At 57.5% G+C, this 107,481-nt stretch overlaps 7 protein-coding genes across 12 annotated transcripts; 1 reads left to right on the top strand and 6 right to left on the bottom strand.

Moving 5' to 3' along the window:
• Nucleotides 1–2,285: 2,285 nt before the first annotated feature.
• Nucleotides 2,286–7,579, bottom strand: SYT5 (synaptotagmin 5). Its single transcript, XM_068992178.1, has 8 exons — nt 7,454–7,579; nt 6,726–6,898; nt 4,792–4,911; nt 4,509–4,676; nt 4,031–4,198; nt 3,718–3,835; nt 3,309–3,442; nt 2,286–2,746 (listed from the first exon to the last, which is right to left on the bottom strand). Exons 1-8 carry the CDS (start codon nt 7,530–7,532, stop codon nt 2,546–2,548), a joined length of 1,161 nt encoding a protein of 386 aa, XP_068848279.1. The 5' UTR covers nt 7,533–7,579; the 3' UTR covers nt 2,286–2,545.
• Nucleotides 7,580–9,953: 2,374 nt separating this feature from the next.
• PTPRH (protein tyrosine phosphatase receptor type H) lies at nt 9,954–23,105 on the bottom strand. Its single transcript, XM_068993176.1, has 18 exons — nt 23,055–23,105; nt 22,213–22,246; nt 21,353–21,613; nt 20,206–20,505; nt 19,599–19,871; nt 18,069–18,147; nt 17,906–17,953; nt 17,427–17,521; nt 15,935–16,132; nt 15,727–15,781; nt 12,920–13,010; nt 12,464–12,554; nt 12,162–12,238; nt 11,941–12,075; nt 11,473–11,595; nt 11,139–11,299; nt 10,175–10,310; nt 9,954–10,079 (listed from the first exon to the last, which is right to left on the bottom strand). Exons 1-18 carry the CDS (start codon nt 23,103–23,105, stop codon nt 9,954–9,956), a joined length of 2,334 nt encoding a protein of 777 aa, XP_068849277.1.
• A 3,669-nt stretch (nt 23,106–26,774) lies between these two features.
• TMEM86B (transmembrane protein 86B) lies at nt 26,775–29,490 on the bottom strand. 2 transcript variants are annotated; one of them, XM_068991642.1, is made up of 3 exons: nt 28,516–29,490; nt 27,995–28,247; nt 26,775–27,419 (listed from the first exon to the last, which is right to left on the bottom strand). In XM_068991642.1, exons 1-3 carry the CDS (start codon nt 28,564–28,566, stop codon nt 27,037–27,039), a joined length of 687 nt encoding a protein of 228 aa, XP_068847743.1. In that variant the 5' UTR covers nt 28,567–29,490; the 3' UTR covers nt 26,775–27,036. The 2 variants fall into 2 exon arrangements, with proteins under 2 accessions (XP_068847743.1, XP_068847744.1); XM_068991643.1 differs by having other exon boundaries at nt 27,995–28,238.
• PPP6R1 (protein phosphatase 6 regulatory subunit 1) lies at nt 29,486–50,724 on the bottom strand. 3 transcript variants are annotated; one of them, XM_068992454.1, is made up of 24 exons: nt 50,674–50,724; nt 41,160–41,392; nt 39,947–40,133; nt 39,727–39,864; nt 39,572–39,637; nt 38,199–38,311; nt 38,008–38,121; nt 37,741–37,903; nt 37,496–37,648; nt 37,271–37,405; nt 36,837–36,901; nt 36,630–36,745; nt 36,467–36,552; nt 36,260–36,349; nt 36,096–36,193; nt 34,188–34,245; nt 33,933–34,105; nt 31,612–31,730; nt 31,387–31,537; nt 31,235–31,305; nt 31,001–31,082; nt 30,662–30,772; nt 30,515–30,586; nt 29,486–30,380 (listed from the first exon to the last, which is right to left on the bottom strand). In XM_068992454.1, exons 2-24 carry the CDS (start codon nt 41,384–41,386, stop codon nt 30,377–30,379), a joined length of 2,592 nt encoding a protein of 863 aa, XP_068848555.1. In that variant the 5' UTR covers nt 41,387–41,392; nt 50,674–50,724; the 3' UTR covers nt 29,486–30,376. The 3 variants fall into 3 exon arrangements, with proteins under 3 accessions (XP_068848555.1, XP_068848554.1, XP_068848553.1); XM_068992453.1 differs by having other exon boundaries at nt 36,096–36,349; XM_068992452.1 differs by lacking the exon at nt 29,486–30,380 and having other exon boundaries at nt 30,511–30,586.
• Nucleotides 50,725–54,120: 3,396 nt separating this feature from the next.
• On the bottom strand, nt 54,121–65,499 carry HSPBP1 (HSPA (Hsp70) binding protein 1). Of its 2 annotated transcripts, none has more exons than XM_068992567.1 (8): nt 65,427–65,499; nt 64,797–65,093; nt 62,241–62,445; nt 60,156–60,380; nt 56,845–57,000; nt 56,658–56,754; nt 55,981–56,092; nt 54,121–54,521 (listed from the first exon to the last, which is right to left on the bottom strand). In XM_068992567.1, exons 2-8 carry the CDS (start codon nt 64,998–65,000, stop codon nt 54,447–54,449), a joined length of 1,074 nt encoding a protein of 357 aa, XP_068848668.1. In that variant the 5' UTR covers nt 65,001–65,093; nt 65,427–65,499; the 3' UTR covers nt 54,121–54,446. The 2 variants fall into 2 exon arrangements, 1 of the variants encoding a protein (XP_068848668.1); XR_011146432.1 differs by having other exon boundaries at nt 54,502–54,521; nt 56,867–57,000.
• A 5,516-nt stretch (nt 65,500–71,015) lies between these two features.
• Nucleotides 71,016–91,175, top strand: BRSK1 (BR serine/threonine kinase 1). The gene is made up of 19 exons (XM_068992438.1): nt 71,016–71,151; nt 72,605–72,699; nt 72,791–72,876; nt 74,880–75,020; nt 78,281–78,397; nt 78,476–78,509; nt 78,601–78,669; nt 80,167–80,313; nt 81,850–81,881; nt 82,162–82,332; nt 83,301–83,398; nt 83,614–83,773; nt 83,976–84,036; nt 84,508–84,874; nt 85,348–85,396; nt 85,489–85,612; nt 86,328–86,523; nt 89,570–89,659; nt 91,018–91,175. Exons 1-19 carry the CDS (start codon nt 71,016–71,018, stop codon nt 91,173–91,175), a joined length of 2,331 nt encoding a protein of 776 aa, XP_068848539.1.
• A 271-nt stretch (nt 91,176–91,446) lies between these two features.
• On the bottom strand, nt 91,447–98,356 carry TMEM150B (transmembrane protein 150B). 2 transcript variants are annotated; one of them, XM_068992742.1, is made up of 7 exons: nt 98,279–98,356; nt 97,866–97,941; nt 97,096–97,155; nt 96,958–97,025; nt 96,658–96,785; nt 94,612–94,795; nt 91,447–92,010 (listed from the first exon to the last, which is right to left on the bottom strand). In XM_068992742.1, exons 2-7 carry the CDS (start codon nt 97,931–97,933, stop codon nt 91,811–91,813), a joined length of 708 nt encoding a protein of 235 aa, XP_068848843.1. In that variant the 5' UTR covers nt 97,934–97,941; nt 98,279–98,356; the 3' UTR covers nt 91,447–91,810. The 2 variants fall into 2 exon arrangements, with proteins under 2 accessions (XP_068848843.1, XP_068848842.1); XM_068992741.1 differs by lacking the exons at nt 97,866–97,941; nt 98,279–98,356 and adding an exon at nt 97,567–97,817.
• Between the last annotated feature and the right edge of the window lie 9,125 nt (nt 98,357–107,481).

Below are 107,481 nucleotides of genomic sequence, written 5' to 3'. Positions count from 1 at the left end.
TCCCCGCCCTTTTCAATCATTCGGCCAATGGGAGTGTGCAGGTTGGCACCGCCGCGATCAACTGGCCAATCAGAGTGAGCGAGACCTGCCGGCTGCGAACTTTTGGCCAGTGGAAGCGCTGACCGACGACCACCGGGCTTGCGGGCTTGCGGGCGTGATGGCTTGAGGACGCGGTCGTCATGACAACAGAGCTGGCGAATGGGCGGGGCCAGGAGAGGCTGGGACGGCGCCTGGAGCGGTCCAAATTTCTGGAAGCCGGAGGCCTGGACCAATCCAACATTTAGACAGAGGAACCGAATCTTGATAAACACAAGTTAAAAACTGAGGTGAACTAGACCTCAAACTGTACACTTCTGTGTCCCCATTTTCCCTCTCACCCTGGCCCTACCACCCAGGATTTCTCTTACCAGGTGGGAAACACAGCCAAGTGCTGGGACCAGCCACCACTGGCCCCTGGTTGCTAAATCTTAGGGAACTTTGTGACCTGGTTGTTATACACAATCATTACTAAAAATTAGTTTTACTAAATTAATTACTAAAAATTAAATTCAGTAAAATACATTAAATAAAAGCGACCATACTCAAAATGCACCACTTCCTGTTTTATTTTACTATTATCAGTGGTCTCAAGGTTAGTTACAACTATTGTACCTGTAGGAAGAAAATGCTATTTTAATGCAGTCGTTTAAGAAATGAAATTGGCAAACCATGAGCACAGGCTGTCTACTTTTGTAAATAAAGTTTTATTAGAACAGGGCCAGGATTAGACTAGAGCAGAGAGGCCCAAGTGAAGGATCAGATCCTGCCATTAATTTTTTAATATTTTTCCATCTTGGATTTCTTTTTTGTATGAGTTTGGATTTCTATTTAAAAATTGCAGTAAGGGCTTCCCTGGTGGCCCAGTGGTTAAGAATCCCCCTTGCAATTCGATGCAATGAGTTGACCTGTCTGGGAGTCCCACAAGGTCAGGGACTTTAGTGAGACACGTCTCTAGATCATCCCCACCAGTCACTCAGGGATCAGCACCCACGGAGTGCTGGCTCTCTGCCTCCTCTCCTCCCCCAGCTGCATGAATTTAGACAAGTCAGTTACCCTAATTTCCCGCTCTGTAAAGTGGGAAGGGTAACATGAAGTCAGCAGGCGAGTGGTGGACTGAATGGGGGTCTGTCTGCCTGGTGAGGACAGTCCTGGGCGCTGGGAAGGAAGTGATGGCTGAGTCCCTCCGGGGTTCTAGTCTCTCAGCCCACTGGAGCCCCAGATGCTGACTTTCTCCAGGGAGACTTACTGCCTTTCATCCTCATCACTACCACTCCCCAAAACACTTCCTCCACAGAGGCGCCAGAGGAATCTTAAAAGTAGACCAAACCATGCCACTTCCCTCTAAAACCTCCTGAGGGTCCTCACTGCAGGTACACACAATCCCAGCACCTTAGGTTTATCTCCTAGCACCTATATGATCTGGCTCTTGGCTGTGTCTCTTTTTTTTGGGGGGGGGCGGGCATTTTGGCCACCTGATGTGAAGAACTGACTCATTGGAAAAGACCCTGATGCTGGGAAAGATTGAAGGTGGAAGAAGAAGGGGAAGACAGGGGATGAGATGGTTGGATGGCATCACTGACTCGATGGAGATGAGTTTGAGTAGGCTTCGGGAGTTGGTGATGGACAGGGACGCCTGGCAGGCTGCGGTCCATGGGGTCCCAAAGAGTCAGACACGACTGAGCCACTGAACTGACTGACTGATGCCACATGCCTTCTGAGATCTTAGTTCCCTGACCAGAGGTTGAAACTGCACCCCAGATGATGAAAGGAAGGGGAAAAAGAGAAGGGGGGAAATATGGGTATGAAAATCTACATAAATCATGGGCAAGGGAGCAGAAAAATTCATGAATAATTAAGTGAATTCTCACTGACTCCTCAGAGCAAACATGCAGTAGGTATTACCATTATCACGATTTTTTCAGATGAGGAAACTGAAGCTTTGAGGGCTGAGTGAATGAACCGATGAAGAAGTGAATGGGAGAGTGGGTTGGTGACAGGGTGGATGGATGAAGGGGTGGGTGAGTGGGTGGGTGAGTTTCCGTGTGTGTTTCCAGGATGGGCAGCCCTGTCCTCGTCCTTGTGTGATCCCACCCCTGGAGGGCCCCTCGGGTTCCCAGCCCCCACCCCTGCACACCCCCATCAAAGAGCATCGGTGCAGGCCAGTGAAGTTGCTGAGTGTTTATTTGGCCCCAGGAGTGGTGTAGGAATCAGACTGGGGACAGAAGTGGGTGATCCTGTGCAGGAAAGGGCATTGGGAGCCAAGGGATCACTGATTGTCAAAGCAGAGGGCGGGACCCTGGGGTGGGGGGAGGCCAGACTGCCTCCCTTTCCCCAGGGGCCCCTGGGGCTTCTGGGTATGTGCTGTATCGGGGTAGTTGGTAAGTTATCATGATTGGCATAATGGGGGAGAAGGCAGGAACGGGTAGAGTGGGGGGTGTTGGCCTTAAAGGTGGGCATGGGCATGGCTTTGGGCAGGGGCCTGGGGGCAGGGGCTTGAGGGTGGGCATCAGGGTGCTGGCGGAGGTCTCACTCGGTCAGGGGGTCGCAGTGAGTGCCACTGGGCAATGGGCCGCCGGGGGTTGGCCAGCATGTCTGCCCAGTGCCTCAGGCCAGCCCCCCCGGCCGCTGCCCCTACGGCTACCCTCCCGATGGCCTCGTTCTTGCCCAACTTGTCGTAGTCCAGCACAGTCAGCTCCACCTGCACCTTCTGGGGTGGGCAGGGGAGGAAGAGGAGACAGAAAGTGGGGTAAGGACGCACATGGAGGGACTCAGTTATTGCTAAGGAGACCCCCTTCCTGAGTGCCATAGGTGCCTGGGCTAAGGCTTCATCTGGAGCTTGGAGAGGGAGGGGGTGAGGACCCTGCTGGATGGTTACAGGAGTGTACTGGAGTCTTCCTGCGACCAGGTTTTAAAGCAGATAAACCCTCAGGACCTCTGTTGCTCAAAGGTTCCTTAGGGTGCAGGGTCCTAATGGGGGCACATCTTCAAGACTGTTAAATGGGTGGGTGGGCCTGGCCTTAGGGTTGCGGGTCTCTTTTTCTCAGGAACCAGAGCTCCTACGGGTGCTGGGCATCCAGTCTTGCTTGGGTGGGCGGGGCTTCCTGGTCCTCATGGGGGAAACTGAGACTGAGAACATAATTAGACCCCCAAGACCTGGCTCCTAGGGGCTGCTAAGGAGGCTCTCCTCCCTTAGCAACGGGCATTTCTAAGGGCCTGGGGCTCAGGGGAAAGGCTGCTCTGGCAGGGGCGGTGGATAGTTGTGCCCTCACCTGGACCTGGTCACAGGGCACCTCAAAGCTGAAGGCCTCGTTGTAATAGGGGTTCAGAGTGTTCTTCTTGATGGTGGTTTTCTTCTTCCGCACCTTTTTGCCGCCCTGCAGCAGGTGGACCTTGACATACGGATCTGGGGGGAGGGAGGAGGAATCTTATAGCTCCCCTCACTCTGCTGAATCCAGGGAGAATGCCCGAGGCTCTTCGGAGCAACATAGAGACAGCCCACAGACCCCTCAGGCCCCACTCAGGCCCCCCTCTCTCTGTGCCCAAATCGAATCTAAATCGTCCACGGCAGCCTGGACCTTCCTCTCCCCGGTGAGACCCTCGGGGACCCAGAAACTGCGGGAGCCTGAGTCTGAGACCCGGCTCCGCCCAGCACCGCAGTCGTTTGCGGCTTCCGCGCACCTGACAGCCCTCCCACGTCCATCTTCTTCAGGTTTTTGGCCTCCAGGACGATGACGGTGAGCTTCCCGGCCGTGGGGACATAGCGGAGAGAGAAGCAGATGTCTCCTAGTTTCTCCTGCTGAGAGAGGAAGAAGGACCGGTCCCCGGACCCCGGGCTCCTCCCGCAGCCCCTCTGCGACCTTCCTTCCCGCCCCCTCTGCTCGGAATGGTACGGTCCGGGGCGAGGCCCGCCCCCCACCCGGACGCCTGTGCTGATTGGCCCGGGTCTGGGGTGGGAGGGCCCAGCCGTGGGGGCGTGGCCACGAGCGCTCACCTCCTCGCGAGGTGCCGCCTGCAGCTCGCGCCAGGCCAGCACTGGCCGGCCCAAGTCCACGGAGCTCATGGGAACTCGCACCTCCCCGATGGCGTCGTTGCGGGAGAAGCGGTCGAAGTCGTACACCGCCATGACCAGGACCCGGCCCCCCAGCTCCACGTAGGGGACCTGGGTGAGGGGCGGGCGCAGAGAAAGCTCAAAGTGAGCCGCAGCACACCCACGTGGAAAGCGGTGAGCGGGGGCAGTGGGGGCCAAAGGGAGAGTCGGGGGTGTCCACGGAGCCCAAATGGGACAGCCCAAGGGCCAGCGGAGCAGTCCAGGGGTCAGCACTGCTCTCGAAGGGACAGCGCAGGGCCCGGTGGAATAGTCCACAGGGCTGGTGGTAGCTGCCACCAATAAAAGCTGAAGGGACTGTGGCGCCAGTGTTCCAGACTGGGGACGGGCTGCTGGGCGCGGAGCCCTGAGGCCACGAGCTCACCTTGAAGGCAAAAGTCTCCCCAAAGTGAGGGTTCAGCGTCTGCCGATGCACCCTGGTCTCATGCCGCCTCCGTTTGTCTGGCAGCAGGTAGACCCGCACGTAGGGGTCAGAGGAGCCGCCTATGTCCAAGGCTGCCAGTCCCTCAGCTTGCACGATGCCCACCAGCAGCTAGACAGTGATGAGAGGACCCTAGTCTCAGCTTCCCTTCTGAAGCCTCCTCCAAAAAGGCACTAGAACTCCTGGTGCCCTCCCGTTCAAAGCTTCCCTCCACCTCCACACCCACCTGGCCAGTCTGGAAGTCATAGTCCAGTGAGTACTGCAGTCGTCCTAGTTCATTCTTCTCAGCCACCTGCTGCCCTGGTCCCGAAGGCGTCGGCTCCAGCTCCTCCACTTCTGGCTGCACCTTAGGGAGCCAGGGGCAAGGGCAGGTGAACTCCTCCCCTGACTGTGGTGTCCTCCAGGCCCAGAAGCCAAGGGAGACTCACAGAACCCTCTGGCTAAACCTGAACATTTGCAAGCTAAGCAGAGTCGGTGTTTGACTAGTGATGTCTGCCACAGGCGGAGACGCGCCGTGGCAACACACACGGTGGTATGCTGGTCAGTGTTTGATTAGAGATATCTGCTACCGGTAGCACACAGATGCGGTGACGCACATGCAGTGTGTTTGTCATGCCTAGACTAAAAGAACAAGCGCTGACAGTGTCTCTCTGCCTACGGGATGGACGCAGATTATAGTTCACACGTTAATGGATGTATTGGGGTGATGGTCCAAATTGCCACGTTGATTAGTGATCCTGGATGGAAAAACTTGGAGGGAAAATGGCATATATAGTGCATACTTGCCATTCTAAACTAGCACAGCGAAGTCAGAAGACTTCTAGTCACTGATTTTCTAGATGTAATGTGCATAGTAGTAGTCGTGGTGTGGTAGAATGCCTTCTCTTCCGAGATTCTGACTCAGTAAGTGGCGCAAGATCCAGGGCTTGCATTTCAACAAGGACCCAAAGTGATTCTGATGCTGACGGGGTTTGGAGCTCCCGGCTTTAGGAGAGAGGGCTGGAGACTGGACACCAGGACCCTAAAGGGCATCCCTTACGGGTGATCATTATAACAGCTATCTGTTGAAAAGGGAGGAGAGGAAACACTAGTCACGGACTACGACCTCGAGGCTCAGAGACAGACAGACAGTCAGTTTCTCAAGGTCACAGAGCCGGTTACTCTGGGTTGGAAACCTAGGACTCTCTGGCTCCCAGGAGAGCCTCATTCTGCTCTGCATTCTGTATAATGCTCAGATACCTGAACCTGTGGCTTTCCGCGCCAATGGCCTCTTCCTACTCATGTTTGCGTCAACCTCTCCGGACTGCCCTCCAACCTCCTCCTGTGTCTCCTTGTCCTCCAGATCTGTCCTCCACGTGGGCTCCAGGGGATTCATCTTAAAGCCCATGTGACCTTGTCCCTTTCTCGCTCAAAACTTCTGTGGCTCCCAGTTCCCTTCATTACGTGGATACCACTGAGCTCTCTAGAAGCCTCACCCTCAAGCACAGTAGCTAAGTCGATTCAGTTGTATCTGACTCTTTGTGATCCCATGGACTGTAGCCCATCAGGCTCCTCCATCCACGGGATTCTCCAGGCAAGAATACTGGAGTGGGTTGCTGTGCCCTCCTCCAGGGGATCTTCTCAACCCAGGGATCAAACCCATGTCTCTTATGTCTCCTGCATTGACAGACAGGTTCTTTACCACTGGCGCCAGCTGGGAAGCCTAGAGCACAGTATACGTTTATGCTATATCCCAGCTATTGTGAAAACTGAGTTTGTTCTCCAAACATCCCTCATAATCTGGATTCCAGGCCTCAGCACGTGCTCTACCTTTGAGGTAGAATGTCATTCTCTCTGCTCTCAGTTAACTGAGTCCTTCTGGGTCTCAACACAGAAGTCACCTCCGGGAAGCCTTCTCAGACCCTCCGGGCTGTCAGCTGGTTGGTTTCTCTGTGCTCCCATATGTCCCATACTGCCTCTAATGTGGCACGTACTGCCCTGTGTCGTGAATGTCTGTGTGAATGTCTGACTTCCCCATCTGATTGGAGGTTCTTGTGAATGTCTGGTTCACCTCCAGGTCCCCAGATCCACTTTAGGGCTCGACACAGGGGAGCTGCTGGGCCATTGAGAGGAGCATGGGTGCAGAAATGGCCAGGGCTGAGGGACTGGGTCAGGCCACACCTTGTCTATGTAGCTCCGCCCCAGCTCCTTCACTTCCTGAAGGTGAACCTGGGCTTGGGCCTGGCTCTTCTTGCCCATCCGCCTCCGACAACGCTTCCGGTAGAGACAGAAACAGCAGCTGAAGATGAGGAGGCCTGAGACCAGCACGATGGTGGCCAGAGCCCAGGGGGCCACTGCAGAGGGCATGGAAACAGCAAACACTGAGGCCCCGAGAAGCAACCCGGTCATTCAGACCTGCATGGACCATGTGCTAGCTGAAATCCTGGCCTTGTTTTCCCTCCAGCCATGTCCATTCCATTTTATTCCCATGTTTTCCTTCCAGCTCATCTCGTATATAAAACTGAAGCCTTACGGCAGGCTGACACCGTCTGGATTTTCTTGCTTATTAGTTCTACCTCGTCTTCTACCCTCATTCTAATTTTTCCGCTCAACCCCTGGGCTTTAAGGAGGTTTAACCTCTCCCCGAGTCTCCCTATGTTTAAAAGAAGAGAGAGGTGGACCTTCCAGTTCACCAATCCAAGGTTCCATTCCATTCCACACCCTTGATGTGGGTTTTCATTTTCTTGCAAACCCGTTCCTTATTCATTTCATTTAGATTCCAATCCAGGATTCCTACTATGACCTCACCCGCATTTTCCAGCCCACCAGCCTGAAAACACCCGATCCGGATCCTGCCCCCGAGAATCCCGACGAGACTTTCCCTCCACTCCTCCCCAAGTCTCGCTCACCGGGGCCGTGGCTGATGCGACTCGAGTCAGGAGGCGTGTCGGGCGCTGGAGGCCCGGGTGTTGGAGGCTCCGGGAACATGACGACGAGGTCTTATGGTTTTTCCTGCGGAGGCACCCAAACGCCCTAGCCCCCCAACACCCACCCTGTGAGTCCATTGAGCCCGCCGAACAAGAAAGAACTACAACTCCCATCGGCCCTCTGGGCGGGGGCCGTGTAGGAACCGATCGACTACCGCGAGGCATGCTGGGAGTTGTAGTTTCAGCCTTCCTGCTACGGAGGGCGGAGGCTAGGCGTGGGTTCCGGGAGCACGTTCCCGTCCAAAGGGACGCCCCCTCCCTTTAGGCCCCCTAGGAATCCAGTCCCGATGACTTCTGCTCCTTTCTTGCCCTTCCCCGGGGCCTGAATCAGTCGTGGGCGAAGACAGGCGTGGGAACCGGCGCACCAGGTTGCCCAGAGCAACGGCTGGCTCGGCTCGGGCGGGGTGAAGGGAGTGCTGGTTGCCTCGGCAACGGCCTGTTGCTAAGACAACGGGCGGGGCTTCCGCACACAAGCGGAGTCCCGGCGGGGCTAGCGGCTTCAGAGCCCTGTTCCGCCTGGGACCCCAGACCCTGACACCCGAGGCAAGCGGAGCTGGGGAGGACGCGGCCTTGCCGGTCCGTGCTCGCGCCCGCAGCTGGCTCCTCCCTCCACACCTGCCCCGGAACGGGACGTGAAGACTCAGGCTGCCCTCCGTCTCCCACTCCTGCGGGGAATGTGGGCGGCGAGCGTCTGCCCTGCTGCCTTGGCTGGGCCCCCACATCATTTTCAGCCTGTTTGTCTCGCCCGCGCGCCCCGAGCTCTGTCTTCACACCTGTCCTCGTGACCGCCTGGGCCTCCATTCTCCAAACCGACGCCTTCCCTATTTCTGTCCATCTCCCCACCGGCTTCTCGCCGCTCCCCCGTCTGGGTTAGCTGGCTTCTGCCTGTTGTCTGGTCCGTCTACCAAGGTCTTGCACCCTCTCCCCGGCCTGCGCCTCCCTTCCTTGTGGCTCTTTGTCTCCACGCCTGCGTCTCCCTTCCTTGTGGCTCTTTGTCTCCACACCTGTCTCTAAGTCCCATTCTCTCCGAATCAGGCTCCAGCCCTCCCCCTCCATCTGTTGGTCTCCCCAGGTAGCCCCTCCACCACACACACACACACACACACACACACACGCTGCATCTCTCTACGGATGGGAATGAAGATGGAGCTTGGGGAGGGGTCCCAGCGGCTCCTACCTGTGCGGCAGCTAGACGGGACCCTCCGGAGAGACACAGAGGCGCCGGCCCCGCCCGGACCCCGCCCCCGCACGCGGGTGACTGGCGCTGTCCCCGGTGCTGATCGCAGAGCGCTGCGGGGCGGGGGCGCGGCCGAATGGAGCCACCCCGGTGTGTGCGCGTGTGCGCCTCCGTGTATGAGTGTGAGAGAGCCTCTGTGTGTGTGTGTGTGTGTGTGTACGCGCGCGCGCGTGCGTGTTCCGTAAGTGGAGAGGCCGCCCCACCCCTCGTCTAGCCCCGGAGCCTGGAACCACCAGAACGCCCACGGATATTTATCCTGGTCCCGAGGATTTTCTGCCTTCTAGTCTAGCCATCCTGGCATCCAGTCCGCTTCTCTCCACCTCAGACTCCGCAGCTGCCCAGAGAACCGGGCGCCAGATACCGGGTTCTAGGACCCAGAAGACCCTCTCTGGAGGCCAGGGTATTCAGATATCCAGACAGGAGACTAAGCCTGAAATTCACCAGCAAATCGGCTTCACTCCACCCTCTAAGTTCCCCTAGGGCCAGGCCCAGAAGGCAAGCCTCCATGCTCCTAGCTCAGGGCACGGAGCCCACACTGCCCACACCCTGGGCCTTCTCGGAGAGACTCAACTGCCCAAACCTACATTTTCAGGTGCCAACGGTGAATCCCTGTAGCTACCTTCCTGGGAGGTTTGCCTCAGTACCTATACATCAGGAACCCACCCCAATATTATTTCCAGACCCAGAAATCCACCGTGGGGACGGGTGTCTCTGGGGAAAATAGTGATTTAATAAGTTATGGGATAAAAGAAAAAAATATGTACAGGCGGCAGGGTAAGGGGAAACCTCAGATTCTTGAAGACTGATTTGGTTTCTGGAGTAAAAGGTGGGCAGGTCTCTGCTCACCCTTGTTGCTCAGGTGACCAGAATTCTGGAGCCTCGTTACTTCCTTTCTTCCTCAGAATTCAGCTTGTTTCCTTGAGACCCTGCCTTCTCCTGCCTCAAACAAAAACCAAGAGACTCCTGGACCCCCCATCCCTCTCCTTCTTCAAGGAACTGGAAATCCAGGATCTGGGCTCGCCCCCTCCAGGAAGTAGGAATCTAGGCTGCCGGTCCCCTCTGTTCCCTCAGGGCCCGGGGGTCTGGGAGCCCAGCCGTCAGCTGTCCCGGGGCCCAGGCATCTGGGCTGAAGCAGGGGAGCAGAGTCTGTGTCTAGAAGGGCAGGGGTCTCAGCCCCCCCACAGCTTAGGCCTCTGTAGCAGCTACATTCTCCATCAGCAGGTTCTCGTAGGTGGCCCCCTCCGGAGCCCGCACTGTGGCTGACTGTTGCAGAAACCGAAGGATGCACTGGTGCAGGAAGACGTACTGGGCCTGGGGACACAGCAGGGCGGGGGGCGCCCTCCTGAGCCTCGGCCAGCTCTGCCTGCCCGCCCGCCCGCCCGGCCCGGCCCGGGGACCCCCCTCACCTCAGTCTGCACCATCAGCGGGCGGCTCTCCCGCATCTTCTTCACGTAGCCAAAGGGCCCCACGAGACCCTCGCACTCCAGCTGCCGCAGCAGCACATCCAGGGCAATGAGGGTGCCCGTGCGGCCCACGCCAGCGCTAGGCAGGGACAAGGAGGCGTCAGGCCACGGGGGCGCCGGGAGCCCCCCGCTGACTGGAGAGCTCCGTCTTTGGAGTACCCAGAGGTCAGGTATTTAGCGGGGCTACTCTGGAGGCTACGGTATAAGTGGGGGTTGCTTAAGCAGGAAGTAATAACTAATGACTGCGCACAGCTCTATCTGTGAGGTCCCGTTCTGGGTGCCTCACGTCCTCTGTGCACTTCTCCCACCCCTCAGAAGCAGGAACTGTCAGCTGAGCGTGTCCATGTCACAGAGAGGGCAATGTGGCTGAGTGAGGTGAAGTCCACTGTCCTAGGACACTCGGCTAGTAAGTGACCAGCTGGGGTTCATACAGAGCAGCTGAGCTCCCAAGTAAGTCATTTTTCTTTAAATATAAAATGAACCATTTTTATTTTATTATTATTATTATTGTTGCCAAGCGGTGAGACTTGTGGGGCCTTAGCTCCCCCACCAGGGAATGAACCCGGCTCTTGGCAGGGAAAACACTGTGTCCTAACAACTGGACCACCCGGAGTTTCCCCAAGGAGGTGTTTTAAACGTTTCTTAAGACCTCTGGTCGTTTCCTCCTCTTGTCCTTCACCTGTTCCTCCCTACCCATGCCGCCTCCTTCCTTCCTTTCTTTCTTTCTTCTCCCTCCTTTCCCATCCCTTCATCTTCATCCTCATTCGCAACCTGCACCACCACGCCTTCACCTCCTGCCTCCATCTCCTACATGCCTTCCTGGTCTCCTCCGCCTCCTCCGCAAGTCCCCTAAGGACCCGAGGGGCCGGATTCCGAGGCGCAGGGCGGGGGTCCGGCCCCTCCTCACCTGCAGTGCACGATCGGAGGCCCGCCCCCCACCGTCTCGTCCAGCCACTGCCGGAGAATCCTCCAGAAGGCCAGCAAGGGGTCTGGGGAGTGGGGCACGCCGTGGTCTGGCCAGGTCACGTAGTGGAACTGACGCACGGGCAAAGTCTTCTGCTGTTGTACCTAGGGGCAGGGGTCGAGGGGACCCAGTCCGGGGCCTGTCTCTGATGGGTGGGGGCACCGCTGGGGCACACGGAGGTCCCGGGTGGGAGCGATGGAAACCGCGACTTCCGGGGGAGCTCTGGGGAGGGGCCGCCGCGGGGGAGGAACTGCCAGTCGAGGGGGGCGGGGCTTACATGGCGGAGGTTCAGGTTCCGGACCGCCCAGTTCTCCGCCACCTCCTCCCCGACCAGCGTCACCTGCAGGTGCCCGTGGGTGCAGGGCTGGGCGTCCAGAGGCCAGTAATGCTCACACTTCACCTGGGGGGAGATGGGTGGGTCAGACTACAGGAGGCTGCGGAGAACCTCCCCCAGAGCACCCCCGCGGGTGGCTCTGGGTTTCAGCATCGGGGACGCGGCCCCGGCCCGGGAACCAAGGGGAGAGCCACCCCAGCCAGGAAGACTGCCCCTTCCTCAGGTCTTCCAGAACAGCTTCACCCCATAGGAGGCCCAGTGGGTTGGGCTGGGGCAGGCGGAAGGGGTGGGGTCGTGCTGGGAACCCCCGAGGTTGGGTCAGGGTCCACCCCGGGACCGGTGTCTGGGGCAGGATCACAGGCTGCAGTCTGGAGGGCGCCCCCCCCGGGGGGGGCCCGGGGCTCCCCTCACCCGGCCGGACTCCACGCAGTTGGTCAGCATGACCAGGGTGTGGCTCTGCTGCTCCCAGACCAGGCGCCAGAAGTCGCCCACGGTCTGCGGCAGGGGGCCCTGGGCCGCAATGAACTCCCGGGAACTCCAGAGACCCTGGAGGGAGGCAGGCGGGTCAGGGCCCCCCTGTCCCCGGCCCTTACCTTCCGAGGCTCCCGAGCCCAGGCTGACCCCAGCCTTACGGGGATGAAGCTGGCGTTGATGTACTCAGAGCCCGGCTGTCCGAGGAGGGCCCGCAGGGGCACTCGGGACCAGTCGTCTAAGGGGGGACGCCGGCATTAGCGAAGCGGAGGGAGCGGGGAAAGAGGGGAAGGCGGGGACGGGCGGACACAGGGAGTTGGGATGGGGCGAGGGACCCCGTCGGGAGGAGCCGGCCGAGGGGCTCCCCGCTCACGGGGGCAGGAGCTTTGTCTCTCGAGGGGAGCAAGGGACGAGGGTGTTAGGACGACGTCGCAGGCGAGAACGCCGGAGACTCGGGACTCACAGGGCAGCACGTTCCTGTAGCGGTTCTTGGCGCTGTTCTCTGGGGCTGAGGCCACCATCTGGGACTGGCCGTGGTCCTCCAGGGCCAGTTGCTGGGGGCGGAGGAATGGGCGGGTGCACGGGCGCTGGGTTTCCTCGGCCCAGCCCCACCCGGGGCCAGCCGCGTGGCGCCACCCCACTCACCCCGTGCCCCCGGGAGTTCTGCAGCACCCACAGAGATAGGATGCCTGTGCCTACCGTCCCCTGGGGGCGTCTGAGACGGCTACTGGGAGGAAAAGGCCCGGGCTGGGGGCAGGCGGAAGAGAAGGGACCCGGCTACCCGACACCAGTGTGAGTCAAAAAGGTGGCCGATGGTGGCTGGGGATTTCTGTGAGCCACCCAGCTGGGCATGCCTGCTTCTGCTCAGCCCTGCAGGGGCGGGAGGGGCTGGTGGCCGCGCGGGGCCGGCTCACCCCACCTGGTACTCCTCGGCAAAGCCATAGTTGCTGTCCCTCTCGTTTCTCCAGACGTGCTCCGCAAAGTCTTCCGCCAGGATGTCCCCTGGGAACCTGCGGGGCGGAGAGGGGTGAGTCTTTGAACCGCCTTTAACCGCACGTTCTTGGGATAAAAGGAGGGGGTTTTGCTTTTCTTTTTTGCACCTCCCCCAGGACTTACTTATCTTATAATTGGAAGTTTGGACCTTTTATCCTCCTTCACCCAAGTCACTCTCTGCCTCTGGCACCCACCAATGTATTATCTGTATCTATGAGTCTGCGGTTCTATTTAAAAAAAAAAAAAAATTTTTTTTTTTGACTGTGCCACAAAGCTTGCAGGATCTTAGTTCCCTGACCATGGGCTGAACCCAAGTCTCTGGCAATAAAAACACTGAGTTCTAATCCCTGGACCGGCAGGGAATTCCCTCAACCGTTTTTATGATTCCACATGTAAGTGATATCACACAGTATTTGTCCTCCTCTGACTAATCTCACTTAGCATAATGCCCTAAAGGTCCATCCACGGTGTCACAAATGGCATCATTTCATTCCTTTTTTATGGCTCAGTAATATTCCATTGTCTGTATGTTATCTTCTTTGTTCATTCATCTGCTGATGGACATCTAGGTTGTTACCATATCCTAGCTATGGTGGATACTGCTGCTATGAACATGGGAGGTGCAGACGTCTTTTCAAATTACCGATTTTGTTTCTCATGCATCAAATCTGTCTGCGGGTATGCACCCAAAAGAATTGAAAGCAATGTCTCAGGTATTTGTACACCCATGTTCATAGCTGCATTATTCACAGTAGCTAAAAAGTGACAGCAAACCGCGTGCCTGGTGACAGGTGAATGGACCAAGAAGATGTGCTCTATGTATACAGCGGAATATTATTCATCCTTAAGAAGGAGGGAAATTCTGACCCATAAGGCACCATGGAGGAGCATGAGGGCCTGATGCTGGGTGAAATGAGCCAGTCACAAGAGCACAAATATGATTCCCACCTATATGAGGCAGCTAGTCATCAAATTCATACAACCAGAAAGTAGAAGGGGGTTTCCAGGGGCTGGGGAGACAGGGGAAATTGGGAGTTAGTGCTTACTGGGTACAGAGTTTCCTTTCTGCCGGGTGAAGAGAGCTCTACAGGGAATTCCCCCGGCAGTGCAACGGTTAGGACTCCAGGCTTTCACTGACAAGGGTGCCAGTTTGATCCCCGACTGGGGAACTAAGATCCTGCAAGGCCTGCAGCGTGGCCTAAATAAACAAAGCCGTGTTTTGTTCTGTTTTAAGAATTTTACGGGTAGATGGCAGTGCCAGTTGCACGACAATGGGCGTGGATTTCGTGCCACTGAACCGGGCACTTAAAAACAGTCTGCAGTGGTGAGTTATAGCTCATCTATCTTTTTACCACGATCAGAATTTGTGTTTTGGCTGTGTTGGGTCTTACCTGTGACAGGTGGTATCAAGTTCCCTGAGGAGGGATCGAAGCCAGGCCCCCTGCATCAGGAGCACGGTCTTAACCGCTGGCCCCCCAGGGAAGTCCCTTGGGAGTCGTTTTGACTCAGAAAGAGGGAGAAGTGCTCCTTCTGCCCTTTAGGGCCACTGCCCGTCTCTAGGCCCCAATTCCCTGTTCTTCCCTCTTCCCGTTTGAGTGTGAGCACGCTACTCTCACTTTCGTACTGAAAAAGGTAATCCTCTGCGGCTTCCCTAGTGGCTCAGTAGTAAAGAATCCGCCTGCAAGGGCAGAGGACACAGGTTCGATCCCTGGTGCCCGGCAACAAGAGAAGTCAGCGCGTGAGAAGCCTGCGCTCTGCAACTGGAGAGAAGCCTGCAGGGCAACTAAGACCGGGCATAGACAAAAACAAACAAACACACAAGCGTCCTTCGAGCTGGTGTTTCTGCCCCTCGCCTTGCAATGCTGTAAGTACAGTCAGCCCAGACTCAGTTGTGAGTCCCTGGCTGGAGGCTCACCAGTTCAGTTCTCGTTTTGATTTTCTTGTTTTTTTTTTTTTAATGTAATTGGTTTTTGGTTGATTTTTGCACTTTTTCATTTTTATTTATTCATTTGGCCGAGCTGCGTGGCCTGCGGGAGATCCCCGAGCCTGGACTGAACTGGCCCTGGCGGTGAACCGGACGCCAGGGAGTTCCCCAGTTCTCCTTCCTGGCGAGCTGACGGAATTGCACACCCTCACCACCGCCCCTTTCAGGATCACACACTCTGGGCTGTCTGCTCAGATCGCCACCAGCGACAGGGAACAGCCCTCGGGGTCCACTGAGGTGATTCCAGTTCAACCTGTTTGGCGTGCATTGCCCACTTGTCCCCATGAAAACCAGGATACACCCTCTTCCTCAGGGGTCCCCCCACCTCCCAGCCGACCCTGGGTGTGTGTCTGCATGGCCCTGCCTGGTGCAACGTGTAACCGCTCGCTGGGATCTGTGAGTGCAGTAAACTGCCTCTGAACGGCGTCTGTCTTCGGATCCAGTGGCCTCATCATACCTACATGCACAATGAGATGGTTGAAAACACGCCTTTGCCTTCAATCTTCTCAGGCAGGCCAGTTCTCTGCTTCCTTCCCACCGTCACCGGCCTGGTGTTTGCACCGTGACTCCAGGGGAACAAGGACTGTTTCAAAGTCTGATTTGCCTCCTTATCTGCACTTCCAAAGGCTGCCCCTCAGGCCATCCTCTGAGTCAGTGCTCCGCAGCCTCCGGCGCCGCTGACAGCACTTTGGTTTTTTCTGGATCCACCCTCTTCTGAGCACCCTCTCCTGGTTGGCACCACCACCGGCCTCTCTGGCTTCTGCTGCCGCTCCTCGTCGGTGGGCCCCTCACCCTCCATCCATCCTAAAAGGGGGGCGTTCCCGGGAGTCCATCCTCGACTCCCCCTTTCTCACTGGACACACGCTTCTCATAGGGTTTGACCACTTCTGTAGCTTCACCTTCGTCTACAGTTTCTAAATCTCCAGTCCCCACTTCTCCCCGTCCTGAGCTTCAGACCTGTTTCCCACCAGCCTCCAGGAATCTCCACCTGCGAGGCACCGAGGTTGAGGATGGCAAAATGCTCGACGTGTAGGCGGGACCAGACTTGGAATCCAGTGGGTGCAGAGATTTGTCGCAGGGGCAGTGTAAGGGACACAGGGTAGGGAGGGGAGAGGTCAGAGGGTGACTGGGGCGGGATGCTGGCCAGGACAGATTCTAAGGCGAAGGAGAAACTGGGCATCATCGCCCCGATACCTGTACTTACTCCCCCTCAGGCACCCACCTCTGGTGGCCATCCCCTCTTTCTTTTTGTGCCCACGAGCCCCATGAACAGCAAGGGGATCAAACCAGTCCATCCTAAAGGAAATCAACCCTGAATATTCACTAGAAGGACTGATGCTGAAGCTGAAGCTCCAATACTTTGGCCACCTGATGTGAAGAGCTGACTCGTTGGAAAAGACCTTGATGCTGGGAAAGACTGAAGGCAGGAGGAGAAGGGGACGACAGAGGATGAGATGGTTGGATGGCCATCACCGACTCGATGGACATGAGTTTGAGCAAGCTCTTGGATATAGTGAAGGACAGGGGAGCCTGGCGTGCTGCAGTCCGCTGGGTGACAGAGTCCACTGAGCAACTGAACAGCCTCACAGCTGGCCTCCCAGCTTTCCTTAACTCCTTGCCCTGACGCTCCTCTGTTAATCCCTGGGGACTGTTCTAACATAGAGATTTAATGACGACTGGCCCAGAGTGAAGATATTTGCACAAATGTTCTCCTGAACTGCAGAACTTTATCCAATGGCTTGTTCATCTTCGTCTTCACCCGCACATCCAACAAGCATTTCAAACTCAATGTGTCCACCACTGAGCTCCTGACACTTTTCCCTCAAACCTGCGCCCACCACAGACATTCTGCCTCAAGTCAGGGCGATTCCAGCCTTCCTGGGGCTCAGGCTAAATGCCTTGGGGTCACTCTTGAGCCCTCTCTGAGTTCCACACCAACACATCCCATCTTTAACCAGATCTGCTGTTTAAACACTCAGATGACATCTTCAATCGGATTCCCTCCAACCATTTCCTGCTCTGAGACTTAACGATGTCTGTATTATTAAACACATTTTGCTGCTTCCCTGCTTTTTGCCTTTGCTTCTTAACTGTATCAGGGGTCTACTCAAAAGCTTCCAAACACTCTGATCTCCGGATAAAATGCAGTCTTCATTCTTATCTGACCCCACCTGGTACCTCTCCAACCTCACTTCCTACCCGCCTCCCTTTACCCACACTCTGCTCAGCCTCAGAGACACGCCTCGTTCTCCCAACACCCCAAGATGGTGACTGCTTCGGGGCCTCCGCCTGGAATGTCTTTTCCCAGGTGGGCACAGGGCTCTTCCCCTCATTTGCTTCAAGTCTGTCCTCAAATGGCTTTCTCTGAGTCATCTGGTTAGTGAGGCTTCTCCTGGACACCCTATTTAAAATTTTCCCCTACTCTTGTTAGCCCTATCTCTCGCTTTACTTGTCTCCACGTAACCATCACGGCCTTCATCAACTTGTTCTGCTTCCTGTGTGCTCGTGTGTTTGCTTTTGGTTGTGCCTCGAGGCTTGAAGGATCTTGGATCCCCAACGAGGGGTCTAACCCGTGTGCCCTGCAGTGGAAGCCTGGAGTTCCAACCCCCGGACCAGCAGGGAAGTCCCTGTGTTGGAACGTAAGCGCCACAAGGGCAGGAATCTGTGTGTCCGTCGCTGTTTCCTACAACAGTGCCTGATGCTTTATGGGGGTTCGGTGGTCGCACTGTTGGATGAATGAGCGGGGGCCGCAGAGCGGAGGCTGAAAGCAGTTTCGTAGCCACCGGCCCAGAGCGCTTAGGGAGCGGGCAGCGGTGGAGGCGTGATGGCCCCTGCGGGTGGGTCCCCTGATCCTGCCCTCTGACCTGTCCGGTGGCCAGATGGATTTGACCCGACAGCGAGTCTCTGGCGCTCCCCAGACCCGCTCACCTGATCTCCAGGTCCTTGGGTGCGGGTTTCTTCTCCCTCTGTCTATGCCTGGGAAAGGACAAGGCGAGGAAAAGGATCGGGAATGAGGCTGGAGCAGGGGTCCCCGTCTGTCCCCCGGGCCGCCCTCCAGGTGCCCCGTGAGCCCTGTGTGTTGGAGTCTCACCTCCTCTTCAGGAAGAAGAGCAGCAGGCCCACCAGGACGAGTAACAGGAGGACGCTGAGCACGGCGCCGGCGATGACCCCTGGGGAAGGCGGGGTGGGGGCTGTTAGAGCCTGGCGCTGCGTTCCTGCTGTCCTGAGCCCCCCAGACTCAGATCAGAGGAGGGAGAGGAGAACGCCCCCCCACTGCCCACTGACCTACCCTTGCCCCACAGCCTCTGAGTTCCCGAGTTGCTGATCAAAAGTCATCACTTGCTCGGGGCCTTCCCTGGGGGGCTCCGTGGTAAGACTCTGGGGGATACAGGTTCGATCCCTGGTCCGGGAAGATTCCATAGGCCTCGAAGCAACTAAGCCCATGCGCCACCACTACTGAGCCTGTGCTCCAGAGCCCGGGAGCTGCAACTCCTGAGCCCGTGCACCACAGCTCCTGAAGCCCGCACGCCCCGGAGCCTGTGCTCAGCAACAAGAGATGCCACCGCTGCAAGAAACTGGCGCACCCCAGCTAGAGAGGAGCCCCACCCCTCCACAACTGGAGAAAAACCCTTGCAGCGACCAAGACCCAGCACAGCCAAAAGCAAATAATTAATTTTTCAAAAAGCAACGAAGCACTGATACACATTAGAACACTGGATGAGCCTCAAAATCATTACACTAAGTGAGAGAAACCAGTCACAAAGGACCACATACTGTGTGACTGTATTTCTAGGAAAGATCCATAAGAGGCAAATCTAGAGAGACAGGTGTCGATTAGAGATCGTCAACGGCTGGTTGGTGGGGGGCTGGGGAAGTCGGGGGTGACGGCGGGGGGCTGGGGAAGTCGGGGGTGACGGTGGGGGGCTGGGGAAGTCGGGGGTGACGGCGGGGGGCTGGGGAAGTCGGGGGGTAACAGCCTTAAAGGAGACTCTTGAGAGTCCTGTGAACAGCAAGGAGAGCAAACCAGTCCATCCTAAAGGAAATCAACCCTGAGTGTTCATTGGAAGGACTGATGTTGAAGCTGAAGCTGCAATAGTTTGGCCACCTGATGCGAAGAGCCAACTCACTGGAAAAGCCCCTGATGCTGGGAAAGATTGAGGGCAAGAGGAGAGGGGGACGACAGAGGATGAGATGGTTGGATGGCATCACCGAGTCGATGGACATGAATCTGGATAAACTCTGGGAGTTGGTGACGGACAGGGAGGCCTGGCGTGCTGAGGTTCATGGGGTCACAAAGAGTCGGACATGACTGAGCGACCGAACAACAACAAGGCTTAAGGGGACAACTTTTCTTTTTTTTTATGGGATGATGAAAACGTTCTAAAACCCATGGCGACGATCGCTGCAAATACTGTGGATATGCAGCAGCCAGCGGGCTGTACCCTTTCAGTGGATGAACTGTCGTATGTTATAGGAATCACGTCTCAACAGAGCTGTTTTAAAGAAAGCAGCAAAGAAAACACAAGCAGAGAGGACCCCCTGGGCGGGTGGGCCTGCCTCAGAGCAGGGCCTGAAGGGGTGGGGAAGGCCACGAGTTCCCCTTCCCTGGGACCCCACTCACCCGCACGCCCGCTCTCCGCGTGGCAAACCACCGAGGCAGACGGGGCCCTCATTTCATCCCAGACGGTCGTGACGGTGGCTGAGTAGGACTGAGCCGGCCTGAGTAACGACACCTTCACGGCTTCCCCGCAGGAGGAGTTGTTCTGGGGGCCCAGCTGCCCCCCAACCTCCAGTTCAAAGGCCTCGTAGCCTCCCTGAGGGCAGGACCAGGCCAGGATGACCCCGTGGCCCCCGGAGGTGATGACACAGGAGGTGATGTTGGCAGGATCTGGGGCTGTGCGCAGGATGAGAGGTGTCAGGAGGCTCCATCCGGGGGGACTTCCCACTGCCCCGCTCCCCACCAGTCAGGCCAATTCTCTGAGAACCAGCGCCTCCTTTCCGTCCCCCGAACCAGAATACCTCTTCACCCCTCATTCTCTGTTGTCCACACAGGGACAGGCCACAGGTCTCCATAGACTACAACTCCCATGAGCCCTTTGACCGTCTGTGTCACTGCAACACATGACATCATGACCCCATGGGCTGATGGGATTTGGAGTCCACTCACCTCTCACTGTCCCCAGGCCCGACCTAAGTCCCACACCAGGTTAAAGGGAGCCCCATCTCACCCGTGGACGCATTGAGGCTCTGTTTGTAACCGTGTACACGGTTGCTCTCAGCCCACACGTTGAAGCTGTACCAAGTCCCGGGCACCAGCGCCTCCACTGTATAGCGAGTCCCATTGGTCCTGCCCGTCTGGTTGTCCTGGTGTTCTTGGGGACCTTGCTTCCTCTGGAGATGTCCTCTGCGGGCCCAGTGGACCCAGTATACATAGAACTGGGGCTGTGGGTCTGCAGGAGCCTCCCACTTCAGGGTGATGAGGCTGTTGGTCTGATTTTGCTTCTGTAGGGCTATAACCTCGCTGGGAGCTGAGAAGTGAGGATAGAGACTGAAGCGGCTGGATCCCCAAGGACCCCTCCCCTCCACCGCACACCCATGGTGCCCCAGTCTCTTCCTCCTCAAAGCAAAGTGGAAGTACCTAGGCATGGGAAGGGGTCTACTTGCTAAGGAGTGTGGACCACAGAAACGTGGCCAGAGGTGGGGGTCCGGGGTCGCTCAGGCCCTCTCTCCGGGGTCTACAGCCCTGAGCCCCACCCATCACTATACCCTACACTGTCTGTCACAAGCCGCCCCAGGGACAGAACCTTCTCACTTCCAGACATATCAACTTTCCAGATGGAGCTGTTGACTCTGGTCTTTCTGGTCTGTGCGTGTGTGTCTCACGTGTGTGCTCAAGTCGCGTCTGACTCTGTGACCCCGTGGACTGTAGCCCACCAGGCTCCTCTGTCCATGGAATTTCCCAGGCAAGAATACTGGAGTGGGTTGCCATTTCCTTCTCCAGGGGATCTTCCCGACCCAGGGGTGGAACCCGCGTCTCTCGTGTATCCAGCACTGGCAGGTGGGTTCTTTGCCACTGGCACCGCTGTAATTAATAAACTAGCTAATCGTGGTGGTGGCCCTGGGTCTCCGTGGCTGCGAGCAGGCTTTCCCTGTTTGCAGCGAGTGGGGTCTACTCTCCGTTGCAGTGTGCAGGCTCCTCTCTGTGCTGGCTTCTCTTCTTGTAGGGCACGTATTCTTTCTTCACTGCCTGCTCGTTGTGGCCCAAAGGGACCCTGGGCGAGGGAGGGTGCCACGTTCTCCTGTCAGCTCTCCACCACCATCTGTCACCTCCCATTAAAACAAACAAAAACAATACGGACAGCGGCTGCCTCTCACCTGTGCTGGCATTGAGAGCCACCCAGGAGCTATTGAGTCCATTTTTTACTGCGTTCACAGAGAACTCGTACAACGTCCCGGCTTCAAGTGCTTCCGCTGTGAAGCTGGTATTTGCTGTGCTTTGAGACCCAGTTGTATTACCGTCATCAGTCCACTGGACCCAGTAGTACTCAGGCTCAGGGCCTTCAGGTGCCTTCCAGCTCAGGGTGATGGAGCTGCTGTTCTGAGCCTGCACAGTCAGGTTCCTGACGGGGTTGGGGGCTGAGACGTCAGGAAGAAGGATTTGGAGTGAGCAGGGGAGCAGGGGAGGAGAGAGTCACTGGGTGTGTCTGACCCTCAGGGTGAGCTCCCAGGCCTGCCTCAGTGACAGGCCGGAAGACAGATGTGGGCGCTTGGTCCCGATCAGTGCCTCCTGAGCCTCAGCGTGCACATGCATCCCTGGGTCTCTCCTTCCAGTCGGGTTCTGACTCAGGGGCCCGGGGTGGGACGGAGGCTCTGCACGCACAGTCAGCTCTCGGGGGCCGCTGCCCATGCACAGACCACACCTGAGTGACGAGGGTCTAGAGCTTCGCTTTCCGGTAGGATTTCTGCAGCAATGCTGGCCCAGGCCTACACAGCCAGCTTCCTGGCAGAGGCTGGGGGCTGAGGACTGGGAAGGAGGGTCTGGTGCGAGCCGGGGAGTCCTGTCCCTTCTACCACCCCCACTCCTGCCCCATGTCCAGAAAGGACCGTTCCCATGGGCACCTGCCGTGGCCACTTTGTCCTCCATGGAGACAAACCCCCCCCCCCCCCACAAAGCTCATGGGCGTCGAGGTGCGGTGGCTTTGCGTGGGCTGTGAACTCAGGCAGGGGTCACTCACCTGCCGCCCTGGCCCCTGTCCAGCTGCACAGGCCCTGGAGACAGCCCAGAGGGGAGAATCAGACTCTGAGGCTCACCTCGCTTCACCTCAGGTGAGACGGCCGGCCAGTGACCCTCCCCGAGTGCCCCTGGCCCCTGTGAGTCAGTGCTCCCAGAGGGCAGGAACAGGGCACCGCACCTCCTCCCCAAGGCTGGGCCCCGACAAAGGTCAGCCCCACCACCTTCCCTTGTCTGCTCTGGGTGTGTGTGTTGGGGGTGGGGTTGGGGGGGTGGTGAGGCAGGGACAGGACTCCAGGGACCCAGGGGCTGGGGCTGGCTTCAAGCATAAGGTGCTGAGAAAAACTGAATAGTTTCACTTCCTGAAAAATATGGCCTTGGAAGATTAAGAGCAGGGATCAAGAGACTGAGAATGAAGGAAGAGATTGAGGCTGGGAACCAGGAAACTGTCACCCAGTCTGAGGGAGGAGGCTGGGGCCTGGACCCCGCAATCTGAGGGACGAGGGGCTGGGAGTCTGCACCCCTAGGTTTCAGAGAGAAAGGGCTGAGCATCTGGAAGTCTTGGGTCTGAGGGAGGAGGGGATGGGGGCCTGGACTCCCGGGTCTGAGGGGGAGGAACTGGGCCTGACTCCCTTCTCTTTATAAAATACCTGAGTCTTGCCAATAACCAGCGTTTACTTCCGCAGCAGACACAGCAGGATCTTGAGAGACCAGGTGTATGTAAGCCTCCCTAGGAACCTCTCCCAATCCGGAAGCCCAGAGAAGGGTAAGCCCCGCCTCCCGCAGGGCCAGCGTTCTGGGACCCCAGCATCCCTTCCCCTCGGACCCGGGGTCTGGGGGACTCACCAGCAGCAGCAGGCTCCCCCAGGCCCGGAGGCCCCCACCAGCCCCGGTCATGTCTGTGGACGCTGCCGAGGGACCCAGGTGTCCCTCCACCTGCTGGACTTTACACGCAAGAATTCCCCTCTCCCAGTCCGCCGTGAGGCCACAGGTCAGGGCAGAAAGGGAGGAGGAGGAAGTGTAGGCTTGTAGCCTGAGGCCCGCCCCGCCCCGCAGCCTCGGTCCTCACCTCTGGACGCTGGGCTCCGCCTGTCTTCGAGGTATCCCCTTTGTGCCCCCAGGTTAAGGCGCCGCTTCTCGCTGCCCGGTGAAGGCGCGACACAGGTCCTGTGTGTGCCAGGCGGGATGGCGACAAGGGGCCGCTCCAGGGCGGGGAGGGAAAGATGCCCACCCCTCAAGTGGATGGTTGAGCACCAGACTGGTGTCTCATCACCTGTCCTGCCTCTGGGCTCTGTCTCCCCTGCCCCTGCGAGCTCCAGCTGCCCTCAGGACGACCCTATTTGTAGACCCACGCGCCACCGTTCTACCTGGGCCCGAGAGCACGTGGCTTCAATTCGAAGTGACTCAGATTCCAAATCGATGGAACTGGGCACAATCCTTTGCAAATACGCGGTAGGAATGAGGGAGTTCGCATCAAGTCTTGGAACAAGTCCGGCCCTTTGAAGCCAGTAGATAAAACTGCAGCCACACGTGCTGTGGGTTCATCCCTAGACTGCCGGCGTCCTGAAGGGCTTTTCAGAAGGGCTTTGCTTGCCTGATGGTCTGCACACACAAGCTGCCCTGATCTCACTTACGGTCTGAAAGTGAAGAGCGGGTGAGGAAGGCTCTCTGGGCAGGGCCCGGAAGCGCTGGGCTCCTTCCCCACTTCCTGCCCTGTGCTCCTCTCCCTTCTGTTCCTGAGTGACATCCTAGAAGGAACCAGCAGCAGGCACGTTTCTCTGCATCCTGCGACCTGATCTAGCAAGTTAATCCAACCCGAGGATGGGGTCTTGGGAACATCTGACTTATAGGCGGTTGGTCAGAAGCACAGGTAACAACCGGGGGCTTGTGACTGGCGTCTGAAGTGCGGGTGGCAGGCGGGAGGGGGTCAGTTTTGTGGGGCTGAGTCCTCAACCTGTGGGAGAGCGTCAGCACTGAGCTGGACGCCCAGCTGGCGTTGGGAGGTTTTGCTTGGTGGGTGTGGGGAGCAAGCCCTACGCTGTGATTGCGTGCAGAGGCGGAACTGTTTATCATCATGAAACACTGAAGGATGAGCAAGGTCCTACCTGGAGAATCCCATGGGCGGAGGAGCCTGACAGGCTACAGTTCATGGGGTCACAATGAGTCAGACACAACTGAGGGGCTAAACAACAAGCTGGTGATTGCCTTGGGCTGGAGGCGATGGGTTTAAGGCATGGGGTCTCTTTTTGGGGTGAAGAAAATGCTCTAAGATTGCTAGTTGAAAACTCTTGTGAATATACTAAAAACCACGACTACAGTTTTGAGTGAGCCTTTGGGTGGTAGATGAAGAAAGTGAAAGTGTTGGTCACTCAGTCATGTCTGACTCTTTGTGACCCCATGGACTGTAGCCCACCCTCCAGGCTCCTCTGTCCATGGGATTCTCCAGGCAAGAGTACTGGAGTGGATTGCCATTTCCTTCTCCAGGGGATCTTCCTGACCCAGGGATCAAACGTGGGTCTCCAGCACTGGAGGCAGATTCTTTATAGTCTGAGCCACCCAGGGAAGCCTGAGAGTATCCCAGTAAAGCTGCCATCATATATTTTTTTTTTTTCAGGAATTGGATACAAATGCCTTCAAACAGATCATGGTCACAGCAGAGTGACCTCGGACAACAATGCTGTATTATAAATTACAAGGCTGCTAAGAGACTAGATCTTAATTGGTCCCACCACAATAAAGCAACAGTCGTTATGTGATGACTCAAGAGGTGTTAGCTAACATTCCCCGGGTACTCATGCTGTGACGTATCCATGTATCAGATCAACACTAGCATGCCTTAAAGATACACAGTTATGTCACCCCCTATCTCAGTTTCAAAAAACAGAACATGGGGTTCAGACAGATGGAGGCTGGAAATACTGCTGCTTAGCACTTCTACCTGGGTGGGAGGTTGTTCTGGGAGCCCTCTAGGAGGGGAAGAGGGTGCTCACTTTATTTGCGCTCATTACTCTGTCGTGAGCTTCCCACTCTCAATGGCTGACAGAGTGGTGAGGACCTGGGCAGCGTAGGAGGTGGCCCACGATCACCAAGCGGGTGTGCGGCTGAAGGCAGGCACCCCGGCCAACGTTGCCTGAGACTGTGAAGAGCAGGCACCTGCCGCTGTCAGAGCACCTGCCTCATCTGGCCTGAGGTGGTTCTCTGTGGTGAGTGAGGGGTCCCGGCCTGCAGGTGGGGCAGGGACTAAAAACCAAGCCTGGGTTCTGGGGTAGGGGGATCCTTTAAAGCACATCTTGGATGTAGCAGCGACCTGCCATGAGAGTCCCTAAAAAAAAGCACAACACGGGTGTAGAAGTCCCCGTCCCCTCTCTGCTATGAGTCCCTAAAAGCATATCATAGCTGTGGAAGTCTCCTCTCTGCTACAAGAGTCCCTAAAAGCACATCATGTTTGTAGAAGTCCCCTCTCTGCCATCAGAGTCCCTAAAGGCACACCATGGCTGCAGAAACAGCAGGGTTTGGAGAGCAGTTCTGTTTTCTGTCCTCACATGCAGGACCTGAGGCTCAAAGGGCAGAGGGCTGCCAAGGTCACAGCCAAGACGAGGGCCGCACCTGGGTTCTTTCTTCTTCAGTACTCCATTCCCACCGTGTGTTTACCTACCCCCTCCTCCAAGCCCCCTCTGAGTCTCATCTCCTCAGCCCTCTCCTCTCCTGATACTGGGTATGATTGCAGTCAGGTGAACTGTGGTCCCCAGAGATGTGCGCAAGTCCTGAGCCCAGGCCTTTATGGATGTCATGTTGTTTAGGAACAGGGTCTTTGGAGATGTCATCAAGTTAAGGATCTCGGGATGACATCACCCTGGACTTAGGGTGGGCCCTCAATCCAACTCCTGGTGTCCCCAGGGGAAGGCAGCCTCAAGGAGGGAGGCCACCACGGGAAGCCTGGCTGGGCTGTCCTGAGCTGGAGGGGCAGGAAGGACCTTCCCCCGAGCATGTCCTGAATGGAGGGCACCCCCACTGACAGCAGGGATTTGGGCTTGTGGCCCCCAGAACTGTGAAGTTTAACTTCTGTTAAGTCACCCAGCTTATGGTAATTTCTGACAGCAGCCACAGGAAACTAACATCAGCCAGCCTCCTCCTGACCTCAGCTCAGTAACGTCCTCATCTGGACAACAGACACGATGAATGTGATGAATCCCCGCCGCCATCAACGGGCCCCGGGGAGGAGGGTTACTCCACGCCCCCTCCCCCAAGTCCTGGGCACCAGGGCTCGGCCACCAGCAGCCCACCGTGGGCAGAGGTAACATCACTGCGTTGTACACACAAACACGTGTTCCCAAAGGAGGGCCCGCAGCAGCTGTTCAAAGCACAACCCCACGAATGGACTGTCACCGAATCACGGGCTTAAAAGTGGTTAAAATGGTAAATTCTGTGCGGGGGTGGGGAAGGAGGAAAATGACTTATTTGCTGTTATTGTGATCACCCCTCCCCAAATGAACGGTGATGTCGCTGGTTCAACGCCCACTTTACTTTAAGCAACAGAAAAATAAATCAGGGCCACGACAGGCGGAGACCATTTGGAGTCACAGAAGTAAGCCAGGGGCTGGGGGTACCCAGCGTGGGTCTGGCTGAGGGCCTGGAAATCAGAAGGCGGTGGACTCGGAACTCCAGGAACGGTTTAGTCTCCAGATGAACCGGCACACTGGAGTCTGGGGGCCTCGCTCTCGCCCCCAAGGCTGTTTCTCTGGCTTCACTGGTCTGGGGCGGGGGGTGGCGCAGGGCCAGGTCCTTGCAGGAGGAGAGAGGGCGGACGCCTGCCCACCTCAGCCCCAAGTCAGTGGGACTTGAGCCTGGGGTTCTGGAAGGCCGACAGGGTGATGAGCATCTGGGCGGAGTAGTAGGTGGTCATGACCAGCAGGTGGCCGTGGGGCACACGGTGGGTGAAGGTGTTCCAGGCCAGCACAGAGTCCGAAAGCACGAACAGCAGGGCGCCCCAGTGGGCACTGCCGCCCCGGGCCAGGCCCCGCCACAGCATGGCGACCAGGACTATGGAGTAAGCCAGCAGGGGCCAGACCACGTGGGGCGGGACGTGAGGATGCAGGAACCCAAAGTAGAGGCTGGAAACCAGGAGGAGGGGCAGCAGGAGGCCAGGCTTCAGGGGCGTGAGGCCGAAGGCCCGGAGGTAGAGCAGGTGGGCCAGGCCGAAGGCAGCCATGCCTGCAGGAGATACGGGGGGCGCCTGGTAAAGCGTGCTGCTCTCTGGCTTCACCCTGTCGCCCTCGCCCCGAGGGAGAGGGCGGACCCCCAGCGCCAGCTCCCACCCTGGCCGTACCGCCCCGTCTCCCAGGGTGGCCTACTTGGCCATCCCTTCTGACCATTGGCCCCCAAACCGCCTCAGGCGCGCACCGCGTTCCATGCAGCTCTGCTCCGAACCCCAGCTTGCAGTGGCCCCGGTGGCTGCACGCACCCCGGCTCCTGCAGCTGCCAGCCCTCTGCCTGCAGGGGCACCTGGCTGGTACTCACGTCCCATTTCAGGCATTACCTTCCCGGTGAGGCTGGCCTCTGGCAGCATGCTCGAAACCCTGTGCGCTCACGCGGCCTTGGGGAACCCCGCCCGCACCCATGTGCGAGGCGCTCAGTGGGGGCTGGGGTCTGGGTGCGTCTCCTCACGGCTGTGGGCTCCCCAGGGAGTTCTGTTGGGGAGTCACCCCCCCACCACGGCATCCCACCCTCCACCCGCTGGGGGGGCATCCAAGAGGGACAAGGCAACACATCCCGTCACCCGCTCTCACCGTACAGGAAGGCTTCAGGCCAGACGAGGCAGGCGTCCCCCACGGCCGAGCAAAGCAGGGCCCCTTGCAGGAGCGAGCGGTAGCCCCCGCAGGGGAACGCAGTCCCCAGGAACCCCACCAGGTAGAGGATGGGCAGGATCTTGAGCAGGGCGCTGACCCAGGACGGCTGGTCCGTGGAGCTCTGGACGAGGAGGTAGACGGCACAGGCGAGGAAGAACGGGAGCAGCCCCAGGCCCACGCGCGGCTGTGGGTGCTTTGGAGGTAAGGAGGCCTCTGAGCGGCTGCAACACAGCCCAACCCCCAGCTCCCGGGACCAGTCCCCCTCTAGAGCCCTCCTGGCCCCTGGGCGCTAGGCCCAGCCCTGCCCAGGGACCCCAGCCCTGCTGCCCAGGGCAGTGGGCAGACGCACAGGCACCAGGACGTCCAAGCTCACAGAACCTGGCCCACCTCCGCCCCCGATTCTTGCAGGTCACTTGCGTTCCCAGGAGCCCAGGCCCGGTCCCCAACTCAGCGGCGCTCACTTGAGCTGAGAAGCGAGGTTTCCGGGGCAGCCCCTCCTTCCGGGCGTCCATGTCGGCCTGCAGCCCCCACAGTGGCCTGCATGTGGGCACTGCTGGCTTTGAGGGTGGTGGGGATGGCGTGTGGTTACACGTTAACTCAGGAGCGTCCTGTGGACTCTGGGGCTGATAAGAGGCTCAGGGAGATGCTGCCCCGCCCTGGGACAGTCCTGCTTGGCGCTGATAGAGCGCGCGCGACCCCAGGGTATCTCACCCTCCACGGCCCCTGCCTCCAGCTTCCTCCTTGCCTAGGGAGCCTGGCCGCCACACCCCTCCCACCCGCTGCGCCTGGCGGCTCAGAGGGAAGGGGGCGCAGAACTCCAAGGGCCGCTCAGCGAGGGGGGAAGGGCGGGGGACGCGAGTCCAGGGACAGGCCGGCAGCGCTCCCACCCCTCGCGCCCCCGGCCTGGCCGTCCCTCAGGAGCCCGCCCCGCCCCGCCGCCCCTCCGGGAAGGCCTGCCCAGCAGACAGCGGCACTGGGCAGTGGGCTAGCCCACAGGCGGCTCCAGGGACGGCTCGCCGCGTCCATCCAGCCACAGCGCACAGCACAGCTGGTCTCCGCCAGAAGCCACGGCCCCGCGTGCCTGGTCTGGCTCGGTTGGCTGCCCCCAATCCTCCAACCCCCAATGCTTCACCAAAGGGAAAGGGCTCTGGGCATGCGGGTGACGGGGCTGAGAAGGGGCCGGCAGGAAGCCCACCACAACACCCGGAGCCCGTGTCTTTGTGGACGGGGGTGGGGTGGGGGGTGGGGCCAGGGACCAATGAGCGCTCAGCGCCTCCTCCAGGAAACCCTTCCCAGCTGAGCAGAAGTTCCCACCACCAGGCGAGCAAGGAGGCCAAGGACTCTAATTCCACGCTCTGAGGGTCCCACCCAGGAGGCCCCGGTGTGGTATCAGCTCAGGCTCCCCGACCCCATGTCCCTGAACTCGATGTCTGAGCAGCACGAGTCTTAAACTGTCCTCCTTTATTTGTTTACGTTTGCGATATGAAACAGAAGCTCAGCACGAACACACGCGCACACTCACGCCCGCCTGGGGAGAGGGGCTGGGACAAGGGCACTTGGCAGCTGGGCTGCACCCAGACCCTCGGGAGGAGGAGTGGGACCCCAGCCAGGTCTCCGCCCAGGCTCGGTGGGAGATGGAGGTCTCGGTGAGTGCGGCAGGGTCCTGGGGCGATGATATCCAGGGAAGGCCCCTGGGACCAGGAACCCAGCTCCCTCCCACAGAGCTGGCTGAGCCGGGTGGAGAGTCATCGAGCTCCCAGCCTGGGTCAAAGTGCAGGGTCCGGGGCAAGGGGGCTAGGCAAAGGCACGACCCCCACTCGGGCCCCCTCCCCAGGGTGGACCTGAGCTGAAAGGCCGAGTGTGGGTGTGGGCATTTGCACCGCAGGATGGGGGCACAGCTGGATGGGAGAGTGGTGGTCACCTCGGGACCCCCCACAGCAGCCCCAGTGGGCCTGGGTGAAGGCCTCACCGCTGCCGCCCAGCCCTGCGTTCTTCCTGGCTCTCCGCGTGCCCACTCTGCTCCCTTCAGATACATATATATATATATATATAATATATAATATAGGTCTCTCGCGCGCGCGCTCTCTCCTCTCTCTAGCCCACTCTATCTTTACTCTAGGAGACAGAACTCTGTAATCTCTTTCCTCAGTGCAATGGGGGGTGGGGGCTGTCTCCCGGGCGCCGGCCTCCTGGACTCCAGCCAGGACGTGGGTGGGGCAGGGTGGGTTATGGGCGACAGGGCCTCTGCGGCACCTGCCCAGCCCTCACCCGGACAGGGTCCACGCGGAGCACGGAGCGTGTGGCCACCACCAGACCAAGCAGTCACCTTGGGAAGTGAGAGGGAGACAGTGTGAAGCGCTGAAACCAGTGCTGGCCCCGCCCACCTGCATCCAGCCCTCTCCCCCCATCCAGTGCCTGCCTCCGGCCCCGCCCGCTTCTGTCCCCAGCGCCCACACTCACTGGGAGCCCGGGGCCGCTGGGCCTCCTGGGGCAGAGCCGTTGGGCATCGGGAGTGGCTGGAGGGCCAGGGCACTGTGGGGAGAGGATGAACGAGCGGTCAGCGCCCCCACGGAACACTGCCTGCTCCTGCCGCCGCACCATGCTTACCTCTGGCTTTGGGGAAGCCCCGAGGACTCTGGGCTCTTCTCCCCCTCTGGGGTCTTGGGGGGCTGGTAGGCCCCAGGGGCTGGGACAGAGGTAGCAGGGTCTCTGGTTGCACTGCAGGGGGACCACGGGGTTACCATCACAGACACCCTCACATCCCAGGTCCCCTGAGAACCGCCCAGGGGCCAGAAGGGCTGCAGGTCAGCGCACACCCTCTGCCCTCTCTGATCCGACCGAGCCCTCCCACCCCAGGGCTGAGCAGGAGCTCTGCGCTCCAGGGCCCTGGTGGGGACCGCCGGTGATCAGCCCCCCGACTCCCCCAGAGGCTCGCTTTCTAGGCACCTGTCCAAGGAGCTGGGGGCGGAGCGTGTCCCTCTGAGGCCAGCCTGGAGGTCCCCGACGCTGAGCAAGGCCTGGCAGGGGGCTGTGCGGAGACCGGCCCTCAGTGAGACTCAGGAAGCCGAGCACCAGCGCCCTCCTCAGGGCGGGTGGACAGGCCGGGCACCGGGGCTGAGGGCGGGGTGGGCAGGGAAGGGTGAGCAGGCCAGGCACCGGGGCTGAGGCGGGGCGGCTCACCCGCGGGCTCCGCTGCTTTGCTGCCGTCTGTGGCTTCCTGAGGTGCAGAGGTGGGGGCGGGATCCTGAAACCTAGGAGGCAAGAGAGGAGCCCAAGGGGTGGCTGGGCTGAGCGCTGGGGGCCCAGGCCCCTGGCCCTGCCCTGGGCCTCACCTGAGCTGCAGGGTGCTGGGGGCTGCAGGGCCAGCCGGGCTCGCGGCCGGGAGGTCCGGACGCTCCCCGCGGGGCTCCTTGTCCCTGCAGTCCTGGGGGCTGGCCGGGCCGTCCGCAGGCACTGGGTCAAAGGCAGCTGTCCAGCTGGGGCCTGGGGGCAGGAAGGTGTGAGCACAGAGGCAGACAGCAGGGCCCCGCCCGCGCCCAGGCGGCATGCTAACGCACCCGGAGGCTGGCGGCCAGCACTGGGGTAGCAGGGGGGCCCGGGCCTGCCGCGGGCCCGGCTGTCCTCGTCCTCGTCGTCGTCGTCGTCCTCCTCCTCGCTGTCCGTGCTGCCCCGGCTCCTGTTCCACGGAGCACCTGCCATCAGCGCTGCGCGGGGGGGGGCCGGGCCCGCCCCAGCACCGCCTCAAGCGCAGCCCCCAGCACAGCGGGGCATCCAAGGGGCGGGGCAGGGGGAGGGGCGCTGGGTAGTGGGAGGACGCCCAGGGAGAGGGCGCCCCCTGCGGGGCCCTGGCGCGAACAGGCCCCTCACCACCTACCCCCAGGGAAGGCTGACCCCAAAACGCTTTCTCCATCTGCAGCCTCGCTGGACTTCCGTCACTGCAGCCCCCTGGGCCCCAAACCTAACGGCCGAGTGCCGACAGACACGAGACTCGACACCGTGTCCACCGGGGAACCGCGAAAGAAACCCAGAGGCTCGTTAAGACGCTGCCCCACGGTCGGCACAGTGCTCAGGAGCCAGACGCTCGCAGAAAGGGTGCAGGGAGCTTCCTGACCCTGGATACCTGGGATGGTCTCCAGAGCCCATAAGCCACACTCAACAGCGAGCCCCGAGGCCCCCAAGATCAGGGCGTGATGCAGGGGCTCTCTCTTCCCACTTGGAGAGGAGGGAGCAAAACTGTCTCTGACTGCAGCAAGCACAGCTTGTGTGCAGGAAGCCAACGAGCCCTCTCACACCGTCAGAACAAGCAAGTTCTGCGAGGGTCAGTGTGCCAGTGTGTTCGTATTTTTATACGCTTATAACCACTTCAAAATATCTCTGAGGAAAACATTTCTTTCAGAATTACATCAAAAATGTTTAAGAATAAATTTAAATGTATTGCTTAAGAATAAATTTAACAAAAGCACCATAAAAGTTAATACTCTGAAAACTACAAAACACTGTCAGAAGTAACTAAGACCTAAACAAACGTAAAGACAGCCCAACTTCATGGACTGAAAGACAAAATACTGTTAAAATGGCAACACTCTCTAACTGACCTATAGATTCAAGACGATCCCTCTCAAAAACTCAGGTGGCTTTCTCTACTGAAATTAACACCCGGAATTTCTAGGAACTGAACCCGGAATGATCAACACAATTTTAAACAGAACAAATTGGATGCTCACATTTTCAATTTCAGTACTGAATTTCAGAATTCAGTACAGTGCAATCAAGGGCCTGGGGTGGGGGGGGGGGGGCACTGGCATAGACATGTACAGACCAATGGGCCAGGAAAGACAGGCCAAAACTAAATGCTTGCACAAACAGCCAAAAAACTTCTGACAAAGGCGCACAGACCATGCCCATGCTGCAGGAGTCTCTTCAGCCGGTGAGCTGGGACACGGGCATCTCCACGCCTAAGAATGAAGCTGGACCCCCCAGCTTACACACCTAAAAAACTAGCTCACAACAGGTCAAAACCCTAAACGTTAAGAACTGACATTACCAAGAAAACCACAGGGATGAATCACGACCTTGGATTCAGCAATGACACGTGTTAAGTGCAAAGCAACTTGGCAGTCACACAGGGCACAACCACACCTACCCAAGGGACGGGCCTCACTCATCGGATAAGAGGCAAAAACTCAAAGGGCAAGGGTCAGAAGAGCGTCACCCTCGGAGGGCAGCGGGCAGCCAGCAGGGGCTGGGGAGTGCTGCACTCTCCCCTCTGGGTGCCACAGAGGGAGGCCCATGCGGCCGACACTCATGACCTGTCTCGTCGTCCCAGTGCCGGTCACAGGTCACAGGGCTCAGCCCTGAGCTGGTGTTCACGCCAACAAGTCCGTGCTGCCCAAGAGCAGTCAGTCAGTGCTCCTGTGCCAGCCACTGCCCGCACAAAGGGCTGGACACGGCTCACAGGCCCGCAGCTGGACTGTGAGCACGGACAATCGCCACGTCCTGCTTCACTGGCGTGACACCCCACTGCCCTTTTGGCAAGAACACGTGCGAGAGAGCTGCCGCAGGGGAGAGTGGAGTAGAGGGCGGGGTGGGCAGACCACAACCCCACTGGACCAAGCCGTGCCCGAAGGACCGCCTCTGATGCCCCCACTGGGCCAAGCTGTGCCTGAAGGACCTGCCTCCTGATGGCCCCACTGACACCTGGACCAAGCGGTAACTCCTTTTGAACCTGAACTCTTCTGAACTGGGTTTCTATCACTCAACACTGAAAACTGCCCATACCACACACGCACTCCATGCTCCTTGTTTTGCCCACAGGTCCTGCAGCCGGGCTGCGCTGGGGAACCTGCAGGAGGGGAGGGGGAGGGAGCGGGGGACTCACCGCACGCCCGGGGCCTGGCCCAGGCGGCCCGCCCTGGCCAGCTGGCCGCCCTGCCAGGCACCGTCCTCCCCGTCAGACTCCCCAGAGCCCTGGCCCTCCTCCTCGTCCTCCTCGTCGTCGTCAAACTGCTGGATGCGGTCCTTGTAGCAGATCTCCAGCAGGTTGGCATTGGGCTATGGGGGCAGGGCAGGAGGGTGAGGTGGGCCACCTGCCCGCAGCGAACCCCCACCCCCAGCAGCGGTCGGGGCAGCTCACGTTGTCGTCGTCTGCACTCAGGGAGAAGGTGATGCTGGCTGTCTTGTCGAAAGGCGCGCTGTTGGGGAGGCACAGAGGCAGTGAGGGACCCTCTCTCCTGGGCCCGGTTCCAGCAGACACAGCTCCTTCTAGGGCTGTCTGTGGACTGCAGCCATTCCTGCGGCATCCCGTCAGCAGGGTGTCTGCAGGGCGAGGCCCCACGCAGAGACCTAAGGCTCCTGCACCTTGCTTCCTCTTCATGAAACAAAGGACACAGAACCTCGCTGGGCAGGCTAGGCTTTCAGGCTTTGACATCATAACCTGAGTGAGACATCCATTTCGAGGCACACAGGCCCCCGAGGCAGGGCCCAGGTGGGGGCCAGGAGCCCAGGGATCACGGGCAGTTCTGTGCCCACCACCACCTCGCACCCCCAGCCTTTCTGCGTCCACACGTGCCCACCAGTCTCCGCTCGGCTCTCTCTCCTCCAGAAAGCCGCACAGAAGCGCCACTCCTGGATGAAGGAATCAAATCCACACACTTTAAGTCCTGACCCACACCGTGGGAAGAGCTCTGCCCACGTACAGTCCGACCCGCACACTCCAATTTTCCAACAGCCGCTGCTGGCCCTGCTTGCCTCTCTCCCGGGGCGGGAGAGCACCATGTCTGCACTGAGGTCTGGCCCCTCCTGTGCCAGGGCTGCTTCCAGCCTGTTGCCTGCTGTCTCCGACCCAGGAAGCACGTTCACAACCCCCGCAGGCTGACTTGGCTCACAACCCCTACTGAGGCAGGTACCCCAGCGCCCTCAGGGGAGGGAGCAGCTGCGGGCACAGCTGGAGGCCCGGTGAGCAGCGCCTTCAGCCCTGAGTTTGCAAACATATTTTCTGTTCCAGGAGACTTCATGGCTTTAGCCTTTTTTTTTTTTTTTTTTTTTTTTAACATTTAAAGCTTTCACCTCATTGGCGTTTATCTTGCTGAAAAAGGTGACAGTTTTGTCCTAAAAGCGCAGCCGGCTGTGCCCAGGCCACTCACTGAGGCCCCTGGCCAGGGTCTTCTCTGGGGCCTCCCAGCACACATGGGCCAGGTAGAGCGGCAGCTGGCACAGGTCACACTTCTGCTCCCAGGGGGTCTCTGTCTGCCTCGAGGCACAACAGACAACAGCTGGTGCCCTGTCTCCCTGGCTGCAGACGGGCTCCTGAGCCGAGAGTGGTCTTGACAGGTAACTGGGCAACACCCGACAGGGGCCCAACACGCTGCCCACAGCAACACACGTGGGGCCACAACTGGGAAACCCTGCCTGGCACACCCTGCGGAGTCGGCCGCGTTCCCCCCGGGGATCCCAGGCATATCTGCTCTGGGACACTGGCCTCGCTGGTCACTGCACACGGCCCCAGGGCCCAGCGCGAGGCTGCAGGCAGCCGCCCCGCTCCCCACCAGTCTCCCCTCTGGATCCCAGGTGCCTGCCCTTCCCTTCACTGTCCACCCACGGCCGTCACAAGGGTGCTCGTAAAACCAACAGACCACCACAACTTTTAACTGTCTCTCGGTTAAAAGAACCAACGTCCACGGCAGAAAATTCGGACAATCAAGAAAAAGATTCCAGGGCAATATCAGAGCAATCGATATTGACGTGCGGTACAACATATGCAGAGAATCAGAACCGGTCACTAAAAAGCACCCTCCCCGGTCGGCCGAGGCCTCTGAAGGGGAGGGGAGGCAGACGAGTTCTGAGTCTGCAAGGGTGCGCAGCCAGCCTCGTGTCCCAGGACGCCCACACCGCTCCTGCCCGGGGGTGGAGCGTGAGAGGCCGGCAGCCGGCAGGCTGAGCCCGACCTGGGCCAGGTGGGCACGGGGACGCCAGGCACGCACCATGTGAGTGCGTGCTGACTCGCCGCCTCGCGACCCTCCGCGCCTCCGCCTGGCACACTCACTTCACACTCTCCTCCTGCTCCCCGAACTCCTCGTCGTTGAAGCCGAAGTGGTCGATGAAGGCCGAGGTCATGCGCTGCATCTGGAAGTCCATGAAAGCCTGCGGGGGGCGGCAGTCAGGGCAGGCCTGCACACAGCCTCCCTCCCCTGCCCTCCCTGCCCGCACCTGCTGCAGCACCGCCTCCTCAGGAAAGTTGAACTCCTTGAGCCTGTCGTCCTCGTCGTCGCTGGAGGAGTGCAGGTGGTGCGTGTTCACCTAGGCAGGGGCGGGAAGGGGTCAGGGCCTGCGGGGCCGGGGGAGGCCTGGGGCAGGTGGGGGCTGCGGGGCGGGGGCGGGGCCGGGCCTGGAGGAGAACCGGCGCAGAAAACTCACCAGGTCTACCGTGTTCTTCTTGTTGGTCTCCGCCAGGGGGCCCGACACGAAAGCCTCCCAGCACTCCCGCTGCTCCTGCGGCAGCTCTGCCGGAAGGGGCGGTGTGACGTAAGGACGGAAGCCCCGCCCGCGCCGCCCGCCCCCCTGCGTGCCCCGCCCTCACCCTTCAGGAGCTGTTGCAGCTGCTCCGCATTGGGCCCCTTCTCCGAGTTCTGCACCAGGGCATTGGCCACGCTCGTCAAGTGGCCCATGTAGCCTTTCCGAGGGCCCCCTGCAGACCTGGAGAGAGGGAAGCCAGGGCTGGACTCGGGCCACCCCGCCCCCTGGAGCAGGCCCCGCCCCCGCCCGCGCCCAGTAGCCCCCTGCTCACTGCACTCGGTCGTTCTCCTCCCAGGAGGTCAGGATGCGCTCCACCAGGCGGCACCGCTGCAGCAGCTGCGGGGGTGGGGCGGCGTGCACTGGGTGTGAGCATAGCACTGCTGCCCTGCTCACCTGTTCTGGGCCCACTCAGCCTGCACAGCAAGCCCCAGGGCCACCCTGCCTGCCTGCGCTCCAGCTTCGCCCTGAGGCCAGGGCCACACCCAGGAAGGCACCTCCAGGAGCACAGGGGCCATCACCCCGGGAGAACCCTTCCTGGTCCCCCCGGGATACCCCACTGCCGAGGTCACCACTCCACCAATCCCCACCCTCGCACAAAACTGTCTGTTTCCCACGACTCTGGACCTCCGGAAGAGACCAAGACTCTCCCCCTGAGCAGAGCTCCCCAGAGACCAAAGGGGATCGGGATCCCGGAGCCCAGCTCACATGTTTCACAACAGGGTTCTCGGGGGGCGTGTCTGAGCTGCTGTCGGCAGGGGGCCCGGAGCTCAGCATCGTGCTCACACACACCTCCACTTGGGCATGCAAGAAGTTGTTGAACACGTAGTGGAAGAAGAGGTCCTGGGGGTGAGGGCACAGGCTGGCTCTGAGCAGCTCCCCCAGCGTCGCCCCACCCCCACCCCCTACACCCTAGCCCTTTGCCCCCAGTACCAGCATGGTGTTGGGCACATCCAGGGCCAGGAGCTCCTGGGTCAGGGCAGCATCGTTGGCGCTCAGGGCGCTGGCCAGCAGCTTGACCACGTGCAACCGCGTGTTGCCCAGGGGTGGGGCCAGGCTGCCCCACGTTGTGCGCAGCGGCTCCAGCTGCAGGTGGAGGGCTGGGCTTGGTTCCTGCCCCAGCTCTGCCCTGACCCCAAGGCTGCACCACCCCCCCTTCCCCCGAGCACCCTGCCCACCTCAGGCGGCTCCAGCAGGAGCTGGTGGAAGCAGCTAAGACGTGGGCGCAGGGCGTGCAGGGCCCCCGCACTGGACACGGCACTGTCCAGGGTTGCCTGGGCCAGGAGCTCCAGCTGTCCATCCACGCTGCTGAAGAAGTTGTTCACAGTCATGGACTCGGATCTGCAGCAGGCATGGCAGGGGGCAGTGTGAGCCACGCAGGCGGCCTGTGCACACGTGTACGCGTGCACATGCACACACACAGGGGGGGGAGCCCAGGCGCTCACCTGGGCCTCCTGGGCTCCAGCAGTGTCAGCAGCACCTGGATCCCACTCACGAGGACAGACGGGCTCCGCTCCCCCTCCAGCATGTTGCTCAGGAGCTGATCGATGGTCTCCTGCCTGGGGCAGGCGCGGGGGCGTCAAGAAGGAGGGCCCGGGACAGCTCCCCACCCTCCCGAGGCGGCCCCGCAACCCACTTCTCCAGGGTGGCCAGCAGCTGGTCAGGCTCCGGGCTGTCCTGCACTTGGATCATCTGCTCCCGGCTCAGGCGGATGATGTCACACAGGGACTGGGACGCGTTGGAATGTTGCTGGGGAGGGAGAGAGAGCTGAGGACCCCGGTCCGCCCTGGCGTCAGGAAGCTCCACGCACTGGAGGGGGGCACCTGCCCTCGAGGACAGAGGGCCGCACAGACCCGGGGAAACACGTGGGAGGGAGAGAACATAGGCACTGGGAAGGAGAGACTGCCGAGAGAAAGGGAAACCAAAGACGACTTCCTGGAAAAGGAGACTCTGACACAAACCCCACACACGCCATCTACAGCTAGTGGCCAAGGGGTGCAGCGACCCAAGCATGCATGAACTCATGACCGGACAGGCCACCGAGGTCCGTCCATACAGTGAAACACTGCTCAGCCTTAGAAAAGGATGAAGCACTGAACATGCTACAGCTGGGATGAACACAGCAACCTGCTGCTAAGGCCAGGGGCCAGTCACAGGCAAACCCGCGTCACGCATTGCGCCTACAGGAAACCACCAGGAGCAGCAAAGCAGGACGGCAAGCAGACACGTGTCTGCGGGGGCCCAGCCCCCATGTGGGGAACAGGGAGCAGCAGCTGATGGGCCTGGGTCTCCTCTGCGGAGCGAGGAAGAGTGCTCTAAAATCAGCACCACGAAGGCGGCACCACCCTGTGTGTGCAATGAACACACTTCTGTGTGTTCACTGGGCGAGCCTCACAGTGTGAGATAAGGTGCTGCGAGATGAACTGAGAAAAGCACCAGCAGAGCCCTGAGTCCAACCCAGCAGGCGGCTGCCAGAGCCCAGCACGCAGACCCCCAGAGGCCCCCCGGCCACTGCTGCACCTCAGAGCCCCGCACCGAGCCCTGCCACCTAGCTGCCAGCAGACACCCCTTGTCCCTCTGCCACGAAGGCAGGGTGGTCCTCACTGCCCCAGGCCTGGCCCTGGCTGAGTGCCTGGGGTGATGACCCATGCGTGTGGACTTCGGCTCTGCCAGCCAGTGAGCCAGGAGGACAGACGTGGGGCCCCTGGCATTATCTCTGAAGGACCACCAGGGCTGACCCAGGCACAGGAGATGGGAAGAGCCGCCAGGCCTCAGAGGGGACGAGGAGGGCCCTGGGAACGGCAGCAGTGAGGACCGGGTCAGAGGGCCGTCTTTGGAGCCCTGAGCACCCCTGGGAGGAGAAGCTGGTTCCTGGGGAGCCCTCCAGCGGCATAACCCTCGCTTGTTCTCAGCAGGAGCCCCCCAACCCCCCACAGCTCCGAAGCCTCCCTTCTCTCATTGCTCATTTATGGGAGCACGGGGCCGAAGCTCGAGGGCAGCGCCACTCACATTGTCGTCCTTCGACGGGTGGATCTGCTCGATGAGCCTCTGAATGATCTTCTCCTCATTGAGCCACTGCGGAGGGACGAGAGGATAGGGCTCCACGCCTGGCCCTGCCCTGCCTGGCCCCGCCCCCACCCTGCCTGGCCACGCCACGCACGCACGTTGACCACGTCCTGCCTCAGCTGCGGCCGCTCCACGCACGTGAGGAGGCGCAGCAGCAGGTCCATGATGGCCGAGGTGCCGATGTGCTGCAGCAGCAGGTCCACGAAGTCGTCCTTCTTCCGCAGGAAGGACACGAGCTGAGGACGCGGGCCGCGGGTGAGCGCAGGACCCCTGGGCCCACCAGCCCACGCTCGCCTGCCCTGCCCGCGGCCCCGGCACCTGGTCAGTCTTGCGGTTGATGAGGACGCCCATGACCTTGCTGAAGAAACTGGCCAGCAGCGGGTTGAGGCTGTCGCTGCTCTGCAAAAAGCCGTAGAGGCGATGCAGCAGGGACTCGTCCGCGCCCAGCGCGTCGTTGATCTGGGGCACGTCCGACGTCAGGATCTCGCAGGCCACGCTGGGGTACCTGTCAACCCAGCAGAGTTGCGGAGGGGGCGACGGGGACCCGGCTGCCCCATCCCCCAGTCCCGTTCCATGCAAGCTCCCCTGCTGCCAAGACAGCGTCGGGCCCCCTAAGCCTGGACCCAACCCCTACTAACACTGTCCCCCGACCCCAACCCTCCAGGCTGACCCCCCAGCCCCGAGGACCTTTCACCAGATGGGAGGCCTGCCTGCCTAGGTGCCACCCAGGCCCCGAGGACCCCAGTCTGCTCAGCTCTGCCTCGTGAGCTGTCAGGCCCTGGCAAGTGAGTTCCTCGGGGCGGGATGGGAAGTGCAAGGCCAGGCGGACACAGGAGTCAGAACTGAGGCGTGCGACACGCTCAAGCTGGTGGACAGGGGGTGGAGCCAGGTGAGCAAAGCAGAGGAGGGAGCAGACACATGAGGGGGCAGTGACGGATGGGTGGACACTGGGGCCCCCTGAGGCTGGCACCTCTGCACTGAGCCCCGCTTCACACGGGGCGAACTGAGCAGGAGTCACCCACTGCCCGTCTGGCTCGAGGCCTCCAGGGACAGAGGCAGGACCTGTGAGGCCCGGCGTGAGCTTCAGTGTGAGGGGCTGGGCAGCGGGTGGCCCGGGGAACCAGCTTCAATGTGTGGGGTGGGCGGGGCAGGGCTGGAGAGGGGCAGCAGAGACCAGGGCAGACAGGTACTCTGCACAGCGCCTGCCCACCTCCCCCACCCTCCCTGGCACCCCCTCTGGTGGGAGGGACACAGCCACACCCTCTGGGCCGGGCACCATCCTGGCACTGGGGACAGGACATGGGGCTGAGGGACAGTCCTCACTCACGCTCCTGCGCTCCAAGACAGGAACAGAAATCCAAACGAATAACCACCAGGAAATAAAGCAGGGGTGGGGCGGGGCACTGGGACGCCTGTACCCGCTCCCCAGCCCGTGCCCCTCACTGCTGGGGGAGGGTGCTCAGGGAAGGTCTGGCAAGTCCCGCAGAAACGGGGCCAAGCCAACAAGGCCCACGGCAAGTCGGGGGCTCACTTGTAGCGCAGCCGCTCCTCGCCGCTGGCCGGCGGCTCCTGGGTGACCCAGGCCACCATGGCCTGCAGGTGCAGCGGCCGCAGCAGGAAGTCCAGCAGCTTGCGGTTGACGACCTTGCACTCCTGCAGCACGTCCTCCTCGTCCAGCAGCTCGGGCAGGCTCAGATCCTCCCGCTCCAGCAGCGTGTCAAGGTGCGAGCTCGTGTGCAGGTCAAACTTCCAAAACATGGCGCCCTGCAGGCAGCTCCGTCACACGGGGGCCCCCGCTCGCCCCTCCACCTCCCAGCCTGCCAGGCCACTCCACGGGCGGCTTCCTGCCCACTGCCCAGCGCCGGGGAAGGCCGCACACGGGGCCCGGGGCGAGGCCCCAGCGCACTGCACAGAGCTGCCCCGGGCCTGTCCACAGTCCCCTCATCTGGGCTGCACCCGGCTGATCCTGGAACCTCTGGCCCCAGGCTCGCTTCAACCTGTATCTGCTCAAGAAATTAAGTGTCCCATGATGCCTGAAATCTCCAGGCTGTGTGCAGGGCCAGGGAGAGGGAGGTCTGCAGTGTCTCTAGGCTGTGTGCGCATGCACACACACACGCCCCAACCCCTGTACCCAGTGCCAGGACAGGACAAGGAAAAGTTGGAGGGGAGGGCGCAGTGGCCCCCAGAAGACCCCCTGACGGGTCCCAACGGCACCAGACAGATAAGCACCTCCGCAGGACGACGCTGGCTGTGGCCCGCCCACCCGGCACTGGCCTCAGGAGCATCTCAGGCGGAGCACACGCTAAGTGCCTGGAGGATCCAAGCCCCCCGATGAGCAGACTTGGCTGCCCCTCTGGGGATTCCTACCGCCCCTAGCCTCGACCCCTGGGCGCACACCTGCCCTGAGCTGGCCGCCAGCTCGCAGGCCACTCTGTCCAACCGTCCCCCCAGGCACCAGGGCTGTGCCTGTGGCCCTGATGAGGGCTCTGGTCACCCCATCGAACGGCAGACAACCACACCCAGGTCAGCTGGGCCCCCGAGCACCACGCTGGCACTGCCCAGCGCTCACGTGTCACCTGCCTCCTGAAGACCACCTGAGGCCAAGGCTGCTGCAGACAGACCCGGAGGCCAGCAAGGCCCTGCCGGTATCATCACAGCGGTGGAGAGCTCACCACGGGACGGGCAGCAGCGGGGAGAAGGATGCTAGACTCGCCCACCAGACGGGCAGCAGCCCAGGGCAGAGCTGAGCGGCCGAGGGCAGGCGCCTGCCTTCTGACCATCAGCTCCGCCAGGAGGCTGCCAACACCGGGCTCTCCTGTCCAGCCTCCTCAGGAGCCTCACGCATCTCTCCCCGGCCCCCAGGACGTACTCTCAGCGACAGGGAAAATGTGACCCCAGATGTGCAATGATCCTGTGGGACTCGGCTGGTTCCTAGGCCCTGGCCGCCTGCAGGTAGAGTGGAGGGGCGATGACCTCACGAGACAGCGCAGACACGGGCCCCAGAGAGGGGAGGGGGAGGAGGTGGGGGCACCTGAGAGCCCCCAGGCCTGCACCCCACCCCTCAGGACACTTTCTGATACACAGACTTACGCACCTAGCACGTGGTGCCCCGGAAGGCCCCAGGATGGACCCCCGCCGCACCCCAACCAGTCCTGCCTAAGTCTGCACCCCAGGATCTCACACCCGCCTCCCCCTGACCAGCAACTTGCACGGGCCGAGCCCAGGCCACGGCCCCTGGACCGCCCTGACCCCCAGTAAGGTCTGGCCTGGCTCCTCACACATCGCCCCAAGACTGCCACGTCGGGGGGTGCCTCCATCCCAGCCAGAAGCCCCCGAGCAGTGCCTTGTGGGCCGTCACCGCCCCAGCCCTAGGCCTCGGGTGCGAGGATGGCGGCGCCACGTGCACAACACGCGGACACACGCGGCCCGCAAACCACGTGAGCTGCACAGCTGTCACCTCAACTGAGTCCCATAACCTGCGCCACTGTACAGGGAGGCACCCGAGGTGCACCAGGGTCTGAGGGCTGCAGAACCGTGGAGCGGTGCCCAAGCCCCAGGAGGTCCCTTCTCAGAGTGCAGGGGAGCCCAGCCACCCCAACAAAAGCTAACAGAGTCAGTGAGTGCCCTCCCCTGGCCCACAGGGCTCCAGTTAGGCACCAGTTCAGCTCAGGCACCGGTTCAGCGGTGGTGTCTCTGAGGCCGGGGAGGGGCTGGGTGCAGAGCTGCAGCCTTGCAGACCTGTAGAGCAGGCACCCCGCACGCCCCCTGCGGGCTGTGTACAAACCACAGGCCCGTCCTGCCTGGCAGCTGTGACCACCTCGGACAACACCGCGTGGGCGACACCGGCTCGGAAACCAGGACTGAAGGGTGGGACCCTGCTCCCGAGGCAAGAGGCTAAGGGACCTGTCAGGGCAGCAGTAGAGGGGACTGCTCCCGCCTGGATGCCCCCAGCCACACCCACGGGCCTCCATAAACCAGCCCAGGTAGCGTGGGGTGGGGGACCGCCAGGGCTGGCAGGCTGGGAAGCAGAGCAGGAGAGTGGGCTGCTCCACGTGCTGAACGCGGGGCCCTGTATCGGAGTGGGGACACTGCTCCCAAAGGCAGGCGGGCCACGCCCTGAACCTGCAAGTGGACAAGGGCCATCCCCACTTCTGCATGGGCCCCAGGCCCGCCATCCTCACTTGGAGAGACAGCGGGCCTGGACGGTCTCCTGAGCTGGGTGCTCGTGGGGCCAGAACCACTGCCCGGGGCAGCCGCTCTTCGGGCCCAAGGGACAAGGCACACCCACCGGTGAGAACACCACCTCCTTCTAATTGCAGATTTTTGTGAGGACAAAAGACCAGAGAGGTCAAAAGGTCATCCCGGTGGCACAAACAAAGCCAGCCACCAAAGACCACATGTGGAACGTGTGTGCGTGCGCGCCACGTGTGCGCGCCGCGTGTGCGCGCGCGCTCAGTCACTCAGTCATGTCTGACTCTACTGCGACCCCGTGGACTGTGGCCCGCCAGGCTCCTCTGTCCATGGGATTCTCCAGGCAGGAACACTGGAGTGGGCTGCCATTCCCTTCTCCAGGGGATCCTCCCAATCCAGGGACTGAACCCATGTCTCCTGCACTGGCAGGCAGATTCTTCACTGTCTGAGACATCAGGGCAGGGCTCACACATCGCATACTTCCATTTAAACGAAACATCCAGAAAAGGCAAATCTGTAGACACAGAATTGGGACTAGTGTTTTTCAGGAGCTGAGGGACAAGACAAGGATGGAGGGAGACAACTGCTAGCAAGTATGGGGTTTCCTTTTGGGAAAAGGGGTGTTCTTTTTTTAAAAAAGTTCTAAAATCAATTGCACACAATTTTATTTGATACTATAACTCACTTTAAAAAATCTACGGTGGTGACTGTTGGTTGCACAACTCTGAATAGACTAGATATTGAATTGTGTAGTTTAAATGGATGTCATATATGGCATTACATAAATTACACCTCCCCCCCACACACACAAAAAACCTATCGTCAAAAACAAACAAAACCAGGACTTCCCTGGTGGTACAGTGGATAGGAATCCACCTGCCAATGCAGGGGAACGGGTTCGATCCTCGGTCAGGGAACTAGGTCCCACACTGCAGAGCTGCTGCGCCTGCCCTCCGGCGCCATGAGTCCTCAACTACCGGCGCCTGCTCACCTGAGCCTGTGCTCCTCAACAAGGGGCCGCTGCCAGCAGCCAGCCCGACACCACTGAGAGGAGCCCGGCTTGCTGCAGCTGAAGGCCCACGCAGCAACAAAGACAGCGCAACCAATGAATACACAACTTGTTACAAAACAAGCAGAACCGAAGCTGCCTGAGGCTGCCGAGAGAGGGCCAGGCCTTGGCCTGCTCTGCGCCCAAGAAGCCCGGAGCTGACACACCGCCAGGGCCGGGCCGGGCCGGGCCGGGTGGGGGCGAGAAGGCGCAGCCGCGGGCCCACGCCCAGGCGCCCCCAGCCTCACTACCCGCGGGGTCCCCGAGCTAAGCAGGCCCCCTCAGCCAGGGGACGGGCCTGCAGAGAACCTGTGCAGCCGCACAGCACCGTGTCCCTCGTCAAGACGACCAGGGATAGCACCGCTCTTGCTCCCGTCTGACAGCCGAGGCGCAGAGGGCCTGCAGGCGTCAGCCACAGCAGAAGTAGGCCTCGGCGCCCTCTCCAGGCTGCAGGACAGCCTCGGGGCTGAGGCCCGCCGACTATGCCCAAAGCACCTGCACAGATGCCACAGGCTACGTCCTCCCCGCCAACCCTGCCACCTGCCCTGGACCACAGGTAGGACTTCCCTCCCAAAGCTGACTCGGGCTGGGGGGCGAGTGGGGTATGGACTCCAGGGACTTCAGAAACCAGGCGGTCCCTTAAACTCTCAGAACCTCAGGTCCTCCTCCGAAAGGCAGAGGAGGCTGCAAGGATCAGATGCAGCTGAGGGGTGGGCAGTACCCTTCCCTCCCAAAGTCAGTTCTCAAGCTCTACGTGGGACAAGATGCAGATGTAGGAGGCGCGGAATAAAGAAAACACCCCAAAGAGAAACACACTCTCCCCCGCTGCACTCTCTCAGTGCACCTAGCCTCAGGTCCTGACGGTCAACTTCCTGGAAGCCCTGGACATGGGCAGCAGAGGGGTTTCCTCCTCACTCCCTAATGGTGACACGGCGTGCCACGCTTGTCTCCTCGTGTATGAAACAGGGCCCAGCCGTCAGGAAGGGGCACGTTCTGAGAACAGCGGGGTCAGGCCTGTGGTCCTAACAGGGCAGGTCTCCTTCAGCAGGTGTCCCCAGGGCCAGGCTAAAGGCTGGACACTTCTGAGCAGGAGGGAAGGAGCAGCCACTACCCAGGGAGACACCGCTAAAAACAGGAGCCCTGAGGAAGATGGCCCGTTCGCCTGGGTGGCTGAGCTCACTCAAATACTCTGGTGGGTGCCCCATACCCCGCCACCCCCGTGCTTTGCAACTTTTAGCAAACTTCAAGAAAACGGAAGTGAATACCACTGGCTTTTAGCGACCGTTTGAAAACCGTGACTCTGGCTGCAAACGGAAGAGGGGGAAACTGTAAATGAGAAAGGAAGCCATTAAGAACGAAAACTACCTCTCTCTGCGCCAGCTCCGCACCATCGCCCCAGGTTTCCGGCTTCGCTGTGTGCTTCTCAGGCCTCGGACACCAGCGGCCCCTCTCAGGAGCCGGCAGCCCCCACCCGGCGTGGGCTCAGTGAGGGCCCAGCTGCAGCCCCCACCGAGCGCCCCAACGGCCACCGCGGTCCATCCACACAAGGCCCTGCCTGCCTGAGAACCCAGGGCTGGTCCTTTACCTGCCGCCCCTTTCTCATCCACCCTAGCCCCACGCACCCGGAAGTGGAGATCCAGCCTGAAGAGGCTGCTGGGAGGGCCCTGGGGTGGCCCCCTGAGATGCCCTGTGGCTCAGGAGGAATTCCAGCCCTGGGAGAGGCTATCCTGGGCCCGCCGCTGCCCTCAGCCACCACAGGCCACAGGCCCCTAACAAGGTCCTAGCCAGGCATGGAGACCCCACTGCTGGCAAGCCAGCCCCCAGCCTTCACAGGGCCCACCGGTCAGAGGACAGTGAGACCATCGCCCTCTAACTCCCCGCAACCCATCAGCTCTCAGCCAAATGTGAAATGGGGGTGGGGGGCTTCCAATTCCAGGAACGGGATCATGGTAACATCAGGACCCACCAGAGACTCGGCAAGGTAAGCCATGGGACACCCACATGGAAGTAGGGGCCACAGAGGCCAAGAGAAGGAGAGGGACCTGGCCAAGGCCTCATGCGACCATGGGCTGGGACTTTCCCGGGGACTCGGGAAAGCTGGGGGGTGGTGGCAGCTGTTACGAGACCCAGACCACGCTCACCCGGCTAAGGTGGCAGCTCTGTTCCTACCCAGGGCGTGGAACAATCAGAAACATAAGAGAATGGGATAGCGGCTGAGGACGCGGAGGGGCCCCAAAGCTCGCCATCAGGGGCACCTCCTGGATCAGTCAGGGGTTCAAAGGGGAAAAGAGCAGCGAAGAGATTCTGAAACGGCCTGTGGGGAACAGGGGGCTGGAGGGAGTGTTACAGGGGAGATTCAAAGTCAGGAAGGCCTGCACTCCCATCCTGCCTCGCCAGGCTCTGTGACCTCAGAGCAGGCATCCGACTCCACTGAGCCCCGGTCTCTCCGGAGACACCTCACTCTGCCCCAGGGAAAATCCACAAAACCGGTGTTCTCGGGACGCCTTGATTCAGCCTGGAAGAGAAGTGTGTCCCCACCCCGGGCCCGTACCTGCCCAGGGACCCTGCAGGAGCTGGGGAGGCGGGGAAGGCGGGCACCTCCACCAAGGCATCCAGGCCTCTCTCACCTCATCTCTTGCGGCAACCCGCATGGCGCTCAACACTCCCGCCACACCTGACTGCTCGTCTGCGCCCTCGCTCTGCCCTGGCTCGGCTGCTCCCTCTGCCTTCCCTCCAGCTCTTCGAGCCTGACTAGCTAGGTCCTCCTGGGTCCTTCAGGCTTCAGCACAGACACCACTTCCTCCAGGAAGCCTCCCCTGACTGCGTGAGAGGCCTGCTCCACACTTCCACGGCTTCCGTGGTCACACTGTGACAGCCTCGGAGCGCTCGGTGACAGGACCTGCCTGTTCAGGCACCTGTATCGGGCAGCAGGACGCCAATTTCCCAGGACCGAGCCTAAGGCAAGGCCCCTTGGCTAGAGCTACTTCTGCAATTAAAGTCCCTAAGGGGCCGTGGATCCTGGAAGAAAACATTGGGTAGGTGGGTGGAGGAAGGCGATGGCACCCCACTCCAGTACTCTTGCCTGGCAAATCCCATGGACCGAGGAGCCTGGTGGGCTGCAGTCCATGGGGTCGCTAGCAGTCGGACACGACTGAGCGACTTCACTTTCACTTTTCACTTTCATGCATTGCAGAAGGAAATGGCAACCCACTCCAGTGTTCTTGCCTGGAGAATCCCAGGGACGGGGGAGCCTGGTGGGCTGCCGTCCATGGGGTCACAGAGTCAGACACCACTGAAACGACTTAGCAGCAGCAGGTGAGTGGAGACCAGCAGATTCTCCCCTCCTGGAGAGAAACAGTAGGTAGCCCCGCAACACTAACTACCAAAAACACAAAAGGAAACCGAAGTACACAACTCAGCATACGCCGCTCACGGTAGCAAAAGAGCAGGTAAGCCACACTGTACCTAACACCCGAGCAGGAAAGCCCGGCTTGTCCACGGCTCTCGGGCACACTGAACCTGGCTGTTCTCTGCCCTGGAGGAGGCCCCACAGCATCCCGGCTCTCACCCGCCGCCTGCCAGTAGCATCCTGAGCTGTAATAACTAAACCATCTCCACTGCCCTTAGTGAAGGTCCCCTGGGGGATACCATCGTCCGCCACCCTCCCCAACCCCGGCTGAGAACCCAGGCAACAGACAATCCCAAACTGAGTTATAACCTAAAAGCTGCTGACCCTGGAGCACTTCCTGGGCTGCAGGCTTCTACAAACGGCAGACGGAATCCCCAGAACCGCCAGAGAAAACCCTCTCTACACCCCACCCCACGGAAGTTTCTCTGCAACTCTGAAGCCCGCCCCGCACCTGACAACACATCTTCCTTCCAGAAACATCCTGCCTTTCAGGCTGGTGTGACCGGTAAGTAGCATCTGTGTCCTGAGCACGGATGTCCGAGTGTGTACATCACCGAACAGGACAGACCCTAGCCGCCACGTTCACGGGCCTGGCACGCAGCCCCCACGCGTTCCGCCCCGCTCCCCCGCAGCCTGTGGGGCTGGGCTCCCACCTTCACGTTTCTGCGTGTGCTGTTCCTTCCACCCGGAAGGCCCTTCTTCCCACTTTCCATCTGTCAACTCCTACTCATCCTTCCTCGACAGAAAAAGCCACCCCGGAGCCAGTCTCCCCGCTCGCTGCTCAGCAGCGCCCACACCGCCCTGAGGTACCCCTTCGCCACACCAGCAAGTGTGACTGTCCCCCCGGCCTTTGTTCCCTCTGCGCCGGCACCAGGCCCCCGGCGGGCCTCAGCAGGCCTCACCTCACAGAGGGGCCGTGCCCCGGGCAGGGTGACCGGGAAGCCCCGCTCCTGAGTCTCCTGAGCCCCGGGCGCCAGTCCGAGGCCAGGGATCTCCCAGGCAGGCCTCGGGAGGAGGGGCTGAGGCAGGGAGAGGAAGGCCAAGGGTGGCCGGGGAAGGGGCGCCGAGAGGGCCAGGGTGGGAGGAGCAGAGAGAAGGGGGAGCCCTGGGGGGTCGGAGGGGGAGACTAAGAAACCAGAGGGGAAGCCCGCAGAATCGAAGGAGGCCAGGGTGGGAGTCAGGAGAGGCGGGGGTGGGTGGGAAAGACACTGAGGCAGGGGTATGGACTGAAAGGGGAAGGAAGTGGGGCTGGAGGGGGGGAGCCTAGGGCATCTGGGGGCTGAGGAAGAGACCAAGAGACTTGAGGGGCTGAGGGGGGAGACTTGGGGTCTGAGGAGGAGAGACTAAGAGACTCGGGGGACTAAGGAGAAAGACTGAGACTTGGGGACTGAGAGGGAGAGACTAGGAGACTTGAGGGGCTGAAGGGGAGACTTGGAGAGCTCAGGGGGACAGACCAACAGGCTTGGGGGTCTGAAGGGGAAAGACTAAGAGACTTGGGGTCGGCGTGGGGAGAGACTAGGAGACTTGAGAGGCCGAGAGGGAAAGACTAACAGGCTCGGGGGGCTGAGGGGGAGAGACTAAGAGACTTGGGGTCTGAGAATGAGAGACTAGGAAACTTTTGAGAGGCTGAGGGGGAGAGACTTGGAGGGCTGAGGGGAAGAGACTCACAGGCTTGGGGGGCTGAGGGGGAGAGACTAAGAGACTTGGGGTCTGAGAATGAGAGACTAGGAAACTTTTGAGAGGCTGAGGGGGAGAGACTTGGAGGGCTGAGGGGAAGAGACTCACAGGCTCGGGGGGCTGAGGGGGAGAGACTAAGAGACTTGGGGTCTGAGAATGAGAGACTAGGAAACTTTTGAGAGGCTGAGGGGGAGAGACTTGGAGGGCTGAGGGGAAGAGACTCACAGGCTTGGGGGGCTGAGGGGGAATGACTAAGAGACTTGGGGTCGGGGGGAGAGACTAGGAGACTTGGGGGGCTGAGAGGAGAGACACCTGGAGTCTTAGTGGGCCGAGGGGAGACGGCGTAGCCTGAGGGGAGAGACTAGGAGACTCGAGAGGCTGAGGAGGAGAAACTCAGAGGGGCTGAGGGGGAGAGACTAACAGGCTTGGGGAGCTGAGGGGGAAAGACTAGGAGACTTGGGGGGCTGAAGGAGACACACCTGGAGTCTTGGTGGGCCTGAGAGGAGAGACTAGGAGACGAGAGGCGGAGGAGGAGAAACTAAGAGAATCGGGAGGCTGAGGGGGAGACACCAGGGCTGGGGAGCCCTCATGGACGAGGGGAAGTGTCCGAAGGAGAAGGGGTGAGGAGACTCGAGGGTACCTGGGCGGTGTTCTCGGGGGCGGGGAGGTGACTCGGGTGCCCAGACTGCGGGGGAGGGGGGTCCCGGGCCGCCCGCTTACCTGCGCGGGGGGGCGGCGGCTCCTCGCACTCCGGGCTCATCGGGGCGCCCCCCCCGCCCCGCCACCGGCGGCTCCGGCCCCGATCAGGGACCGGGTATGTGGGGGCGGGGGGCAGCGGCGGGGCTCGCGCTGGCGCCGGGGCTCGCGCACGCGTCTCGGGCCTAGGGGGGCCCTCGTGCGACGAGTTCCAGTTTCGGGGCTCAGCGCCGGACGGGCGGGGCTCCGGGGCCCGCGGGCGAGGTGGCTGAGGGAGGTTGGTGGGGTCGCGAGGCCCGCGTAGGCCCTCCGCTGGGAAGTCGCCCCGGTTTACCCGGCCCGGCGCCCCGCGGAAAAGCAAGGGCCGGTCAGGAAAGGCGTCCTACTCCGCGGTCCCAACAGGCCGCAGTGCTGAGCAACGGCTGACGGAAGCCGAGCCCCACTTCCTCCACCGCCCCCTTCCCCAAAGCGGCGAGGTCCCGGGCCCTTGCAGTCGGCTTCAGGGCCTCCGCCGCCCGGCTCCGTCCGCCACTATCCCACAATCCCCCTGGTACGGGGGCACGCAGGAGGCCCCGCCCTCCCGCCGGCGACTCGGTGCGCAGGTGTGTGGGGGCCGCGCGCCCGAGCCCTGCAGTGCGCGTGCGCGCCGGGCCAGCTGCGGCGGGCCACGCCCAGCCACAGCAACGCCGCCCCAAAAGCGCTCGCGCCGGTTTGTGCCAACGGTCTCTTGCAGAGTAAACCCGGGCCACCCGACGCGCAGGCCCCGCTGCACATTCCGGCAGTGTTTCTCTGCGACTCCGTTCCTAAGTCCTCCCTGCTCCAGGACTTCTCTATCCCCTTGCCGCCTTTGGACATCCATTTGCTAGTCTGTCTCCTCCAATCACATTATTGCTTTGGCTCCAGGGTCATTTCCTGAGGAATCCAGCTAGGGTTTTGTCTCCAACCCCGGCCAGGAGGTTTTGTCCCGCCTCGATCTTTCTCGACGCCTGCCTTCTTTGAGCTTCAGGCTGACTTAAGTCCCACTTCTAGGCCTTCGCCCAGCCCGTGTCTTTTCTGTTGCAGCTGCTGCACAATTATCCTCTAACATTAAGTCTAGGTTCTAAGTCTAGGTTCTCCTAGATTGCAGATCCATAGTCTTTAAGGTCCCGTCTAGCTCGGAGCCTCAGTTTCCTCAGTTTTCATAGTCCTTGCTTGCCGTGATACAGGCCAGAATCGGCGCTGTAAGTGCTTGTAAGGACTCGACTAAAAAAAAAAAAAAAGCACGCAGATTTACCTTTCCTGTTTCAGGGACATTTTTGTTAAATCCCATTCTAGTTTGCCCTCTATTTCAAGGATGTCAATCATGCGTTTGTGCTCCACATGTTAGCTTCTATTTGCTTTAATCCTTGTCATTTCTACCTACATTTGCTGATTACCACATGTCATTTTCCAGCCAAGTCTCTTCCGGTCCTTGCTATTTCCAGTGTCTGTGTTGCATGCGATGTCCTTAGCTACTGCTGATTGAAAGGCAACCACAGCCGGTCATGTTCACAGCTTAGAGCTGCAGGTGTGAAAGTTGGTGAGGCTGCTTCTATTCCCCTTTGTCTCTCATACTGTGGGCACCAGTGGACACCCCAGGGTACTATCCCAGAGGAAAAAGCAGAGGCGCCTCAGTTGTTGTTCGGTCGCAAGTTGTCTGACGACTCGACCAAGCCCAACTGTGTTAGCACAATTTCAAACCTCAGGTTCCCTCACATCTGCCACCATCCATTGGCCAAAGCAAGTCACACGGTCAAACCCAAAGTCATGGGGCTAGCACCTACACCTCAGCCACCACCGTGTGGGAAAGTGTACTTCTTTCTTGGAGGTGGCATGAGAGGGAGCTGCTGCTGCTGCTAAGTCACTTCAGTTGTGTCTGACTCTGTGCGACCCCATAGACAGCAGCACGTCAGCAGCAGATACCTGTTAAACCCTCTAATTGCCACAGTCCTCAAGTTGTTTGCTTATGTTTGTTAATCTTACCTTCTCATCTTTGAGGTCTGGTTATAAAATGGACCCAGGTTCCTACTGTTATACAGCTTAAAGCAATCGTGAGACATTTCCTTCTGTGCCTTGAGTGATTTTCTACATCTGGTTCTTTTGTCATAGCTTCCCCCCCAACCCCCGCCCTGAAATGTGATTGAAGTTGCCATGCTGTTTCAACATATAAACTTGGGAACTGAGGGGCAGGTTGGCCATATTCAATCACCAAATGGAACCTGAGAAGCTGACAGTCAGTCTCCTCCAAGAACCTGGGAAACTGCAGAGGTTTAGGACAGAAGTCTGGGTCTTCACCTTGTCCGAATTCACAGGCAGATGATGCTGTGATCTGTATTAGAATTGGAAGGAGCTTCTTACAAGTTTCCACAAGGAGAAACTTCTGCTTCTTACAGTCTCTTCCCTTTCGTCTCCACCCTTCCCAGGGGCTGAGTAATGATTTACCAGATGGGATGGGCATCTACACTCAACCCTCCAGCTCTCTCTCCTCTTGGAGCCATCCTGTCCAGTGTTCAGGCCTGCTGCCTGCACCTAAGGGAAAGGAGTGCGCTTGTCCAGTACTGCCTGTGACCAGTCAGACAACCATGACTAATGTTGGGATGAAGGGGCAGCAAGACCAATGCTGATTTCTCAGATCTGCTCTAAAAACGATACAAGTGACATCTGATTTCCAATTCTCGGATCCTGTAGCTACCTTTTGATTTATTCTGAATTTGGGTAGTGAAAAATATAATCAACCTCTCTCACACAACTAAATTCCACAGGAGAGGAATTAGTCTAGTATTAAATGGGGCTAGGAAACCAGAATACAGGAGTGACACAGCTTCGGATGTGGCCCAGGTATAAATTTCGGCTATGAACTTGGCCACAAGATCAACCACCCTGGGCTCCACTTCCTCGTCTGAAATAAACCATCAATCAAGACTCCGTTGTAATGGAAAGCTCCTGTGGTTAAACTGAAAGGATTATTTATAAAAGGAGGCGACAATTTCCCTGTCCCCTGCTTGCTCCCCAATCTCGGAGAAGGGTGGAGAAAAGGCCTAGTGCTTCTCTGTCAGGACGAAGCACACACCCAACCTCAAGCCTGCCCCAGGCACCCAGAGCGGCCTCCACTGCTGGCGTGGGAGGTGTCTCACTGCCTCCAGCGCCTGTTCCCGCCGTCTCCGGCAGCGGTGCCAAGCCTCCGGGCAGCGAGCTCTGATTGGTGGAGCAGAAGCCACGCCACACTGCACGCTGGGAAAGAACAGGGCTCCCACCTTAGACGCGGAAGCGTGAATGTCAAAAGTCTATTTCTTCACAGATGTTATCAGAGATGGGGGTGGGGGGGTGCACACACTCCCTCTCCAGAGACGCTGGGAGGATGAGAGACAACGGCTCCGGACTTTAGAGAGCAACACTTTTTTATTATCCCAAGGTTCCGCCCACTGCTGTTCCCTTCTTGGCGCCCTAGATCCCCCGATTGTGCCCCTCCTCCCCAACCAAGGCACTCTCCAGGCGAGGTGTCAAAGGTGGCAGTGAAGGAGGTGGAGGAGGAGGAACACCTTTACTGGAAGAGCCGTGTGGACACAAGAAGGGGGAGTGGAGTGAGAGTGCGTGAGAGGTGGGATCCAGGGAGGCAGCGCCTTTTTCAGTACCCATCCTGGGGACTGAGCAGAGACAGGCTGACACGCCCCGGCACGGCACCAACAAGGCCCTTCTCTCCTTTGGGAGAGGGCTTCATGGGTGAGGGGAAGGCAGGAGGCCTGGGGTTCCCATGAAAAGGGGAGAGAAGCCACTGGGTTTCACCGATCCATGCTGTCATCAGTTGGGGTGGAGAAACAGGTCTGTAGCAACTTTTCACAGAACTCCAGCTCCTCCTGCATTGGGGTGGGAAATTGGAAACCCTGAGTGTAGAGGCCAGACCCTGCCGCCACCAGCTCTGCACCCAGAAACGGCTCCTCTTCCCGCCCGCCCCTGATGGAAAAATGAAGGTTTCCACAGGTGCATACATATGTCAAAACTTCTCACACTGTACACTTTCAATATAGGTGAGTTAAACATCAGTAAAGCTGTTCACACCAAAGAGTCAGAGAATAGACACATGGATGCATCAAGCAAGGATGGCTGAAACTTCAGGACAGACCAGGGCAGGGGATCCCCCTGCCCAACCCCAGGCACATATCTCCACAGGTTCATGTGACAAGGTCAAAGGACAAGCCGCTGGGGGGTGGGCACTGCGCCTCTCCCAGTCACCCCTGCTCCTCACACCCAGGACCCAGGACCCCTCTGGAAATGCCTGACAGTGTTCATAGAAGAATGATCTCGGCAGAAGGTACGTCCCAAGAGGGTGGCATGTTTTCTGTGTCCAGCTTTGCTGAAGCAACAGCGTCTGGGTGGTATCATAAGGGCTGAATAAATTACTTAAGTACAGTTAACTAAATAACTTAGTCATTTAATTAAATAACTACTGAATATGTTATTTGTTGCTCTTATCACTTATTACTTACCTATTTAAATATGAGTTGTTATTTATCACATTACTATCTGTATAAATATCTGAGTTATGTTATCACTTATTTGTTACTTATCTAACTATCTGGTGAGTTATTATTTATTATCCTTTATCCAATAAAAAAGATAATGAGTTGTAATTTATCACGTATTTCTTACTTACCTATTTAATTCAATATTTAATTGGTTGCTATTTATCATTTACTTATTATTTATCAATCTAATAAATACTTAAGTATTTGAATGATATGATATAAATAATGAGATTGATTTGGATAGTAATTAGATGAATCTGTTAACTCTTTAAGAAACCCTGAGCTTCTGTTTCTCCTTGCCGTCCCCCTGATGCTGACAGAGCATGAAGCGTGTGGGAGGGGGCAATAAATGTGTGCTGAATGATGCCTAGAGAAACACATGAATTGGCAATAAGGTATAAACAAAGGCGTGGGCAAATCGGGCTTCCCTGGTGGCTCAGGGGTTAAGAATCAGCCTGCCAGTGCAGAAGACATGGGTTCGATCCCTGATCCGGGCTGACCCCACGTGCCGCAGCGCAGCTAATCCTGTGAGCCGCAGCTACTGAGCCGGCACTCTAGAGCCTGTGGTCTGTTAACAAAAGAAACCACTGTGGTGAGAAGCCGGCGCCCCACAAGTGGAGAGCAGCCCCGCTCGCCACAACTTGAGAAGAGCCGGCCCAGCAATGACCTGGCACAGCCAAAAATAAAGAAATAATTTTTTTTTTTTAAAGAAGCATGGCGAACAGACCACAGAGGCCTAGAAGGCAGGTACCAGGCTGGCCCTCCCACCTCCCCCCTCGTTCAGCAGTACCTGGTACTCTTCATGCTGCTGCAGCAGCTGGCACCGGTGCCGCAGGAGCTCCTCCAGGCCCAGCTCGGGCTCTCGGCACTCCCGCACGCCCTGGGGGAAGTCTGTCACCAAGCTGCAGGGACAGGACAGCCATCCTTGGGACCTCCCTCTGCCCAGCTGCTCTCCACACCCCCCACTCCCCCACTGAGCCTGGGCAAGCCGCTGCCCCTCACTGGGCCTCAGTCTCCCCATCTGCAACGTGGACTCCTGCTCCCACCCTACCCAAGGGACTTGGTTGAGACTTGTACAGAACAGGGCGCTTAGCAAAGTGCCTGGCCTGGAGCCCACGCCACACGTGAGCACTGCTGCCTGCTCGCTCAGCCGCTCCATTCTGCTGTCTTACGGCTCCATCCTGCCTGTGCTTTACGTACAGGATGGGGAGAGTGAGTGGGAGGCAGTCTGTCTCCCTCCTCCCCAGGCTGCTGTGCCAGCCCCTACAGTGAGGAGACTGAGGCTCCGGGAGGGCCAGTACCCTGATTTCTTCTCCTCTCTGACCCTAAACCCTCTACCTCCTCCCGGGCCGGTCCCTGCCACCCCATCTGACCCTAACCCTCACCCCCCACCAGGCCGGTCCCCTGGCGCCCCATCTGACCCTAAGCCTCACCCCCTCCCGGGCGGTCCCCTGGCGCCCAGCACACCTGCACAGGGCTCCAAGCACATGCTCGTGGAAGGGGCTGTGTTCTGTCCGCACGAGGGCCACGAGCTGCTGGACCATGCCCATGGCACACAGGGTCCCTGGGGAAGGGCCACAGGGTCAGAGGAGCAGCCATCCTCCCGTGCACTCGCCCGGGGAACCACCCTAGCTCCCCGCCCGGGCCGCCCCACCTTTGTGTTCAGGGTGGCCCACCAGCAGGTTCTGCAGCAGGAACGCCGACTTGACCTTGAGCTTCTGCACCTGCTGCTGCATGGCCCGCATCAACACGGAGAAGCCGTCCAGGCGGAGGAACTGCAGCAGCCCGGCCTCCTGCTCCCGGACCAGGCCTGGGGAGGGGGGGAGGCAGGGCCTTGCCCAGTCACCATCACCATCACCAATATCATCATCGTTACCACTACCATCAGCACTAGAGACACCAGTCACCACCACCACCATCACAACCACCACCATCATTATGAACACCACAACCATCACCTGCAAGACCACCACCGTCATCACCATCACCACAAATACCATCGCCACCACCACCACCATCACAACCACCACAACCATCACCTGCAAGACCACCACCGTCATCATCATCACAAATACCATCGCCACCACCACCACCATCACAACCACCACCATCACCTGCAAGACCACCACCGTCATCACCATCATCACCACAAATACCGTCACCACCACCACCACCACAAACGCCACAACCATCACCTGCAAGACCACCACCGTCATCACCATCATCACAAATACCATCACCACCACCACCACGACCACAACCATCACCTGCAAGATCACCACCGTCATCACCATCACCACAAATACCATCACCACCACCATCACAACCACAACCATCACCTGCAAGACCACCACCGTCATCACCATCACAAATACCATCGCCACCACCATCATCACAACCACCACCACCACCACAAACACCACAACCATCACCTGCAAGACCACCACTGTCATCACCATCATCACCACAAATACCATCGCCACCACCACCATCATCACAACCACCACCACCATTATGAACACCACAACCATCACCTGCAAGATCACCACTGTCATCACCATCATCACCACAAATACCGTCACCACCACCACCACCACAAACACCACAATCACCACCTTCTGGACCACCATTCTCACCATCACCATCACCACCACCATCACCACCGTGGATTTCTATGGGCCCATGCTTCGCAAGCATTACCTTTAAATATTTTTAGCTGAGACACAATTCCACAGCCTGTACAATTTACCTTTTTAAAGTATACAGTTCAGTGGTTTTCAGTACATTCACAACCTGTACTGGTTAGTGGTCTCTCCGGCAACCGGCAACCACTGACCCGCTTTCGATGGATGTGCCCATTCCGCACATTTCACATGAATGGAATCATACACTCTGTGGCCTTCTGTGCCTGGCCTCTTTCACTGAGCATAGTGTCTTCCAGGCTCATCCAGGTTACAGCATGAGTCAGTAACTTCCTTCCTTCTAATGACTGACCAGTACCCACTGTATGAATATACATTTTGTTCCTGCATCCTCTGAGGAGCACATTATCTCTTTTTAACTCTCCACACCACCCTAGAAGGTAACTCCCATTTTACTGATGAGGAAACTAAGACCAGAGAGCCAGACTACATCGTGAGGGTGCCAGGAATGCTGCACGGCCTCCACGCACGATGAGAACCAGCCTGCAGGGTGCGCTTCCAGTTAGGTGCCTGCCCTTGGGCAGGGTCTAGGCCAGGACAGATGGGAGTCTCCAGAAACCTGTGGCCACTAAATACCTGACAAGTGCCCCTGAGGACCTGAGTTGTTAATCTCAGTTGAGTTTCACTCATTTCAATTTAAGTGAAGCGGTGAAGCGGTGGTATGGTATTTGTGGAGCACAACTTTGTCCCTTCACTAGAATTCGCTCCATGCTGATCACTGAAAATGCAGCCTGAGTTGAGATGCTCATGTGCAGGATACACACCAGGTTTCAAAGATGTAGCGTGGCGAAAGATAAAAAGATCTACAGTAGCTTATTAACACGCCACATAACGATGGGCTCAAACGGTAACAGTTTGGCTCTGTGGGGTTAAATACACTGTTACTGAGTTTAAAATAAAAAGACTGGCAGATGGGGAGGTAGACGTGATGACCTTCCGCGTCTGCTCAGTGGGCACGGCCTATCGGCTCTGCCGGCAGGCTGTATCCAGGGGCAACGGCTCCCCTCCACTCCAGGGCCTCACCGCTGGGCCCGATCCCTGTGTCCCGGGGCTGTACTGTGCACTGGAGAGGGTTGAGCGGCACCCTGGGCCTAAGCCCAGCCGGTGCCAGGAACCTGGAGATGCATCTACCAGGGGACACCCTTCTCCCTCACCACGCCCACTCCTCCGCCATCCGACCCCCTCTTGGTCTGTGGCCAGAGGGTGAACCGCTGTGAGCCTCCGCACAGGGCAGCAGGAGCAGTCAAGAGACCAACCACCAAAGCGGCTGGTAGCACCAGGGCTGGCCGGTCCCCGGCACTTTCCAGATGTTAGCTGCCAAGCGACGGCGTACCCGGCAACCATGCCCACCCCCCCAAAAAAAAGACCACAGATGCTACTGAATTGTACACTTAAAAATAGTTATGCGAATTCTACATCAATTTTCTAAAAGATAAAAGGCCTCAGCCATAAGAGAGAAAAATGAAACCTCGTCACTTGCAACAGCATGGATGGGCTTGGAGGTTTTACGTTTGGGGAGGTCAGACAGAGAAAGACATTTGTGTGCTATCACTTCTGTGTGGAATCTAGGAAGCAAAGCAACTATTGCATGTAACAAAAAAGCAGCAGACTCACAAATGCAGTGGCTGCCGGTGAGGCAGGGGGAGGGACAGGGCAGGGGTGGGTTTTGCTGCCAAGTCGTTTCAGTCGTGTCCGCATGCGACCCCATAGACGGCAGCCCACCAGGCTCCCCTGTCCCTGGGGTTCTCCAGGCAAGAACACTGGAGTGGGTTGCCATTTCCTTCTCCAGTGCATGAAAGTGAAAAGTGAAAGGGAAGTCACTCAGTCGTGTCTGACTCTTCGCGACCCCATGGACTGCAGCCCACCAGGCTCCTCTGTCCATGGGATTTTCCAGGCAAGAGTACTGGAGTTGGGGGGTAGGTTTTAAGAGGTATCAAAAAAATGAATAAGAGGCATTACTTTCTAAACTCCTGGGGTGGGGGCTAAGGAGGGGCGGTCTGGGACTGCGTACTTCTCTGCAGAAGTGGACTGCCCATTGTCAGGACACTCCCGCAGCACCCCTTGCCGGAGGATCCCCCCGCCCGAGGATCCCGCCACCCGAGGACCCCCATGACGGGGATGATCAGCCCAGACGTCCACAGCCCCGCAGCCGACAGCCCTGAGGGGCCTCAGAGCTCTCGGGCTGGGCCTCGCCCTGTGTCTCGAGGGTCCGCTAGCTGAGCAGAGTGGCCCCGCCCCCGACCCCCGCGGCCGGGACACTCACAGGAGATGGCGAAGAGGGCCTTGACGCGCACCGTGTCACAGGGGTCCCGGTCCAGCAGGCGCAGCAGCTTGCGCAGGGCGCCGAGGCCCAGCACCTGCTCCTGGATGGCAGCCACATTCTGGCTGCACGTGCCGATGAGCTGTGCTGCTCGCCACCGCAGACCCGCCGGCCCCGCCTCCAGGTAGCGGCCCACCAGCAGGTGCATGCCCGACAGCTGGCAGAAGTCTGGGAGGAGAGGGCAGCAGGCAGGCCAGGTGAGACGGGCTGAGCTGGGTCCTACCCCCAGATGTACACGGAAGCCCCAACCCCCAGGGGATTCCCAGGGGGTGCTAGTGGCAAAGAACCCACTTGTCAATGCAGAGACACAGGTTCAATCCCTGGGTGGGGAAGATCCCCTGGAGTAGGGCATGGCAACCCACTCCAGCATTCTTGCCTGGAGATTCCCCATGGACAGAGGAGCCTGGTGGGCTACAGTCCATGGGGTCGCAAAGAGTCTGACATCACTGAAGCAACTCAGGACACATACATGCAAAGTGAAACAATGTCACAGGACGGCGCCCTTATAAAAAGAGACCAGGGCACAGACACGCACAGGTGGACGACCATGTGGCGCACAGCGAGACGCTCCCCACGTGCAAGCTAAGGGGAGGGGCCTCAGAAGAAGCTGACTCTTAGACTGCCAGGCTTCAGAGCCGTGAGAGAGCAGACTTCTGGAGCTGAAGCCCCGCAGTCCATGCTGCTTTGTTAGGGCAGCCGGAATGGACGGAAAACCAGCTGAAGCTGAGGGAGCCTGCCTCCAAGGGCTGGCCCTCCCTAGGCACCCAACTGGGGGTCTGTCCAAGGCCGGTGTGTCTCAACAAGGTCAGGGGCCCAGGGTCCAGCCCACTAAATGCCAGTTCTGACGCCTGGTCTGTGACAATCTGAACATCCCCTGGGGAAACAGACCACACCAGACCAGAGGTCTGCAATCTACAGCCCAACACCTGTTTTCTAAATTGGTCAGCTTGGCTGTTCTTCAAAAAGTGAGAGAGTGTTACCATGTGACTACTCCAACATATGTACCCACAAGCCTCAAGAGCAGAAACTGGAATAGATGCTTGCTTGTACCCCAGTGTCCACAGCAGGCTTATTTACAATAACCGAAAGGGGAAATGACCAAATGCCTGTCAACTGATGATAGGATGAACAGCACACAGCCTAGCTACACGCTAGGGTATTAGCCACAAAAACGAATAAATCTCTGATACAGCTACTACCTGGAAGGCCCTTGAAAATATCACACTGGGAGAAGCAAGCCCATAGCAAAAAGGTCACATATTCTACTATCCCTCGTGCATAAAACGTCCAGAACAGACAAACCCACATCCTCACAACTATGCCATGCCACGCCACTCCAAGTGGAAGTGACGACTCGTCCTTCTAGCGGCTTCTCGGCCTTTGAGACGAAACCCACAGCGCCCGCCTTGGCCTGGGAGCCGCTGTATGCCCAGCGCAGGTCACTGCCCAGCCCTCGCCCCTCACTCTCTCTGCTCTGTTCTGCCCACCTCACTGCTGTTCCCACCCCAACCAGGCAGGTTCCCACCTCAGGGCCTTTGCACGGGTCGTTCCCTCTGCCTGGGATGCTTTTTTCCAGAGCTGATCCCATGACTCACGGCCTCCCTTCAGGTCTCTGATCACGCGTCACCCCTCGGGGAGGCCTTCTCTGACCACCCATCTAGGACCACCTCGTGTCTCTTACTCTGGGGAATGGCACGGGGCTCCCGGCGGACCAGGGTGAGATGGTCAGTCCCATCAGGGAGGCAGTGGATGGGACCTGGTGCCACTGTTGCCCGTCGGCAAGCAGACCAAGCAGGGTGGAACAGGGCAGTCTCAACTGAGGCCTGAATCAGAGCCAGAGTGGAGGGGGGAGGCTGGGAGGCTCGGGAGGAGGTGGGTTGCATGGTGCCTGAGGCAAAGGACAAAGGGCTGGGCTGCAGCAGGACCTGGGAGGGAGGAGGAAGAGGCGGCAAGAGACAGAAGCAGACGGGAAGGCAGAAGGGGCAGGACCCTGGCGGCGGGGGCCAGGCCGCGGCGGGCTGGGTGTACCTGCTGCGTTGTCCATGTTCTCACACAGGTCCGCCAGCAGCTCCAGGGCTCCCTCGCGCTCCTGCTGGTCAGCAGCCAGTTCAGCCTCGCCAGCCGAGGAGGGCGTGGGCTGGGACAGCACCTGGAGGCAGTTCTTCATCTGCTCCACCTCCTCCCGTTGGCCACGGAAGGCGGCCGACATGGCCTCCTGCAGCCACTGGCGCCTCTGCAAGGTGAGGCGGGGTGGGAGAAAGAAGCAAACCTTATCAGTCATCAACTCAGGAGTAACAGTCATTACCAATAACAGCCGGGGCATCCCTGGAGGTCCACTGGTTAAGCGTTGGTGCTTCCAGTGCAAGGGGCACAGGTTTGATCCCTGGTCAGGGAAGTTCCCCATGCCAAGAGGCACAGGCAAAGGGAAAAAAAATAGTAACAGCCAACACTGAGGGCTGAGTGTCCTTCAACCAACAGACACCTCCCGGGCACCTTTTCCACTAACGCTCTTTTCTGGACACTGCATCTACGGAGAGACTGGCTGTGGGGTGTGACGGGAAAAGAAGGGTCAGCGACACCTAGGTTCTTGTCCTGAACAACTGGAAAGAGACGGGGCAGATGGCAAGAGAAGCAGGTGTGGAGTGAGACGAGTAGAAATTGGTGCTGATTTCTGAACTTGTTAAGTTTGGGGGATCCATGACATACACCAGGCAACATACTGAGAAAGACGCCTGAAGCTCAGGAAGGAGGGCCAGCCTGGACCTGGATTTCTCAGCCTTGACCCTACTGACACCCTGAGCGGGACCGTTCTGCGGTGGGGTTCGTCTGTGCACTGGAGGATGCTGAGCCGCATCCCTGACCTCCTCCCACGAGATGCCAACAGCACTGCCCCCACCCCCACAACCCGCCAGTTTGCAACAACCAAGAATGTCTCTGCCTGTTGCCAAATGTGGTTAAAACCGTCCCTCCAGGAGAGAACCACTGGCCTAGAGATCTAAACTTGAGAGTCGCTAGAGTAAAACCTCAATCCAATGTGAGATCACACAGGAAGTGAGTGCAGGAGAGAGAGTGCTGGTGTGCTCCACGGTCGAGGGACTGGAAAATGAGGATGAACCAACAGATGGGGAAGAGGAGCCAGCGAGTGGGATGGAAACCGGAAAACCACGCTGGTCCATGCTCCAGAAGCCAAATGAAGAAAGAGCTCAAGGGGACGGGGTCGTCATCGAGTGCTGCTCGGAGGTCAAATACGATAAGCACTGAGAACCGGCCACTGGGTGTTTTTCTTTTTGGCCCGACTCTGTGCTAAGTGCTCATATGAAGGATCTGAAGTCACAGTCCTGGGTAAATTGGGGCAAGATGTTAATCTTTTCTGTGCCTGTTGGACCACCTCAAGGTCCTAGAGGTTCAGTTGTTAGGGGAAGCACACTGATTGAAACCGCCCACCCTGGCCAGGCACCATAGTAACCATTTGCATGAGTTGTTTTATGACAGGAGATCCTGATAAGGAATATGGAACTAGTAAGCCTCCACCAACCAGAAGAGTTCAGGAAAGGTCTATAGGAGACACCTCGTGTCCGTCCACTTCCCAGAATCCCTCTCGTTAGCATCCATCTTGGCTGAGCCATGCGTGCGCCACCAGGAAAGACTCTGAATTAGAATGATTGGCCAAAGACCACCTGGAAACTAATCCCATCACCATAAACCTAACATTGCGAGCCACACGGCAGAGCAGTTCTCCTGGGTTCCCTTACCCTACTGCTCTCCACCCAGGTTCCCTTCCCAATAAAATCTCTTGCTTTGTCAGCACATGTGTCTCCTCGGACAATTCATTTCTGAGTGTTAGACAAGAACCCAGTTTCAGGCCCTGGAAGGGGTCCCCTTCCTGCAACACAATGACCTCATGGATGTCACTGTATCAACACCATGTTTCATACACTGCAACTGTCACCGCCAAGTAAACATCACATATAGCAAATATTGTTCGTGACTTCCAGAAAAACCTTGCGTGGTTAAGTATTAATATTACTGCTATTCCCACTTCACAGATGAGAAAATGGAGGCACAGAAAAGGGTGACTTGCCCAAGGTCACACAGTCAGCCATCCACAACACCTAAGTCAAACCTAAGTGGTCTCTCCACAGAACTCTTATGAGAGTCTGCTCTTAATGAGAATATCCTGCTGCCTTCAGGAGCACAGCCTGTGTACCAGGTGTGATGTTGAGACCCACTTTAACAGGACTCTCAGAACTACCCTGTGAAGGGCCACTCCTTATCATCAACATCAACTTGCAATTGAGAATAGATGCTCAGAAAGAGGCAGTGATAACCCCAAGGTCACACAGCTGTAACATACTGAAGCCATGTCTGTCTCGCTCTGGCATGCCCTTGCGTTTTCTTTTTTTACCATGAGGTTATTCTGCCTTCCCGCACAGTGCAGGGTCCCGGGATCTGACTTTCAGTCTACAGTAACTCTATGGAGCACAAATACAGCCTCCTATGCCTTCACACAGGCACTACCGCCCTTCCCCAGACATCTCTGTTCCCACACCCCTCAGCCCACCTTCTCGGGCCCCCGCCCTTTACCTCCTCACTCATGGGTTCTGGAGGTGGGTCTGGCTCTTCAGAGCCCGCCGTGATGGCCATCTGCAGCAGGCCTTGGAGGTTTCGCGGGGGCGGGGGATGGCCCGAGCCGCCCTCGGAGGAGCCGCTCCCCCCTGACGAGCAATCCTGGGAGGCTGAGGGCAGCGCCAGGGGAAGGCGACTGCCCCCGGAGCCCTGGTTCGCCATGGGCAGTTTGAGAAGAAAGGAAGAACTTGTTGGGGTAGGGGGTGGTCACCGCTGAAGGAGCTCTGGCGTCCTGAAGGGTCGACTCCTGGGGGTCTGCTGAGAAGGTGGCGTTTTAGGCGAGCTCGGCGGCCCCGCATGACTCCAAACCACGCTGCCCACATCTCCTCTAACCACGGCCCCATTTTTTTCTTTCATACCAACAGGCCCCTTCCCCAAAGTCAACAGTCCCTCCCTCCTCCCTAGCAACAGGCCCCACCCACTCTCCCTAGCAACCCCCTCCTCCGTCTCCACCGCGGTCGTTCCCATCTCTTAGCAACCCCACCGCCCAGCCTTCAGAGCAAGAAGCCCTCCCTTTGGTCATCTTAGTGACAGGTCCCCTCCCTCCTGTCCGACGAGGGGAACCAGAGCGGGGCGGACCTCACCTACCCGAGCCTCGTGTCGCCGCCGCTACCGAAGATAGACTCGCCCGCACCTGACTCTGCTGGGCGCCGCCATATTGACCGGAAACACGCACGGTCTGGCCCGGAAGTTCCCGGCGCAGCCACACCAATTGGGGCCGAGAGGCGGCTTCCCCGGGCTCTTAAGTTCTTCCCACCTGGCGGGACACCTGGCTCGGCCCGGCCCCTCGCCCCGGCCACGCCCGGCGCGCGCACACCCTGGCCGAAGCCCGCCCCGTCTCGGGCCCCGCCCCCGATAAGCCCAACTTCCTCACCCTCACTGCAGGCTCCACCCCTGCCCCATGTAGGCCCCGCCCTCTGGCCTGGCTCCGCCCTCTAGGCCCCGCCCACGCCCACGCCCCGTGTCCAGGTTCTGCGCTCCGTCCCGCCCCGCCGCTTCAGGCTCCGCCCCTTTTCCAGGGCTTTCGGCCACTCCCAGCTAAGACCCGCCCCGCGGGCCGGAGCGCCCGCCGCTCCCCGTTAAGCCCCGCCCCACTCTGGCCCCCCACCGCCCGCGGCCCAACCACCCCCACCCCGTTTTAGCTAACAGCTGGAGTCCCGCAACCTTGGGGCCCTTTCAGCTCTGCCCGGGTCTCCCCGTGCTCTCAGCACTAGTATCTGAGCCGGGCGTCGTCTGGCCTATCGCAGCCCGCTCTTGGCCTCTATTTCCCCTTTCCTCGTAGGGGGCTCCCCGTTCTCCCCACTGCACCTCCTGTGCAGACCACTCTTCTCGTTCCCCCAGCGTCTCCCTCCTGGAGTCTTCTCTGGGTCCTGCCAGGTGCACCAGAGGTGATTCTTGAAGCCTGGAAGTAAAATGCCTGGGCAAGGTGGTTTAGGCAGCTCGAGGCCTCCCTGCACCAGATTTAGGGTTCAGGTCTGGGACTGTGGGCTAGGCTTAAAGAAATCCTAATTCTATCTAGTCTTCCATACAAGGCCCTCCCACTCTAGGAAAAGGTTATACTCAACTTTGGTGGGGCCCACAATCAGGTATATTGAGCGCACTGCTGGGTGTGGGATGTGCCAGGAGATCTTTTGGACAGAGATGGGAAGACCAAACGTGTGTGTGTGTGTGTGTGTGTGTGTGTGTGTGTAGCACTGAGGAGGACGATTGTCAGACATGGATCTGGCCCCCTGGGTACTCCATTTCCTATCTATTAACAGGTTACTGAAAAACTTGGTGGCTTACTTACAGTTCAGAAGCCCAAAGTGGGTCTCACTGAGTTCAAGTAGTTAAAATCAAGGTTGTGTTCCTTCCGGGGGCTCCAGGGAAGAATCTGTGTCCCAGCCTTTTCCAGCTTCTAGAGGCTGCCCACATTCCTTGGTTTGTGGCTACATCATTTTGGCTTTTTTTTTTTTTTTTCTGCTCTGGTCTTAGCTGTGGTTGCCCCATGTGGGATCTATTTCCTTAACCTCAAATTGAACCCAGACCCCTGGACCACCAGAGACGTCCCCATTTTGGCTTCGGTTTCCTTCCTTCTCCTGTCTCCTCCTCTGACTGATCTTCCAGCTTCCGCCTCATAAGAATGCTTGTGATTACATTTAGGGCACAATGTAATAACCAGGAAATTTTCCGCATCTAAGATTTTCAGCTCCATCACATCTACAAAGACCCTTTGGCTGAGTAAGTTGACACATTCACAGGTTCACAGAATTACGACACGGACATCTTTGGGCATTCCCTGATGACTCAGCAGTAAAGAATCTGCCTGCAATGCAGGAGATGCAGGTTCGATCCCTAGGTTGGGAAGATCCCCACCTTGGAGGAGGGAGTGACCACCCATTCCGGTATTCTTGCCTGGAAAATCCCATAGACAGAGGAGCCTGGTGGGCTGCAGTCTGCGGGGTCGCAAAGAATCGGACATGACTAAGTGACTGAGCACACACAGGCAGCCTACTGTACCTGTGTCAGTCGGTTCAGTCGCTCACTCATGTCCGACTCTTTGCGACCCCATGAATTGCAGCACGCCAGGCCTCCCTGTCCATCACCAACTCCCGGAGTTCACTCAGACTCACGTCCATCGAGTCAATGATGCCATTCAGCCATCTCATTCTCTGTCATCCCCTTCTCGTCCTGCCCCCAATCCCTCCCAGCATCAGGGTCTTTTCCAATGAGTCAACTCTTCGCATGAGGTGGCCAAAGTACTGGAGTTTCAGCTTTAGCATCATTCCTTCCAAAGAACACCCAGGACTGATCTCCTTCAGAATGGACTGGTTGGATCTCCTTGCAGTCCAAGGGACTCTCAAGAGTCTTTTCCAACAGCACAGTTCAAAAGCATCAATTCTTCGGCGCTCAGCTTTCTTCACAGTGCAACTTCTGTGTCTGTGTACACGTGTGTAAAAGTCCATCTAACTATAATACTATTTACATACATTATGATACACAATGCTGAATAATATATGTACCTGTGACATGTAATTGTGCATGTCATTACACATATGAAGATATGTGTAATATAATGGTAGCCTGGATGAAAACTCTCCGATAACCCTATAAAAGCCATAGCCTTTACAATGACCAATAAGAAGGGTGGTCATATAATTTTTCATCCACAAGACACTCGAGAGTGAAACAAACCCTACTGATAATTACAGAATAAAAGACATAAACCAGGACATATGGTCACCCTGGTTTTTTTGGTTCTGTTTTGTTTTTTTGCATTACATCATACGGCTTACAGGATCTTAGTTCGCTGACCAGGGATCCAACCCATGACCCAACACCGAAAGTGCTAAATCTAGCCACTGGACTGCCAGGAAATCCCCTGGTCACCCCGCTTCGAAGGCCCTGTTGGGTCTGCTTCCTCACCTTATTTCCTCGCACTGCACTCTCCCCTGTTCCCCTCGAGCCACACTTCAGCCTTGCCATTACACACCAGGCACACTTCTGCCCCAGGGCCTTTGCACAGCTGCTTCCTCTGCCTGGAAGGCTCCTGGTACTTTATCCACGTGGCCTCATTTTCCTTCAATGTCCCTTCACCGAGGAGGCCTCTCTTGGCACCGTAATTGAAAATCACATAGAAAAATCACTCAAGAAGCACCTCCTGGACTTCCCTGGTGGTCCAGTGGTTGAGAATCCACACGCTAAAGCACAGGACATGGGTTTGATCCTTGGTCCAGGAGATTCCACTTGCTGTGGGGCAACTAAGCCCGTGTACCACAGCTGCTGAGCCCGTGTTCGAGAGCCCAAGAGCCACAGCTGTTGAGGCCCGTGTGCCTAGAGCTGGTACTCTGAAACAAGAGACACCACTGCAAAGCAGCCAGTGCGCAGCAGCTAGAGAGTAGCCCCCTCTCACTACAGCTAGAGAAAGCCTGTGCGCAACCACGAAGGGCCAGTGCAGCCAAGGAATACATAAATACAATCTTACAGAAACACTTCATGTCCCCCTTCCCTCCTTGTTTCCTCCTTGTCACTGATCGTGACTCTGTAACATATCATGTATTTTCCATTTGTTTGCTTGCTTTAGTTTGATTTTTGGCCTCACAGCTTGTGGGGTATTAGTTCCCCAACCAGGGATGGAAGCCATACCCTCTGCAGTGGAAGCATGGAGTCGTAACCACTGGACCGCCAGGGAATTCCCAGCATGTATATTGATTGTTCACCTTGCTTGTTACCGGCCTCACTCACTGCAGTGAGAGGTCCATGGGACAAGGATCTTGGTTGACTTGCTTCACTGCTGTAGCCTCAGCACTTGGATCAGTGTCTGGCTCAGATTCGGCATGGAGTATAGCATCATGGAATGAAAGTGGTTGACTAGGAGACTTAAGGCTCATGGGTACACGCTCTAGGAGACTTGGGCATGACACGGGGGCCTAACATCCTTGGGTATCTGACATAGTGGAATCTCAGGTCCCACAGAAATCCAGCTGGGCCCAGGTTCACAGATGACCAAGAGTGGGGATACAGGATTGTAGCGCATGTAGAGTGGGGACATACGGTTATAGTGGAACCCACACGAAGAGCTAGGGAATCTGATGCTAGACACAGAGAATAGATAGCGACCAAAAAATTCACAGGGCCCTCAAGGGGTTCTGGAAATTTCTCTGTAGGAGGATTGTGGAGTATTCTCAATGGAGGTATGGATCCAAGATATTTAAAAACATCACCCTGATCTGTGGGTGGATATGGGGCCCCAGTGCTAGTGGGGAAAGGAGGCCGGGATGGGCAGATTTGGGGTGCAGGGGAACAAAGATGAGCATTGGACCAGCAACTCCCCAAATTCTTTCTCTCTCCCTGCTTCTGTCTCCTTTTCCCCTCTGTCCCCCCAGTCTGTCCTATCTCCCCCAGCATCTAGGCCTCCACCTGTGTTTACCCCCCATATTTTGGGGTTCCCAGCTCTATGCTTATTGGTCGCTCGCGCTCTCCGTCTGTCTCTCTTTGCTCTCTGTCCACCTATCTCTCTGCTGTTCCCCGTCCCTTGTCTGTCTCCCTCTCTCCCACTTTTCTCCTCTCTCTGACCCTCCATCCTTCCCATCACCTTCCCCCGGTGCCCCACCTCTGTATTTGTCCCCTCTGCCCCCGTCCCTCTATTTCTGTGCATTTCTCTCTCCATCTCTCTGTCTCTCAACCACCGTCTCTCTCCTCCATTACTCCCGGTCTCTCCCTGTCTCTGGCTGTTCTCGGTTCATCTCTTTGCCGGGCTGTCCCCCCATATCTCTGTGTCTCTAGCCCCCGCGCCCCCCCAACCCCGAGCCCATTCCTTGTCTCTCCACCTCTCCTTCCCTTCCCCTATCTCTCTCCATTTCTCTCTCCGATTTTCTCCATCCCTCTGTCTCTCCCAGGCACCTTCTCCCCTCTCCTCCGTCTCCCTGTCTCTCTGCTCGCCCCGGTCTCTCCTGTCTCTGCCCGCCTGCGCGCCTGTCCGGCCCCGGCCCCGGTTCTGGCGGTCCCCGTCTCCCGTGCCGTCTGTCTCCTTCCCCCACTCGTGTCAGGCTCCGTCTCCCTCTGTGTCGCCCCGGCTCGGCCCCTCCTGCGTGCCCCGCTCGTCTGCCTCCGCGGTCCCTCCTGCATCCTTCCGTCGCTCCCAGCATCCTCGCAACGCGTCTCCGCGGCGCCGGCGCCCAGGCCCGCCCCCTGCCCCGCTCCCCGCCTCTCCGAAAGGGTTAACTTTGGGGAAGGGCCCGGAGTCCCCGGATGGTGATGTCAGCGTGCCGGAGAGAAAGGACGAGGTGGCGGGGGGAGGCGGAGAGGAGGAGGAGGCGGAGGAGAGAGGGCGCGTGGGGGGGCGGGGGGGACCTCGGCCTGCAGCATCCGCCGGCCCGCACCTCAGACCCCCCCGGCGGGGGGAGGCGCAGGAAGGGGGGGGGCGGCCGGGAACGGGCTGGGGAGGGGGGGCCGCGCAGCCCCCCCGGGCCATGCTGACTCCCGGGGCCTGACCCCCCCGGGCCAGCCCCCCCTCCCCCAACTCCGCGGCCCGCCGACCGGGGGGGGGCCCAGCCCAGCCCCCTGGGGACCCCCGGAGAGGTGGGGGGCAGCCGGGGGGGCCGGGACGGAGCGGCCGCCGGCCCCCACCGGAGGGACGGGGCGACTGGCCGCAGGGGGGGCGGCCGGGGGGCCGGTCGGGCCGGGACCAAGGGCATCATGTCGTCCGGGGGCAAGGATGGGGGCGGGGGCTCCCCCGCCTACCACCTCCCACACCCACACCCACACCCACCCCAGCACGCCCAGTATGTGGGCCCCTATCGGCTGGAGAAGACGCTGGGCAAAGGACAGACAGGTGAGCCAAGGGAGGGGGCAGCCGGGGTGGGGGTGAGGGGGGGATGGGGGCAGAGAGCGGGGCTCCCGGGCCCCCGAGTCCCTGGTCCAGACTGCCGGGTCTCCAGGCTGAGGGGGTGAAGGCTCGGACTCTGGGGTCCCGACTCCTGGGGGAGGTGAGGGGCCCAAAGGCTCCCCCGCTTTGGGGGCAGAGGTTGGAGAGTCCGGCCCCAGCGTGGGCAAGGGACCTCGGCCTGCAGCCAGGGTCCCGGTCGCCGGGAGCCCAGGTCCTTGGTGCAGTACAGCCGCAGGCTGGGGCGAGGCGCTGGCATGGGGGCGCGCCTCCCGAAGCGGCATCTCTCCGCACTGTCCTCTGGCCGCAGAGGGCCTCTGTCGGGGTGACAGGGGCACTGAGGCTGGGGCGATGGGGTCTCCAGCATCCTGCCCTTTCTCCGGCATGCTGGCTCAGAGTGGGGACGGGGGGTGGAAAGGTGGAAAGGTGGACGCAGGAGGCAAATCCCTCAGGGGTGGCTGTGGACTGGGGGCGGGGGGCAGTCATCTTCTGTTGTTGCTTAACCTCCTTAACCTCTTTCTTGCCAGGTGGGCGGTGGGTGGGTGTAAGACAGGAGCCGAACACCTGAGTTCTGGGCCAGAGCTTCGGGGACCAGGGGCCAGGCCTGGGGGAGGGTCAGACTCTGCATCCCGGGGCAAAAAGTGTGAAGGTGTTGCTGACTTCAGTTCCTGAGTTGTGGGGGAGGAAGGGGCCATGAGCCTGGACTTGAGGGTCTGAGGGAGGAGGGGCTGGGGGCTCAGACTCCTGGGTCTGAAGGTGGAGGGGGCTGGGGGCCTGCATTCCTGGGTTTGCGGCTTAACATTGGGGAGTGGGCATACCCTTGGGGTGTGCATGCTTCCAGCTGCAGCTGCTGTTTTTAAAAGATCAAAGAAAGGGCTTGAGAGGTCTGGGTTTGAGAGGAGGTGGAGGAGGATGGTCTGGGAAGGGGGCAATCACAAGATTATATTCCTTAAGAGACATGGTGTCTCCAGAAGATTAAAGGGCAGAGAACTCAAGGAAGTGATGGGCTGAGAGAGAGAGAGAGAGGTTTGTCTGAAGGGGGTAGATTGGAGGACACAAAACTATGGAGACCCAGCGAGGCAAGACGGTGTGGAGAGGTGAACTTGAAGGGGCACACGGGAAGGACGGAGCGTCCAGGATGGCTGTGGAGGAGGGGGGAGGCAGGTAGGTGGATGGCAACCAGAAGGGACGGAATTGGACAACAAGGAGTGGAGAGAGAGTTGTGTCTGGCGGGAATGGCTGCTGTCAGTCCCCAGGAGTTCAGGTCAGGGTGATTCGGGTCACCGTGAACCAAGCCAGGAGGGGAAGAAGGAGGAAGCAGGTTGACAAGGGGGCGCTCAGGAGCCAGAGGTGAGGAGACTGCACTGGGAGTGCCCCCCACATTTTCCGTCCCATCCCCCAGGTCTGGTTAAACTCGGGGTCCACTGCATCACGGGCCAGAAGGTGGCCATCAAGATCGTGAACCGGGAGAAGCTGTCTGAGTCGGTGCTGATGAAGGTGTGTCCGTGCGCTGGGGCAGAGGGGACCCTTTGGGGCTGGGGACAGGGAGGGAGGCAAGGCTGACCGCCCGCTGTTCCTTTTCCCCCAGGTGGAGCGGGAGATAGCCATCCTGAAGCTCATCGAGCACCCGCACGTCCTCAAACTCCACGACGTCTACGAGAACAAGAAATATTTGTAGGTATTTATAGACACCCAGCCCTCCATGCATCCTCCCCGAGTTCCCAGGGCGGGACGTTTCTAGAATCAAGGCCTGCAGGGGCCAGGGGAAACTTAAGCTCTCTTGGCTGGGCCACTGAAAGTCTAGTACCGTCCCTGCTGCGCAAGGACAACCCTCCCCACACACACACTCATAATCCTCCGTGTTCCCATGCTGACCTGGCCTGACGCTCTGGGCCGATTGTACCCTGGCAGCAGGGCAGCTAAGCCTGAGCCGTCCCCATGCCTGATGGGGGACAAGGCTGATCCTCCCCCTTCTTCCCCAGCCCCCATCCCTTGTCCTGCTGCGCTGTGGGGAACACTCTGTATCGCATAATCTGGGTGCCCTCAGCCAGATCTGACTTGCTAAGGGCAGATCCCCTGCCCTTCCCATGTGCTAGGGCAGTGGGGCCTGGCAAAGGCCCAGGCTCAGTGAATCCTGCCTCTTCCCAAACCCTTCCTCTGCAGCATTGGAGACTCCCTTCCTCCCGCAGCATAACTCTGGGTGCTATGACTGGACACCCCAACAATGGGTCTGCTCAGGAGTTCTGAGTCTGTATCTGGAAGTCGATTACCCCCCTTAGGTTGGGGGTGGGGTCCAGCTGTCCCAGCCTCAGACAACAGGCTTTTGTCCGGACTGGTGACCCAAGGGACAGCTGGACTGGGCACCAGGAGAGGGGACACCCCCGCTGCTTGACCTCGCAGTCCCCAGTTTGAACTGACTCCAGCACCCATCAGAGGCTGGATTTCCCCAGGAAGGAAGCTGACCCGGCCCCGGGCGCTCATAGGATTTGTAGTCTTCAGGCTTCCCCAGGTGTGGCGGCAGGGAGGGGCCATTGTTGCTATCACTGTCACTCCACCATCCTTGTAGGGAGGAGGGCCCGTGGGACTTGGTGTCTCACAGAGGAACCTCAGCCTTCCACTGAGCTCATAGAAATTGAGCTTTTGTTTTCCTGAGGCTAATGGGAATTAGAGGTTTAGCCTCCCAGAGCCTGATGGGATTTGGAGTCTTTAAAATCCAGGTGGCTGATGGGAATTAGGAGTCTCCATGTCCCAGAGCCTTATGGGAGTTGGGAGTTTTTAACCTCTCGGGCCTGAACGGAGTTGTAGTCTTTCACTTCAGGGAAGTTGACTTAGATTGGTGCACACGCCAATCTCTTTTTGCCAACAGTTAATGAGAATTCTAGTTTCTTCATCTCAGAGACTTATGGGAATAAGAGGCTTCCCTGCCCAGGGGCTAATGGGAGTAGGTGGGGGTGGTGTGGTCTTTATTGTCTAAAGTCCTGTGAGAATCGAGGGGATCTCTTTCTTCCAAGTACTAATGAAGTTGCCTTATCTCCGGAAACAACTGGGAGTCAAAGTATTATTACTCTTGAAGTTGACATGGGAATCTGTGCTGCCAAGGGGGCTGATGGGAATTGAATTTTGACTTACCAGAGGCCGATGAGACTGTCTCTTTCTCTCAAGGACTGATGGGAATTGGAGTCTTTACTTCTCAGGGGCTGATGGGAGTTGTAGTCTTTACCTCATGGATGTTGACCGTTGAATTGGTACACATTGCAAGTGTCATTTTCCAAGAATAGATTAGAATTCCATTATCTGCATCCCAGACACTAATGAAAATGAGAACTTTGGCTTCCCAGAGGCTGATGGAAATATGGGGCTTTATTTCCTAGGGGCCTGTGAGAACTGGGATCTCTGACCTCCAGGTGCTAATGGAATTGCCTCATCTCCTGAGGAAAACTAGTCAGAGTGTTGCCCTCTGAAATTGACATGCTGGCCAGGGCTATTGGGAATTGAGTTTCTGCTTCCCAGAGGCCAGTGGAAATTGGAGCCGCCTCCTCCCAGGGACTCATGGGAATTGGGGTCCTCTGCCTCCAGGGCCAATGGGATTGAGTGCTTGTACTTTTGGAAGAAGGAGGTCAGGCTCTTTGGTCCTCCACATGCCTCTTCCAGCCCTCTGCCCCCTCCATGTCCCCCAGGTACCTGGTTCTGGAGCACGTGTCTGGAGGTGAGCTGTTTGACTACCTGGTGAAGAAGGGGAGACTGACCCCCAAGGAGGCCCGGAAGTTCTTCCGCCAGATCGTGTCGGCACTGGACTTCTGCCACAGCTACTCCATCTGGTGAGGGGGCAGCTTGAGGGGAGGCTGGGACAAGCACTACCCAGCAGGCAGGCCCTTGGGAGCGTATAGCAGAATGACTGGAAGCCAGAGTGCTGCAGCCTGCTTTTCCAAAATTGAGACCTAAGTCACACGTCATAGGGAATTCCCTAGCGGTCCAGTGGGACTCCATGCTTCCACTGCAGGGGGCACAGGTTCGATCCCTGGTCAGGGAACTAAGATCATGCCAGCTGCGCTGTGTGGCAAAAAACCAAAAGAAACAAAAAAGCTTCTTACAGCATGAACTCCACCCTTCAGAGCATACAATTCGGTAGTTTTGAGTATATTTGCAATGACGTGCATCACTACTATGTAATTTTAGAACATTTCATCACCCCAAAAATCATTACCCTGTACCCATTAAGCAGTCACCTCCCCCCATCCCCAGCCTTGGGTAACCACTAATCTACTCCCTGTCTCTGTGGATTTACCTATTCTGGACATTTCCTATCAGTGTGGTCTTTCGGGGCTGGCTTCTTTCACTTAGCAAAGTCCTTTCAAGGTCCACCCATTCCTTTTCACTACTGAGTAATATTCCATTTTGTGGCTCTGCCATATTTTGCTTACCCATTTACCAGCTGGTGAGCATGTTGGTCGTTTCTTATTTCTGGATATAATGAAAAATGTGGACATATGAATATTTACATGCAAGTTTTGGTCTGTGACCTATGTTTTCAATTCTCTTGAGTACATACCTAGGATCAGAGTTGTTGGGGAGGGCTTCCAAGGTGGCTCAACAGTATGGAATCAGCCTGCTAAGCAGGAGATGAGGTTCAATCCCTGGGTAGGGAAGATCCCTTGAAAAGGAAATGGCAACCCACTCCAGTATTCTTGCCTGGAAAATCCCATGGACAGAAGAGCCTGTCAGGATACAATCCATGGGGTCATAAAAGAGTTGGATACAACTTAGCAACTAAAACAACAACAGAATTTTTGGGTCATATGGGAACTCTATATTTAGCCTTTTAAAGACGTGCCAAAAAATAAAGAAAGAAGTGCCAGCCCATTTTCCAAAGCAGCTGTGTCATTCAGCATCCCCACCAGCAGTCTCTGAGGGTTCTAATCTCTTGCCAACACTTGTTATTATCTGACTTTTTGATTCTACATATCCTACTGGGTGTGAAGTGGTATCTCACTGTGGTTTTGATGCGCATTTCCCTGATGGCTAATGATGCTGAGCATCCTTTCATGTGCTTGTTGGCCATTTGTATATCTTCCTTGGAGAAATGTCTATTCAGATCCTTTGCCCATTTTTAACTGAGTTATTTATCTTTCTATTATTGAGCTGTAAGAGTTCTTTATTCCAGGAATGAGGGATGACTCTAGGAATAACTCCCAAGAGTTACTTATTCTAAGAACAAATCTTTTTATCAAATGCATTATTTTTTTCAAGTAATTTCTCCCAGTTTGTGACATGCTTTTGCATTTTTATAACAATACCTTCTGAAAAGCAAAGGTTTCACATTTTGATGAAGCCAGTTTGTTGGGGTTTTTTTCCTTTTACAATTCATGCTTTTTCTGTCCTATTTAAGAAATATTTGCCCAAGGACCTCCCTGGCAGTCCAGTGGTTAAAACTCCGTGTTTCCACTGCAGGGCACACTGGATAGATCCCTGCTTGGGAAACTAAGATCCCACATGCCATGGGATGTGGCAAAAAAAAAAAAAAGGAAAGAAATATTTGCCTAGCTCAAAGTCATAAGGTTTCCTCGGATGTATTCTTCTAGAAGTTGTATAGTTTTAGCTCTTACATTTAGGCTTGAGGTCCATTTCAAATTAATTTTTGTATATGGTGGAGGGTAAAGGCTGGGGGTCATTTTTTTTTTTTTTTTGGCATAAGGACGTCCGTATGAAAAGATCTTCCTTTCCTCATTGAATTGCTTTTCAGCTCTCAAAACAAGATATTCAATATGCAGCATTTTAATGATTAATTAAGGTGCAAAATAGATGCCTCCAGATCATCTTTCAGCCTCATTTGTTTGCACACCTCCCTCTCTGGGATAGGGGATTGGAGATGGGGTGAGGATCAGGCTGAGGGGGCTGAGACCTAGGACCAAAGCTTGATGATGAAAAGGCAGCCCATTTAAATTGTCAACACCTTGCTATTGAGAAGTGTCAGGACTCTGACATTAAAGACACTGGCCTCCAGGGGGCGAGAGTCAACAAATTTATCAAGTCTGACCCAGTTAAGGACCTCTTCCAACAGAAACTATAAAACCTTCTGCCCCACCTCCCTGGGGACATCATTAACCCTTATATCCTGAGGAGTTTGTCCCAGGATAGGGGGTGGGGGGTGGGGGCGAAGGAGGAAGCAATGATGGGCTTTAGTTGACAGTATTTTTTTTTTTACTTATTCAGTATTGAAATATTTGATTTTTGTTTTGTTTCTGGCTGGGCCACGTGGCATCTTAGTTCGCTGATCGGGGAATTCAACCTCTGTTCCCTACAGTGGAAGCCGAGAGTCCTAACCACTGGACCACCAGGGAATTTCCTGAAATATTTGAATTTTTCAAAAAATGTTGTTTGCTTTTGGCTGTGCAGGGTCTTCGGGGCTGCACGGGCTTTTCCCTGGTTGTGGTGCGGTGGCGCCTCTCTAGTCATGCTGGGAGAGCTTCCCACTTCGGTGGCTCCTCGTGCTGTGGAGCATGGGCTCCGGGGCGTGCAGGCTTCAGGAGCTGCCCCTCCTGGCTCCAGAGCTCAGGCTGCACAGCTGTGGCCCAGGTGCTTAGTTGCTCCGCGGCATGTGGGATCTTCCCGGCTCAGAGATCGGACTCCAGTCTCCTGCATTGGCAGCAGATTCTTTACCACTGAGCCACCAGGGAAGCCCTGAAATATTTGAATATTTTAAGAGCCAGCTCAGTACCAGGCCTGCTTACCTCAAAGAAAGATCACTTCGCACATATTCAAATATTCAAATATCTGTGGATAAAATGATACACCGTCTGGAGGTCTCCTGCAGAATCGTCCAGTGGGGGAAGGAGAGCGTATGTAGGGGTGGAGATTAGAGGAGATGCGCCTCGAGCTGATAACGGGTGAAGCTAGTGGGTGGGTGCATGGGGCTTTGTATATTCTTGTCTCTGCTTTGGGGCGTGTTTGCAAAGGTCCCTAACTAGAAGTTGCCAGACACGATCCCCCTCTGAGAGACAGTGAGTGGGGGTGGGGTGGGGGGTTGGTCCTTAGACTCTGGGAAGAGGGCGGAGGCCTGAGCCCCACCATCCTGTCTCAGCCACAGAGACCTGAAGCCCGAGAACCTGCTTCTGGACGAGAAAAACAACATCCGCATTGCAGACTTTGGCATGGCGTCCCTGCAAGTGGGGGACAGCCTTCTGGAGACCAGCTGTGGGTGAGTGGGGGCCCGCCACCTGCGCCCCAGGGAGCGGGTAGAAGCCCGCCAGAGGCTCACACGCCCTCTGTCCCTCAGGTCCCCCCACTATGCGTGCCCGGAGGTGATTAAGGTGAGCGAGGGGCGGGCAGAGGGGGAGAGGAGCGGGCAGGGGTTGGGGGCCCGGGAGAGGCGAGCGTCAGAGCCGGCCCTTCTCCTCCCAGGGCGAGAAGTATGACGGCCGCCGGGCTGACATGTGGAGCTGCGGAGTCATCCTCTTTGCCCTGCTCGTGGTAAGGCCGTCCTTGCCTCTCCTGCCCCATTTCTGGAAGAGTCCTCTGCCTGCTGGAAACACAGAATATCTACTTCCACCCTCAACTCAGGGGTTGTCTCCCAGATATTTAACTGGTACCAGGAACATGTTGGGGGGGTATTTACCAACAGAGCAAAATCCCGGGGGCGCCCCTCTCTGTGCCTGGAGGTAACCATCCGGTCACAGAACCGTGAGAAAGTCTGGAGGGTCCCCTGGGAAGGGATGGCGAGGCCAGGAGGACTTGGAGCACTCCGGCGAGCAGCTGCTTACTAACTGATCCTAGGGTGTTACAATATCGTAGGGATTAATAGGGGCTTCCCTGGTGGATCAGTGGTCAAGAATCCACCTGCCACTGCAAGAGACACAGGTTTGATCCCTGGTCCGGGAAGATTCCCCTGGAGAAGGAAATGGCTACCGACTCCAGTATTCTTGCCTGGGAAACCCCATGGACAGAGGAGCCTGGTGGACTATATTCCACGGAGTCACTGTCAGACGTGACAGTGACTGAACAACAAGTGGGTTAATAGAACCAAACTGGGGAACGTGAGCTCCGACCACAGGGCCTTTGCACCTACTGTCTTGTCCCTGCCAGCCCTGTTGCTCACCTGGTTAACACTAGAGTTCTTGTACCTCTCAGCTCAATCATCGCCCTTCCAGGAGGCCTCCCCGGGGCCCCCTCCCTCCCGCCATGAGGTCAGATTTCCCAGCGGGAGGCTGTCTACTCCCTGGAGGTTAACAGAGCTGTCATTGTGTGTGTAAGTCCTTGAAGGGTGTCTCTCTGTGCTCGCCCCACCTCTTCCAGGCACTGGATTTAGGGCCCCCTTCCCAAAAGCCTGGAGGAGGTCACCTCCAGATCCTCCATGAATTACATCTGCAGAGATGTAATTGTAAACAGGGTCACATTCTGAGGTTCCAGGTAGACAGGAATTCTGGGGGGCCACCACTCAACTTGCTGCACCCCCAGATCCCCACAGCCCTCGCTCGGTCTGGTCTGCCTAGCCCAGTCCAGTGTCGCCTCAGGCACCCGGTCACTGTAGGGCTCTTTGCTCCGTCACCAGCCTCTCCCACTCTGGGTGTGAGCAGCAGGCGGTCAGGGGCTTGCTTTGTTCACCACTGGACCCCCGACGTGTAACGGAGGCTCGGTCCTTGTTAAATGAATGAAGATTACCTACCCTCTCTAACCTGGGGAGAAGCGTGTTTTTAAAGGACAGGCTCCAAGCTGCAGCCACAGCCTTTTAGGTGCTGGACACACCGCCCATTGCCAAATCACTGCTCTGCCACTTCAGAGCCAGGCGGTCTTGTGCAAATGGCTGGATGCCTCTGTGCCTCAGTTTCCCCATCTGTAAAGTGGAGACAGCTCCCCACCTCCCGGGGCTTGTGGCGAGGCCTGACCATGTCACTGCGTGTGAAGTGCTTAGGCACTCGTCTGGCATACGCTGAGCTCTGTGTGTCAGGGGACCTGTCATTCCTCATGCAGGGGGCTCTGCCCTTTGATGACGACAACCTCCGCCAGCTGCTGGAGAAGGTGAAACGGGGCGTCTTCCACATGCCCCACTTCATCCCTCCAGACTGCCAGAGCCTGCTGCGGGGGATGATTGAAGTGGAGCCCGAGAAGAGGCTCAGCGTGAGTTGGGGGACGGGCGTGGAGGGCCGGCGGGAGGGGGAGACAGAGTCCCCGGGGCAGCCACGGGGACAGGTTTCCAGGACCCGGCCCTCCACCCCCGAGGCAGCAGCTGGGAGCGGGGCTGCGGGCAGAGCCCCATCCTGGGTCCTGCCCACCTGCCACTCCAGACTGGGGAGGAGGAAACACCACACACAACGTGCACACACCACACCACACACACACACAAATGCGAGAGGACGCTTGTGCATAGTGGACACACCACACCACACCAGACACACAGACACTCACACACACAATCATGAGAGGACTCATGTGCATAGTGGACACACCACACACACACACACAGACATACATAGACATACACACTAACATGAGAGGATGCATGTGCATAGTGGACACACGACACCACACCAGACACACACACAAACCACACCACACCACACACACACAAACATGAGAGGACACGTGCATAGTAGACACACCACACCACACACACAGACACACACTACACCACACACACACACACACAAACGGGAGAGGACGCATGTGCATAGTGGACACACACCACACCACACCATACACACAGACACACACACACACCACACCACACCACACACACACAAACGCAAGAGGACGCATGTGCATAGTGGACACACACCACACCACACCACACACACAGACACACACACAATCATGAGAGGACTCATGTGCATAGTGGACACACCACACCACACACACACAGACACACACACACACAAACATGAGAGGACATATGTGCATAGTGGACACACCACACCACACCACACACACAGACACACACACAATCATGAGAGGACTCATGTGCATAGTGGACACACCACACCAGACACACACACACACCACACCACACACACACAAACATGAGAGGACACGTGCATAGTAGACACACCACACCCCCCCCCCACACACACACACACAAACGCATGTGCGTAGTGGACACACACCATACCACACACATATGCACACAGACACACACACCACACCACACACACACACACACACACACACACACATACACAGAGACAGACACACATACACAGACACACACAAACATGAGAGGACACGTGTGCATAGTAGACACACAACCACACCACACTACACACACACACACACACACCCCCGAGAGGCCGTATGTGTATGCTGGACAAACACACTGACACACCCCACACCAAAAAAAAACAACAACACACACCACCCCCCAACTTGGGAGGGCGCATGCGCATACTGGCCCTTGCAAGGCGGTGTGGAGCGTGGGCAGGATGCCACTGCGCATGTGCATGCGAGAGATGTAGCCAGCCCCCTCCCCGCCCCCGCCCTCCGCAATAGTCAGGCTGCGCTGCGAGCCGCCACTAGGGGGAGACATGAGCCGGCGTGCTGCCCGCCCTTTGCGGGGCGCGTTAGGGACCCCCCCCAACGCCACTTAGGCAACTTTAATTGCGCACGTGCTGTGTTCAAACGACCTCACTTCTGCTTCTCTACCAACCACGCCCCTCACAGCTGGAGCAAATTCAGAAACACCCCTGGTACCTGTGAGTATGAGGGAACTGGACAACTGGGTCCTAGGGGGAAGGAGAGGACCCCAAATATCAAGGGCCCCCAAAGTAGGAGAGCCCGCTAGGGAGCGGGGTGCCAAGGGTCCTGAATGAGGAGGGGCTGGGGGTCTGGACTCCTGGATCTGAGGTGGAGGTGTGCTGGGGCCCTAACTCCGGGGTTCCCAATAAAGGAGCAGGCTGGGACGGGGGACCCCAGAGCCTCCGCTTTAGGTGACGTAGGAGACGCCCGGTTCCCTACGATTCTTCTCCTCCCCAGGGGCGGGAAACACGAGCCGGATCCGTGCCTGGAGCCAGCCCCGGGCCGCCGTGTGGCCATGCGGAGCCTGCCGTCAAACGGAGAGCTGGACCCGGATGTCCTGGAGAGCATGGCGTCGCTGGGCTGCTTCAGGGACCGCGAGCGGCTGCACCGGGAGCTGCGCAGTGAAGAGTAAGACCCCCCGATCCTGGTAGACACCCTGGCCACGTGGGGGGAGGGGGTCCCCCCGCAGTCTGCCGGGCACCCACAGACAGAGACCCTCCTGGGGAGGCCTGGCCACTGGAAGGGCCGTGGAGCTGTTCCAGGGGGAGCCAGGTGGAGGTGGGTGGTAGGACCAGTGGGGAGAAGAAACGATGCCAAAAACTGAACAGGTGCTGAGGACGACTCAGTGCCTCACACAGTGCTTACACGTAGCAAGTGCTCAGGTGTTCAAGTCAAAGTGTTAGTTGTTCAGTGGTGTCCGACCCTTTGCGACCCCGTGGACTGCAGCCCGCCAGGCTCCTCTGTCCATGGCATTCTCCAGGCCAGAATACTGGCGTGGGTTGCCATTCTCCAGGGGATCTTCCCCATCTAGATATTGAACCTGGGTGTCCTGCGTTGCTGGCAGATGTTACTAACTGAGCCACATTGAAAGTGAAAGTGAAGTCGCTCAGTCGTGTCCGACTCTTTGCGACCCCGTGGACTGTAGCCCACCAAGCTCCTCCGTCCATGGGATTCTCCAGGCAAGAATACTGGAGTGGATTGCCATTTCCTTCTCCAGGATATCTGCGCGACCCAGGGATCGAACCCAGGTCTCCCACATTGCAGGCAGACGCTTTAACCTCTGCACCACCGGGGAAGCCCTTAAATACAAGAATACAGTCTCTCAGAAAACCTCCTATACTTCAGATCCAAGTACTAACATCAGAGATTTCAAGGGAGGAAAGGAGCCTCATTAGCATCATTATTATATCATTGAGTAAAGTGAGGCTGAGATATATACTGGGACCAAGGGACCAACCCTGTTGATGGAAAATGGAGCCATAGACAGAGAGCCTGATGCACAGAGCCCCACAGAGCCACAGACACAAGGAGGGGATGAGACCAACGCTGGGACCTGACCTCTGACCCCAGTGCTCTCCTGCCCCCACCCCCCACAGGGAGAACCAAGAGAAGATGATATACTACCTGCTTTTGGATCGGAAGGAACGGTACCCCAGCTGTGAGGATCAGGACCTGCCTCCCCGGAATGATGTTGGTGAGAAGGGCAGGCCGGGGAGTCCAGACCCCAGATTCCCCAGGGAGGGACGGAGGGGCTGCAGGCCTTGAGCTTCTAACTTTAGACTCCCTGACTTGCCCCGAGACCTTGGTCAAAGCCCCTCTCCACTCTGAGCCTGTTTCCGCGTCTGTACGAGTGTCATGCCCAGCTATTCCAGTGCACCCTCTGATCGGGATGATACTCTCGGCCCGCAGACCCGCCTCGGAAGCGTGTGGATTCCCCCATGCTGAGCCGTCACGGGAAGCGGCGGCCAGAGCGGAAGTCCATGGAAGTCCTGAGCATCACAGATGCTGGGGGTGGTGGCTCCCCGGTGCCCACTCGACGGGCCCTGGAGATGGCCCAGCACAGCCAGAGGTGGGAGCCCCCGCCCCTCCATTGAAACGCACAGCCCTGGGTGGAGAGAGTTCAGGGCTCCAATGCTGCACCCACCTCAGAGGTGCCGTGTGACTGGGACAAGCCTGCTCCCCTCTCTGGGCCTCACCTCCTCATCTTGCAGGAGTGTGGAAGGGAAAAGGCACTGAGCCTTCCAAAACCCTCCCACCTGATTTTTTTTCAGATCCCGTAGTGTCAGTGGAGCCTCCACTGGTCTGTCGTCCAGTCCCCTGAGCAGCCCAAGGGTAAGGCCAGGTCCCAGATGGATTAAGGGGGGTAAGGGAGTGAAGACCCTGTGGAGCAAAGCTGAAGCAGCAGAAATTATAATTCCCATGAAGTCCTGGGACATTGCCTCCTTGTCCCAGAAGAGCCAAAGACCCAAGGCCTCATTAGTATTTCAGTCCACTGACTGACCGTTTCCCACGTTAACAGGGTTGGGTTTTCAGTGTGCCTGAAAGGTCCTATTTATTCATTTAACCAGTTAGTTGAGCACCTATTCTGTTCTTGTCACTGCTGGGTTTACAGTCCCTGAGCATGATAAAAAAAAGTCCCTGCCGAGCTCAACAATGGGAGTGGGGGTGGGGGGTGTTGGGGAAATACTTGGACTACAAGTTCCATCATGCTTTGGGGTACACCCCTGTATGTGTGTGCCTGTGGGGCTCCTAGGGTGTCCTGGGAGTTGTAGTCCACTCTCACTGTACGCCACTGCTCTACAGAGTCCGGTCTTTTCCTTCTCGCCGGAGCCTACTGGAGATGAGGCCCGGGGTGGGGGCTCACCGACTTCCAAAACGCAGACGCTGCCTTCTCGGGGCCCCAGGGGTGGGGGCGCCGGGGAGCAGCCCCCGCCCCCTAGTGCCCGCTCCACACCCCTGCCTGGCCCCCCAGGCTCCCCGCGCTCCTCCGGGGGGACCCCTTTGCACTCGCCCCTGCACACGCCCCGGGCCAGCCCCACTGGGACCCCAGGGACAACGCCGCCCCCCAGCCCCGGCGGCGGAGTCGGAGGAGCTGCCTGGAGGAGTCGTCTCAACTCCATCCGCAACAGTTTCCTGGGCTCCCCCCGCTTTCACCGGCGCAAGATGCAGGGTACGGGGTGTCCTTTTAGGTTGAAGGGGCTGGGGACGTGGACTCCTCTGAGTTCTAATGTGGGTGGGGGCTGGGGTCTAACATCTGGGTCCCCAGGAAGAACCAGGCTGGGGGCCTGGACTCCCACGACCTATGAGAAGGTGCTGTTGGGAGCAGAGATTAAGGTGTTGGGTAGAGGCGAGGTCGGGCCTCCAACTCTGGAGGAGGCGCTCGTTGGAAGGACACGCCCGTTCAGCGCTCCTACTCACCTTCCCATTGGCTCATGGCTTGCAAGCCCCAACCCCAGAAGGTGTGGCTCAACCAGGGGCCACAGCCCTGGAGAGAACGTCGCGCAGCTTGCGTTCCTTTTGGGGTTTAACTGCTGGGACATGAACAGACTCTGGGGTCTGGAATCCCTGGGTGGAGGTCCGGGCTGGTCTGTGTGCTGGACACCAGGTGATGGACACGTGTTGACCTTGCTCTCTCTTCCCCAGTCCCCACTGCCGAGGAGATGTCCAGTTTGACGCCAGAGTCCTCTCCAGAGTGAGTCTGACAGGGAAGGGAAGAGAGGGGACGGAGGGGCGATTCCCTTAGCCTCCTCCCAACCTACCTCCAACCTATCTGCTCCCACTCAGGCTGGCAAAACGCTCTTGGTTCGGGAACTTCATCTCCTTGGACAAAGAAGAACAAATATTCCTCGTGCTAAAGGATAAACCTCTCAGCAGCATCAAAGCGGACATTGTCCACGCCTTCCTGTCGGTGAGGGGCCTGGGTCCCCATGCACCCTGGCTTCCACAGAACTAGAAATCCCAGCAGCCTGTGGGGTTCACCTCCTTAGTGCTGGCCTGAGTTCCCCTTGGGGCTCATGGGATTTGTAGTTTTGTAGCCAGAGTTGGGGGTGGTCACTGTGGGGACATGGAGGCAGGTATATAAGCGCCCTGCGGCCTGGAAGTGAGAAATAGGAGACAGAATTACTGTTCCCTGCATGTTAGCCTCCCCTGAGGACTAGTGAGTTGCCATTCCCCTACCGCCAGATCAGAGATTGGCAAGGGAACTATCCAGTACTTTTTTTAGTGGACTCTGGGGTTGTCCACTGGGTCCTGTGGTTCTTTGCCCTAGGGGCTCAGGGGCTTAACATTTCTGAGACAGATGTGACTTTGGGCAGGGTTTGTGGAGGAAGGAAGGAATTTATTTAATGTGATCCTCGGGCCTGGCGCTGGCACCAGATGTGAAAGTGCATATTAACATGGGATTCAGTAGCTCAGTGATTTTTCTGATGCTCTGTTTATAAGATAGAGAAAACTACAAATCCCAGCAGGCAGTGGGGCCCCCCAATGCCTCTTCTGTTATCCTTTCCCCCTGGTGGCTCAGGGGATTGGTATTTCCTGGGCCAGAGCTGATCAAGGGCTGCTTACCTGTACCTTGGAGTCTGGTCTCTGAAATCACCCCTTCCTCTTGTCTCCGCCCCTCTCAGATCCCCAGCCTCAGTCACAGCGTGCTGTCACAGACCAGCTTCAGGGCTGAGTACAAGGCCAGCGGTGGCCCCTCCGTCTTCCAGAAGCCCGTCCGCTTCCAGGTGGACATCAGCTCCTCGGAGGGTCCAGAACCCTCCCCCAGGCGGGACAGCAGCGGGGGCGGCATCTACTCTGTCACCTTCACGCTCCTCTCTGGTAAGTGTCCCGGGCCGCGACTGCCCCCAGCCTGGTGTGCGGGATGCGCAAGACAGCGGAGGGCAGCAGTCCTCCAAAGTTTCAGCTTATCAAATCTGAAGAGACTAGTTTAGAGAGCCCTTCCCCAGACCCAGTTATTCCAAAAGACTTTACTTAACGGCACTTATTTATGTCTATTTTATTTACTGAAAAGTTTCATCACATCTAGTTATTTTTCTTGCTGAGAAACTTTGTGACAGAAATAAGATCTTATTTATTTGAAGCCTAGATACAATAAAAATATTATGCTTAATGTTGATGACTCTAAAACATGTCTGTATTAATTAATGCAACAAACTTAATCTAAATTTAGTACCAGGTATTAACGCTATACTGAATGTTTCTCAGTTCATGCAAACCTGAAAGTCCTTAGGGTTATTTTCTTTTCCCTTTCTGAGCATTTACGTAAGTGCCTATTTTCCTGTAAGCCAATAAATAGAATTCATTTACAGATTAATTTTTGCCGTAACACACACCTATAACACACGCATATCGATGCATACAGATGCACCAATAGACTCCCAATAGTTTCCATTTCAAAATTTCAGCCAGGAGTCAGTTACAATAAAGTAAAACCCAACAGTTACAAAAGAGATTGGATTCAGATCACCTATCTCCCTCTTGTTCTCTCTTTCAGAGTTACCTTGCCTTCAATTTTCAGTTTACTTTTTACATTTTTAAAAACTACTTTTCAGTATTCATGTGCTTGTTTATGTGGCTTTGTCGGGTTTTAGTTGCAACACACGGGATCCTTGTTGCTGCACGTGGACTCTGGTTGTGCCGTCCTGGCTCAGGCCTTGCTCCGATGCACGTGGAATCTTAGTTCCCCGACTAGGGATTGAACCCGTGTCCTCTGTGTTGGCAGGCGGATTCTTAACCACTGATAGCACCGGGGAAATCCCTCAATGAGACATTCTTGGAATTTGGAAAACTTTGGGGGCTTCTGCATATGAATGAAAATAGGAAAATGTGATGAGAGCTCTCTAAAATTTTACAGTTTAGAAGTTTTTCCAATCTGAAAGATCCAAGAAGCTAGCCCTACAAATATTTTCCCTGCTAACCTAATTTTTAAGAGGGAAAAACTCTTACCACTGTTGTTTCCAGTACACCCTGCAGGCAGAGGTCCAGGAGACTGCAGGCTTTTAACTGTGTGTGAAAAATCCGTTTTAGGGTGCTGAAAAGACCTATGTTGGCCATTTCAGGGCAGGATTTCCTTTAATTCCCAATTAAGTAGTTGCAAGCATACATAAGCCCAGCTGGTATTCCCATCAGTGGCTGTCTGTATGGGAGCTGTTTGGCCTTTGAGGCGCAATTTTCCATTATTAATTTCGTAGCCTAATTCAGATATGAAATATCATTTAAGCAACTTTCTGAGGGCACTGTGGCAAATCGCCTGCGTGCTGCTTCTGAATCCAGCAAGGAATTACCTGGGTTACTTTTTTCAACTTTTTAAGTTTTTTAATTAAAAACTATTTTTTGGCTGCGCTGGGTCTTTGTTGCTGCCCATGGGCTTTCTCTAGTTGCAGTGGGTGGGGGCTGCTCGCTGCCTGTGGTCCTCCGGCTCCTCACTGTGATGGTGTCTTTTGTTTCGGAGCACAGGCTCGAGGGCTCGCGGGCCTCCATAGTTGTGGTACACAGGCTTAGTTGCTCCATAGCATGTGGGATCTCCCAGACCAGGGATCAAACGGGCCCCTGCCCGGTAAGGTGGATTCTAAAGCACTGGACCACCGGGGAAGCCCCTAAGGCTGCTCTTGACTGCTTGTTTCTCCCAGGTCTCACACCGCCTCCCTTCCCTAATTAACCACTGCTTGAATCGGCCCCTTGGAACTCAGGGAAGGTCATGGAGGCTGAATGAAGGCTGTTTTCTATAATCAGAGAAATGGGGGGCCCAGAAAGTCTTTGTGCCCAGGAGCCCCACATGGCCCTGCTTGGTATCATTAAGAGCTGAATAACTCAGTCTCTCACTTCACTAGCAAAAGTTTCTTTTCAGACCATATAGCAACTTGTTCAGTTTTGAATTTAAGTCAAATTTAACAAAAACCCAGCCAGTTATGTTTCCCTGGGCCTCTTGCCCAGATACCCAGGTCCTGCCTAGGAGATGCACTGGAGCCCCTTCAGATTTCAAGCCTTAAGTGAACACAGTGCAAATAAAATTTTCAGGATCATCACTCAAACAGTGAGAGCTGGGTAGCAGGAGAACTCATCAGAACACCTGAGAAGTACCGAGAAGCCCGTCGGGGCTTCTTAGCTCTGGTTCCGGCGGACTCCCGGTGCCCTCTGGTGGGTGCCTGTCATATCCGGCCAGTTAGGCCAGCACGGCAGATGAAAAGATGAATCTGTTGATTTAAGAAAAAAATGGAGGGACTTCCCTGGCAGTCGAGTGGTTGAGAATTTGCCTGCCCGTGCACGGGACACAGGTTCAATCCCTGTTCCGGGAGGATCCCACTTGCCGCGGAGCAGGTATGCCAGTCTGCCACAACTACTGAGCCCGGGCTCTGCAACCAAAGAAACCTCTGCATTGAGCACAACTAGAGAGGGGCCCCCGCCCCCCGAAACTAGCGGAAAGGCACGACAGCAGAGAAGGCCCAGTGAGGCCAAAAATAAATAAGTCTTTTAAAAGAAGAAAAAAAATGGAAAATTTTACTGGAGTCAAACAGCACTATAAGCCGGGAGTAGCCGCTCAGGAAGTCTGAGAGCTGTTCCGCTCGGGAGCAGTCCATGCGCCGCTATATGCGTTTGTGAGACTGAGGGCCCTACGGGAAATGGCGTGTTACTGACGGTTTGCACGATCCAGGTGCAGACCGGGTCGTGGGTCGTGGGTCATCGTCAGGGTTAAGAAGGTCGCCTCCTAAGCAGGTGTGCTCAGTGCAGGCGCATGATAGATACACACCAAGGAGGGCAGAGGAGGCCCAAACGGGCGGAGAAAATTTGTCGTGTTTGAATTTTTTCCACTCCTGCCGGAAAATATGGATCTTGCTTCATTGGTCTGTTGCCCTGGCCCTTGCAGGTCCCAGCCGCCGGTTCAAGCGGGTGGTGGAGACCATCCAGGCCCAACTGCTGAGCACACACGACCAGCCGTCTGTACAGGCCTTGGCAGGTGGGGGCACCCGCGGGGGCAGGGCGGCGGGGCGGAGGGGGCACTTCCGGTGGCCAAGTGCTGCAGGGGCTTTGTGTCACCCGCGAGGCACCAGGCCTTCCCAAGCCTGAGAAGGCCTCACCACGGAGGGAGGGGCCCTCCAGGGGCCCCTGAGGGGACCACCGGTCTCTGTGTTGGAGGTGGTGGAGCTCCCTGCCACTGGAGGCTCTTGAACTGTGTTCTGGAGGAGGGTGACCAGCCGTCTTGCTCTGCTGGGGACAGAGAGGTTCCCAACACCGAGGACTTTCAGTGCTAAAACCAGGACAAGGTGGTCGCTGTCTCGCAGACCCTGCTGGGCCTGGCTTTCACGGACTCGGGCCTCTCCCCGGGAGGGGGCGAGGTCTGTGCTCCGGGGGGAAGGGGCTTCTCTGTGCCCACCAGCCCTGGTCGTCGGGAGCGGAGTCCCCTAGCCACCAGGGATCAAGGAGGTCAGGGTCACAAACAAACTCTGTGGTTCCAACATCAATTTATTATCACGCAGCCCTGGAGGTCAGAGGTCCCACACAGACAAATGGGGCTAACCCCAAGTGGAGGGCCTCCCCAATAGGCAGGTAGAGGACTTCTGCCCTGTTAGTCTGCTTCTCGAGGGCAACCAGAAGCCAGGAAGGCCCACTGAACCTCTCTAGACCTGGCTGCCAAGGAAAGGTGGCCTTGACAACCAAAGTTCCTTAAAGGGCACACCTTCAGAGATGTAGGACCCACAGGGACCCAGGGTCCAAGACACGTGCCTTATAAGGGGAGTGGGGCAGTGTGGGGACCTCTGACTGAGCCCCAGGGAGGGGCAGCTATGGCAGGAAGACCTCCAGCAGTTAGTGTCTCTTAAGGGGTGTTCTCTGGTATGAGACCTCAGCTCTTGTTTTGGGCCCTATGAAAACTATGGAAAACTATGGAAACTGCTGCCTGACCACTAGGAACCAGCCCTGGCCAAGTCTGGCCAGTGGCCCAGTCTGGCCAGTGTCCCAGTCTGGCCCCACAGAAAGGTGCCCCAGTCATGCAGGCACTGCTGGGAGAGCCAGAACAACCTGCTGGGGGCTCCCCAAGGGTCCCGAAGGGAAGGGGGCGCTTTGGCCACAATCCGGGGCCTTGGAAAGTGCATTAACCAGAGTCTCTGGGGCTGTCTCCTGAGCTGGGCCCGCCAGGACTCCCTGGGGCTTGGTCTGGTCTCCAAGACCCCGGGCTGGAGGGCTGCACCCTGTTGGTGCAGGGCAAGCAGGCAGGCCTCGTGGTGGCTGGCGTGAGCCCTGGCAGCTGCCCCCCGCCCCCTAATCACCAGAGGTTTGGCACCCCTTCCTGAGGCCAGACCGCTTCCTCCCGCACAGACGAGAAGAATGGCGCCCAGACCCGGCCTGCTGGGACCCCGCCCCGAAGCCTGCAGCCCGCGCCTGGCCGCCCAGACCCGGAGCTGACCAGCTCTCCCCGCCGAGGCCCCCCTAAGGACAAGAAGCTCCTGGCCACCAACGGGAGCCCCCTGCCCTGACCCCAGGGGGCTGGGGAAGGAGGGGCGCCCCCTCCACCCCCCTTCCCTGCCCCCCAACTGTGAATCTGTAAATAGGCCCCAGGGCATATGTGGGGAGGGGGGGGACAGGACACACCCGGCCCTGCCCTTTGGGGATGGGTCTCCGGGGGCCATGCCCAACGAGGGGGGGTTTCTGGGGGGACTGCGGGTGGGGGAGCCGTTTCTATTTTATTTATTGATTAATTTATTATTTTATTTATTGATCAATCTCTCTGCGGGGTGGGGTGGGGGAGGGACGGGGGCTGGTTGGGGTGGCTTAGCAGATCCGGACAGACAGGGCCGTCTGTCCTCGTGTGCCCAACTCCCCTTCCTGGGCCCCGCGCCCCCCAGTCCTCTCCCTCTGCCCCCACGACCTTCTGTACCGATTCGCTCTCTGGAAGGAATTCTGATTTCGCGTGATCCTGCCTGCGTCCGTGTCTCTGATTCCGCCGGCGGTAGCAACAACAAAAAATTAACAATAATAATAATAATAAATATCCTTGATCAGGGATGGCTGGCTGGCCTTGGCCTCTCGCTTCCTGGGTGGCCCCAACTGCAGGGGCGGAACCAGATGGCAGGGACAGGAGGTGTGAGGACGCTGCCGGCTGGACAGCTGTTCACAGCTGGACGTGCAGGGAGGTGGGGGAGTCCGGCGGGGGGCGGAGGCTGCCCGAGTCCGGCTGGAGACACAGGGTGCAGCCGTCCAGGCGGGAGAAGTCCACGGCAAGGAGGCCGAAGAGGATGAACAGCAGCATGGCGACGACCCACTCGCAGATGGCCGAGATGGAGCGCATGGACCAGGAGTGCAGGACGACCACTGGGGCCAGGGTCAAGGGCACACGGCCACAGGGAGGAGCCGGGGCCGGCAGGGCGCCCGCCCCGACACACCCTACCTGCTCGGGCAGGAGCAGCCCCTCTCACCCGACAGCCTCCCCCGTCCTCGGCAACTCCTCCCAGACACTCTCAAGGGGGCCCTCCTTGACTCCCCTCTGTCTCCAGCCGCTTCCCAAGTATTTCCCGTTGCACTTTCCTCCCGTTTGCGGCAGCATTCCCACTGTCTCAAAAATGCTCCTGCCTCCAACACCACATGGTGTCCTAAAGATACCCTCCGGCCTCCATGGGGGCTCAGATGGTAAAGAATCCGCCTGCAATGTGGGAAACCCGGGTTCAATCCCTGGGTTGGGAAGATCTGGAGGAGGGAGTGACAAGCACTCCAGTAGTCTTGCCTGGAGAATCCCCACGGACGGAGGAGCCTGGCGGGTCCGCAGGGTCACAGTCGGACACGACTGAGCGACTGACACTACAGTTAGCCTCGCCTGGCCGCCTGTGCTTGCAACTTTCTCCCCCCACCGGTGGCTCACAGGCCCCTCCTACTCACTCCACAGCCTTCTTCCTAAACTCTTCCTCTTTCCGGGTGCCCTCACCTCCATGACAACCCCATCCATTCCCGTGCCCCAGCAGGCCCTTGGGAACCGCCTTTACCCCCTCCCATCTCCACCCCTGGCTAGCTGGTCACCGCAAGTCTTGTCTGTCTTGCTCATCTCTTTCTGGTCTGGTGTCTCTACTGCCCAGCCTTGTCCCTTTTCCAGCTCCGCAGTCCCAGCTGTTTATAAAATGGTTCTGTGACCACTGGCCGACACACCCCCCCCAGCGCCGGCCTGGCAGAGTCGCCCCTCATTTTCTGGGACCACTGCCCACCTCACTGAAGCGCTCTTCCCCTCGGCCAACCCAGCTCCGACTCACCCCTCCTAGATCAGACTAGACATCATTTCATTCATTCAAGGGTTTTTAGACAGTGAGGAAGGCCAGTACCATCCTCTAGCCCCACTGATCCTCAGACAAAGTGTGTGCCCCCAAACACAAGTGCTGACCCCAGCCCTGACTGTGTACCTCTCCTGCTCACAAGCTTTCTGGGGCTCCCTGTTGCCCTCAGGCAGAAGCCCAAGCCTGTAACCCCTCACTTTTCCACTGGAGAGCCTGACCTCGGCCTGCCAGCAGCTTTATCGCCTCCCCTGGGCAGCTTCCCTCTCCCATCCCCCCGCTCCCCCGCAACCACGTACATGAAGAGGCAGTCCCCCGACCCTGCACCAACCTCCCAACGCAGGCTAGTTCTGCAAGACCAGCTCAGAGCACAGCGGGTCTCAGACCCCTCCATGGCCATCCAGCCCCTACCACGTGCAGCTGACCATCTTACGGTCCTATCTCCCCCTCCCCCACAGTCAAGGGACGTTTGGGGCCCTAGGACGAGGACCCTGTAGCCAAACAGATCATGAGCACAGGCGGGGTTTGAGAGGGGCCGCCTGGACCTCATGGTCAGTTTCGCCCGCCCCTGCAGAGGACCTGCGCTGGTTCTGCAGCAGCAGTCGCAGACGGGTGAGTTCAGGAGCCAGCCCTTCCTGCCCGTTTCACGGGATCCAATCCACTGCTCTGGGAAACTGGATCACCAAAGTCTCCGAAGGGATCCATTGAGGGCAGCCCACCCAGGGCCTCGCTGGTTCCCCCCGGCCTCTTCCGGATGCCAATGACCTCTCGGGCGCCCCTTCCCACCCGCCCCCACAGAGGGCAGCCATCCCCAGGGTTGACCCCGCTCTCCCTCAGGGGACTCTGCTAATCAGTAGCAATCACTGTTCTGATAAAGGCAAGGCCATTCCACAGATATGGAAACTGAGCCTCTGAGACTGGTTTGGCTCGCCCAAAGGTGTGGCGATCTGGTGGGTTCTGGGGTGAGTCAGAAGCGGGTTGGAGTCGAGGTTCTACCCAGAGGCGTGCTGGTAAACGTGTGACAACCAGCTCTAATTTGTAACACACATCTGTTTCTGGGGGAGAAACCACAGCCACCTCCACCATTTCAAGCTACTAGCGTGGCTTCCCAGGAGGCGCTAGTGGTAAAGACCTGGCCTGCAAATACCTAAGAGACGCAGGTTCGACCCCTGGGACGGGAAGGTCCCCCAGAGGAGGGCATGCCAACCCACTCCAGTATTGCCTGGAGAATCCCAGGCACAGAGGAGCCTGGGGCTACAGTCCACGGGGATCACAAAGAGTCAGACACGACAGAGCACTAGGGCACAGTCACAATACTGACTGTTTACCTGTTCTGTGCCAGGCACCCAGCTAAGCTCCTCGCATGCTCCTTCACTCCTCACATGCCTTACCATCACCTTCATTTGACAGATGAGGAACCCGAAGCACCAGGAAGTTAGGAAAGAAGAGTCCGCCACCCACCCCCGGCTAGTACACTGAGGTGGTGGATTCCAACCCAGGCAGCACGCCCCGAGACCCGAGACCCGGGACTCGCTGACAATCCTCTGTGACGCCGCACGGAGACCGGAGACCGAGGCTGAGGAAGGAAGGGGCGCCCAGGATAGCACAGGGCAGACCCACCCCATGGGAGAGCCACCCCCACTCCAGGGAAGGATACTGGCCACCTCGAGGACAAAGCAGGTGCTGCAGAGCACCAGGCGGAGTGGCCCGATCCAGGGAGCCCCAGGCTGGGGCAGGTTCTTCATCCGCCAGGAGAGGAAGAGCTGCAGCCAGAAGTACAAGATTCCCACGAAGAAGGCCAGGAAGGCGCCTGTCAGGTGTGTGGGCCGCTGATTCTTCTCCTGGGAGGAGGAGGGCGCAGAGTTGAGGGGCGGACATGCGGAGAGCCAGGGGCTGGGCCCACCCCCACCAGCTGTGCCAGAAGACTGCCTGCCATACTCGGTGACAGGCGTGTTGATTCGATGCACTGGCTGTTCATTGTCCGCTGCACCCACGAGGGCCCCCCATTTAAAGTTGCTGTTTCCTGCTGGCGCCTCTATCCCTAAAACAGCGCCTGGCACATGGTGCGTCCTAAGTGGCTTCAGTCCTGTCTACCTCTTTGCGACCCCATGGACTGTAACTCACCAAGCTCCTCTGACCATGGGATTTTTCAGGCAAGAACACAGGAGTGGATTGCCATGCCCTCCTCCAGGGGATCTTCCCAACCCAGGGATCTAAGCCCCATCTCTTGTGTTCCTGCATTGGCAAGTGAGTTCTTTACCACTAGCATCACCTGAGAGGCATAGTAGAGACTCACAAATATTAGGAGAATAAATACTTCATTCTCAGCCTTGGGGGGAGAGAGCAGATTATTGCCACTAAAGGGGTAAAAATTGGTTCCTGGAGGCTGAAAAAAAAAATCTTAAATATTGCAATGGTTTGTGCCTTAGTGATATCATTTGTATTATATTAAAATTTTTAATATGAAATATTTCATGGGTGAAGGGATGATTAGGAGAAAATGTCTAAAAGAGGCTTCTGGAGAATTCCCTGGTGCTTCATTGGTTAGGACTTAGCACTTCCTGGCCTGTCCTGGTGCCTTAGAAGGTAAAGAATCTGCCTGCAATGAAGGAAACCAGGGTTTGATCCCTGGAGAAGGGAACGGCTACCCATTCCAGTATTCTTGCCTGGAGAACCCCATGGACAGAGGAGCCTGGCGGGCGTCCAAGGGGCCGCACAGAGTCTGACAGGACTGAGTGACTAACACTTTCACTTCTTTCAGTGCTTCGACCTCAGGGGGCACAGGTTCAGTCCCCGGCGGGGAACTAAGATCCTGCGTGCCAAGTGGAGTGGCCAGAAAAGAAAAACAGGAAGGCTTCTGAGTGGAGGGCAACAATGATTGCAGAAAAAGAAAGGCTAAGGAACACGGGAATACCTCAGCGAGTGAATGACTTGCTATGCAAATATGATGTGGGATTTTTACTAAGTTGTAGGCAGCTCTTGTCTAAACACCGTAGCTTCCCTGGCCCTTTGGTAAGAGAAGTTTGGTGTCAGAGGTAACCACAATAGAAAAATAAAATGATGGGGTAAATAAGAAAGATTTCTCCTATCACTCGTCCATCCACTTATTCCACCAATACCTGCTGAGCTTCGTGGTTAAGTATGTGGGCTCTAAGAGTCAAGGAATCCGGGTTCATCTCTGACCACCAAGAACCTGGTAATAAAGAAATATCTCTGGCATTTGACCAAAAAGAACCTCCCGGGAGTTCTTGTGGGGATGGATTAAAACGACCCAGCACAAGGCAAAGCTAGGGCCTCCTACAGAGTGAGAACCCATCCACAGGGCGGTCCAGCGGTCAGGACTCTGAGCTGTCACCCCCAAAGGTCTGGGTTCCATTGGTCTGGGAACTAGTATCCTTCACTAAGCAGAGCGGTGCGGCCAAAAAAAAAAAAAAAGGAGAGAGAACTGAGAAATTTCATCATTAAACGGAGAGGTACGGCAGCGAATGACCCCAGACTCCTAGGGGTCCACGGAATGACTACAAAGAGCCTCCTACGCTAGAGAGCGGACCTCATCACTGCCTCCACGGCCTGAGAGCCACAGAGAAATACAAGTCCTAGGAGGCCGTGCGGGGAGCAGCCCTCCTCGATGAGGACTCTGCGCCCCGGGGGATGCTGGGAGTTGTAGTCCCACACTCCGGCGGGCTGGCCTACTCCGTCTCACCTGGAAATTGCCCACTATGGAGGTGCCCAAGGCACAGAGGAGCCCCGTCCACAGGATCACCTGGTTATGCCACTTTCGGACGCCCCAGTCCCGAAGCTGGTAGTAACGGAGAATGCAGATCCAGGCGGCTGGGAGGAGAGGAAGTGGGTGGGAGACGGGAGCCCCAGACTTGGGGGTAGGGCGTGGGTCCAGGGGTGGGAGCCCAACTCCAGGATTTGGGGGTGGGCGGAGGAGGCAGGGACCCCGACGGTCCTGGCTGGGCGGGGCTAGCACCGCAGGAAAGCTGCGCAGAGCGTTTACCCGAAGCGGCTCCGACGTTGAGCACCTGGCTGAAGATGCAGCTCTGGGGGGGCACGTTTCCACACACACTGCGGGGAGATAAAGGCTCACCTCCTTGCTCCCTCCCGACCCCGGCCTCCCCGCCGGCGCCGTGATTACCTGATGTAGGGGAAGCCGTCGGTGAGGTTCACGGCCTTGTTAACCACAGCCAGCGAGAACCTGGTGGGGGGCGCAAGGTGAGCCAGGGGCTTGCCACGACGCTTTTCTTTCTGTTTCCAGCACAAACCCAGGCTCTATGCTCCTTCTCTCTCAGGCCCAAGAGACCAGCCCCTCCTCCAGACCCGGGGGTCCAGACCCCCAGCCCCTCCTCCCCAGACCTGGGGGTCCAGGCCCCCAGCCCCTCCTCCAGACCCAGGGTCCAGGTCCCACTCTTCCTCCCTCAGACCGGGGGGTCCAGACCCCCAGCCCCTCCTCCAGACCCCGGGGTCCAGGCCCCCAACCCCTCCTCCTTAGACCCGGGGGTCCAGGCCCCCAGCCCCTCCCCGCTCAGACCCGGAGGTCCAGTCCCTCAGCCCTTCCTGGCTCAGACGCAGGCATGTCTCCTGCCTCTGACACTCACACAGTCCGTACCCTGGTGGCACAGTGGATGGGCATCTGCCTGCCCATGCTGGGGACGCGGGGGGTTCCCTCTTTGGTCCCAGCAGATCCCACATGCTGCCGGGGACAAAACCCGCAGGTGCGCCACACCTCCTGAGCCTGCTGCAACTACTGGAGCCCAAGCACCTGGAGCCGGCGCTCTGCAGCCAGAGCTGCCACCACGAGGAAGAGTCCCCCGCTCACCGCAGCTAGAGAAAGCCCGCGGACAGCAGCCAGGACCCAGCACAGCCTAACATAAGTAAACAAATGGAAGAACACAGACACACACTCACACGGTCCAGATGCCAGCAATAGCCCAGAAGGCCAGGCACATGGGCAGCAGAGACAGGTATCCCCACATGCCGGGGTCTGCAGGGGAGGAGAGGGAAGGGACTGAGGGCAACCCTGCCTCTGCGTCTGTCTCAGGTGAGGAGCCAGCCCTAAGGGTTTAGGTGTGTCATATTCTGGGACTGTCTTTGAGGCCCTCTTTGGCTCCCAGGCATGAATAGTGTGTAAGTGTTCAGAATGATAACACCAGCTCTGTGCTTGGGGCACTTTCGCTTTTTTTTTTTTTCACGGTCCTTTATCCTGATGTCCCAGTATCTCTTAGCTGTCCTGCCCCCACCCAGCTCTCGAGTCTCTCCAGCCCCTCCTCAACTGCCAACCTCTGCCCCCCCGCCCCCACACCCCTGTGCCAGGCGCTCACCCGTCCAGGCTCTCTCAGGCTCTCTCGGTCCTGGGGCCGCGTGAGAGTTTGGGGAAGAAGGCTGAGCGGTGGAGGCGGGACTGTCCGCGCCCCGGCAGAGCCAAAGTCCACGATCGAACGCCAGCAGGACACTGGCAGGTCGAGAGGGTGACCTCCGCCGTCCCGGGACTTCACCCGCAAACTAACTGCAGTTTCGGTCTCGGGACGGAGCGGGCCCTCCAGCTCCCCTCCTTCAGCTTTCTAGCTTCAGCATTCAGACTCCCAGATGGGGAGTCCTCCCCAAGACCCAGAAATCCGAGCCTCCAGCTCTGTGCACCCTTCCTCCCTAGGGGACCCAGAAGCCCGGGCCTCCGGCCTCTTCAAGAGCACGTGCCATTGTTTCTAGCCCCCTGCGGTCTAGCCTCCCTGTTGGTACCTCCTTGGAGAGTGAGAACCCAGACCTACGGGTGTCCACTCTGCCGGGTGCCGTTTCTGTCTGGACGCGGCGGGAGCGGGCCGGGACCCTGGTGCCCGGATCCTGCCCGCACTGGCCTCCCAGTTCCCCACAGCCAGGGCATGGGTGGGGAGGGTGATCCTGCTGAGAACATCCCCGTCAGGAGAACCTCCCTCCCAGAAACCCGCTGCTTCCTCTGGCCGTTTTCTTTTCTCTCCCACAAAACAGCTCTCGGCTTCCTGGCTTCCTCCCTTCTCACTACTCAGGTGCCTGGGCCCTGGCCCCCTCCTGCGTCCCCAGAACCCGGGAGTCGAGGCCCCCGGCCCATCTGCCCTCAGACCCAGGGAGGGTCTCCTCCCTGAGACCAGAAGTCAGCCACCCGCTCCCTCAGCTCCCCACCTCTTTTGATTTTTTAATAATTGAAATAAACTTCACATGAGATTAACCATTTCATTTTATTTTATTGTGCTTTATTTAACTTGCATTTTATTTGACTTTTATTGAATTATGGTTTGCGGCACGTTGTGGCTTGTGGGATCTTGGTTCCCCAACCAGGGTTGGAACCTGGGGCCCCCGGCAGTGAGAGCACCCAGTCCTAACCACTGGAGGGCCGGAGAATTCCCTAACCGTTTCAAATTTTGCAGTTCAGGGACATTTAGCTCATTCACAGTGTTTCGAAACCAGCACCGCTACCTCGTTCCGGAACTTTTTCACTACCCCAGGAGGAAGTCCCTTACCAGTTAAGCTGACACTCCCAATTCCCGCCTCCACACCCCTCGACCCTCTGGCCACATCCAAACTGCTTCCCGTCTCTATAGATTTGGCACTTCTGGACATTTCACATAAATAGTACGTGCCTTCTCGTGTCTGGCTTCTGTCACTAAGCGTGATGTTTTTGAGGCTCACCCATGTTCCCAGGTGTGTAAAGAACCCTGCCTGCCAGTGCAGGAGACGTCAGGAACATGGGTTCGGTCCCTGCGTGGGGAAGACCCCCTGGAGGAGGGCATGGCTACCTACTCCAGTGTTCTTGCCTGGAGAATCCCGTAGACAGAGGAGCCTGGCAGGCTACAGTCCTTGGGGTCACACAGAGTCAGACGCGACCGAAGTGATTTAGCATGATAGCGTGTTGTAGCACAGGTCAGTGCTTCATGCCTTTTCGTGGCTAAATAATATTTCATCAACGCCCCCCATCACAGGGACTTCTGAAGCCCGCTTCTCTCGTCCTTTGCACTTCAGGATTTCCAAGTGCCCCAACAGCTAGGGTTTTCAGCTCTCGGATTCCTTGAGAGCAAAGACGAGAGAGCAGAGAGACAGACAGGGATCACAAGTATTTCTTGAAGGCGGAGGCCCAGTGACCAATGAAGAATGAGATCTCTCGGGACTTTCCTGGTGGTCCAGTGGTTAGGACTCTGCACGTCCACTGCTGGGGGCACAGGTTGGATCCCTGGTCAGGGAACTAAGATCCCACAGGCTGCAGTGTGCAATCAAAAAAAAAAAAAAAGCCGAACATGAGATGTTACAGTAGTGCAGAGCAGGGCAGGGTGGGCCCAGAAGGGGAAGTGGCTAACCAGCGATGGTAGCCAGTGCCTGTCTGGCTGTGGGGGAAGTTTAGGACAATCTCACAAGCCATGCTTACAGGAGGCAGGCGAGCTACAGGAAGGCTTTCTCAGCAGGGCCCAGGTGGTTCCTGAAACCTGGCCCCTGAGGGTTGAGTGCTTTTGTCTTTCGACCAAAATAGAAATGGCCAACCTGCGAGTTTCCGTTTTATCTGGAGTCATGCTGAGTCCTGTGGCCCACGAGACACCCTCTCGGGGAGTTCTCAGAATCTGATTCCAGCGTATCAGTGACTTTGCAAAAGGGATTTGGGCTACCCAGCAGACATCTCCTTAGAAGGCTGCTGTTAGTCACAAGGCCCGGCTACCTTAGTTAATGACTTCAGTGCTTTTCAAACCAGGAGAAGGTGCAAGAATTTGGGCTGGTAACATTTTTTCCTGAAAATATCCGAAGGCCTGTTCTTCCAGTTTTCCCAGAGTGCAGAGTGCCTCATTAAAGGGTGTTAAAGGTTAGTGACTCCAGTTAAAGGTGGGTTAAAGGTTAGTAACTCCAGTGGCTAACACCCCCATGCTTTGAGAGTCAGGTGGAGAGCGACATTCCTTAGTGGGCAGGCTGCTGGGTTACAGAATGTGGGACGCACTAGGAGAAATGAGCCTGGACCCTAAGTTCTCAGTCGTCATAAAGGGCTTGGATGTTATCCTGAGAGTACAGGGGAGCCATGGAAGGTTCTCGAGCAGGGAAGACAAAGAGGAGCTGACACTGGTGGTGTGTAGACATGAAAGAGATCTAATACGTGTTAACTAATCTTATGTCAGGCACCCCGCTGTGTGCTCCACGGGGGTTAACTCACTAATTCTCACGACAGCCTGAGTTGTCACTGCTAGAGTTATACACCAGATCCCCTAATCCTCATGAAAGTAGAATTCCTGGTTTCTTGACTCACTTCTACATCTCACACACACACACACACACACACACACACACACACACACACACAGCCCAGCGACCTTGAGGAAGAAGCTTCTGCAATAACCCCACACTTCACACCTCTAAGCCATACCCCAGAAGATCCAGAGCTTTCAACCCCACAAGCAGCTCGGAGAGATTGGTTTCGAATCCCACCTCTGCCAGTTAAGAGCTGGGGGCCCGTAGAGAGCCGTGCAATGGTTGTGACAGCAAACCATGAGCACAGTGGCTTAAGGCAACACAGATTTATTCGCTTCTGGTTCTGGAGGTCTTTGTCCCCGTGGGTTGAAAGCAAGGGGCGGGCAGGGCTTCGTTCCTTCTGGAGGACCCATTTCCTCATCTTTTCCAGCTTCCAGTGGTGCCTGCACCCCTTGGCTCGGGGTGCCTACCTCCCTCTGCACGGTGGGAGGTACTTCCTCACCACATCCCCTTCTCTGACTCTGACCCTTCTTGCACTTGTGAGGACTCCTTGATTATGTTGGGCTCACCCTATAAATCCAGAACCTCCCCATCTCAAGACCCTTAATTTAACCTCATCTGCAAAGTCCTTTTCGGCGTGGAAGGTACCGTCGACACCCATCGTGGGTACCAGGATGGACACAGAGCCCAGGGAGGGGGGCAGTGGGGGGTTCTGGATACTGCCCACTGCTCCCCCCGCCCCGGAGCAGCGACCCCCTCACACACACCTTGCTCCATCTGTGCTGGTGCCTGTCTCATTCCTGCTCCTCTTTCTTTTTTTTTTTTAAATGCATCTTAGGTTACTAACTTCTCTGTATCCCGGCTTATGGCTTTATTTCATTTTTAAATATTTATTCACTTACGTGGCTGCACCGGTCTTAGTTGCAGCCCATGGCGTCTTTACCCGGGGTGTGAGAAGTCTTAGTGGCAGCATGAGGGATCTAGTTCTCTGACCAGGGATGGAATCCAGGGCCCCCCACCCTCACCCCGGCATTGGGAGTGTGGTCTCAGCCACTGGACCACAAGGGGAGTCCCTCCTGTGTCTCTTTCAAAAGGAAATAAAGATGCCAACCTCCAGGTGACCCTAGGCAAGAACACCCCCCCCCACTTCCCATGCTCTGGGCCTTGGTACCCACGTCCCCACACTGGCACAGAGGCTAGGCTTACTTGTGTCCCCTGCAGTGACTGTGACAGCCTCAGGATATCCCTGTGAGGACCCGGGGGGCATGGGAGAACACAGCTCTGTGGGCTGCTTTCAATGTGGGCACCAGGCTCCTCCCACTGTCCATGTGCAGGCTGGGGGCCTGGAAACTTCTGGATCCTTCTGCTACCCTGGTTCAGCTGAGGGGAGGAGGTGGTGGTCTTCCTCTTGGTGAGACAATATTGCACTTTCACTTTCAGGAATCTTTCCCTTCCGCTCGGTGGTGGGATCATTTTCTCCAGAAAAGGGAAACCGCCCTTGTCCGGGATGGAGGCCTCCAGGCGTTTGTTTTCTCATCTGTAAAAGCAAGGGTCATAACGGTGCCTCCCGCACGGGGTTCAGGAGCGGGTCCACTGGGCTTCCCTGGAGGCTCGGTGGTAAAGAATCCGCCTACCAGAGCAGGAGACGCGGGTTCCATCCCCGGTCCGGGAAGATCCCACAGGCCGCGGAGCAACAAAGCCGCTGCGCCACTACTCCTGAGCCGGTCCTCTAGAGCCCGGGGGTCACAACTGCTAAAGGGCTTACCTCCAGAGCCCGTGCTGCACAACAAGGAAAACCCCCACACACGCCGCAGCTAGACAAGAAGCTCGCCAGCAGTGAAGACCCAGCACAGCCAAAAATAAAGAAAGAAATTCTAAAATAAATAAATATATATACACACACGCACCGCCCCCACACACATATGCGCTGCTCTGGTGGCTCAACAGTAAAGAATCTGCCAGCAATGCGCGAGACGCGGGTTTGATCCGTGGGTCGGGAAGATCCCCTGGAGCAGGAAATGGCAATCCACTCCAGTACTCTTGCCTGGAGAATCCCACGGACAGAGAGCCTGGAGGGCTACAGTCCGTAGGGTCGCAAAGGGTGGGACACAATGATTGAAGCGACTGAGCGCGCGCGCGCGCACACACACACACACACACACACACACACACACACACACACGACACGTTTATATAGGAAGAGTGAGATCAGGGAGGGACTTGAGCGGTCCTGGTACCTAGTGAAAACAGCGCCCGGTCGGTCTTCAGGTTGACGGCTCCTCCAGGGGGTGTTCAGAACCCCTGCACAGCATCCTGCACCCCTGAGAGGCTGTGCTGCCCTGTAGGGTGGGGAGCTGGAGCTCAGAGCAAGACGCTTGTGGTGTGGCTGGCTCTTCCGGGTAGCAGAGGCTGCTGTGGTGTTAGCGATGCAAGGGATTTATTGGGATGACTCCAGTGCTTCTGAACTGTGGTGCCAGCGAAGACTCTTGGGAGCCCCTTGGACTGCAAGGAGATCCAACCAGTCCATCCTAAAGGAAATCAACCCTGAATATTCACGGGAAGGACTGATGCTGAAGCTGAAGCTCCCATTCTTTGGCCATCTGATGTAAAGAGCTGGCTCACTGGAAAACACCCTGATCCTGGGAAAGACTGAAGGCAGGAGGAGAAGCAGGTGACAGAGGATGAGATGGCTGGATGGCATCACCGACTCGATGGACATGAGTTTGAGCAAGCTCCAGGAGTTGGTGAAGGACCCGGAAGCCTGGCGTGCTGCAGACCATGGGGTCGCAAAGAGTCGGACACGACTGAGCGACTGAACTGAAGTGAAAGATAAAGGCAAGGAAGGACAGGAGGAGGCAGGAAGTCATTCTGCCACCTGTGACAGGGAAGGCAGGAGGACGGTATAGTCAGGCAGAACCTGAGACCGTGCAGCTGCAAGAACCCTCGGCCCAAGCAGAGAGGCAGAGCAGAGATTCACTGTGGACAAACCCATAGGAACAGAAAGCAGGTTAGCGGCTGTCGGATGGATGGGGACTGATTGCTGAATCACTTCCTCTCAGGGTGGCGAAAATGTTTGGAGCTTGGGAGACACGATGGCGATGGCGGCACAAGGCCCTGACTGCACTAAACGCTACTTGAAATACTTAAAGGGAGTGACTCTGTGTTCTCTGAATTGTTTCTCTTTTCGTTTTGTTTTTGGCCACACGGCATACGTGTGGGATCTGTTTCCCCACCAGGGGCAGAACCAGTGACCCCTGCAGTGGAAGCTGAGTCCCAACCACTGAACCACCAGGGAAGTCTTGTGTTACCTGAATTTTATCTCAATTCAAAGTTAAAAAAAAAAAAAAAAAAAAACAGGGAAGGGAGAAAGAGAGAGACCGAGAAAGGAACAGGGAGGAGCCGAGGGCGGGGGCCTCAGCCCAGGTGGCGCTAGATGTAAAGACCCTCCCTGCTAATGTAGGAGACGAAAACGATGCAGGTTCGATCCCTGGGTGGGGAAGATCCCCTGGAGAAGGAAATGGCAACCCACTCCAGTATTCTTGCCTGGAGAATCCCACGGACGGAGGAGCCTGGCGGCAGAGTCAGACAGGACTGAGCGACTAACACTTAACTTTCAGAGGAAGGGGGAGGAGGGGTGGGGGAAGGGAAGGAGAAGGAAAAAAAAGGGAAAAAAAGAGATTGCCATTTGATGAGCCCCACACTGGATGGAAGTGGCCAGGCCCTAGCACGGCCCCCACCCTAAGGCTTAGTCATCGATTGGGCGCGGCCCGGAAAGAAACTGGATTCAAAAAAAAGCAAAACAAAACAAACTACCTTCAGGTACTGCAGCTGGGGGCAGTCGGCCAAATACTCTTCTCACAGTTAAGTAAGTTCTTTCTTGAACGGAGACCCACCTTGGCTACCAGGCTGGTCCGATATCACCGTGGGGAGCTGGGGTCAGAACCCGGGTCTGTCTGGTTCTAAAATCTGATTCTTCCTCCTACGCTGTTAGTAGAGAATGTAAACTGGTACAGCCGCTACGGAGAACAGCAGGGAGGTTCCTTAAAAAGCTAGAAACAGAGCTACCATATAATCCCGCAATCCCACTCCTCGGTATATATGCAGAGAAGATTACAATGTGAAAAGAGACATGCATCCCAATGTTCTTTGTAGCACTGTTTACAATATCCAAGACATGGAGGCAATCAGCGTGTCCACTGATAGTCAAAAGCATAAAGAGCAGGATGTTTATGCAATGGAATATTACTCTGCTATGAAAAAGATGGAACCAATGCCAAAAAAGAATATATATATATAATTATGGTTTATATTTCTGTTTATAGTTATATTGAAATATATACCTATAAATAACCGAATCACTTTGTTGTACACCTGAAACTAATACAACATTGTGATTCAACTAGACTCCAATTTAAAAAATAAAATAATAAGGCTTTCCTGGTGGTCCAGTTGTTAAGAATCTGCAATGAAGGGGATACCAGTTTAATCCCTGGTCTGGGAAGAACCCACATACTGGGCAAGGGCGGGGGCAGGAGGGGACGGACAGCTAAGCCCATGTGCAGCAACTACGAAACCCCTGTAGCCTGCGCTTCGCAACAAGAGAAGCCAAAGGCAACGAAGCGTAGCCTCTGACTGCCGCAACTGAGCAGCAAGAAAAACCACAGTCAATAAATAAATAAATCTTTTAAAATGAAAGAACACATCTGATTCTTTCCCAATGTGTCACGTTTCCTGCTTGAATACACATCCACATGTCCATCCATCCAAACTTCCACCCAATCCACCTTTTCGTCTGTGTCTATATTCTTGCCTTTATGCATTCATCCAACTAGCCATTTATCCACTCAACCATCCACTTGCCTATCTACACAACCGTCGTTTCTTTAGATACTCTTCCAGCTCACCAAAGCTCTATCCATTCAACTATCCATTCATCCACCCATAAAGCCCTTCATTCTTTAATCCATTCTATCAATTCCCTCTTCCCATTTATCCTACAATCCACCCATCACTCCAACCACCCACTGCATTAGCTTCCTGTGACTGCTGTAACAAATCCCACAAACCTGACAGCATAAAAAAACAGAGCCAAGTAAGGGGATGGGTGGAGTGGGTGGCATTTCCAGCCTGGGCTGTCAGGGAAGGCGTGCCTGAAGAAGGGACATTGCAGCAAAGACATGGAGCAGGGAAGGGAGAGAACCCTGTGGATATCAATGGGCAGAGAGAACAGCAGGGATAGACCTGTAGAGGTTTGGGGTTTTCGGCATCTGGTAAGGAAGCCGATGAGACTATAACAGAGTGAGCAATGGGGAGAATCAGTTCAGTTCAGTTCAGTCGCTCAGTCCTCTCCAACTCTTGGCGACCCCATGGACTGCAGCACGCCAGGCCTCCCTGTCCAAAACCAACTCCCGGAGTTTACTCAGACTCATGTCCATCGAGTCGGTGATGCCGTCCAGCCATCTCATCCTCCGTCTTCCCCTTCTCCTCCCACCTTCATTCTTTCCCAGCATCAGGGTCTTTTCCAATGAGTCAGTTCTTTGCATCAGGTGGCCAAAGTATTGACGTTTCAGCTTCAGCATCAGAAAGAATAGTCAGCGATAAGATCAGAGGAAGGAAAGAGGCCACTGTAATGACCTTGGATTTTGATCTAGGTGTGTCTCCACTGCCTGTAGCTTGGAAGGACGGTAAACACTTATCTCATGGGGTTTCTCTGTGTCAGGAATGGTTTAGCTGGGTGGCTGTCTTGGGATTTCCCTTGAGGTGAGTGTCAAGCTGTGGATGGGACATCATCCTCTGAAAACTCAACTCAGACGGGAGGGCTCTTTATGGGGTGGTTTATTCACGTGACTGTCAGACTATCGGAGGAAGATTCAGTTCCTCTCTGGCTGCCGGCGGGAGGCCTCCCTGCCTCGTAGATTTCACCATGAGGTGGCTGCAATGACCTTTTGACACGGTGCTGAGTTCCTCCAGAGGACCGAGTGATCCCACAGAGGATGGTGTCTCTGATATCCTAGCCACGGACTTGCCATCATTTCTGCAAAATGCTGTTGGTTACACAGCTCAGACCTGTTCATTGTGGAAGGGCATGGGGGGTGGTGGTTGCGGAGTGAAGGTCATCTTGGGGGCTGGCTAGCAGGGTGTGAGTCCATTGCAGAATTGTGAGCCTGACGGGGATGATTTTACAGATAGATATGTGTGTGCGTGTGTGCATACGCACAGGTATGCATATCTATACACAGATACAGGAATATGTATATACATTAACATATCATATGTACTGATTATATTTCATTCAATTATTGTATGCATTTTGCTCCTTGGAAGGAAAGCT

This window comes from Capricornis sumatraensis, chromosome 20 (genome assembly GCF_032405125.1).
Source record: "Capricornis sumatraensis isolate serow.1 chromosome 20, serow.2, whole genome shotgun sequence".
Classification (NCBI taxonomy): Eukaryota; Metazoa; Chordata; class Mammalia; order Artiodactyla; family Bovidae; genus Capricornis; species Capricornis sumatraensis.
The sequence above is the reverse complement of the archived record's forward strand: the minus strand, read 5'-3'. Positions and strand labels throughout refer to the sequence as shown.

Bases quoted from the DNA above. Each gene is read 5' to 3' on its own strand.
- PTPRH (XM_068993176.1), bottom strand. From the start codon at position 23,105: ATGACCGGGGCTGGTGGGGGCCTCCGGGCCTGGGGGAGCCTGCTGCTG. The intron at 19,872-20,205 runs GTGAGATGGGGC...TCCTGCGCACAG, and splicing joins GAGCCTCAATGCGTCCACGG to CCCCAGATCCTGCCAACATC. The intron at 13,011-15,726 runs GCCGGTGGTGGT...TCCGCCCCGCAG, and splicing joins CGGCAGCAGAAGCCAGAGAG to GTTCCCAGGGGACATCCTGG.
- HSPBP1 (XM_068992567.1), bottom strand. From the start codon at position 65,000: ATGGCGAACCAGGGCTCCGGGGGCAGTCGCCTTCCCCTGGCGCTGCCC. The intron at 56,755-56,844 runs GTGGGGCGGCCC...GCCCTTCCCCAG, and splicing joins GGGCCACCCTGAACACAAAG to GGACCCTGTGTGCCATGGGC. The intron at 54,522-55,980 runs GTACTGCTGAAC...ACCCCAATGCAG, and splicing joins AGCAGCATGAAGAGTACCAG to GAGGAGCTGGAGTTCTGTGA.
- TMEM86B (XM_068991642.1), bottom strand. From the start codon at position 28,566: ATGGACGCCCGGAAGGAGGGGCTGCCCCGGAAACCTCGCTTCTCAGCT. The intron at 28,248-28,515 runs GTGAGCGCCGCT...TTACCTCCAAAG, and splicing joins AACCTCGCTTCTCAGCTCAA to CACCCACAGCCGCGCGTGGG. The intron at 27,420-27,994 runs GTGAGAGCGGGT...TATCTCCTGCAG, and splicing joins GCCTGAAGCCTTCCTGTACG to GCATGGCTGCCTTCGGCCTG.
- TMEM150B (XM_068992741.1), bottom strand. From the start codon at position 97,649: ATGTGGGATCTGCTGGGACCAAAGAGGGAACCCCCCGCGTCCCCAGCA. The intron at 97,026-97,095 runs GTAATCACGGCG...ATCTCCCCGCAG, and splicing joins GACGGCTTCCCCTACATCAG to TGTGTGTGGAAACGTGCCCC. The intron at 92,011-94,611 runs GTATCCTTCCCT...CCCTGGCCCCAG, and splicing joins CTTTGTCCTCGAGGTGGCCA to TGGTCGTCCTGCACTCCTGG.
- PPP6R1 (XM_068992453.1), bottom strand. From the start codon at position 41,386: ATGTTTTGGAAGTTTGACCTGCACACGAGCTCGCACCTTGACACGCTG. The intron at 31,731-33,932 runs GTGAGTCCCCCG...TCCGTGGAACAG, and splicing joins GGCCAGGCCCCGGGCGTGCG to GAGCCGGGGCAGCACGGACA. The intron at 30,587-30,661 runs GTAAGCATGGTG...CTCTCCCCACAG, and splicing joins GGGCTTCCCCAAAGCCAGAG to TGCCCTGGCCCTCCAGCCAC.
- BRSK1 (XM_068992438.1), top strand. From the start codon at position 71,016: ATGTCGTCCGGGGGCAAGGATGGGGGCGGGGGCTCCCCCGCCTACCAC. The intron at 72,877-74,879 runs GTAGGTATTTAT...CATGTCCCCCAG, and splicing joins TACGAGAACAAGAAATATTT to GTACCTGGTTCTGGAGCACG. The intron at 84,037-84,507 runs GTAAGGCCAGGT...ACTGCTCTACAG, and splicing joins GTCCCCTGAGCAGCCCAAGG to AGTCCGGTCTTTTCCTTCTC.
- SYT5 (XM_068992178.1), bottom strand. From the start codon at position 7,532: ATGTTCCCGGAGCCTCCAACACCCGGGCCTCCAGCGCCCGACACGCCT. The intron at 4,677-4,791 runs GTGGGTGTGGAG...ATCACTGTCTAG, and splicing joins ATGACTTCCAGACTGGCCAG to CTGCTGGTGGGCATCGTGCA. The intron at 3,443-3,717 runs GTGCGCGGAAGC...CCCTCCCCCCAG, and splicing joins GGACGTGGGAGGGCTGTCAG to ATCCGTATGTCAAGGTCCAC.